A 144,179-nucleotide genomic window follows, 5' to 3' on the forward strand; every position below is an offset into this window, starting at 1 on the left:
AGAATATTATATACACTATTTTTTCTTGTACTTTTTTTGTGGGGGCACAGGGAATTAAACCCAGGAGTACTTTACTGCTGAATTACATTCCCAGACCTTTTTTTTTTTTTTTAATTTTGAAACAGGGTCTCATTAAGTTGCCAAGACTAGTTTCCAACTTGTGATCCTTCTGCCTCTGTCTCCCAAGTTGCTGGATTACAGGCAAGAGCCAACACACCCAGCTATATATACTATTTCTATCTTAGATTTGTAACTATTTGAATAATTCTATCCCAATGAGTTTGATCATTAATGAAAAACAATTTGAGTCAGTTGTTTTAATAGCTCGTTGGCCATAGGACTTTGTCTTAGTCTTATTGTTTCTAATATTGCTTACAAAATTGTTGACTTGGAAAAAGAATTAAAAGGCATGTTCATTATATTTCAGGTACTAAACATTGGAGAGAACAATGTCTAAATTGGATTACAGGATTAAAATTTAAAAAAAATATTTTGACCAACTAATACTCAAGGACAAATCCTAAAATCTGTAATAAAACAAAACTAAAAGTCTCAAAAATATGAGCAAGGTGGCTCATGGACTGTCAAGAAAAGACATGAAAAATGCCCAGTTTTACTGCGAATGGTGAAGCACGCCGTAATCCCAGTGACTCAAGAAACTGAGGCTGGAAGATAATGAGTTTAAAGCCAGCCTTAGCAACTTAGTGAGGCCCTGAGCAATTTAGTGAGACTCTGCCTCAAAATAAAATATGAAAAAAAGGCTGGAAATGTGGCTCAGTCTCAATGATTATGTGCCCTTGGGTTTAATCCCTGGTACACACACACACACAAAAAAAAAAAGCTCATTTTTTTTTTTACTAGTAATGGTCCTTATGATATCTTAAACATAATAACCATATAAATTTAATGAATGACAAATTATTCAGATGAATAAACCCTTTTACTAAGTGAAATTCCAAGTTGAAGTAGTAAACCTGGTTCAGATATGTAGAAATTGTAATCCTACATTTTTCTGTGCTGGTCAAACTGTACTTCAGGTGTTCTATCCAGTCAGGATGTGTTGATTTAAGACTGTCATTGATAAAAAAACAAGTCTTTAAAAGATAGTAGCCAGATTCAACAAAGTCATTAAAGGCATTCCAGGGGAGAAAGAGTTGAAAAAATTGAAATGGGAACTTGGGCATGTGAATGCTGCTTGCTAGTACTGGAGGGGGTCTTGGGGAAGGAGTAGTAGACTGAGGAAAAAGTTACCTGTCTTGTTCACAACTCAATTGCCAGTGCACAGTGAAGTAGCTGGTCTTTTAGTGCTCAAAGTATTTTAGGTGAAATAATTCTATTTTGCTCTAAAGATACAAACTAAGATAAAGAGAGATGTTACCAGAAGGCAGATTTAACTCAGTATGAGAATAAAAATTTGAAGTATTGGAAAAGCAGACTTGATTGTGGTGAACTGCCAGTCCCTGGAGGATGGACAACCTCTGTAAAGGTTAAAGTAATGCTGGGCAGGAAGTCTATCTGTCTAGCTGTGGGCTGGTGGTCCTACCCACACTAAGACATTGGGATTCTAATTACTAGAGGTGCTCAGCTTGATACTGCATTGTGAATGCCTCAGATTAATTGCTGCTACAAATTGAGCAATATATGTGGAAGATTCCATTATTTCTGCATCTGTATAAGTCTTATTGGATTGGGGAATTGTACACATTTACTGAGCCCATGTTTCCAAGTAGTGCATGTTATCTGATTCCTATTTGTAGAAATAACATCACAGTAATTATACTCACTAGCTTTGTTGGTCTATCAATTTCCGATTGTTTTGCTTTTGTCATTGTCACTTTTTTCCATATTTAATAAGATTCCTGTGGATGGCTGCCTAGAATGAAGAAAAGAACATTTATTTATTTAGGACATGGATGAAGGACCTTTAAGGTTTTCATTTTCAAGGGAGATTCTTGAGGAACATTTGTTTGATCTCTGAAAGACATAAATCCTTTGCAGAAGATTTATCCAATGATCACACTCAAAACCAGTCTTCTTTGAGGGAGTTTCAAAAATCTTTGAGTGATTTGAATTTAAGCACATGACTAACAGAGTAGGAATCCTTTCCAAGTCTTTCCTTAATTGTGGAGGAATGTCAAGATTCTTCATAAAACTTTCACTAGTATTTATAAAGAAAGTATAAAAATGTTCTTTTCCTGATGTTTTACAAAACATTTTATTAACCCCATCATCACAACCTAAACAAGGAGTAAAAACCATTTTTAGATCCCACTAAGCATAGGCCCAGTCTGTTTTTCATCCTCTCCTACTGGTGGCTTTGAGAATTCGAGTCAATATGTGAAATATGAAGCTTTCAGCATGAAAACTTTCTGAAAGCTTTCAATGAGTTGAAATTGGGATTTCAATTAGGTCATATTTCAGATATAATTTCAGTCAGGTCATATTTCTAGCTTGATGCCTACTTGGGGCTTATTCTTTCTTCTCCCCTCACCCCTCATGTTTCAGTGGTGCTTTGGATGGAGCCCAGAGTCTAGGCCATGCTAGGCTAAGTGCTCTACCACTAAACTACACCCCTAGTTCTTTTTATTGTTGTGATGGGATCTCACTAAGTTGCTTAGATTGACTTCCAACTCATGATCTACCAGAGTAGCTGAGATTATAAGCATGGGACACCACCCGTGGCTTAGCCCTGTTCTTTTAACATATTTCTCAAGTGCCTATTTTTTTTTAATGCACTACACATATAGAAAGATAAATTAGGAAGAAAAAAGTATTCATAAGAAATATGCTGTCTTAATCAAATAAATGAAACATTATAGGATGAGATGTGTTTTAGACATTGACCATGAAACTACATTAAGTGGTATTATAGTTTCTAACTTAAAGCCTTAAGTAATTCACCACGTTCTATCTAGTGCTTAGGTGCTCCAGTTCCCACAAATTTTACTTTTTTGCTTAGAAGTCTTTTTTTTTTCCTTTTAATAAAAATCAGGATTTTTGACTAGTAAGTTATATGTATGTGTATGTGTGGGAGAGGGAGAGCCTCTTGTTCCATAATAAATTCAGAGATTCCAGGTTCTTCATTTTTTAGGAGGACTTTTTGCATACTATGCCAGTATTGTCTTTCTCCCATAAATTCTCACCCTGAGAATTTCTAAATCTTGATACCATTGCTGGTTGGTCCCTATCTCCAGGGCCATATATCTTATCACCTTTGTGGCTTTTGGTCCAAGAAGCGTGAAATATGTTTGGTTGTGAGCTGATGGGAAGGCTCACCTTGACCTGGACTCAAATATACTATCTTAGCCTTTGCTGGTGTTTTTACCTCTTTGGTTCTCAGATTCCACTGGCCAGATTCTGTGATTGAATTTTTCTTCACATTGAATGACAGCTTTCCTTAGCCCTTTTTCTGTGGAAATAGAGCTCACCGAAAGAGCTGGATCAGGCAGCAAACTATTAGCTACTTGGAGATGTCTCAGGATTTACAACTTAACTCTAGAAATTTTTCTCATTCTCACAAACCTGTAATGAAAGGTTGACAATGGCTAATTAGTAACCTAGTATCTTTGAGCAATGGGTCTTCCTCATGTTGGTGTTATTTTTGCAAGTATTTTTCATTTTAATTCTAGAGATGGGGACAGTACTAGTAAATAAGAAACATGATTTTAGACAGGCTGATGGTGTTGGCTCCAAAGTCACCTTGTTCCCAAGCAACTTGAAATAAAAAAAAAAGACCCTGAATAGAAAGAGAGGCCAGAGGTCTTCTGCCAACTCTGGTCTTTTAAAATCAGAGTGTCTTAAAATTTTTATACAATTATTATCATCTGGTGAGTTATTCTATTGTCTCCAATAGAAGAAGGAAGTCATTTCTTTTGGAGTGATTCTTAATATACTCTAGTACCACCAACTCATACTTGAAAAAATACATTAGTTTCTATGTAAAACAGTTATCAGACACTTCTGTTAAACTATCAATTTGTGGATTAATTGTGCCAACAGAAACAAAGAGTTAATAGCATTATCTCTTTTTACTCCATATTTATTTTCTTTAGCCTGATTAGATTCTTCCTGCTTTAATAGCAATTAATAATGATGCTTTAATTTCTACTATGGTTCATGCTACCCTTAAAATCTCTTTACTGTGATTAAAGTATAGCTTCCTTCCCCCTAGTAACCTAACAGCATTAAATAATAGCGGCAACTTATTGAGACTGTACCTTGTTTTGTGCTCTAAGCCAAGCATAGTTAAGTACTTTATCTTGTTTAATTTAATTTTCACTGTGTGTGTGTGTGTGTGTGTGTGTGTGTGTGTGTGTGATATGCTGGGAATTGAACTCAAGGCCTCATACATACTAAGTCTGTGCTCACTCAAGAAACTACATCCCTAGCTTTAACCACAAATTCCACAAAAAGGGCATGAATACTTCAGTTTCTCAAATGAGGAAGCAAAGGCTGGAAGAAATTAATCAATGTCCCAAAGTTGGCATAGAGTCAGTAATGGATGTATATGGGATATTTCAGCCAAAACTTTATTTCAAATCTGCTTTCTTAGCCTTATAACCATGGGCATTTATCAAGACACAGAGTCGGATTTTCTCTGATTTTCATGAGTTAGTGGTTTGGAAAAGGGCAAAAATAATTCACATTAACAAAGACAGTAAAATATAGAATAATAGAAGGAGGAGAAAAATAAAAAAAATGGAGGGAAAAAAAGACAAACAAGCAAACAAAATATAAAAATTGGAAGAAAAGAAAGAAAACAGAACTGTGTTAATCTGTTGACTTTTCATCTAGACAGTAGTCTTCAGTGTGGGTGTGGGGATCTTGATCACCTGAAGGCATTTGGAAATGTCTGGAGATATTTCCCAGTTGTCGCAAATGGGCAAGAGGTGGTAGTGGTGCTGGCTTCTAGAGAGTAGAGGCAAGGGATGCTGCCAAACATCAAAGGATGGGTAAGATAACTTCCACAACAAAGAATTAACAACCTGACAGCTCTGCTAAGTTTGAGAAACCCTGGTTTAGGGTATGTTTGTCCAACCTTCCCTAGCCAACACCAATCATTAAGAAAGCACATTTGGTGTAGCGATGCATGCATACACATGTTCATAGCAGCACAATTCACAACAACCAACTATAGAACCAACATAAGCGTCCATCAATGAATGAATAAAGAAAATGAGGTATATGAACACAATGGAATTCTACTCGGCCATAACAATGAGTGAAATTATGTCATTTGCAGGAAAGTGAATGGAACTTGGGAACATCACATTAAGTGAAATAAGCCAAGCTCAGAAAGTGAAGGGTCATTTTTTTCTCTCATATATGGAAGCTAACAAGGAAAAAGGAAAAGAAATGTGGTAGGTGATCTCATGAAAATCCAAGGGAGATCTGTAGAGTAGAGGAAAAGGACAATGAAGGGGAAAAGGAAGAGTACAGGACAATAAAGGGAATGATACTGACCAAGTAATATTGGTATATTGTATGCATGTACAAATATGTAACAACGAATTTCACCATTATCTATAATTATAGTGAACCAATATAACATGGGAAGAAAGAATACTGGGGAGTAACTTCATAATTTTCTTTTCTTCTTTTCTTTGTTTTTGGTACCAGGGATTTAACCAAGGAGTGATAAACAACTGAGTCACAACCCTAGGCCTTTTTAAACTTTTTTTTTTTTTCATTTTGAGACAGGATCTTGCTAAGTTGCAAAGACAACTTCATAATTTTTAAAGAGATCTTAAGTCATAATCCTCAAATAAATCTAGGATGCACAATGAAAGAAGACTCAGTACTGTTAATTTATTTTTTTTCCTAAAATATCTAAAAGAAAAAATTATGTAATGTAACTTTAGAGCAATGTGATTTATTTTTAACATAAATTGAATATATATAATATTATACAATGTAAGTGGGATTCAACTAAATTTACTCAACTGTTAGAAAGCAGAATTGGGCTGAACAATCAATTGTAAATGTTTTGTGCAATAAGTTTAGAAGCTCAACATAAGAACTGCAACGAACATAATGAATTATTATGACAGGCTCATCATTTTATAGAGGAGGGAGTAAGTATACAAAAAGTGAAGTAACTTGCCTGAATCACAGTGGCTGGGTTGGGACAAAATTTCTGTTGTCCCACTTTCTAATTTTAAGCTTCTCCCTTCCATCAAATTAGCTTCTGAAATTTAGTTACCCTTCTTATTTTTCTCTTTAATTTCTCAAGACTATTGATTAAAAGCATTCAAGGACACCAGCATATATCTTAATATACAGACATTGAAATTTTAGACTTTTGAACTGAGTGCAGTGGTGCACACTTGTAATACTAAGACCTGGGAGGCTGAAGTGAGAAGATCACTGCAGCTCAGGAGCTTCAGGTCAGCCTGGGTAACATAATAAATAAGAGCTTATCTCAAAAACAAAAACAAAACCCCCAAAACCCCACAGACTTTCTTAAATGTGATGATTGCTGAAATATCTCCTTTTTCTTCAAAAAATAAAAATATATCAATAATGAAGTATAGCATTTGATTGTACTCCTGTGTAAATTTACCATGATGGTAGTTTGTGAATTTATTAAACTGCATGTAGTAGAAAACTGAATTCTATGTTTCTTTTCATTTAGTGCAGCATTAAATGTGTCTCTCATCAGTATAACTTAAACATGGGAGAAAATATCTCAACCATTAAAACAAAATACATGAATGAACTATGAATTAGTACAGAAACATTTATTTATATGCCTTATTGTTTTGAACACCTTATTTCTTTTTGTTTTGTTTTGGTGCCAGGGATTGAACCCAGGGCTAGTTAACACTGAGCCAGATCCCCAGTCCTTTTTAGTTTTTGAGACAGGGTCTCAATAAGTTGCTGAGGCTGGCTTTGAACTTGTGATCCTCCTGCCTCAACCTCCCGAACCATTGGGATTATAGGCATGTGCTACCATGTGTGGTGAGTATGTTATGTTGTGAAAATAATTACTACCATTTATTGTTTCTCTGTGCTAGGCAATGGTCTGAGTGCATATGCCCTGTATCAGCATCGTAGAATCTGGAGATGAGAATACATGTCTTTTGGGAGCATGTATTTAATTAGCGAAGCAATGCATGGGAGTTTGAAATCCAATTGTACATGAAGATGTCTGATCTAGTCTAAAAGAAATGGATGGAGAAAAAGCCAGTACTACTCAGAGCACGATCTTAATCACAATCTCAATCACAGAATGAGTGATTGTTCAAGAAGGTGGATGTATTGCTAGAACTGAAAGGAAGCAGAGGAAAGAGGAGAGAGAGAGAGAGAGAGAGAGAGAGAGAGAGAGAGAGAGAGAGAGAGAGAGAGAGAGAGACCCAGAAGGAATCTGGGTGCCAGATACTGTGACAGTATCAAGAAATCCCTTCCAAACTGCAGTTGAAAAACAATATTAATGCTATTGAAATGTATTTGGCTGATAGATGTTTTCCCTTAGTTATATTCAAAGGCAAAGTTCTAAAACTAATGAAATGATTGAAGGTGAATTGAATTCAACTTGACTCACCTGAACACAGGACCTGAAGCCTTCATGAGCTCCCAGCAGGGAGCCATCAGAGTCAGCAGGGGCTTCAACCAGAGCCCTTCAAGCAGGTCTTTCTGGATATGGGAAGGAATAGTGTTGTTGTTGTTGTTTTCTTTAGCCTACCAATAATCTCATTCAGTGGGAGATTTAAAAAGAAAAACAAGAAAACAAACCATTATTTATTTCTTTGCATGACCAGGAATGTGCATAGAATTATGGATTAATTAGCTTCTTGATATAGCCAAATATGCTGTGCTCAGAGGAGAAATTCTCTCATATAGCAAGTACAGCCAGGTGATTGAAAAAGCAGCAACAACACCACCTTTGCTTTAGTATTAATACTTAATTACTTTAATATAATAGTTTATAGTAATTGTAATAAAACTGTAAAGTCTTGGTATAAAATTTGATATGTAGTTCATTACAACTATATTAAGAAATATTTTCTACTTATTTAGTAGGATAATTTCTGGAGGCTTCATTTAGTTGAACTAACAGGAGAAGTTGGTCATGATCTTAAAGCAGAGAAATGGGCAGAATGGCATGGTGAAGGGACATCTTCATCTATGTAGTCAGTGAGAAGAATCATTTGTCATTAGGGAGTAATCTACACTATTTTTAAAACAAGTCTGGCTCTGTTTCCACTTGCTGATTTATGTTTGTTTTCACCTCTTTGACTTTTTTCCCCAGTGGATTTACCTGTCCCTGTCACTGGATCATTACTAATGAAATCTTTAAAAGGACATTATTAGAAGCTGTTGACATTTTCTGCCTATAGAATTTGAAGTTACAAATAAGTTGTGTTAAAATCATATTTTAAAAACTGCATAAATGGGATCTCTTGAAACCAGAATTCTAGATTATAGATATTAATTCTAGATTATAGATATCCCTGATATATAGTGAAACAAAACGAATGAAATATGTTGAAGGAAGATAAATAATAAATTCTGATAAAAATGTTTCTTTTCATTACCATGTATCTTGGGTTTTATAAGAAATGAGACTTCAAAGGACTCTGAAATTTTGAATTTTGGCACATTTTAGTATTAGACAATGGGAAAATTTTAGCTTTTACTTTCTATGCAAATAATAGCAATAGTATGCTTTGGGCATTTTTGGGGAAAGAGACAGAAATTTCATTTTAAGAAACAGTTAAAAATCCAACTTTAGGAACTTCTTTAAAAAAATAATACAGTGAGCAACATTATCTTTTAAAAAAATTTGCAACATTGGCTGGGGAATAAATTTCCTCTTCAGCTACTCAAAGTTTGGGTTTATATTTATATATATATAAAATAATGAGAACCTAACTGGCTAGATATAATGAAGGAAATTATGGAAGCTCGAAACCTCAGATGTGATAATGAGTGGAAAACATACTTGGCATGAATCATTCTCTTTGTAGCACTGATCTTTCTCTTGAAAACATTTTTTATCTGTTTCTTTATTAATCTTTTTTTATTTATATATGACAATGGAAGGGATTACAATTCATATTACACATATAGAGCACAAATTTTTTGTATCTCTGTTTGTATACTTAAGTATATTCACACCAATTTGTGTCTTCATACATGTACTTTGGATAATGATGTCCATCACATTCCACCATCATTTCTAATCCCATGCCCCCTCCCTTTCTCTCCTACCCCTCTACCCTATCTAGACTTCGTCCATTCCTCCCATTTTCCCCCTTCTTACCCCACTTTGAATCAATCTCCTTTTATCAGAGAAAACATTCACCATTTGGTTTTTTGGGATTGGCTAACTTCTTTTAGCATTATCTTTTCTAACTCCATCCGTTTACCTGCAAATGCCATGATTTTATTCTCTTTTATTGCTGAGTAATATTCCCTTGTGTATATATCCCATATATTTTTTTAATCCATTCATTTATTGAAGGGCATCTAGGTTGGTTCCACAGTTTAGCTATTGTGAATTGTGCTGCTAAAAACATTGATGTGGCTGTGTCTCTGTAGTATGATGTTTTTAAGTCCTTTGGGTATAGACCAAGGAGAGGGATAGCTGGGTCATATGGTGGTTCCATTCCCAATTTTCCAAGGAATCTCCATACTGCTTTCCATATTGGCTGCACCAATTTGCAGTCCCACTAGCAGTGTATGAGTGTACCTTTATCCCCATATCCTCTCCAACACTTATTGTTGTTTGTATTCATAATAGCTGCCATTTTGACTGGAGTGAGATGAAATCTTAGAGTAGATTTTTAAAAAAATGTTTTATTTTTAGTTGTAGTTGGGAACAATACCTTTATTTTATTTTTTATGTGGTGCTTGAGGATCGAACCCAGGGCCTCACACGTGCTAGATGAGTACTCTACTGCTGAGCCACAGCTCATTTCCCTAATTGCTAGTTATGATGAACATTTTTTGCTTATATTTGTTGATTAATTGTATATCATCTTCTGAAAAGCATCTGTTCAGGTCCCTGACCCATTTATTGATTGGGTTACTGGTTTTTTTTTTTTTTTTTTGGTTTTCTTTTTTTTTTTTTTTTTTTTTTTTGGTTTTTAGCTTTTTGTGTTCTTTATATACCCTAGAGATTAGTGCTCTATCTGATGTGCTTGTGGTAAAGATTCTCCCATTCTGTAGGCTTTCAATTCACCTCACAGATTGTTTATTTTTCTCAGAAGAAACTTTTTAGTTTAAATCTATCCCATTTATTGATTCTTGAATTTAATTCTTGTACTATAGGAGTCTTATTAAGGAAGTTGGGGCCTAATCCCACATGATGGAGATTAGGGCCTACTTTTTCTTCTTAAATAAGGTGGTTCAACCACTACTTCTGTTAGAATTGCACATGGTTCATCACTCAATTTTAAAAGATAGACAAAGAAAACAGTTGAAAAGAAGGCTTTTTACTTGAATGGTTTTAGCAAAGTATGAAAAATAAAAAATGAAATTAGATTTAGTTATGATTTGAAATTTTTAAATTTGTTCTAACTAGTTATACATGCCAATAGAATGCATTTTAGCACATCATACATAAATGGAGTATAACTTCTCATTCTTCTGGTTGTACAGGATGTAGAGTTACACCTGTCATGTAATCATATATGCACGAAGGGCAATAATATCCAATTCATTCTACTATCATTCCTACCCCATACCCCCTCCCCTTAGTTAAGCATTTCTGAAAGGAATATTGAATCATATAAAAAGGCAAAGGGGTTTGGGTTGTGGCTCAGTGGTAGAGTGCTCACCTAGCATGTACAAGGCCCTGGGTTCAATCCTCAGCACCACATAATAATACATTTAAAAAAATAAAGGTATTGTGTCCAACTACAAATAAAAAATAAATATTAAAAAAAGAAAAAAAAAGAAAATGACAGAGATAATAAAAATGTGAAGAGGGCTTTAAAAAAATAAAAATAAAAAGGCAAATATGTCAGTTTGAGCTTTTGTTTGATGATATTAACATTAATTGCTTAGTTTTAATGGTGTCTGCTATGTATTTGCACTATAAAATAACTCTTTTCTCCCCTTGTGGGTAGGGAATACAGGGCTAATGTTAATTTGAGAGATATACTACAAAATAGCTGTCAATAACATAAAGGCTGAAAACTTTCATATTGTAGAAGGTTAAAGAGATATAATAACTGAGTTTGGCATGGTGGTGTATATCTGTAATCCCAGTGGCTCAGGAAGCTGAGGCAGGAGGATTTCAAGTTCTGAGCTAGCCTCAGCAACTTACTGAGATCCTGTCTCAAAATAAAAGGAATGGTTATGTAGCTACTGGTAAAGCACTCCTGGCTTCAATATCTAGTAACCCCCCTCCAAAAAAATTATGCAAGACATAATCTGATTTTTTTCTATAAAAGGTGCTATTGGTATAAGTGGAGTATATATAAATAAGGTTTTAGAGTATAAGTAGTATTTTATTAATAGTAAATTATTTTGCAAACTGTATTTTTGCATTTAGGAAATATATAGTGAAATCTTTGGGGGCAAAGGAGCATGATGTCTATAATTGATCCTTAAATGGATATAAAAAGAGGTAGAATGTTAATATTTAGATAATCTGTAGCAAAGTATATGATAATACACTTCAGCAACTTAAAAGGCAGGAGAAAATTTGCAGTCCTGATAGCTGATTCTTGCTTTGATTTCTTGACTAATCTTGGGAGAAATATCTAGATCCTGTTCTATCAACTCTCTCACCATTGTTCACTTTGTTCTGTTCCTGTTTGTAAAGACTTTATGCTGAGAATTTAAAATGTGGTTTATTATTATCCTTAGTGAGCTCAGTTTTACTGGGAATAAGTTTTTCCAAAAGGATATCTTTCCCAGTCTCTGGTGGTCATAAGTTATTTGACCAGTGAACTGTAAATGTCAAGCTTCTGGAAGGCTGTTCAATGAGAATGGACTCAATTGAGAAGGATACATTTAGTATTTTCTCTTTTTCTTATCTATGTTGCAGTGCAGGCATGATGCAGTAGTCTTGGACTATTAAACTTTAAAGATGGAAGCCAAAGATTGGATGGTAGAGCTGAAGGATAGAAGAATCATAGGCCACTGATGAATGGAACCACTATATCAACAACTCTGAACTAATTTTTGAACTTAAAAAATATTTATTCATTACTGAAGTGGTGATGATTGAACCCTGAACCTTGACTAATGCTAGGCAAGCATTCTACCATTGAGCTGTATCTTCAGTCTTCAAAATCTTTTATATAAGAGAGAGAAAGAAAAAAAAAACACCTTTTTTTGGTCATGTAAGTCACTGATATTTTGTATTTTCTTTTAAACCTATTCTGATTGAGCATATTATTCTGAGAGTTGCAAAAAGATAGTTTCTCCAGGTACTTACTATATTAAGGTATCAAATATATATTAATGCTGGGCATGCCTGTTATCCCAGCTACTTTAGAGACTAAGGCAGGAGGATCTCAAGTTTGAGATCAGACTCAGCAACTTAGTGAGACCCTGTCTCAAAATTACAAGATAAAATAAAAAGGATTAGGGATGTAGCTCAGTGTTTGCCTAGCATATGAAAGTTCCTGTGTTTAATCCCTCAAATATGTGTGTGTGTGGGTATATATATGTATATACCCCCCCACACACACACATATTTGGGGGATTACACACACACACATATACACATATATGCATATTTTATATAAATATATTTTCTTGTTCTTTCAAGTTTGATATGAATTATGAGAATACTTTGTGACTCATTTCCAAGCTAGACCAAGCTGGGTAGCCTGAGAGAGGAAGGTCTAAACAAAAGTTTTTCTTTCCTTTTTGGATGTTTTCAAATTGATACAGGTAGAGGAGGATCCAGAGTGGTGGTCATGGCAAGTTTCAGCAGGTACATATGGTTCTCCCCTTTTCCAAGACTTTAGGAGTTAACTAGGTATAGAGAAGGGAGGCTTCTGATCATCAGGAGAAGCTGACAATGCCAGGACATGCTTAGTCTGAAGAGACATTTACAGTAGAAAATCAGCATCCTGCAGTTAGCAACTCTGCTTCATGGGGGAGACCTCACTGCTCTGTCACACTGCACCCTTGCCTGAATTTCAGTGTTCTTCCATGTCCTTTACTTAGTTGATAGAAAATTTCCCCCATTTGTTTATATATTTCTCATAATTTTGTAACTGTCTCATGATTTTGATTCCCATCTCTAGACTTTTCTTACTCTGCATACTTTTAGTATTACTCGGGAATCAGCTTAAGTTCTACCTGTTCCTTAAGTTCTTTCCCAGTTAAGCAAGTGATTATTGATTTCTCTAGTTGCAATTAGAGCCAACAGCACACAACTCAGCAATTTCTCCTCATTATGTTTCATAGAACAGCCAACTCCTTCAAGATCCTTGAGGCTTATATATGAGGCGTCTTATATATATATTTTTTTCTGTACATAATTTTCTGAATCCATGGTATTTTTTTAAGTTTCAAAAAACTGGAATTTGGTGGATAAAAGATATTTTTAAAATGGTTATCTGGGTGCAGTAGTACATACCTGTAATCCCAACAACTTCAGAGTCTGAGGCAGGAGAATTGCAAGTTTGAGACCAGCCTCACAAACATAGTGAGACCTTTTCTCAAGGTAAAAAAATAAAAAGGATTGAGGATGTAGCTCAATGGTGAAACAATCTCCAGTACCAAACCAAATCAAACATGATTAACATAGGAAAGACAGCTGTGAAACTGAGACATAAGAAAATCAAAATAAATATTATGGAATAAGTTGGAAAATTAAAATTGGAACCCAAATATTCTTGTTTCCTTTATCTTTCTCTTCTAGTTAGGTAACCTAAGTTAGAATGTAAGCTCAATGAGGTAAGGGGCATTCAGTTTTTAAATTTGTTAATGTATCTATAATGCCTATAGTGTGCATGACACGCAGTAAGTCTTAAATTAATGTTTATCAAAAAACTAAATGAGGAATCTGGAGCTGAGACATTAAATTTTGCTCTTCATTAAATCAGACGATGAACATAAAATCTGACTTTTCTCATCTCTTTAAGGAAGATTCAAGAGAATTTTATTCTATTTGGCCATGGAAAATAAATACAGATATAAGGGATATTTACATCAGAGAAATATGTATAAATATGCATGAAGTACCAATTTTTTCATGCTTTTAATTATCAGATAAAAAGAACCTTAAATAAACATGTTAGTAAAATTGCTATTTTTTTTTTGTGTTTGTGGAAGGAAACATTTTTTTATACACCCAAAACATTCATTTTTAAAAAGGAAAGCTGATAGTTCAGAAATGAAGAATTTTCTGTGGTATAACTTTATTGCTATGTAAATTTTTATATTCACCTGATAGGTTTGTTTAAATTGTAGCAAACTGATAATCAGGGTATGAGGATCAGAATCTTTAACCTATCAATCTTCCGTAAGCATTTTGCATATATTAATAATCCACTGTTTCTGATAGGTGGTGGAATTTCTACATTAAAATATTTAAAGGGATAGAAGTTCAGTGTATTTTTTTTTAAATTAACGTATCACATGCAGTCAGAACACACTGATTAGTACCATAGAATCTGATATGAAGTTAACGGGACACCCCCTACAATTTTCCAATTTCAAGTCATAAAGCCTATTTTACCAGAGTGTCTATGAATGAGTCGCATAATTTTGTGGCTCACAAGTAATGTATAGTAATGATGCCTTCCCATTTGTTACTTAAAGAGGTTGAAGCAGAAGACATAAAAAGGAGCTGAAAATAACATTTTGGTCTTTTGGAGGAAACACATCAAATAATTGAGGCAACCAAGTGTTAAAGTCTGTAAACAAGTCTGGATGGCACCTGGCATTTTGCCAGAGGGAGTGGTTAATGTCAGAGTCTGTAAACAAGTCAGGATGGCGCCTGGCATTTTGCCAGAGGGAGTGGTTTGTGAAGTAAAGCCAACGAGCCATTAAGTGTGGAGATTCCTTATTGGTTGACTGCTGTATCTAGTTTATGTTAATTAAGATAAGCTGTGTGGAATGTATAAATACCTCTGTTGTCCTACAATAAACGGCTCCCACTCCTGCTGTATCAATCTATGCAAGTTGCTCATCACCCCCTGGTTATTTTGCTGCAGCGGGACTGCGGCAACCAAGGGATGTAAATATTCTTTACATGAGGAAACATTATGGAGTGGTTAATGAGATAGGAGGGGTTGAAGATATGCTGTAAGGAAAAACAACATACCTCTTTTAACACCTTTGAAACTGACACAAGGGCACTCATATTGCCCAAGAATGCCCTGTAAGTCAGGAATGAAATCTATGCTACATCTCTCCCTTGGTCTCTGGTTCTTAAATTACTTCCAAATAGTTTACCATGAAAAGAGTTGATTTTTACTCATTCTATGCCTTTGGGACATGAAAATTATTATAATAAATAAGTGTAATCAGGGTGGTCTGTGTCCAAACTAGGTAGATGAAGGAACTGCCCCAGGGGTTAACATGTGGGTGTGTGAGGGAGAAAAACCTTCACCCTAATGACTCTCTGGTTGATGGTTTCAGTTAGGTAGAAGAAGAGGTAGCCATCTTTGTGCTTCATCTGATGAGCCTGGTCATGAATAGGTGAGAGGAAAGAAAAGCTGGGAACCCATGAGACATGTGAAGAGAGGGGTATTTTTCTGTCTTTTCCAGAGCTCCACGGGGACTTCATTTTCTCCCGGCTAGACAGTCAGACTCTCATGAGCCTTCCTGGTCCTCTCAGCCTCCCAATCTCCCATGCATCTGTCCTTCCTTTGGCTGAGATTTTCTGGCAGTACGTGAGCTATTTGAGGAAAATAAGTATGCTTTTCCTTGATATCTTCCATCCTTTGATTGATTTTCTTAAGATACTGGCCAAAGAGGAGTCCTTGAAACCCATGGACCCTACAGGGTCTTGAGATGGCCTTATTCTTTATGATTGACTTACTCCACATGAGTTGTCCTTTCAAGGAGAGACTGCTTAGTGACATCTGTAGAGATTTTGAAGGTTTCAGAAAGATATTTTGACATGGAATATAAATATGCATTAATAAATGAAAAAATGCACTTAAATGAATAAACTTTAGCACAAATTTGTACATACCCATAAATTCTGATATAAAATTCATAAACATTTTCTAGCTAAACAGACTCTTTAGCAAGAAGGGAAAATGAAAAAGAGAAACAGAGGCCAAGACCAACACGGAGAAAAAGGGCTGCATGAGGGAGTGAGAGCAGAAATGAAAACCTAATAACCAGTACAAATGCAGTCCAGGGGATGGAGGCTCCAGAGGTGTACTTTGCCATCCTTTGTCTTTGACCTTAGTTTTCTGATTTCAGGCAATAGCTTTAAGATCCTTTAATTTTAAGATGCTTTAATGGGTAGTATGAATTTAGTACAACTTCTCAAGCTTTGCCTCTAGAAATACTATTTCAGTTAATCCAGTAAATCAGGAGAAGGGCCAAGGGAGTTTCCTTTTTACAAAGATTACAAAAAATTCAGATTCTGGTGGTCCAGTAAAGACACTTAGTAGGGCATGGTGTGTGTGTGTGTGTGTGTGTGTGTGTGTGTGTGTGTGTGTATGAGTGTTTGAAACTTCCTTTTAAATACATGTGACTATCCTGGAAATTCAAGGTTAATTATTTTGAAAAAGGAGAAAGAAAGGAAAACTGAGTGAAAGGAGGAATGGGAAAACTTTGTCAGTTGCTATGATGCCTAGTAACTGAATGGGGGAGATGCAGTAGTAATATTTTTCTTGTCCTTTTTCAAAAAACATATGTGATTCGATCAGATTTAGGCCATCTGAGCTTACAATAAAGCAGGCAGTCTGGAATTCCTCACAAAATTTTTAGCAGGTATGTCTAGCCAGACAGAAGTCACTATCAGGAGAAAATAGTAGGATGGAACAGTTCTGGGATTCAGTTTTTCTGCTTTTTTGTGGCATCCTCTTAAATTCTTTGGGCATCATCAGTATGCTAAGATAAAGGATTTGGGAAAGATTGTGTTTTGTTTCTCCTCTAAAGAGGAATTCTATAGAAAGCCTTTGTGGTAGCCTTATTGAGTGGTTTATTGGTGTTAGAAAGTGGATAAATGTCAGGTATTCCATAAGCACCAAACTGCTAAGTGACAAAATACTAGTAACATTTTTTTCAGTACCTACTGAGTCCCAGAATCTGAATTTCATGTTCCTACAATCCACTAGCTAGATTTCCTTGGTATTATTTCATAGGTTAGGAAAACAGGATTCCTGGAAGGTGGTGACGTACTACAGGGCAAATAAATAAGAATTCTAGGACTTTTAGCCTTAGCTTGAATCCTGACTCCACTATTTAATAACTCTGCGACTATGTATATGGAAGTTATTCTTTGTGCCAGTTTCTTCATTTATAAAATTATTATAAATTCATTATAATAAATTTTGAAATCCTTCTTGGAGCTGTTATGCAAGTGTTACTCTAATGGTTATAAGACTTTTCCTTAAAGCTGAGATGTGAACCCACGTTTTTTTTTTTTTTGTTGTTGTTGTCGTTGTTTATTAGAATATTATAGTAATACATAGTATCTGGGTTCATTTTTACAAAATCATACATGCTTGGAATTTGACTTATTTCATTTCCTGTTCCTCCCTCCCCCACCCTCCCCCTATTCTTCTTCCTCTAATCTACTGATCTTCCTTTACTTGTTTATTTATTTTTGATTGGCACTTTCTATGTATACAGAAAGATATGTTTATTTATGCACATAATGTAATTCTGTTAAACTCATTCCACATTTCCTCCTCTTTCCCATTCCTCCTCCCTTCCTCTAGATCTCCTTCTATTCCAGTGATCTTCCCTATATCTTTATGATATCCAATCGTCTCTCCCCTTTTCTCATTACTATGCTCTACTATCCTCATATGCCATCCATTTGTTCTTTTTTATTTGATACAAATTTGCTGTTTTCTAACCTAGATCTCTTTTCCTTGATCAAATACTTTCACTTAGGATCATTCCCTTATACATTTCCTATTTGTTCCCTGCTTATAATGTTTAAAGTGTTATCATATGAGGAAAAAAACCACATTTGACCCTTTTTTTTCCGTCTGGCTAGTTTAACTTAGCATTATGTTCTCTCCATTTTCATCTCAAGTTGGCTTGAATCTCAAACTATGTTAGTTCCCGATTTAGTGACCGAAATAATATTTCTGAGCCAGAGTTCGAGCCCAAGCATAGCCTAAGTGAGTCAAAAAGCATCATTCAGACTTAAAAGTGAATGTCAACAATGCAGAAGGAGCAAAGGAAGACACAATGTGTTTTAAATGAGGACAGAATGTATCTGTAAGCCATTATATTTCACATAACATCCTGGAGAGCTTAAATTACATCTATGATTCAAATAAAGTTATGAGATTAAACATGGCACCCATATCACAAGTAACGCACTATTTATTTGTCATCCTCATTATATTTGTCTAGTTGGAGCAAAATCTTCTACTTTGAAGATGAGTGAACTAAAAATCAGAGCAATGATATTATTTACTGAATGTTGTATTAAATACTGTTATGGACTTCACATCCTGACCGACTCATAAGTGAATAGAGAAATAAATACAAATAAAGAATTATAATGTTGTAATAAGCTCTTCAGTTGCCATCCATTTGTTCTTTTTTATTTGATACAAATTTGCTGTGTTCTAACCTAGATCTCTTTTCCTTGATCAAATACTTTCACTTAGGATCATTCCCTTATACATTTCCTATTTGTTCCCTGCTTATAATGTTTAAAGTGTTATCCTACTTCTATTATTCAGGTTTGTGGAAGTTCAGGTCAGTCTTGTAAATAGTTCTAATATAGGTACAGAGTATAGATACCCAAGCTTACTCTGAATAATCTTTCTTCTCTCTCTCTCTCTCTCTCTCTCTCTCTCTCTCTCTCTCTCTCTCTCTCTCTCTCTCCCCCCCTCCCTCTCTCTCCTTCTTTCTACCTATACTATATCTATCTTAGCTATATATATCTATATCTTATATCTATCTATACTATCTTATATAACTTTACCTACCTTCATATCATCCATATTTGGTAGTACATTGGCTGGAGGCTGGTAAATGTCTAGTCTTTCAATTACAGAAAACATGGGCATTTCTTCCATTTGGGCACTCTGGTTCATGAATGATCACTCATGCTGTCTTCCAGCAGAGGGCAGTAGAATACGCTCTGTAGTTCAGCAAGGTTTTTTTTCTAGCTAGTGTTGATATTTTGAAAGGAAATACTGTGTTTAGATATGTTTGAAGACAGAATAATGTGAGAGTTTCTGGTGAAAAAAAATGGTAATGGGAAAAGGAGAGTTACATTAATTCTAGTTGTAAATCAAGATAAGGAGATAATTTCTCACTGAAAGTTTTTTCTTCTTCAGGGAATTGGTAATTCATGCGTGACTCAAAAGAACTCATCACCACATAATTCTATATGTTGTAATTATCTTTTACATTTAAATAATATCCATATTGTATTTCCTATCGGGATGGATTACAGGGAATATAAATCTCTCCCTAAGGTTATTAGTTTATTTAGTAAGGCAAATTTGTGCCATAGAATTGCTAAAATTTGTAGTATCAAGACAAATCTGTGTATTGTAACTATGAATTTATTTATTTATGATTCAATAGACATTTAAAAACTAATTTATAAACAGGTAGAAGAAACATTTTTAGCACAGAGATCTTTTTCCAAAGCTCTGCCTCATAGACAACTCTTTCCAAAACTTGTTTGTTCATGCTGTATCTGTAAACATGTTAGGATGTGCATAAATTTTTCTTAGTCCTCGCCCTTGATGTCACCATGTTTGATCATATTTCATTCCCAGTCAATCACATGTACACATCTCTGTCATCCACAAATAATCATACCACTCTTGTTCTCCCTGTGGTTACACTATCTGGGCCATATTTAATTTGTAAGAGAAAAAGTAGAGGAAGTAAGATAATCCAAATGTTTCTCCAGATCATTAATTCCTTGAGGCATTCCAGGTTAGAAACTGATAGACATATGTGTCTATCTTTATGCTACTCTTAGCCCTAAGGAAGGTAAAACTGGAATTTGAGGTAGAAAAGAGCAATGGGCAGCAAGAGGAGAGGCAGGGAGTGTTTAAACCTCATACACACCCATTTTAAATAGCTGTCCTTGATATGAATTTTTTTGCAATAATTTCTTTACATTTTATTTTAAAATAGTAATACATATGCAGAAAGTTAGGGATAATAGTATAGAGGTCATTTAACACCATCAATTTTGCATGCATTTCCTTGTTTCTGTGTGTAGTTCTATGTAAATTTGATCACATATGTAACTTGCTCTAACTGAACACAATCAAGACAGATAGAAGTATTCCATCATCTCAAGGTTTCCTGTGCTGTCATTTTTTAAATATTTACTTTTTTGTTTTTTTTTAGGTGGGCACAATATCTTTATTTTATTTTTATGTGGTGCTGAGGATCGAACCCAGTGACTCACACATGCCAGGCAAGCATGCTATCACTTGAGCCACATCCCCAACCCCTGTGCTGTCTTTTGATATCAACACTCACCCAGTGGTATTTAATTTCATTTTTATTTGTTATTATTAGTTATACATGACAGTAGAATGTGTTTTGACATATTATACATTTATGGAGTATAACTTCTCATTCTTCAAGTTATACATGATGTAGAATTGCCTTAGTAATGTAATCCTATATGTACATAGGAAAGTATGTCTGATTCATTCTACTATTCTTTCTATTCTCATTCCCCATCTCTTTCCTTCATTCCCCTTTGTATAATCCAAAGTACTTCTATTCTTCCCTACCCCACCCCTTCTTATGAGGTAGCATTCACATATCAGAGAAAACGTTTGGCCTTTGGTTTTTTGAAATTGGCTTATTTCACTTAGCGTGACATTCTCCAGTTTCATTTACTTACTGGCAAATGCCATTATTTCAGTCTTCTTTATGGCTGGGTAGTATTCCATTATGTATATCTACCACATTCTTTATTCATTCATCTATTGAAGAGCACTTAGCTTGATTCCATAGTTTAGTTATTATGAATTGAGCTGCTGTAAACATTGAGGTGGCTGTGTCACTGTAGTATACTGATTTTAAGTCCTTTGTGTATAAACCAAGGAGAGGGATAACTGGGTCAAATGGTGGTTCCATTTTCAAGTTTTCTGAGGAATCTCCACACTGCTTTTCATAGTGGTTGCACCAATTTGCAGCCCCACCAGCAATGTATGAATGTACTTTTCCTCCCAAATCCTTGCCAACATTTATTGTTGCTTATATTCTTGATATTTGCCATTCTGACTGGATTAAGATTAAAACAGTATAGTGTGAATTTGCATTTCTGTAATTGCTAGAAATATTAAACATTTTTTTCATATATTTGTTGACTGTTTATATTTCTCTGCAGCTTGGTAAGATTTAAAGTCTATATTATTTCTAATATTGCAATTTTTATAGGACTAAGAGGCTAGATGTGTTATATCTGTGGTTCATTCTAACTCAAAATCTCTGAATAGCTCCTGTAACCTGAGTATTTGACTAAGTGGTTTGATGCAAGAAATTTTATCCTTGTATAATCCACTTTTGTGTTGTCTAAAGAATTTTAAAAATAGGAAAGATACAAAGAAAAAAAAAAGGAAAGATGAGATTTTTGTTCTTATGGACTTTATAGTTCAGAAGGGCTTATAAATAGAGAAATGTAATAAAAAATTATAATTTCCCTTTTTTATTCTTTATTTATGTGATGAATTGATTTGCTTTTACCCCAACTCCCATAGAAAAAAGGAATAAATCATTAAATAAATAAATAAACAAGATATATTCAGAGACTGATAAGTGATATATATTAAAAATCAACAGTAATATACAGAATGATTGGAGGAATAATAGTATGCTCTGGTTGAGCTTAACTTTGATTTAGGTGGTTGGTACTTAATGATAAGGGATATCAGAGTATTCTTATAAAAGGTTGTGAGATATAAACTAACTTCTGAAGGATCCACAGAGAGAGTTAAAGGAAAGGTGGTGAGTGAACATTCTAGTAAAAAACAATAGTATGTGCAAGATCTAGATCATATGACTTGTCCTCTCATATGACTTGTTAAAAATGTTTGGGCTCTACCCAGGAGCTTTGGGTACAATAGATGGCCGGGCTAGAGAGGCTGGCAGAAGTAAAATAAAGAATACCTTAGCCTTGTTGAAATATTCAAACTTTATCTCAGAGACATAGGAAAACAATATTCATTTAATGAAATTGCTTAAAGTTCCAATAAATGGCTTATATATGCTTCCATATAAGGTGCCATTCACTAGTTAGTGAATTCTTTCTTTGGGGATGGCAGGAACTTTTGTTTTTCTTTGTAAAAGCTCCGTATTAAGCATGTGTTTTCCATAGAATTCTAATTTCAATAGTTATCATGAATAGGTGAACATGTCATCTCAGACACATCCATTGAGTAATAGGAATATGTCAGTTAAAAAAACAACATTTTAAATTCCCGCACATTTGAAAGCATAAGTTAGCAGACAATTCTTTATAGAAGAGTTTAATCAAGAATTATGAAGGGGGACTCTGTAGAAGTAGCTCAATGGTGAGAGGGCTTGCCTAGTATACTCCAGTCCCTGGGTTTGATCCCCCGCCGACTACCTCTCCCTGTCCCCAAAATAAATCAAAGAACTGTGAAGGATATGAGATTCTACCTGTCTTGCCAATTAACAAGGTTGTCTGCCACGTTTCACATATGCTGGGAAAAGACACAAGACTCCTAGGTCAGAGACAAACAACTTTATTATTCATGATAGTAAAAGTTGCCAAAGTGTAAATATTTGTGCCAGTACAAGATTCCCACAGAACAGTGTGAGGAGGGCAAGTTGCTACCTATCTATACATGCAGTGGGCTGTGTGACAAGAGAGGAGATCCAAGATTATGGGACATAAATCATTTATAATCATCAGTAAACAAAAGCACAACTGTCCTCTACTCTGAAGGAAGATGTCCTCTCTACCTACTAACACAGTGAGCAACCCTGTCCTGTGTGCCAGAGGGAGATGCTCTCTCTCCATGAGTGTTCCTAATACAAACATCCTTGAAAAGATAGTTCAGAACAAAAGTTGTCAGAACAGAGTAAGCATAGAAGTGCAAAAGATTGGTAGAGAATTTTCTTTCAATATGTTTTCCTTTGTTTTAGTCAACTTAAAGCATGAGCTACAAAATCATTATATGACCCAACTAACTGCTTCTTTTATTAGAGGATTTCTGGATATAACTTTTAATGGGTCTGCATAGGTGAGATTTTGTGAATACCTAGCCTTGGTGCATTAGATCTGTGCAGTTTTGCCTTGTCTGAGAGTGACTGAGACATGTTCAGAAAGTAGCTGAGAGGTTTGAGGGCTATATATGCCCACTTTTATGACTGCTTGAAGTTTTTTAGAATTTTTAACATTTTCAAGACTGCCTTTTCTCTTTATGTTAAATTTATGTGTTTATGTATAAAGCTAAAAACTTGATAAGATAAAATGTGTTCAGAAATAAAGTGTTTCTTAAACATTATTTTGTGAAATTATCAAGGCAGTGATGCTGAAGAAATTGTCATGAAAAAATTTCTGTTAAACTTTTAACAGATCTTGAAGAATGGATCCTTGAAAAGCGATATTTTTTCTATAAGGCACCCATTAGTTCAGTCTCTTTCAGCAGTATAAATCATATTTTTTTTTTTTTTTTTTTTTTTTTTTTTTTTTAAAGAGAGAGTGAGAGAGAGAGGGGGACAGAGAGAGAGAGAGAGAATTTTAACATTTATTTATTTTTTCTTAGTTCTCGGCGGACACAACATCTTTGTTGGTATGTGGTGCTGCTGAGGATCGAACCCGGGCCGCACGCATGCTAGGCGAGCGCGCTACCGCTTGAGCCACATCCCCAGCCCCCATAAATCATATTTTAATTGTTATTTTTAATTACAGAAATCTAATTTTAAATTTAGTGCTACAATATTTTCATAAAACTTGTTTATTTAATATGCAATAATAATTAAAATGAGAAATATGGTATTTGTAAAACTTTTGGGGGTTGTATGCATAAAAGTATTTTCAAAATACTATAGCAGCCAAGGCCATTGTCTTAGAATATCTCAGGAAAAAAAATCATATTTAAAGTTTAATTAAAAAAATAGTATATAGTATATAAAAATAGCATACAAAATAGTATATAAAAATAGCACTATTTAACTTCACATAATGATTTTACTCAATATCCATAAACTGTATTAGCTGAAATCTAAAAGCAGAAATTAAATATCGCTCTCTCTCTCTCCCCTCACCCGTGCCTCTCCCTTTCCATCTCCTTTTCCCTCTCCCTCCTACAAACACTTACATGGTAAATACAGATAACATTTATCTTAGGATCTTAAGATTTCAATGTGAGTAGCTTTTCTATTTTTTTTTTTTTGTCTAAGGAAAAAAACAGCAGGATGGAGCCTCATATCGCTGTCACCGATGTTTTATTTTTGTGTTTCATGAAATAATTGTATGTTAAAAACTGACACAGCATAGTCTGGAGTCTCAGATTTTCTAGCTAATTTTGTGCAATCAATTTTGATTAACACTCTTATTTATGTGACAATAGTATACTTTACTGAGCCTTGCTTTCTAGAAATGAGCAACAGTTACGGAATCCTGTCACTCCTGTGTCCTTAGAAATGACTTACTGCAAAGAACAATCCTTCCTCATAGGACTTGGATAAGACTCCCAGGTAACTCTAGGTGATAATATCATATGTTCATCTTCCAAATTCCCATCCCTTGTTTCATAAATGATTAGTTAACCCATTTTTATCCACTGACCAATGTGAATAAAAATCCTGAGTTGATAAAACTTTAGTTGAGATTATCTATTTCCCCTAGGACCCTGAAGTTTAACTCACTCTCAGGCTGAGCTAGCATACAATCCCTCCTGAATGACCCCTCTGAGAACCAGCTGACCAAAAGTAAGATGGTCTCTGATTAACTATCTTATAACTCCACCCAAAACTTTCTAGATTTGTTCAATATTCCCTGTAAAAGAAAGTCCTTTTCTGCCTGAGTTTTGGGATGCTGAGATCTTAAAGCGGAGGGTTCTTCTCATTGCAATAGGCCCTCTTTCTTTCTTTCAGTGATGCTTTTGAATAATGTTTATGTTCAAGTAAGCCCAGATTATTTTTTATTTATACATGTTTAGTCTTCAACACCATTCTTCTTATTACCACTCTGTAAAAATATTGAGAATTTTCTCTATAAGGAAAATTACGTTTGGTTCAGAGAAATGTTCAAAATGCTTTACTGATGTTTCTACAAATACATGAAATACATCTAAAATGTCAAGTTTACTTTCTAAGGAATTCACTGAAGATGAAACATGATATAGCAAATGTTGTCAAATCCACTATCAACAAACATACTTCCCGGGAATGTGAAACCTAGGAAACTGAAAACAGAGGCTCTGTGACTGTAATAATTTGTGGTTGGATACCTTTACTGAAGTTCCAGCGACTTTGGATTTTAAATATGAGGATCATTTTCCCATGTACAGGCATCTGAGGGTCAAGGTATATTCTGGGAGCTGGGCAGTTGCTCTTGTCCAGTTGGTCTCACCTGTATATCGTAATTTCAAAGGCTTTTTTTTGGTGGTGCTGGGGCTTAGAACCCAGAGCTCTATGCATGCCAGGCAAGCAATCTACCAGCTGAGCTATATTCCCAGCTCAAGGCATTTATTTTCAAGCTCCCAGATCACTCACCTGTTTTCCAGCTAGAGAGGTGCTGGAAGACAAAAGAAGGGGTCAGAAAAATGTTCCAAATGCAACATATTGAGAGACCTTAAGGAATAACAAGTAAATTGTATTTCATCACCTCACTGGCTCCCTGTTGTAGTTATTACATACAGGTTCTTCACTGGGGCCACATGACTGTGACACTGCTACACCCTCATCTCCACTTCATTTCCTGGCAACCTCTCTGGCCACACATAGCCCCTATAAAACAAGTTCTCTTTAACCTATGGGCCTATCACCTGCTGTTAGGAATGTTCTTCCCTCCCTGTCTGGTTAACACTTGCTCATCCTATGTGATGGAGCAACATGGCTTATCACAATTTTCACTGTATTATCTATATGGCTTTAAACAAGATTTAGAGAGGTTATGGAAGTTTCCTGGGATGTAAGGCCAGGAAAGTGGATGAACCCAAATTCCAACTGAAGTGCTCTGACTCCAACATCATTCCTGTACCTAACTCTTTGCAAAACTGCCCTCCAAATGGCTTTCTGTGTGCTAGGCCTTCTGATATATAATTTACACACATCCATTCAGTTAAGTTTGGTAACAATCCCAGAAGGCAGTGTTATGAATATCATCATTCTCATTTTACATATAAGAAAATCAAGGCATTGAGAGTAATTATCCCGATTTGAAAGCACAATGTTTGTGCAACCAAGGGAACTTATAGCAAAGTGGCCAAACCAAAATAAAAATGTAGGAACCTTAATTTCAGTCTTTGCTTTTAATCAGTTTTGCACATGGCTCCCAGTACAGACATTTCCCTGTGGCTTCATGGATGTAGGGACCCTGTTTGCATTATTCAGCACCACATAGCCAGCACAATGCTAGGATCAGACATGCAAATTAATAATTTATATGTGTGTGTGTGTGTGTGTGTATATATATATATATATAATGAGTGGAAGACAATATGTTGGTCTTTGCAATCATGAATGAAAAATTTGCTTGCTCAAGCCAACTTGTATTTCATCACCAGAAATTAGTCTCTAAAATTTTTTGCTAGCTACTCTTCTGACAGAAGATTATTATTAGAATATATAAAGAGCTCAAAAAACTTGACACCAAAAAAGTCAAAAAACCCAATGAATAAATGGGCAAATAAATAAACAGACACTTCTCAAAAGAAGAAATACAAAGGCCAACAAAAAAACATGAAAAAATATTCAATATCATTGGTTAATAGGGAAATGAAAATTAAAGCTACAGTGAGATTTCATCTCAAAGCAGTCAGAATGGCAATCATCAAGAATACAAATAATAATAAATGCTAAAAAGTATGTGGAAAAAGGAACATTTTTGCATTGTTGGTGGGACTGTGAGTTAGTACAACCACTATGGAAATCAGTAATGAATTTTTCTCAAAAGCCTAGGCGTGGAACCACCATATGACCCACTTCTTGGTATTTATCCTAAAGAACTGAAGTTATCTTACTACATTGATACATGCATACCCATGTTTATAGCCGCACAATTCATAATAGCCAAACTATGGAACCAGCCTAGGTGTCCATCAATGGATGAATGAATAAAGAAAGTGTGGTATTTATACACAATGGAATTTTATTCAGCCATAAAGAAAAATGGAATCTATCTTAAATATTATTTTTAAAAATTCTAAAGTTATAAATGAATAGATGCATAAAATAAAGTATTTTAAATCTGTGATGAAGGGCTTACTCAAAAATATGTACATAAGGAAAATTGCTATTCATAGCCATAGTCATAACCACTGGAAGTGAGCATGATACATGCATCAAATGCATGTATCATGCTTTGATCATATCCACCCTCCCTACTCACTTCCAGCCATAGCTACTGGAAGTGAGCAAGAGCTCTCAGATTTAGGACTTGAAATAAATTTGAATGTTAAAGAAACAAGACCAGAGAACATGAAATTTTGAATACAATTTCAAGTTCTGGTTCTAAACTTATTCAGCGCTTTCTGTTATCTGTCTAGTGTAGTGACTGGTATATACCAAGTAATCAAAAAATATTTGTCAAGTGAGTAAATGAAAGGATCTGTTTCCATTTTTATGACAAGAGGTTTTTCCCCAAAGTGTCTATGTTCAAGAAAGTTTTTGTTGATTAAATATGATTTGATCTGATGATGGTTAGGATTTTAAACATGACTAATTTGTGAAAAAATTGAAATTTCCAAAGTCACAACTTTGTGTTCTAGGAGATAAATGTCCCTGTAACTATTAGGTACGTGCTTTCATACTGGGTACTAAACCAGACAACTGGGCAAAGTGCAAATATCACTTGCATTCAGCATAGTACTGTGCTTTCTTCATATTCTAAGGGAGTCACAGGCAATCTTCTCCAAAACCCTTTCAATAGAGCCATCACAACAGTCTTCTGTCTCAGAGTCATTGTAATAGTTTTATAACCTCTAGGATAAAAGACTGTGATTTCTGGTAGAATTTGGTCATTCATTAAGAAAACAGAAATATTTTCACTAAAAAAAATGGAAGTTAGTTAAGCTAAGTGGGGAAAATATTTACAAAGCCTGAAAGGAAACAGCTTTCCATACCTCCTGCTCCACCCAGTCCTCCCAAATACATCTTGACTATGCTAGTAAATAGGGCTCAATCGTGTAATAGAAACAATAAGCAGATTTACCTCCTTTTTGGTCTTGTTTAAGGATATAATAATTAGTACAAAGGATGTTTTGCTGTAGATGATATGATAAGCTATTGGTTGTTTTTTTATTACTACTTTATTGAAGTCTTGGTTTTAACAGTTTCTCTCAGGGATTACACATTGGAGACTGGTATGGATAATGAGTTTTTGTGTTAATGCATGAGATACTTTGCACCTATCACTTCTCATTCTGGCATTGTAAACCTGAAAATATTTCTAGGGTTTCCAAAACATTGTGGTTGTCTTTATCTCCTCCAGAAATTTTGCTTATTTTACATCTTGGAATAGTACTTATTTGTGGATTTTGGGGGAGGGGTTAAAATTTATATTTTATTATAATTATTACTGCATATTAATTATGCAAATTAATGAGTTTCAAGTGTGTCATTACTACATAGGCATGTATCATGCTTTGATTATAACCACCCTCCCTAATACACTCTCTGGTCCTCCCCTCCCTTGCTCTCCCCTGGTCCCTTTCTTTTCTCTAATAGTCTCTTTCCTAATGTCAAAGGATCTTTTTAATTCTTTTTTTTTTTTTTTGGTGGCAGTGCTGGGGTTTTTTAAATTCTTTTTAGTTTCTACATATGAGAGAAATATGCAATACTTGCCTTTTTGTGTTTTTTTCCTTAACATAATGCACTATAGTTCCATTTTTCTGCAAATGACATGACATCTTTATGGCTGAATAATACTCCATTGTATATTGTATGCGTGTGTGTAAATGTGTGTGTGCATCTGTGTGTGTATGTGTGTGTGTGTGTACGGGCAGCTGCGCTGATGTCATAGTCTGCCTATTCCAAGTAGAATCCCAATAAACATGGGTAAACTGATATCTCTTTTTTATGCTGATTTTATTTCCTTTGGATAAATACCCTGGAGTGGCATAACTTGATTATATTATAGTTCTATTTTTAGATTTTGAGGAGCCTCCATACTGTTTTTCACAGTGGTTATACAAACATACGTTCCCATCAATGGTGAATAAGTGTTCCTTTTTCCCTGGATCCTTGCCAGCATTTGTTAATTTTGGGGTTTTGATAATAACGATTTCAACTGGGATAAGATGGAATATCGATGCAGTTTTGCTTTTCAGTTCTTTGATGGCAACAATGTTGAACATTTTAAAAATATATTTATTGGCAATTTGTACCTCTTCCTTTGAGAAATGTCTGTTCAGATCATTTATTTATTGATTGATTTGATTGCTTGTTCTTTTGATTTGATTTTTTTTATGTTTTGTACATTCTGTAGATCCTCTGTCAGATGAATAGCTAGCAAAGACTTTCTCCCATTCTGTAGGTTGTCTCTTTGCTGTCTTGATGTTTTCTTTGCTGTATAGAAACTTTTTAATTTGATATGACCCCATTTGGCAATACTTGCTTTTATTTCCTGAGCCACTGGAGTCTTATTTGGAAATTGTCACCTCTGCCCATATCATGAAGTGTTTCCCATTTCCCATACGTTTTCTTGTAGTAGTTCCAGGTCCTCCATTAAGTTCTTTGATCTATTTAGAGTTGATTTTTGTAAATTGTGTAAAGGAACTAGTTACAATATTCTACATGTGGATATCTATTTTTCCTAGAACCATTAGTTGAAACGACTGTCTTTTCTCCAACATGTCTGGGTCTTCTACTCTATTCCCTTGGTTTACATGTCTGTTTTATTATCGGTGTTTTTGTTATTATTGGTTGTAGTATATTTTGAAATCAGGTATTGTAATGATTCCATCATTGCTCTTTTGCTCATGGGTGCTCTAGGTATTTGGAGTCTTTTGTGTTTTCATATGAATCTTAGGATTGATTTTTCTAGTATTCTGAAAAATGTCATTGGAATTTTGATGGGGATTGCCTTGAATCTGCAAATCACTGTGCATAGCATGTTCATTTAGCAATAATAATTCTTCCAGGCCATGAATATGGGTGGTCTTTCCACATTTTACTGTCTTCAAATATTTTCTTCAGAGTTTTATAATTTTCATTGTAGAAATCTTTTACCTCCTTGGTTAGGCTTATTCCTAGGGGTTTTTGGTTTTTTAGTCAACTATGAATAGGATTGTTTTCTTTATTTCTTTCCCAGCAAGTTCATTATTGATGCATAGAAAAGTTACCAATTTTTGTATGTTGATTTAGTATTTTGCTCCTTTGTTGAGTTTATCTGTTCTAAGAATTTTATGGTAGAGCCTCTGGTGTCTAACTACAGAATCACATCATTAGCCAATAGTGATAATTTGTCTTCTTCCTCTCCTATTTTTATTCTTTTAATTTCTTTCTCTTGCTCTGGATTAAACTTCAAGTACTATAGTGAATAAGAGTGGTAGATACTCCTGTGTTGTTTCTGATTTTAGAGGAAATTCTTTCAGTTTTTCCCCATTCAGTATGTAACAGTCTTTGAATTATTCATTCATTTGCCCATCATTGACAGAAAATAAACACGCTCACTGTGTGCAAGATAGGTATTCAGTTTCTGAGAATGCAGTGACAGTCAAGATCTATGGATTCATTTTTCAAATCCTAATGTTATTTAATATTAACAGTTTCCAATATTTGAAATAATATTAACAGCTAACATCAACCGATGTCTTAGGTGCTATTGTTTTACATGGAATATTTTATTTAATACTTACAATAACTCAAAAACTCAATGATGTCAATGCTATAATTACCTTCAATTTGTAGTTGTGGAAACTGAGAATCGTCTGTCTCATCAGAGAGATAATTAAGCTTATAATTATAAAAATATCTCTGATAAATGGCATGACAAGAATAAATGATGGCATGGGAGAACAAAAAGGGAAAAGCACCTGGTTTAAGGAATCACAGAAGGTATCTGTGGTAGGCATAATTCTAAAGATTAATTTCCAAGATTTCCCACCCTAACCCCTGGGGCTGTGACCATAATGTGAAATCACACTCCTAGTTATCTTATTTTAGATGGTAAAATGAATTTTACAGATGCAATCAGTGCTTCTAATTAGTTGATTTGAGACAATCAAAGGGAGACCACGAGGGTGGGCACCATCTAATTATGTGAGCCCTGTATTTTTTTATTGACTCTCTTTAGTTATACATGACAGTAGAATCCATTTTGACATAATTATAAAAGCATGGAATATATCTTGTTCTAAGTGAGCTTTTTAAAAGAAAAGATCCTTCTCCCTCCCCTGCTATCTTGGAGCAGAATGGAAAGTCAGAGAGATATGTTTTGGCTCCATGCACTGCTTCTGGTTTGAAGATAGAGAGGACCATGTGACAAAGACCTAAAAGCAGAACATGAAAGCTGCCTGATTATAGTCAGCAAGGAAATGGGGACTTTAGTTGTACAACCTCAAGGAAATACACTTTGTTACTCATCTGAGTGAGTTTGGAAGATTTTCCCTGAGAGGTTCCAGAAGAGAATCTAGACTGGCAGGTACCTTGATTTGACCTTATGAGTGTATAAGTAGAGAACACAGTTGAATCTAGTGGACTTGTGACCTACAGCAATGTGCACTAATAATTAATTTGTTATCTATTTATTGTGCTAATTTGTATCTATTTATTTTGAGAGTGGACCTCACTAAGTTTGTGGTGATACATTAGACAGTTGGTAACTAATGCAGCTGTATTGAATTCATCACTTTTAATCTGATTGGGTGGTAAGTAGGAGCTAAAAGGCAACAAATGTTACCATATTTAACCACATAATCATCACAGATTTTTATGCCAATTTTTTTTTTGCAAAAAAGTGGTGTATGATCATTAAGTGAAGCATATTAATGTACCAGTATTCCTTAAAATTATTTATTGCTAACTTCTCATTGATGCAAGATTAGAATGCATGGAACACTTGTGAATATGCATTAAAATTTAATATTCCAAATCCATGCACGTTATTTCTTTGAGACAGTTTAGTGAACAATTTTCTGGTTTGGGGGATAGTAGGGGATAGGAAAGGTAGCAAAATACAACAGTCATTAATATGATATTATGTAAAAATGTGGATGTGTAACCGATGTGATTCTGCAACTTGTATTTGGGATAAAAAATGGGAGTTCATAACCCACTCGAATCAAATGTATGGAAGATGATATGTCATGAGCTTTGTAATGTTTTGAACAACCAATAAAAAAAATGAAAAAACAAAGGTTACACATTAGTTGTCATTGATTTTTGTCTTATTTGCTATATTACACTTGAGAAAATTTACTGCAGTGTTATGAAGTATGGACTTACAAAATTTAATTTTCTGTGTCCTAAGACTTTTGTGCTGCTATCATTGGTTTCATTATCTAACTCAATGTCTTCAGTACCACTCATATAATTCGCCTGCCTTCCTGCTTCCTTTGTGTTTATGGCTCTTCATTAGGTTGAGTGACAATACCCTTAGCATTGCAGCACCCTAAACAAACCACACAAGGTGGCTTTTGGAAATACACTGACACCACATGTGAACTAAGAAGTCTAAACCCGAGGCTCTTAGTGTGTGGGAACACAAATGTGTGTCTATAAGCCACTGTGAATACCTTGCTGCTCTGTTTATCTTTTAATTAGCATTATGAACAAAATTATGCCATTATAACTTTGCAATTATGCAATGAAAGGTTTTAAAATTTTTGGACAAAAACAACCAGAGGGGGGAAATTATGTACTGGCGATAATTATGCTGTGAAATACAGTATACCTACAGTGTTCCAAGCTTAGAGAACTATACTGACAGAATCTTAGATCATGTAGAGTTCCGTGTGTCATGGGGAGCAGGCACAGCGGATGATATAGGAGAAGCAGGAATACAAGATATAGCTAGAGGTGGCTGGAGAAAACAGCAAAGGTTGAGTCCAAAGGACTGTACAAATCATGTAAAAGAGTTGGACTTTATTATGATAAAGTGCAATAATTTGTGAAATGGAACAAAAAGGAGAAAGAAGGGAGGCAGGAAAACCAGATGGGAAGGGACACTGCAATTAGGAGTTGATGATGTCCTGAACCAGGAGTTTGGGTACCTTAAACAGTTAATCCCTGGGTCCTAAAAATTAACTTATAGTACTATGATATTAATTTTTTAGAACCTAGTGACTGACTGTAGAAGAGGGTAGAGATAGGGAAACATTTGAGATGATTAACAGGTTTCTGTTTGGGACAACTGTGTAGAAGCATCTTTAGGAGGGTTGAAAATTTAGAAGGAAAAATTGTTTGAAGGAGGGAATTGATTAAGAATTCATATTTAATATATATTGGTTTGAAGATATTGTTTTTCACAAGGCACTAACCATTGGAACTTGACTATGGGGAGGTAGAGTGCAGGAGAATAGTATGATTGAGAATTCATTACCCATTGTATTGCACTAGGCTAAGCTACAGTGGCAAATAGATCCTCTGTCCTTCTCACAATTTCAGTGTTTTAGCATAACAGAAGTTTAGCTCAGAATAAGTATGCTTCCTTTTAGAGATCCAGTTTTGAGTCTGTATCTCTGCCGTTTCTATGACCCTGGTTCTTACCCTTGAGTTATTTAACATTATCTGAAGACAATTTTTGTTGTTACAATTGGGAGGCATACTAATGGTATCTACTGCATGGAAACCAAGGATCTGCTAAACATCTTACAGCAGACAAGATTGTTCCACACAATAAAGAATTATCTGGCTCAAAATGTGAATAATGCCAGCGTTGAGAAACCTTGCCCTAGGGCCTTATCATATACCTTCCATTGAAAAGTACAAGGAGAAAAGGACTTAGAGAAAGTGCATGGCTGGTTTTGACTGGGAAAATATGAATGTGGCAAATATCATATTCACTTACCTGATGAAGAGAACCTAATTGCATGACCACAAAACTAAATTTAACCTTGCTCAGGAGTTGGCAAGCCAGGCACTCAGAACCAGTCTAGCCCACTCTCTATTTCTTATGAACATTTACTGGAACACAGTGATGACCATTTATTTACAGATTGCCTATTATTGCTACTTTGATGGTACAGTGGGAGAATCAAAGACCACATGATGTACAAAGACTAAAATATTCATTACCATTATCTGGTTCTTTATAGAAAACATCAAACCCACAATAAAGGGATACACCCAGGACAAAGACACAGTGGATTGTGTTAGATGACTATTCTTTACCACAAGAGAAGACATGACAATTGAAATTATGGTAGAAGATATTGTTGCACAGGGAGAATGGGTATAGTGAGAACACAAAGGATTCTAATATTGAATCCCACAGTTAGATTTTATTGGTAGAAGGAAAAAATGAACTTGGAAGGAGGACTAAACATAGACTTGTGCATTTGTCATAACTTAGCATCTTTTTTCCAAATAGATTTTTTTTGAAGTGCTGGAGATCAAATGAAGAGCCTTAATGCATGGTATGTAAGTACTAGACCTAAGCCTTCAGAAATTTTATATGATATGAAATATGCAACAAAAAATGCATTGTTAAATAGACTTGAAAACTCAAGATGGTGACAATAACCCATGTGTCCACATTTATTTTAAAAATTGTTTTCTGCCTTTTATGAGGGAGTAATTGAGTTATTTCAAATTTCCATGTCTTGGTCTTTTTGAAAGACATTATATAAGATGGGAAGAAGCTGACTGTAATTGAACCCAGGGGCACTTAACCACTGGGAAAATCCCATTTTTTTCTATTTTTTTATTTTGAGGGAGGATCTCACAAAGTTGCTTAGGGTCTCACTAAATTGCTGAGGCTGATTTTGAATTGCAATCCTCCTGCCTCACCCTCTGGAGTGGCTGGGATTACAGGTGTGGACACCCAGCTTCATTTTTATTTTTGAACATTTTGATACATGACATAAATTAGACCTCAATCCACTCTGGGTCTCTCTGGTTGTCCCAGTGTTGTGTGAGGAGGACTTGTGTAGCACCAAGTGAGGGGGACATCTGGTCAGGGTGTACTTTTGTTGATGCTGGAAACTACAGAGAGGCCCATCCTTCTTTGGGTCTGAAAGCCTTCAAACTATATTCCTCGTAATCTTTGCCAGCTGGCTTCTAATTAGGTTTTGTTAATGGGAGACAATGATTGGAATTAGAAGGAACAAGAGAGGGAAATGATGCTCTTATATTTCCTGTTCCTGCTAGTAGCCCTTCAGCAGAAGAGAAAGGTTAAGGCTCCAGCCTGGAGCTTCTTTTGTGTTCCCAGCATTAGGACACTGTGCTCCTTCAAAAGTGCTACAGCACCCATCTCAAGGTGGCTTTCTCACAGGTCCATGCAACAACCATGGGCAGGAGAGATGTCAAGTTTCCAGACTGAGGTAACTTTGACTCTTACCTTGTGTTTGCCCAGCCCTAGTGATGGTGGCTGCTTTTCCACTGACTAATATTAGGGTGATAGTGTTCCATTTGTGCTCTTTCAGGATTCTAACACTCATTCACTTTTTCTTCTCTTTGAAATCCCACAGGGGTCTCTGAATTCCTATCTGGTCTTTGATTGCATGTGTCCTCAGGTTTCTCCTAAGTGTTCTTGCATCAAACCTGGCAGAACTCTGAATGCTTGCCAGCTATCGGGGATGCTCCCTGGTGAGCTTGATACAGCAATTGCAGCTTTTTCATTCCTGCTTTCATTCACAACATCCTGGTCTGTCTGTGCCATGTAGAGAGATTTTGGTAGAAATTCTGTGAGGCTAAAAAAAAAACTATCAAGACACAAGCTACACAGGCATTTCTTTTGCTTCTGCTTAATTGCTGGCTTTTCTTCATCACTAACGGTTTTCTCCAGGATAAGGATATTGTTTTCTGTCAGGAGATCATACCCCAACCTCACCCCCAGTTATAATCCAATCTCAGAGATGCAGAAATAGCCAAACTGTTTGAAATGCTTCTTTCCCCCTCTTTCTTTCCCTAACTGTGGACTATTTTGTGTGTGTGTGTGTGTGTCTGTGTGTGTGTGTGTATGTGAAGAAAGAAATTCCTGATAAACTATTTTTAATTAAAAAAAATTTAATATGTTCTAATTAGTTATACATGATTGTACATGATGTAGAATCACTCCAGATTGTGCAGTAAATATGCACATAGGGTAATAATGTCCAATTCATTCTACTATCCTTCCTACTCCACATACCCCTCCCTTTCCTTCACTCTCCTCTGCCTAATCTAAAGTAACTCTATTCTTCCCTAGCCACCCTGCCTCCGAATATCACCCCTACTTATTGTGAATTAACATCTGCATATCAGAGAAAACATTCAGCATTTGGTTTTATGGGATTGGCTTATCTCACTTACATGATATTCTCCAGCTCCACCCATTTACCAGCAAATGAGATAATTTCATTCTTCTTTAAGGCTGAGTAATATTCCATTGTGTATATAGACCACATTTTTTTAATCTATTCATTTGTTGAAGGGCACCTAGATTGGTCCTATTGTTTAGCTATTGTGAATTGAGTTACTATAAACATTGATGTAGTTGCATCAAAATAGTATGCTGATTTTAAATCCTTTGGGTATAAACCTAGGTGTGAGAGAGCAGGATCAAATGGTGGTTTCATTCCAAATTTTCTGAGGAATCCCCATATTGCTTTCCATAATGGCTGCACCAATTTGCAGTCCTGCCAGCAATATATGAGTGTACCTTTTCCGCTACATCCTCGCCTACATTTATTCTTGCTTATATTCTTGGTAATTGCCATTCTGATTAGAGTGAGATGAAATCTTAGATTAATTTTTATTTGTATTTCTCTAATTGTTAGAGATATTGAACATTTTTCATATATTTGTTGGTTGATTATATTTCTTCTTCTATGAAGTGTCTGTTCAGTTCCTTAGCTCATTTATTGATTTGTGGGGTTTTTTTTTGGGGGGGTGATGTAAGTTTTTTGTGTTCTTTATATATCCTGGAGATTAATGCTCTATCTGAGGTACATGAATGTATGTGGTAAATATTTTCTCCCAGTCTGTAGGCTGTGTTCACCTCATTAATTGTTTATTTTGCTGAGAAGAAATTTTTTAGTTTTAGTCCATCTCATTTATCAATTATTGATTTTTCTTCTTGTACTTTAGATGTAACAAAATAAGTGAAATCCCTCTACAATAAAAACTACAGAACACTAAAGAAAGAAATTGAAGAAGAACTTGGAAGATGGAAAGAACTCCCATGCTCCTGGATAGGCAGAATTAATATTGTCAATATGGCCATATCACCAAAGCATTATACAGATTTAATATAATTCCTATTAAAATCCCAATGACTTTCTTCATAGAACTAGAAAAAGCAATCACGAAATTCATTTGGCAAAAGAGGAGACCCAGAATAGGCAAAGCAATCCTTAGCCAAAAGAGTAAAGCAGGAGGCATCACAATACCAGAACTTAAACTATACTATAGAGCTATAGTAACAAAACAGCATGATATTGACACCAAAACAGATACATGGACCAATGGTACAGAATAGAAGACACAGAGACAAATCCACATAAATAGAATTATCTCATATTATTAATAGTCCTGTATTCTTTGTTATCATTATTATTATGTTGTTTGAATTTCTTAATTAGTCATCACAAATTGGAAAAAACTGCTGAAAGTCTGTGATGTTGATAATGAACATACTTTGTTTTCGTCAAAAAAAAAAAAAAAGAATTATCTCATATTAGATAAAGTCACCAAAAACATTCACTGGAGAAAAGATACTCTGTTTAACAAATGGTGCTGGAAAAATTGAAAATCCATATGTAACAAAATGAAATTAAACCCCTATCTCTCACCCTGCACAAAACTCAATTCAAAGTGGATCAAAGACTTAGGCACCAGAACAGAGACCCTGTGCCTAGTAGAAGAAGAAGTAGGCACAAATCTTCACCATGTCCACATAGGATCTGACTTCCTGATTGATAAACTTTTAAACCTCAAGTCTCCCTTAGGCCTTAAGATTTTGAAACTGATAATTTGTACAAAAGTTTGACTCTTTTGTTGCCTGCATACTTGGGGGTCATATTCCTTTCCTGAGGCCACATGGACAAAGTATTAGGTGCTCCAAAGTGGGGGAGGAAGGTAGGAATACAAGGCCTACCAGCTAGTTTTCAAACTAGCATCCTGCCCCAAATGTTTTTAATTCTCCCAGAATTGAAGTCCCTTTTTTTTTTTCCCCAGATCTGCACTCTTCCCTTTCTCTGATCACCTGCTTCTTTGATTTTCAGCTCCCCCCCACAACTCCTGTTTCCCAGAACCAAGTCATGTTTGTGCTGGAACACTCACGTGAGTTTTCATAAGAGTTGGCACTTACCATGTTCTGAAGGCTGCTGTCTGACTCCATGAAAATGTTCCATTGCCCTTTGTATCTTCAGTCTCTAGGACACAGCCTGGCATAGAAAGGGTTTGATATACTGAGGAGAAATTGGTCTTCAGGTAAAAAAATATTTGTCGAAATTCTAATATTAAAGAAAATAAGTAGGCAGGTATGGTGATGCGTGCCTGTGATCCCAACTAATAGGGAGGCTGAGTCAGGAGGATCACATGTTTGAGAGCAACCTGGGAAACTTAGTGAAACCTTATCTCAAAATAAAATTTTAAAAGGGCTTGGCAAATACTTCCGTGGTAGAGTGCTTGCCTAGCATGTGTGAGTCTCTGGGTTCAGTTCTAGTAGTGTCCACACAAAAAGACAATGGCTAAAACATAACACCAATCGTCTCCTTTTCTGCCCTAAGCAGTTCAGAAACACTGATTCCAATTATGACGGTAATTCTCTAAGTAGATAAGTACCATTATTCTCATTTTACAGATGGAAAAATTGTGGAAACACAGAGAGGTTTAGCAACTTGTTTAAGGTCACATTGTAGAAAGTGAAATAACCATAATTTGAATACTGGAAGTTTGGCTTTAGAGTCCATAGCTCAGCCACTAGGCCTTACCACTTTCTCATATATGTTGACTTGATTTTTGAAAGAAGATGACACACTGTGTAAAGGATCCTGATACATATTTTAAAAATCCCATTGTTCTAAAATGCTTCCAAAGAGGCATAAAAGAAAATGGATTTTATTGTTTTACTTATCACTCGTAAAAATAATTTATTGACATATTTATTTTAAAAGCATGAGGTGACAAGAGGTAAAGTTTCTATCACTCTCAGCTCAGCTCAGCTGTTCATAGAGCTACATGGTCATATTCTGTCCTATCATTAGAGAGAATATACCCGCAAGGCAGAGAAAAGCAAAAGGAACACAGAGCCAGGAAGCATCACCCTTACTGTTAAGGTGGGTGAAAAGAAGGCAGGAGGAGAAGAGCTTAGGAATCATTCCAGTGCTCTGATTTTTCCAGAGAAAATAATATACAGTAATTCAGAGATTTCATTCATTTTTCTAGAACCACCAAACTTAAGTCAAATAGTAACTCTAATGAAATAAACAGCATGATAATGAGACTTAAATTGATTATTGAAACTGTCTGAAGACAAACATTTCTTTGTATATAAATTTGATTTACTCCTTCATTAAGCTTAAATTTTATGCTGTCATTATTTATTTTGAGTATAAGAGGTTTGTACAATTTTTTTCTGTGCAAGTATTGGTTAATCTGAAAAAGCTTCTTCATTCTTTTAACTACTTATTATAACACTGGAAATCAGACAGACTTTTGTTAGCTACTTTTTGAACTATACACTATGATAACGATTTTACCTTTATTCTTATTGAAATTCTTATTCCTAACTAGCTTTCTTTATTGTTTTATGTTAATTATATCACCTTGCAACTAATATGCTATCGTGGAAATATTTCCTTATTCAAATAAATATAAGTAGCCATAAGTTACCATGAAGGAAGCAAGTTAGATTGAGTACTGAAAGACAACATCAAAACTAGAAGGTCCTTTGGCCCACTTTGGACAAAGAACAAACACACGTTTATTTATTCATTTATTTAAAAAGTGTTGAATACCTATTATATACAAGGCAAAAGTTGATGTTAACAATGTCTATTAGAATATGATAATAAATGATGATTCTAAACAGGACCAGTCCATCAATTCACTTAGGTTCTAATGGCTGGTTAAGTTAAATGATGGGTGCTGTCCATTTAAGGCTCTTAGAACACCCAAAATCCTGGTAAGTAATATGCACTGTAGTTATAGCTATGCTTTTGTTTCCAAGGCTAATAAATAATAACACCCCATTAAGGTGTTTAGAACCCAAACTAGTCACAACTAAGGGTGAAGAAATAAGCTGGTAATATAAGCCAGATCTAATTTTTGATTATTGGTAAACATTGGACATGGTATATAAACTACATTAAACACCGAGCAGATATGCATATCAAAATGCCATATTAAATACATATGTATTGTTAATCATAAGTGGAATAAATAAAGTTAACGTGGAAATTTCATTAAGAAAACAGTTACCCACATTATTTGTATATGACTTCCCTATTAAACTGAAATACTTACCATTTTTGTTTTATGTGTATATTTTACAACATGGGAAATTTTATGTAAGATGGAGTGTTCAGTTATTTTGTGATGAAATTTGGAACTGCAGCAGAATCTCAGCTTTATTATATTTCAAAAAAATTTTGAGGCCACGAATAATGGTAAAATTAAAAAAATGGAGCAACATATGAAATCACAATTAATTATTTTTACATTTCTTTATTTAAGGTCTCCCACTGTGTAACTATAAAGTCCTTTATTATGGAATTCCTTAGTAGTGTTTTCTCTATACTTGAATTTAATAATCTGGAACATTTAGGGTTTCATTGGTCATGATTACTTTTTTCTTTACCCCATTCCTTTATTTATTTATATATTTATTTTATTGTTTTTTGAGATAGGGTCTCACTGAGTTGCTGAGGATGGCCTTACACTTGCCATCCTGCTGCCTCAGCCTCTCTATTAGCTGGGATTACAGAAATACACTATCAAGCCTAGCTTATAGTTCTTTTCTGTACAGATTCAAAGCTCAAAAGATTTTAAGAATTATTAGTCAGTAAAAATAATTTATGTGATTTCTACGTGAAAAAAAATGAGCTTTTCCTCTCAATTAAATATAATACTAATATTCCCATGGAGTTAAAAATATGGTAGATTTTTAAAAGTAATTGAAATATGTTAATGAGAGGATAATATTATCATGCTAAACTAAGTTTGGGAATCCACACATTATTAAAATGATTTTTTTAATATAGAGGATGATCTATATATTCACTTGCCTACATAGAATTTTGAAAATTGTTAACAATAGAAGGTATAGTACCATGTGGTACCAAATCAGGTTTCTCAACATATCCAGGATTATGTGGACCAAACTTTCATTCAATTAGTCCCTGGCCTCTGTCAAAATTGGGAACCCTCTTGTTTTTCACTGTCTTCAGAAAAGTATAACAGAGCTGTAAGAACAAGCTATGAAAAAATAAATAAATAAAAGGAATCCTCCTAACAGCAAAATCTTCTCTGATCAATCTGTTTCCTTTTCTTTATTGAACACAGATCCTAATGTTTTGTGCCTCTCAAGGTTTAGAACACAACTATTGGGCAGGTCGAGGAAGCACAAAAGAAGTGGTTCTCATCTTAACCCTAAAATCATTGGCCACTGGTGTTTTAAAGGGGCCTCCACTAGTTCCCTGGTCTCTTCTATGATTTCTGAGGGGCAGGACATCCCAGAAAGATCACTGTTCCTATTCCCATACATCTTTAGACAAAACACCCCTGCTTTCCATGAAGAAGAGCCCAAGAGTGGTGAAGCTGCCCTCTCCTGTGTCCATCTACCTTCCCCTAAAGGCAGTCTGTTTTGCTTGAACTGTGAAGTGGGTATCATGAGGAGAATGGAGAGAAGATCCATTTCTTATCCTGACAGTGGTATAACTTCTGAATGTCTTCTTAGCTATCAGGGGGATAAATGGATCTGGGAGGCCATCATAGAAGGAACAGAGTTTTCTGGAATTTTTAAATACCACCAAGGCATTGGTAGTTGGGTAGGCTAGGTGTGAGACCAAATTTTTAGAATTGCTGTCAGTTCATAGGACAAAAATTCATGACTGCCCTTTTTAGTTCCCCAAACATTTATTAATGAATTAATTTCCAGATTGGTCTATTGAGTGGAAAGAGGCATTGTTCTGTTAACAGGGAGTTGAGGAAAGACTGGAGCTGTAAGCACTGGTGGTGGGTTCCAGTTTGGTCATGCTTTCTGATCCCTAACTACAAAGCTGGATAAGAAAGTGCATTGGTTAAATGTGAAAAAGCATGTGCTGCCTCTCCAAAGTCCAGAAGTGCTTCAAAACTGTGATGTATATAATTCAGAACAATAAACTACGTGCACCAAAGGAGTTTATCATAACATAAAATTAAAAAGTGACAATTTCATCACACGGTTACACTGCTGTTTTCCTTTTTTTTCATTTTTTGGATTTGTCCTTTTTTTGTTTCATTTTTCATTTCCACTTTTGTTTTATATGGTGGGTTGGGGGAGGGTAGAGATTTGGTCCACTGAAGATTAGTCACCCTCAATGATATATATATTAGAAAAAATATCAGCAGCAAGACTCTCTGGAAATAGATTCTGTTTGATGTAGCTAGTCTGTCTTTTCTGTTTTGCCCTCTTTCACAGCAGCCTCTGAAGTTTTCCGCAGGGGGGCTTTCTCGGAGTTGGCATGTCCTTGGCCAGAATCCGCTGCTCCACCGTTTTTGTGAGAAGTGTGTTTTTCCAAGTAGTTCAGCATTTCACTGAGGACTGTCTGGAAAGTGCTTAGAGCTGCACATATTGCTGGAGTCCCAAAGCCATGAGTGATCAAACTGGAAATGAGAAGTGGTAAGAAAAGGTAGGTGGATAACTTGTGGTATGATTTGGACCAGAACACCCACCCCCACTTCATCCAGAACATTCAACTGAACATTCATTTATTATTCTCCCAAATGTTTTTGAATATTGTGGAGGATATAAGACAATTCAGGTACTGCCGTTGACCAAGTTTAGGACCTATTTGGAAAGACTTATCATTGACAAACTTGTTATACACTAATTATTATGAAGTCTGAGTATTAAACACATGGTTTGATTTTCTATCTCATTAGGAAGTAGATAAAAAAATGTAACTTCCTACATGTGGAAATTACCTTGCTTTAACGAACATATAGTTGTATGGCATAAATCACCCATCAATAAAATCATAATTGGTTGAGTGTCCTTGATAGCAATTTATTCTTATCACTCCATTCTTTTTTTCCCTCTATATTAATGAAGATTTTTTCTGGGCATGTGGCCACCTAGCTACAGATGACATTGCTGAGCTTCTCTTTTAGCATTTGGACATGGAACTAATCTATCCATAATAGAATATAAAGGAAGTGATATGCAGTTCTTACTTGATTAAAAAGACAATCAAGTGCCTTCTATTTCTTCACAAAGATTCTATGCATTATACAGATGAAGAAATCATGTTGATAACAGAGGCAGAACAAAGTGGAAGGAACCTATCCATCTCCAGACTCCTAAATAAGAGAATAATTAAAATTCCATCTCATGTAAGCCCCTCTCTTTTTGGGTCTTGTAAGCAAACTAATTAACTAATAATCATAACTAGTATGTAGTGTGGAGAATGTTGTGGTAACCTCAGCATAGATAGCCATTTCAGCTGTAACGATGATTCTTGTTGAATAAATACTTAAGGTAGATTCTCTTTTCTGTGACTAGAAACTATACACTTTTTTTTTCATTTGTATCAGTTGTTCTGAAGTAACACTCTTGGTTTGCTTCCCATAACTTTTAATAATACACAAAACCATACTTATCTTATATTGTACTATATGTAACATTGTGTGTATATATACAGATAAAATATACTTAATAAATGAAACTATTAACTGTTTACATATCTGAGGTTGTTATAGTTACTATGACACTAGCAGTTTTAAAATTAAATGCTATTGATTCTTCATAATATGCTAAAATCTTTGTTACTTCTCTTAAGATACATAATTTTTAACAGCATATAATGAGATTTTATGTATTTATTTATTTCTGTGGTGCTGGGGATCAAACCCAGATCCTTATACATGCTTATCAAGCACAATAATGAGATTTATAAATGAGATTTTAAAACAATGCAAAAGAGGGATTTGGAATCTAAGGCAGCCTACTAATATACCTCACAGGAAGCAATAGTAGGATCTACCATATGAGATTGTTGTGTATATTAATTCACACAGAGAGCTCAGGTGATGCCATAGCTACCCTAAATGCTTAATTAAATATAGATATTCTTTATTGTGACATTTACATGGTTAAGGGTAACGTTTTCTGCATGTCCTTCATGGCCCCATCATCTTTTCTTTGGATATTTTACAAAGTTTGTCTTATGCCTCAATCATAATTAATATACATTAAAAAGCACAAAACATTTCAGTAGAAAACAAGAATATTCATGGTTTGGGCAATTATTTGCACCAATGTTGTAGTATGAGACACCATGGTTTGAATATATGCATATCTTTGCTGCATTGTCTTACATTGTTGAAAGGGAAAACTGATTCCAGCCCCATTTCTATAATGAGACAACTAGAGGGGAATTTATATGATTTGGGATCTCTCAGGGTCCCTGGAAAACAAATGAATTCTTTGGAGTAGCAGAAGAAGTGGTTATGGTAGCCCCCATCGAATGTGCTAACACCTTCCCTTAATATGTAGCTTCTTGGCCGTACACAAACTGTTCTTTTCTTAAGTTTTATTCATACTTAGGGTTCCTTGGAGCATTACATAAATTTTATTTTCCACCATATTGGCATATTCTCTTGGTTGTGACTGACCTTTTTCAGCATTTGAGTCTATAGTATTTAGTTTCACTCAGATAATTATTATTAAAGTTTGTAGCCACTATTTGAATTATCAACAAACATATTCCAGGCCTAAATTATTTATCTGTATTACCTTATATAAAACTAACTACGACACCAAGTAATAGGTAGTATTGGGCTGGAGATGTGGCTCAGTGGTAGAGTACTTGTCTAGTATGCACAAGACCCTGATTTCAACTTTCAGTATTAAAAAATAAAACAAAACAACAAAATTAAGTAGGTATTATTATTATATTTTACAGATGAAGAAATGAGGCCCAGAGGATGAAACTAAATAATGTGTCTTAGGAATTGACTTTGCATTTAGTTTCCTCTTAGGCTGAATTTACATTTATTCTTTTTCTTTGATAAATGACATTTCTATTAGCAATTTAAGCTTAAGTTCTCTGACAGTTTTGTTCTGTGGGCTGACTTATGATGATTCTTCTTACTTTCTTGTATAAAAGCAGGACTTTAAAACCTCAAGTACAAACTGCTTTAATTGTCATTATGTGAAAAGAGTTGTTGTCATAATGAAGGATATCAATTCTCAGCTGACATACTTTCTTGATTCAAAAATCTGTAATTGATCATTATCAGATTGCACTGTGGTCTTTTGTCCGGTTTGAGACCCGGTTTTACAAAATGCTCATACACCTACGCTGACCTGAGGCACTTCATTATTTTAGGGATATTATTTAACCTTGTAAGATGACAGTGGCATGACTAGAGCATATACAAGGTCCTTTCTAACTCTAAGCTTCAATTTAACTGTGTTACTACTTACAGTTCTTACTTCAAAACCAAGACACGGACAGAAGGTGAAGGAAATTGAAAAAACACTTAATTTCACAGAGAAATTTAAAATTGTGCAATACTCAACACAAGAAAGTATTTATAAACATGCAAAGTGTTATGTAAGTATCCTTTACTACCTTAATTTAACATTACTTGTAATCAAAAAGCATGTATGGCATGATACTAACTATAAGACACAGTCTCTTTTCTAGCAGTTTTCAATGAAATTTATGGATCCAATTAATTAAGTGATCTACTATTGTTTCAGAATATCTAACAAAAAAGTCGGCTATCACAAGATAATTAAAAAGGATTACTGATAACTTCATGCTATTGTTAGTCCCAATCATTTCAGAAAAATATGTACATCTCATTCACAGTGACATACTAAATAAGAGAATATACCAAAAAAAAAAAAAAAGCAAAGTAGATATGGAAGGGTTGATTTTTAGTACTAGACAGAGAACAAACGAAGGTTATCTGTGATTATTTTTTGCATATGACACCAAAAGCACAGGGAACAAAAGCAAAAATAAGCAAGTGGAACTACATCAAACTAAAAAGCTAGACATAGCAAAGGAAAGAACAGGATGAGAAGGCAACTCACAAAAAGAGAAAACGTACGAGCAAACCACGTATTTTTAATGTGGGATTAGTATCAAAAATATATAAGGAAATCATACACACTTCAATAGCAAAAAGCAAATAATCTGATTAGAAAATGGGCAAAGGATGTGAATAGATGTTTTCTCAAAGATGACATTAAAATGACAAATAGGTATGTGAAAAGATTTTTCAATACCACTAATCATCAGGGATATGCAAACTCAAGTCATAATGAGATATCACCTCACACACATTAGGGTGGCTATTATAAAAAAGACAAGAGATAAAAAGTGCTAGTGAGGCTGTAGAGAAATGGTACCACAGTACACTGTTGGTGAGAACATACTCTGGTACAGCCATTAAGAAAACAACATGGAAGTTCATCACTTACATATTTAATCTAAAAAGTTGAACCACAGAAGATTAGTGGTTGACAGGGCTAGGTGGGGGAAATGAAGAGATGTTGGTCACATATAAGTGAGATCATATGATATGTGTCACTGTGTGCTTGGCTTATTTCAGATTTTCCACCCTCAGTTCCTAGCACTCAGTGCTCTAGTTTTTGTCCTTATAGTTTTACTCTCCTGTTGAATGTCATAAACTGAATCATAAAGTTTGTAGACCTTTGGGACAGTTTTCTCTCATTTAGCAAAATATTTTGAGATTCATCCATGCTGTATTTATCAAAAGATTATTTCTTGTATTGCTGGTAAATATTCCACTGGTTGGATCTGTCACAATTTGTTTATGCAATGAGTAATTAAAAACATGAAGCATTAGCATTTAAAAAATAGAAGTGATCACTGAAATGTTTCATGGATTCAGTAGGAAGTGCAATAAAAGTAACTGTACTTCCATTCATAAAATGGTTATTAGAGCAGTAAAATTTAGATTTAGACACAAAATCCATTTTAGTGTCAGATTTTAGCAATGCATCTGATAAATCTCCCAAAATACCATATGACAAATTGGTTAGAAAAGTAAGCTAGATGACAGCATAATAAGGCAAATTCACAGCTGATTGTACAATGATACCCAAAGTATGGATGTGAGGGCAGTTGCCAGTCTTGAAGGATATCTCTAGTGGAGTGCTGTGAGGCTCTCATTAATCCCACTCTGCTTGACAAGTTAATTAACAATGAGATTGAAGGCATCATGGATTTTTAACTTAATGGTTGGCATTAAAATAGAGAAGAAAATTCCTGCATTGGATAATAGAACCAAAGTTCTAAAATACCTTAATGTGGTAGACGGCTTAATTGGTGGGCAAAATCAATTATATGAAATTTAGGAGAGATTAAGGAAAACATGTCCACTTGGGTAAAAAGCAAATTAGTGTTGCAGTATACCAAGGGAGAAATCTGATTCAAAAGCAGTTTATGGGGGGAAAGGCTTTAAAACCAGTAAGTTTAAACTAAAATATAAAGGGTCAAAATTAGTGGGTTGGATCACAGCTAGGAAAGCTTCAAAAATTTGTCTACCAAGGACTATAGTCCCAATCATGTTTTTTTTTTTCTATTTCTCTCTTTAACTAGATTCCAGCTCATTGGTTTCATTTTCCAATTACTAATAATTTCACACTGAGGAGCAGAAAGCCTCTGAGAACTGGCTGTGAGCAATACAATCACCTGCTGAGAAAATCCTAACCACTCAGGTTTATGGCACCTGACGAGGGAAAATGTAACTTGCATTTAACACTCATCTACTAATTTTATTCACGATTTACAAAACTCCTATTTTGCTAGACCTCCCAATTAACATTCTCTAGACTATCTTTCTGCAACATTAACCATCTCTTCAAATTGGCTCAGTTCAAGAAGGTGGTGACTGTGCTCGATTCAGAAGTGAAGTTTTTACATCCCCTTAAGTGTTAAGTTTCCCCTCAAAGTGTTCATATTTCAGCTTCTAGAAGGACACTACCAGGTGGAGCTGTATTTTCTAGAGCGTTTGTATGTTTATGTATTTGTGGACCTGCACTATTTTTGCAAAGTGGCACTCAGGACTAGGGATGGAGGTCAGTAGCAGACCACTCACATAGCACACACAAGCCCCTGGGTTCAATCCCCAGCACTACAAAAACAAACAAACAAATAGATACATAAATAAAATGGTATCCTCTTCTTGACTAATGGGTTTGACTCTTCAAAGGGAAATACAATGCAACAGTTAAAACTGTAATTGCTAGCCAGTGAATATTAACAGAAAAGAAATGGAGACTCAGAAACAGAAGGAAAGGTAGAATAGAGGGTAAAAGAGATTGCTATTTGAGAGAATACATTATTGTTTTGCTACTAAAATGTAAAGTGGTGATTACAATCTAACTTGGTGTCTCTAAAGTACTTGACATTTATGATGAGGCCCTTTATGGAAACTTCCATAGGTTAAAAACTTTACATATTTAAAAAATATCTTCTGATCCTTATAGTCAAGGCCTTACATTGTTTATATTTTAACTCTCCCAAACTTTAGTGCTCAAGCTGAATGTAAAAAAAAAAAAAAAAAAAAAAAAAAAAAAAAAAATCAAGGATTCAGAATGGACATCTATCACAGGGACAAGAACTAATTTACATTTCATCATCTTTGTTGTATGCTAGAGAATGTTTTAAACCCCCAAGCCCAAATTTCAATTTTCTACCTAGAAAATGTTTGACAAATCCACTTCTTTTTCCTTCGTTTCTTCTATGTAAAGTCTGAAATACAGTGTGGGCTATTATTCCTGTCATCATTTTGTTATAATGTATTACATCATCTAAATGGGTAGTCATACATATTCTAATTTATAGAATTACACACAGATACTACTTGCAGTGTCCTTAGTCCTGCTTTTTTTTTTCTTTTAGGAAGTATGCAAGCAGCAAGATTTAGAGAGAGGACAAGCCTCCCTTTTCCCAGTCTCCTGGATTACTCAACTACTAAAGGCTTAGCTCCAGATGTAGATTGAGGCTTATGATTCCATTTTACTTCATCCCAGGTCAGCAAAATAGACCAAGGATGGAATAATTGTATACATGAGAGGTCAAAGCCAATCACATCTAAGTCAAATTTTGAAGGTGATGATATTTCTTGACATAAGTATATACATTTTACACATGGGAATGGAGTTTTTGGGCTAAATCAACCATCTCCTTGTACTTTTCCTTAACATGTCATATTTTCTTTTTAGAATAGGGGAGTGGAAATGGTAAACACAAGACTCTTTTTTTTTAATTAATGCTATTGAACTGTTGGCATTTAATAATGAACATATTAATAAAATATAAAGAGAAGAAATGAGGTTTCACAGAAACAGTAACAGGAGTGGTTTAAAATGGAACAACAGGTAGAGAATGGTTTCAAATGTCATCAGTTTAGAAGAGACTTAGAGATCATCAGTTGAACTGCATCAAATCATGGAAGAACATGCAGAGGCCACACAGGGGAAGTGCCTGTTCTAAATCCACAGAGCTAGCTGGTAATGAAGAGGAGACTAATTAGACCACCGATAGTCCATCCTGAATGCTTTCCTCTATTTTGTGCCATCTCCCTGTGGGCTCATTCCCAAGCCACATCTCAGTAAAGATAAAAAATATTTAAACATATCAAATTCTTCCCTATTTACATACCTCAGTCAATTATTTACATAAGTTGTAAATATGATAATGTTTGCAGGGGTTTTTTTTGTTAGAAACAGTTGCCTCTAGATTCTGTTGTTTGAATTACTAGTCTTCTATGTACTGACCTGAAAAATCCATAAAAAACCTTATCAAATGACCTATAATGGATGCTTTAATGTATGTACCTCCTGACAAAGATTCTATTCTTCACCCTGTATTAGGCAGACTCCTGAATCTTCTCCTGGTTCCAGCTATGTTACTTTTTTGTAAGATAAAGTTTTAGCAATAATTCTGCTAAATCAATTTAGCAAGAGCCCTCCACCCTTGATATCTGGTCACCCTTGATATCTGGTCACCCTTGATATCTGGTCACCCTTGATATCTGGTCACCCTTGATATCTGATCTGGTTTCTCATTTTCCACCATCTCCCAATGATGTCTAATCACCCTGGCCTGTCTTCATCAATAATCCTGTTAAATAGTCTTAGCCAGTTTGCCCTCCCACTGAAGTTTCCTCCTGGTAATTTTCTATCCACTGACCCCCACACTGCTCCTTAGCTATAAACTCCTAGTTGCCCATGTCATCTCTTAAGCTGAGCCAAATATCTCCTTCAGACTTCAAGACCCATCACAGTGTCTTCTACCTACTGTAAAGTCCCTTAACAAAGTTGGCCTTTCTGTGCTTTAACAATTAAGTATTCTTAAGTAATTTTCCATAGACATTCCCACAGCACTTGTTTTGGTGCCATGCAACTTGTGAAGAACAATAATCTTGGCAACTAATTTAATCATTTAATTTACTGCTAAATATTAAAGGAATGTGAGTAATTTAATGTAGATTACTTAAAGATAATCATGGTCTGAAAAGGAAAAAAAACCCTGTTGTTCAATTTTTAATCTAAATTTTTGCTATGAAAGTTTTACTACAAGGGATGCTGTTTTTTTTTTCAAATTATTAACACAAATACAGACTATTCTTTATGTTATTTAAATTGTGAATAAAACCTGGCTACTTATAGTCATGCTTTTCTTCTGGAACTTAAGTTAAAGGTTTAAAGTTTGATTCCAATTCCACAAAGGAGCTTGTTTGGGAAACACAGGAACTTCTTATTGTTGCAATTCAGGCCCACTATTTCTCACATTTTCATGTTAAATGATATGAGTCCCCCGGAACAAGCAAAAGACCCTGAAGAAGGCTTACTAATTTTGTTTCTTGTATGATAAACCAAGTTGCATACTTTATTTTATGTTTCTATCTTTTCAGATTAGAGATTTAATTAAAATTTCTTAATTCTTCTTCTGACACTAAAGAATGCTTCCACAATATTAATAAAATCTGCTGCTGGATTATCTTCCCAGACCCTGGCCTGTCCCAAGAAAGTAAAATAATTAATAAAAATATCAGCAACAGTAAACTGTACACACTTTAAGTCCCTGGGAGAAGACTTAGTGATGCTCACGTTAGTGGAGACAAACACCCTCTTCAGTGTATTACCAAAGGACATGACTTCCAAAAATACTAGTTGAGTCAACTATAATGCCTGTCATATGTGGAATACTGAAGGAAACAAAGCTAAAGAACCTAGGAGGGAAAACAGCTACCTTTAGAAATTGGGAAGGAAACAGGATTAAGCCGACCCCTGAGGAGTGGTCTATCAGTCAGTATTGCTTCAATGGGAAGAGTACCTTCCACTGGAGTTGTTGAGGGCAGAATGCCCGTCTACCATTGAAAGTTTTCAAGTCTGGAATGGGTGACAACTTGACAGGAATGTGGAGGAAGATCTAAATGTGGAAGGGGAGTAGGAAACATAAGGGGCCTTTCAACACTAAGAATCAAGGAAGCAAATGTAATCACCAGCAAACACTTAGCTGTATGGGCCTGCCTATATACTTCTTATTTCTGAAAAGTTACAGGAGTAATGAGAGATCCTAAGAAGATAAGATGTCAGTATAATTCTTGTCTCAAACATGAGAAGCATGTTAATAATTTCACTTCCCAATCTATGGCCCAATGAAAATACCATGACCCTGAGAATGAACCAGTTGAGAATATAACCAAGACCCAATTGTGATAATACAATAAACATTTATGAACATATATTGGTGGGACACATACTAGGTGCTATGAACTATGCGTAGAATGATGAAAATGTTTTCTACTTGTCCCAGGAAATTACCAGCACTCTGCTTAATCCTCTTTTCTCTTGTATCATGTCTTTATATGTTATTATTTTCCACTTTGGAAATTCCTAAAGAATGGAATAATTCTTCTGTCATCTTTTCACTATCTTCCATTAGCACAATAAAATACAAACATGAATAAATAAATTACAGTTTTAGTCTCCAAAGGTGAGTGCTAAGAAATCTTCCTTAGTTTTCTGATACTCTCTTCTTTCTGAATGATGAATTAAAGGTAGTCTGACTTCTCCTTATTTACATTTTCAAGTATGCTTTTGAAGGAGATTGTGAGAACATAAGAGATAAAGAAGGGAAAAGTTCTTAGGATTTTATTTTAATCTTAAAGAGAATTTCTAACTTTGCAGAAGTGAGGGCTGTGGATTTCTATCCAGGAAGATTCTGTTCTGTCAGCGAAACCTGGAGCCACCTTGGTCTATTTGCCTGTGTAAGTCCTGGGAACTGTGAGTCTATAAAGTATTCTTCAGGTTTCTTTCAAGCCTTGTCCCCCCTTCTGGTAGGTGTTGTGATATCTGCTGTGTTCTCTATAACAAATCATACTGTTGATCACGCTCAGTAAATTCCAAATAATGAACAAACCTGCCTCCTGTCAGTTTGATGGAAATAAGCAGATTGCCAGGCTATGAATCATAAGAACAGTCACTGCCATGCTCAGGGGTTTCCAGAGTACACTGCTATGTCATCTGCCACAAAAACTGGAAGTAGTTATCTGTGCTTCGCAAGGCCAGATCATTCCCTATTTTTATCTGGATATATTCAACCTTCCAAATGTAAGCCACATTTCTCAAGGTACCAAATTGACAATTCTATGAGGTATAATTTCAAGTGCTCTACAGTGAGAAGGAGAGTTTGATGAAACAAAACAGCAACACAAGTTGGTATTACTAATTAGAGAATCCCCCATGCCTATCTATTTGTATTTCCTCTTCACTTCTTTTCCAGCCAACATTCAGCAAAAACAGTAGAAAATCAGACTCTGCCAATAGCCTGCTTTCAAAGTCACATGAGCTATGCTTCCTTTCTAATTGATCTTTTTTTGTGTATGAGCTTATGGTTCTATCAAATTACATTTACCACTGTCAACAGAAAACTCTAAAAGAGTCACACTCGATGTAAAAACACTTTTAACCAGATTATTAGCAGAATCATAGATACAGAATCTTTTAAATACTTTAATGTATAAGACAGAGCTTTACAAAATCTTCAGTGTCTCCTTAAAAATGAATTATAATTACATTTCTTAAAAAGAAAAAAATGCAAATAGTTTAGGAATACCTTAAGACCTTAGTTCGTAAGTCTGCTTAACTATAAGAAAATAACATTAGATGTTCAAGTTCCATCTTAGTCCTATTGTACCAGATATGTACTCTGGTCCTTCAGAATTTTAAAGAGCTCCAAGAAGTATTTTGCTGTGAGGACCAAGTTTAAAAATTACTCTTTTGAAGTACAGAGTCTGTTTCAAGACCAGGCAATAAACTGACTTACTAACCTCTTGTTATTTATTGTTGTCCCTTTTAATGAATGCACAGAAAAAAAAATTGTAGTACTTAAATTCAATTAAAGCTGGATCAGTTTCCATTTCAGATTTCAATTGGAAATGTCAACTATAAATCTTTTTTTTAAAGGATATTATTTAAGACATGTAAAAGAATAAAGTTGGATTCTTACTTTATCACATATAAAAATTTATTCAAAATAGATCAAAAACCTAACTGTAAGACTTAAAAACTATAAAACTCTTAGAAGAAAACATAGGGGAAATCTTTAAGACATTCCATTGGTTAAGAATTTCCTGGCTAAGGGCTGGGGTTGTGGCTCAGTGGCAGAGTGCTTGCCTAGCATGTGTGAGGCACTGGGTTCAATGATTGCATTACTAAATACAAATAAATACAATAAAGGTCCATCAACAATACATATATATATATATATATATATAATTTCATATATATATAATTTCCTGGCTGTGACACCAAAAACACAGGCAATAAAAGAAAAATATACAAATTAGATTGTATCAAAATTGGAAACTACATCCAAAGACACAATTAGTATATTAAAAAGACAATCTATGCAAGGAAAAAATGTTTTCAGATTATTTGTCTGATAAAGGGAAAATATCCAGAATATGTAGAGAATGCCTATAATTCAACAACATAAAACCAAATAACCCTATTCAAAAATAGGCAAAGAATTTGAATAGGTATTTCCCCAAGGATGATGTAAAAATTACTAGTAGGTTTATGAAAGGTATTCATAATTACTAATATTAGGGAAGTGCAAATTGAAACCACAATGAAATACCATCTATTAAGATGGCTACTATTTTTAAAAAGTACATAGCAAGAGTTGGTGAAGATGTGGAGAAATGGGAACCCTTGCACACCGTTGGGAACGTAAAATGATGCAGCTGTTTCAAAAAAACAGCATGGCAGTTCCTCAAAAAAGGGGGAAAAAAAGAATTACATGTGGTTTCCATCAATGAATGAAAGAATAAAGTAGATGTTATGTGTGTGTGTGTGTGTGTGTGTGTGTGTGTGTGTGTGTGTGTAACAGAATATTAGGTAGCCTTACAAGGAAGGAAATTTGGACACATGCTACAACATGAAGAAACCTTAAAGACATGATGCTTCATTAAAGAAACTAGTCACAAAAAGACAAATATCATATGATTCTACTTGTATGAGATATTTTGAGTAATCAAATCCATAGAAATGGAAAGAATGGTAGTTCCCAGGGGTTGAGAAGAGAGGGAAATGGAAAGAATGGTAGTTCCCAGGGGTTGAGAAGAGAGGGAAATGGAAAGTGATTGATTGTTCAGTGAGTATAAAGTTTCAGTTTTGCAAATGAAGATCTACTGGAGATTGTACAACAATGCAAATATGCTGAATTGTACACTTAGAAATGATTAAGATGGCAAATTTTACGTTAAGTGTATTTTTAAATTATAATTTAGGAGAAGATGTAGTTTAAGAAATTTGCTATGAGATAAATATTGGCTAAGTGATTTCTAGAATGCTCCTACCTTCCATCATGATTTCAGATTTCATCTAAATAAATAATCTAGAGTGTAAAGAAAAAGAATCTAGAAATTCTTGTAAACATTTAAAAAGCATAATAAATGGGAAATTGTAACTTTCTGATATTCAATGTGTTCATCATGTAAATATCAAAATTTTATAACTACTACTGGAAAATTACAATTAATTATTCTTTGTATTAATTACTATTATAATTTGTTGTAAGTTAATATACAATGTAGTATTAGAACATTTAAAGAAAAAGTTTTATATTTCAAAGTGTGATTGGGAATCTCTAGCCATATATAATACTGAGAATTTTATATATCAAATATATATATTTTATATATATTTTATATATCGAATATAGTTTCCCTCCCATTTTGACTATATATTTACCAACTTGTTACCATATTTTGTTTGAGAAAGTAAAGAGCTTATAATGCCCTGGTAGGAAATGTGCGCTTCATATTTAGAAGTGAAAATTTTCTCTAAAGAGTTCTGTGACATTAAGTTGGCAATTAACTAATGTATGGACAAGTTAGCAGGTTATACCTGTGCTAAGCAAGTGAATTGTTTGCCTGTTTCACACAGTAGCTAATGTCCAATTTACATGTTGAAGTTCTATTTTGTTTTGAGCCAGAAAAGGACAGCTCACTTCCCAATGAAATCTTCAGCATCTATGAGTCCTAATCCTCTGCATTTCAACAGTAAATTTCTCTTCAAAGTAAACTGGGTAACTTAAAAGACTTTAAATTTTAAAGCCACTTCAGTCAAAATTACAAGTACTTTTAGTGTGGATACAAAAATATGGTAAATATTTTTGTGGCTATGCCAGTGGAGTTGATACCTTTTGAACTTGAATCAGTGGGGAAGGAAAATGATACATCATTTATTAAATGCTTACCTTACATTCTTTATCTCAGTTTAGATCACTACCAGTATGTGATGAAGGGGTTATTACGCCATTTTCAAGCTAGGGAAATAAAGGCTTCAGAGACTGCTAAGACACTCCAAACATTATAGTGCATAGGCCAAAAGGCCTGGATTTGAAAATGGTTCTCTTGACTTCAAAACCTTTTGTTCCCAATATTATTACAATTTTACATTTGCCTTTACTATCTCAAATGAGCCACAGAAAAAGTTCTATGAAATATATCCTACCTTTGGTACATTTTTTGAAGATATATCTCAAGTTGAGGCTGCAGGGATGTGTTTATTACATCTCTTGAGGAGATGTGTGATACATTGGAAAATAAATATTCTATTTAAACATCTCTGATTTTGCAAACCAAATTCCAACTTATTTAAATATCCATTACTTCATATAATGGAATGCCTTGCTCAATAGCTATAAAATTTTGTCAGACAGTAAAACATTTTTAAATTTTAATGTATGCCAGTCTTTTCTTAGCATTGTTTTTTCCTATCAAATGATAACTAAATAATAACAAAATATTTGATACTAAAGACATGTAAGCATTAGAATGCTAGTTTAAAAATTGTAAGGTGCCAGGCAAGGTGGTACACACTGGAATCCCAGCAACTTGGGAGGCTGAGGCAGAAGGATTATAAGTTCAAAGCCATCCTAGGCAACTTACTAAGACATTGTCTCTAAATAACAACAACAAACATTTTAAAAGGGCTCAAAGTTCTCAGTGTTATAGCAATAGCTGAGTTCAATCCCCAGTACAAAAAAAAAAAAATTCTGGAGATAAGCGAATAACTGCTATCTTCTTTCTGACACTGCAGTTAGGGTGTAAATTTACCAGAAAAAAAATATTCTATGGATTTCTAAAATGTTTTGGAAAATGAGACTTAAAATGTGCTTGTAATAATGCATTTCAGGGGCTGGGGCTCAGTGGTAGAGGGCTTGTCTCGAATGTAGGAGGCACTGGGTTTGAGCCTCAGCACCACATGGAAAGAGAAAGAGAAAGAGAGAGAGAAAGAAAGAAAGAAAGAAAGAAAGAAGGAAGGAAGGAAGGAAGGAAGGAAGGAAGGAAGGAAGGAAGGAAGGAAGGAAGGAATTGTGTGTATCTACAACTAGAAAATATATAAAAATAATACATTTCAGGTTTCTGTGTGGTCTAATGAAGGTAGAATTTATTAACTACTCCTGGGAAATCAGGCAAGGATATCCCATTTACTTGGGTCAGATCTTCTGTTCATTCAAGAATTGGCTTCACCAGGATAAGAAACTATTTAAAAGGTTTCAGAATCCTGATCCCAAACTACTCAGTATTACTTAAAAGAATAGTGTTCACTCATAAAATCACAATTTCCTGATAAGAACACAAATACACTAAATTTTCTGATCTAAAATGCTTCATGCACTAGTTGTTTTTCAATTTTATCTTAAATACTTGGAATTTTTAAAAATTCAGTTCCTGCTATGGTCTGAATGTTTGTGCCCTTCCCCAAAATTTGTATGTTGGAACTTGATCCCCAGTGCAATAGTCATGAGTGGTGGGGTATTTAGGATGTGCTTAGGTCATGAGGCGTGGGATTAGTACCTTTATAAAAAAAAAAAAGCCCCAAGGGACCTTATCTGTCCTTTTCATTGAAAGTGTCACCTCTGAACAGAGGGTGAGCTCTCACCAGATACTGAATCTGGGGGCACCCGACCTTGGACTTCCTAGCCTCCCAGAACTGTGAGCAGTAAATGACTCACTTGTAAATTATCCAGGCCAAGATATTTTGTCACAGCAGCCAGAACAGACTAGAGGAGAATCACCATTTTTTTTTTAATGTGTAAGTCATATCTCTAAATGGAAGTGTGAAAGGAATGCAAAGTTCTGGGTTAGTGAAGATGGTTTAACAACTTCAAAGGCAATTGAGCAAATGGGAAAACCCATCTTACCTGAAATGTGTTAAGTGTCTCTGGATGTCAAGGTCTAAAATTGGAGTGGGTCGAGAGGATCCCAGTGGTGATCGATCTTGGCTCAGGAGATCTTGAAATTCTTTACAAATTTGTCTAAAACAAAAGATAGAAGATTGAACTGAACTCTTAAAATGGGGCTTTAATTTCATTCATATTTTACCAAATGTTATTCCATTTTTTAAAAAGGACAAGAAAAATTTCATATAGCAATCTCTGATGTTCCATCCACAGCATACAGCTGAGGTTATTAATAGTGACTTTGTAATGATCACAAATATTTCTTTTTGCCTTCTTTTCTTTTCTTTTTAAACTGAGGATTGAATCCAGGGATGGTTCACCACTGAACTACATCCCTAACCCTTTTCATTTTCTTTTATTCTGAGACAGTCTTGCTAAGTTGTTTAGGGCCTCCCTAAGTTGTTGAGGTTGGCTTCAATCTTGTCATCTTCCTGCCGCAGCCTCTCAAAACACGGTCATAAAAGATTTCAACCAAATAACAGTCCCTAGGTACTGACAAACCAATGTTAATTTTTAAAGTGAATATTGATAGATTAATATCAGGATGAAAGACAATTCATTAGAAAGGATCACATCTAATAATTGCCCTTTAAAATATTAAAATGTGGTATTTTTTAGGACATCATATGTGTAAGCAAATTTAATTAAGGTTATAGCCTTCATTCACAGCCATAATTCAAGTAGACTTTGGAAAATCCTTTTTCCCAGTATTGCATTATAATTCAGACTCTTGTGGATTAATTTTGTATTTTAATACTTGAAGTAGATAATCCATTAGCTAGAGTTTAGTCCACTACCTTCAAAAATATAGTAATACTATACTTTGTGTTAGCTGATTTTTTTTTTTTTTCAAAATGTACCCTGTAGGATATTATTCAGCTGCTTTTCTTGCTTTTAATAATTATGATTTCTGGTCACTAGTTTTACTTTAGCTAATAGTATTGCTGAGTATGTTGGATAATAGTAAAGTCCTTGTGACATATAATCCAAATGACATAATTATAAAGAAGCAGAATATATAGAAGAAATAAGATTTTTAAAAACAATAAAACACCAAATTAATGCAGCAGCTAGAGAGTGAATTTAAGGACTGTCAAGGAATTACTCAAAAACATCTATTATCTATAGTAAGTCCACTCCACATTTGAGATGTGTCATAGTGATTTTTTTTCCTTTTTTTGGTCAGTTTTTGCAGTGGTTCATTATAAAATATAATAATGTGGCCTTGACTTTAATTATCAAAAAGTACAGAAGGGTCAAATTGTCCCAGGTGAATCTTGGGATTCCCAGTCACAATCTTGCTAATAAGCCTTTGTGCCATTAACAAAATGACTACTAAAAATGACCAACTACCTTGAAGTACAAATAATTTATGATGGAGTTTAATCAATGGAGACTTATTTATTATAGATATCTAAAAGTTATTGAATCCTGCCAGAGATCATTTGTGATCTTTTTCTGTGAACAGTATGCCTCTGGTTTACTGACACTGCTCAGATATTGTGTCATTTCACAGAACTTACCCTATTCATTTTTACAAAACACAGATGGAAGTAAAAGATAGTTAGAAGTAAAAGACAATACAAAAAATATAGTCCCTATCATCTTGAATAAAATACAACCCTCCATATCCTCCAGTAATGTTTTGGAAGAGTCTCTGAAATTCGGCTCCTAAATGCATGCTTTTAATTTGTGTCTACTTTCATTGAGAACATTAGCTCTGAATTCCTCTGTTCCAGGTGAAACTCAGCTGGGGTAATTTTCAGGTGTGTTTTAATATGTTTTAATAACTGAATGAAGAAGGGTACTTCTGCTGAAGTACCTAAGTATTTGACGCTATTTTGTGGGGGCATTGTCATCTGCATTTTGTGTTATTTAAGAATTAGATACACTGAAATTGTTCTTTCAAGGAAATTTCTAAGTATAATTTTAATATAGCCTCATGCTATCATTTTTATGACTAGCAATATGAATTCTTGTATAATAGACCATCATTATGATTTGTTCTCAGAAAGAAAGATTGGAGCTAAGACCAGTCTTTTAATTTTCTCTCAGATTGAAATAAATTTTTAAAACATTAAAGATCAAAACATTGCTTTAGCTTTTGTGGTATGGTACTTGAATAAACTAATTTATAGACTGTCAAATCAACTTTGACAAGCTACACAGCAAACCATAATAACACTGATGAAGCACTAAGGAAAAGGAAAAGTGTGGAATTATTTAACTCATGCTGAATAATTCAATTGCACCACACATGAAGCTCTAACAGGCACAGTACTAGAATTCACAGCTTTTTGTGTGGGGGGGGTGGGAGCAGATTGAACCCAGGGCCTTGTGCATGTGAGGCAAGCACTCTATCAACTGAGCTATATCTGCAGCCCTAAAATTCACAACCTTTGATATTAATTTTATTGCTTAAAGGATGGACTTAGGATGACTTCTAGACTTAAGTACAGAAACAATCGTACAAATTCCCCATAGTAAAAAACCAAAAAATTCCCCTAGTCAATTGTCACCGTCATCTCTTTATGACAGCTATAGAATTATTAATTTTATGACTAGCTTCATTTTCATTTACATTTTTTATTTATGCAGCTACAATAGGAAATATTCTTATGCCTCAGAACAAAATGTCATATTATGAATCACGTAACACAAGATGATCTTTGGTGAATCATACATTCTAAATTTGTCACTTACGTCATTGTCCTGAAGGAAGTAATGTTTTTAGCTGATTTCTGGATTTAAAATTCCATACTTCTCCTATTAAAAATTACTGTTATGGTAACAATTTATAATTATTAACTTCTGCTTTGCTTAATATAGATCAAATTTTAAACATATTTATTCCTAAATTCAATGAAAAGGTTTACATGTGTTTTCTATTGACCAAATAAACAAATATTTTCCCTACTGCATTTCTATTTTTCTACCTATGTAATTGTTTAAATTATACAAAAATATTTGGTTAATCAATAAAACTCTAGAATAAAAAAGATATCAAAAACTAATGGCACTTAATGGCCCTTTATATGATTATATACTTCATATGATTGTATACTGGATTAAATAAAATAATTCATTTATATTTTTCTTATTAAAACTGAATGTTTTATTTTTATTCACTGAGGTAAGAAATAAATGAAGATCAGCAATTATATTTCTCATCCAGTGCATTTTGGATTTCATATATATTTTTGATGAAGTCTTTTTTGGTGCTGGGGATTACACCCAGGGCTTCACACAAGTTAAACAGTGCTGTACACTAACCACTAGGTTTGTGGAAGTCTTATGAACAAAGGTGGGCTGACTAGAATTAAATGAATATCTATGTAGGACACTTAATGCCAATTTTTACACTTAATTCATAAAAATACCCAATGCTTTGCCATTGATAGAAAATTAGAACTGCTGGAAACACATGTTGGGTCTGTTCATATGTTGCAAAAAAGGTCATTTTAGTCCCATAATACTTTATCTACTTATGTTGGTAACTGGTTTTATGGTATTAGCAATGACTACATAGTTTTTTACTTTAATTTTTATTTGATTTTGACCAATAAGATGGGATACACATTAACACCAAAATGACAAAAAATTATGAAGATTGTATCTTAATTTTTAGAAGATTAGGACCTATTTGTTCATCTGTAAATTAACTTAATCGGAACCATGATCTCAATTCTTGCTTGACATTTAAGGATCTGCAAATGTCTAACTATGTAAAGAGGAACCAAAAGAATATAAATGCAAATGTCTAACTATGTACAGAGGAATCAAAGACAACTATATTTTCTCCAAATGGTTTTTGAAATCAAAGTTAAAAAATAGTAACCTAAATAATATAGATTGCTTACATTCCAGGCTAAAGGAAAAATTCTTCTGCCTAGTGGAATCCATTACACTAAAACAGATGTCTCAGTATTATTTTGACAAATCTGAAAGTAATTATGTTTTCTATGAAAACAAAATCTCATCAATTTGGATGTACCCAGAGATTCCAAAACACTTCAGCAGACTAAAGGGAACACCTGTGAAAATAGGAACTTGTGTTTTACAATGTTGAGGTGATAGACATGAGTATTCACAGAACTGGGGGAAGTTTTCCTGGGGAAGGAGGACATGAAGAAGAGTATCTTTGGATTGGTGAGTCTTAGAATATGGTTGGTGAATCCACGACCAGAAAATTTCAAGTTAGAAAACATCCAACATGTTTTTTCCTTGGATAATTTGTTTTTTGGGATAACAGTATCAGTCAATGTTATAGGGGTTTGTATAAAGGAACTCTGCCTGGTGTTGCCAGCTAGAATGACATTATGCTTCGGTAACACCTGGAGTTACTACCTAGCATTTAATACTATATAATTCTCTGGATCTGTAACAAATATTTACCTTTTTTCCCGGATATTCATTAATTATTCAAACTAAGCAACTACAAGTATTTTCAATTCCTTCTGGAAAAAACGAAACATGACAGATGGAGATCTACTGAAGCAAGAAACTATTTGAAAGAAGAAAAGAGTTCAAGAAAAGTAGAAGCAAAGAGCTCCAAGAAAATTAAACTATGCAAAAATTCCAGATTTAGGTCTTCCCCCTAGCAGGATTTCATATGTTTGCATAGCACAATATTTATCCACAAATTTTAAGTTCAAATTTTATACCTTCCTTTTACATTTTTTTTCTCTATTTCTTGGTCTTCATGCTCTCTTTCTGCTATTCCTTTCTGCTTCATCTCACTTTGACTTTTCTCCTTTTGCTACTGCCTTTTATTTCCTTCTCTCTGAGACAAGATGCAACAATTATCTAGAACTCTTAGAAGAGCAATGCATAATATAAGCCTAAACACAAACAGTAGAAGTCACAAGCAGTGCACAATGTAAGGGACTCAATTGTCTCTGGCAAGTCTATATAATAGATGTCCCATGTAATCTCTTAAATTCACAAAAAGACCTGTGTTAGAATACAACAGACACTAGTATGGCCCTATGTATAAACGTGGCTGTATAACCAATGTGATCCTACGATCTGCACACATGGAAAAATTAAGATTACGTACCCCATTTGAATCAAATGTATGATATGTCAAGATCATTGTAATGTTTTGAGCAACTAATAAAATAATTTTAAAAAATTGAAGAAAAAACAAACAAAAAAAAAAACAACAAAAAAGACCTGTGTTATATTAGAAGCTGGTGAAAGAGGGAATATTTTGTATTGGCTTCATATATTTTAGCTAGTGTAAAATTTAGTTAGCATGTTTTAAAGTTGTTGGATAATTATTTTTGACATCATATTCTAAGAAATAATGCTTTTAATCCTATCTATCTTACATTTTTCTCTTAAAGAACTTGTCACACATAATGTATAAATGATGACAGAATCATGTGGAACTATCACTTCTACAATCTAAAGACAGATTAGGAAATACTCTAAGATTATTAATGCTTTAAATTTAGCAATAATTTATTTTAGTACAGAGAAGATAGCAAGAATGAGTTCTCACCTGAAGCATTTTTCTCTAGAATCTTTGATTATGACTTCCAATGGTACTTACAGTTTTGTTGGGTTTTCACAAGTTAATAGCAGTTTTCCCACAAATTATCAAAGAACTTTCAAGTTTGAGGGAATTTAGAAGTCATAGGAGCTTCCTTTTCCTATTGTATTGATACATTTGCCAATATTATTTCCTTCCTTGTTGTAATTTGCATTTTAGTTGGACTTTTCATAATTTTCAGAATTTTTCACATACATTATGACCACTGTTTAAATAATATCATGGGAAGCAAGAGAGTTCAGGGGTAATATCCTTCATTGTTTATTAGAGAAAATGGGGTACTGATGTTGATCTTTGGTCCAAGAGATCTACCCTTAACCCCTTATTGCATCTGTGTCATCTTTCATCATATTCCCCAAACATTTATCATGTTTTAAGATTTCTATCTTCATTTATAAAGGCACAAGTACCTTAGACCCAATTATATAACAACCAAAGGCATATTTGCCTGGAATCTACATTTTCTACTCATATTTTCCTCAGAATTTCTGTGCATTCTAAAGAGGTTTTCTACAAACTTCCATCAGTTTCATTGATAACCCTATCTCTAACCAAGGGCAGTATGGTGACCTTGCCTGGATCACAGATGAGTATGTGTTCTTGTTTAATATATTTAGCTGCTGGAGTGTGAGATCCTCTTGTTTTAGAGAGATGGCGCTTTCTAGACTGTTTCCCTCATTTCAAAGAAAATGGAAAAACTGAGGATAAAGGTCCATCGAGGCTTCCTCAGGGTGCTTACTTGGTCGCTAGGATCATCTTTTTTCTTGCTGTCTGTTCCTTCTGTTCCATATGTTGTCTGGCAAGGTGTTCTCCCACTGCCTTGGCTGGAAACTCTGTTTCACATGTGTAGCCAAAATCCCGAGCCAAGTGCAAAGCCTCCCCTGTTGGCAGACAACATAAGTCAGTTTCTTACCAATATCCAACTTCCTAACAGTAATACTTTACATGTACCTCAAGTTCCACTCCTGGTGGTGGTCAGATGGATCATTTTTCCTATTCATTCTAAACAATCCAAGAGAAAAGACTTACTGGGGTAAGTGAGGAAGAATGAGGAGAAACTGAGGAACAGAGACAGAACTTACTAACTAGGGCTATGTGGAGAACTGAGAGGAAAAAACAAAACACAACTCAAGAGTTTGTATTCCTCTCATATTGTGGATTATTAGACAGATTGGTATCCAAAATTCTCCACATTAATTCCCAGAAGAAAAAAAAATTCCTTGTGCATATAATGCTATTTTCTACACATATTGAGCAACGATTCCAAATAACTTTTCAAAGTAATTGAAACACGTTGGAGAACAAAGGATATGAACTATATCAATCTTATAATATTACATTGTAATATTATAAATAAAGATAGTATATTATGTGAATATAGAACTAGCATTACCAGACCTCAATATACTATAGCACTATGTACAATCCTTAGGTATAATAAAATCATAAATAACTTTTTTTTGAACAAAATATGAAGCCCAAGTAAATTTTAAGAGATAGGATAAAAATATTTTACCAGAAAAGTAAGATTGAGTCAATCTGGAGAACAATTATTGTTTTTAAAGTTCACTCAACTCAAATCTTATCTAACAAATAAAACTTATTTTAAGAAATCAAGCTTGAGCTGGGTTTGTAGCTCAATTTTAGAACAGATAAGGCTCTGGGTTCACTCCTCACTCCACAAAAAATAGTAATAATAATTATCAAGCTTTCATTATATATACCCTAAGCATCAACTTTGGTCAAGGCACAACCCTAAGCAGGAATAATGGGAGGACAAAGTCACAGTAATAATAGTAGCGATAACAACAAAAACCCAGTCTGAATGGCATGTGATAATTTTTATTATATCTATAAAAACATTATCTGTACTTTAGGCATATTTATTAATATTATAGTGTTATCATATATAAGATATGACATATAAATACCAAATATATTTTAAAGTGATTTATGAGACATCAAATGAGAAACAGGTGGTATTCATGGGGAGGTAGTCCAACAACCACAGTTAATCAAATTTTTCCACAAAGAAATAAAAACTAATCAGACTTGACAAAAATCATGATGCTTGTTTTGATGACTGGCTAAAGTAACACTCTAAAAAGTCATGAATTCAAATAGATATTATTCTTTACAACAAAAAATTAACAATTGTAGAAAATTGGGATATATGATAGGATGGTACAGTGCAGAGAAAATATAATGCTGAGAGTAAATTTTCCTTAAAATTATTCAAGTTTTCTTGAATTATTCTTAGCTTTTTTACAACTAAAAATATTTTACAACTAAAAATCTATTTTTTTTTTGGTACCAAAGATTGAACCCAGACATACTTAACCACTGATCTGCATCCCCAGTCTTTTTTATTTTTTATTTAGATGTCTCCAATAAGTTGCTATCTCAATAAGTTGCTAAGACTGGCTGAATTCACGATCTGCCTCAGCTTCCAGAGCTGCTGAGATTAAAGGTATATGCCGCCATACCTGGTCACAATTAAAACTCACAAGAACAAAATGTAATAACTTTTACCAAACATTTTATTATGAAAAATCAAATATATAGCAAAGTTAAAAATTGTACAATGAATACTGATATGCTTATCCTGAACATTACACAAAATTTGCTTTATCACATATCTAGTCATGTTTCTAAATCTCCATATATCATTAATCTATATCAAAATTTGTACATTTCAGAGAAAATTATTAATCTCAATATGCAACTTCCTAAAAACTTTGCATGAGTATCATTAAGTGGGGTTAAATATTTGCTTTTAGTCCTTTCTATAAAAATGTTTATCTCAAAAGAGTTTCCTGACATCTACTAAGAAAATGGAAGAAAGAGACAAAGAACTCTTTAGTAGTAGTTTGTTGGTATGATTTGTATGTGTGCATGGCAGGGGGCATACATGTGTATGTGTGGTGCTGGGGATCAAACCCAGGGCCTTGAACATGTTAGGCAAGTACTCTAACACTCAGGGACACCCCCAGCTCTGTTTTATGTTTTATGCCTAATGACCAACTAAGAACTGGCAGGGTCATGGTCTTTGTATATTTGTCAGAAAAGAACATTGAGACAATGAGATAGCCTGCTGTGACTAACATAAAGATATTAGTTAGCATCCTGATTTGAATTTTCAATGTGCACAAATATTAACCACACATCAAAATTAACTGCTGCATTTGTGCAAGTAAGTCTAATTTTTATTTGTTATCATCAGACACTAATGTTGCTATTGATTTTTCTCACTAACTCATTCATGCTGTAACCATTTCTTTCATTCCCACAATGTGAAAGGCCCTATTCTAGGCCTTTGAACAAGAGTGTAATTTGATATAAAAATGTCACAACAAAGTAAACATATTAGTACAGATAATGTTTTATGAACTAGTTGTAAAAGTCCCCCCACACAACATTTCAAATGAGCAATGGCAGGTCTTCAGTTGAGATATTTATATTCATGTGGTAGAAAACATTGGTTTTCCCCCTCCATTTTAAATAGAAAGATGACATAACTTAATAGAAAGGATTTCTATGCTAATTAGCATAAGTGTTGCTAATTTAATGGAGGATGACAGTTTTGGGTAAAGCTGTATAAGCAATATATTTAAAGTGTTTATTACCAGCACAGTTTATCACTCTAACTAATTAGGAAAGAAAATGAATGTGTATTTGGCGAAAGCAACGGCACAAGGATTTTTTTTTTTTTTAGGACATTGCAATGCCACATAGGCTGTTCACTTTTGCTAGATAAATGACAAAGGGAAGTTATTTGATAGTTTTCAAATTAGTAAGTCAAAAATGTCAAAGTTTAACTCATCAGCCAATGCTAGTACAGCACTTGACCAGAGGATAAGTGCACATGGACTTTAGGACTCAAAAGTATCTTGCAACACAATAACATCATTGGTCATGTTATCTTTATACTAAAATCATATATGCTAGTATAGCTGCACAGTGCATTATTCACACATAAATATATATTTAAATAATATTTTAACATAGACTATTACATATATAAACAGTGAAAACAGGAGGATGGCAGCATGCCTCTTGAATTTTGTGCTAAAACCTGATTCCTGAGAATCTGTCCCATTTTATGCAAAGCTCTCACCGTGTGGTAGTTTTAAAAAAACAGTTTGAGTGGAACAGCTGCTATTTACATTTACACTGACAGCCAGATCCCTCCTTTCCTTAGTTCTGTTTAGTGCTTTCTATTGCTTTCGATGTAACATTGTTACAGGATGTATAGCAATGCTACATCAAAAGAAGTGGCAAGTGAAGACACTCTGATATGTAGTTAAAATGGGTATATCATGCCAAGAAAGCTTTTGTGCATGAGGACCCAGGAATGAATGAATAAATGCATCTATGAATTAAAACACAGATATCCAGAAACAATGAACAATCTGAACTTAAATATTTTACAGCAGATACCTTAGAGGCGAAGTTTTAAGAAAAATTAAAATCTTGGCATCAAAGAAGTATAGGAATAAGAATCTAGAGGGTTTGACTGATTTGTGAAAAATAAAGACCTGTTAACTTTTCTGTCATTGTGGTGGGAATAAATAACTCTGTGAACAATGAGCCAGACTCAGTAACGTATGGTAGAAAGGGCATTCCAGGAAGGACCAAGAACATTGTCCTTTCTATTCCCACAAATAGCTGCTATCACCTCATTTCTGAAAGAGATGAAGGAGGATGCAATAGTTATTTTATTTTTAATATAGGTTAAAGCTCCTCCTTTATTCCAATGTATTGCACCACTTGGCTATCTCCTCCCCGACCTCCTTCTCTCTCTTTGTAGTTCTGGGGATCAAACAGAGTTATCATTAAGCTTTACCTTCAGCCCATCCTCTTATTTATTTATTTTTTTTTCCCCTTTGGCAGCAGGGATTTAACTCAGGGGTGCTTTACCACTGAGCTATTTTCCTAGCCTAAGTCCTCCTGCCTCAGACACCTGAGTTGCTGCGATTATAGGTGTGCACCACCACACCCTACCCATCCTCTTATTTTTAAACACAACTGAAATAACACAATAACTTTGATAAATGCATCAATTTTATTTCATGCCAATTCAGGAATTATATAATTTAGAAACAATATCCATGGGTATTTAGGAAGATGAGGTTAGTGCTTAGAAAGGAATATCTTAAGTGAAAGGCTTCAGGCTCATGTGCCATGTAACAATTCCCTCTCCCTTCCAAATATGTGGCAATAAGTAAAGGATATTCAGTATTTCAATAGTAACAACAGTAGATGATGACTTATTTTGCTCTCCTTAAAAGCAGTCATAAGTAAATTCCAGAATATGGGAAGAACATAAAAAGATAATTTGCTCTTGGTTTTAGGGAATCTAGGGGAAACTATAAGGAAAAATAAGTGACAATTATTGATGCTGCCTTGAAATGGGAAGTTAATGAAAAAATAGCTTCTGAGGAAAAGTTGATTACACATTGCACTGAGATTGTAGTTCTTTGGGGGCAAGTCAAAATTGTGCTTTTAGGTAGAAATAATAAATCAGATTTTTTTTTTTTGGTACCGAGATTGAACTCAGAGATACTCAACCACTGAGCCACATCTTCAGCCCTATTTTGTATTTTATAGAGAGATAGGGTCTCACTGAGTTGCTTAGCACCTCACTGTTGCTGAGGCTCGCTTTGAACTTGTGATCCTCCTGTCTCAGCCTCCCAAGCCTCTGGGATTACAGGCATGTGCCATGGCACCCGGCACATCTGATTTTTAATCTCTTATGCAGTTATTAAGAATTTATCTTCTTTAAAAGTATTGCTTTTAAGAGAAATGTACTTTATACAACTAAAGTTCATTATTCAAAACTAATCTGCATTAAACACCAATTCCACAGTGTAATTCATTAGATAATTCCTACCAATTGCACCTGTAACAATATTATTACCTCACAACAACTCAGGTTTAACTTAATATTGCAATAGGCAATCTCATTAATGAAAACAATAGTTCATATGTTTTAAATTGCAGTCATGTATGTATAATTTCAATCTTATTTTCATGTATAGTGAAAGAGCACATTTGAACCTATGGGATTATTTCAAGAAGTACCTATTAGAAAGCAAATTTGAGAATAGGTTAAAACCTGCATAAGACATTATGTTAAGTAAGTTTTATTTATTTATTTGTACTGGGGACTGAACATACCTGTGAGTTGCATCTCCAGCCCATTTTATTTTGAGAGAGGGTCTTTCAAAATTGCTAAGGTTGACCTAGAACTAACCATCCTCTTAACTAACTGGGATTACAGACATGTAGTTTCATACCCAGCTAAAAATGTTGTCTTATAATATCAAACTCTAGTAAACCTAGAAAGCTGAGGATGAAGTTCCTACATTTATTACAAGTTTTTTAAACTATTCTGAAAGGAATGCAGTCTATAACACTACATCTCATAGACAGGTGTCTTAAAATCTTGTAGTTTCCCTATTTTAATGATAATTTTCTTCAAACACCAACACTTTGTTTTTCAAAGCAATAGTTTGTTCCCCATTCAATTCCTACAATAAGCACAACACCCAATTTGTAATAGGTACTTAATAATATTTTTCATTTCTTACATAAAAAAGCTTTAAAATATTTTATTGGTTAATTATGACAATAGTCTCAGAAGATATCCCCTCCAAATAACATAGTGCAAAACTAAAGCAAAAGAGACTTGCTAGAAAATTTAAATATGTATTAAAAGCTTATTAAAAATAGTATGTAGGGGATGGGGATATGTTGGAATAACCTTCAGTTTACAGCTAACAGCTAGCAGCTATGAGCAGCTCAGAGTGCTTGAAGAATCTACACTTGTTCAGGCCTGATAGGAACGCCTGCAGGATGCTCTGCTCTGGAGAGCCGATAGTGAAACCACATCCTTAGCACTTGTGGTTAGCATTGCCAAGCTGCCAGCCAAGGAAACTGATAGTCAGGAGCTTCAGGCATGGAACTCCTAACTTAGAAACCCCCTCCCCTAAGGACAAAGACCCTTCCTGATGATAGCAATATTTAGAACATCCTCATAGTGTGGTTATATTAGGCATAAGATGATTGGCTTATGGATACTATATTGCTTATGTATGATTGATGGGCATGCCCCACTCAGACCCTATAACAATGTATGCATTCCAAAAATAAACTGAATACTGGACGAAGACCTGAGGTGGGTCTCCAGCCAGTTCTCTCACCAGCTCCCAGAGTCTGTGTGTTGATTCCGCATCCCTATCCCCCACAACAAGGTAGCTGAGCCTCTAATTGACCACATCAGTGGTCAGATCTACAGCAGGGATATAGCTCAGTTGGTAGAGTGTTTGCCTCACATGCACAAAGCCCTGAGTTGAATCCCTAGTACCAAAAAAAAAAAAATAGTATGTGACTATCAAAGGAGTCATTTAATTAAAGACTATGTTGAAGACAAAGCTTTTCACCATATTTCCACAACCTGGGGATTTACTTTAAAAATGGGAGTTGGGCTGGGGACTAGATCATGAGTGGAGTACTTTGTCTGCCATGCACAAGTTCCTGGGTTTGATCTCCAGCACTACTCACATGACCGTGCCTGAGTTTCAGCCATATCAGTTAATGTCTGGTGCAAGGTTCTGAACTTTTTTTTTTTTTTGAAAGCTCCTAAAGTAATTCTCTCAAACAATAGTTGAAAATCACTATCCTAAGGAGAAGAGAAAGCATTATGTAGGGTAGACTACACATTCTCCCCAAATATGAGAATTCTGAGACTTACACAAAGGGAAGGTAGTCACTGAGGAGTTAATATTGAAGTGTAAGAGCCTTTCTAGCTAGGTTCTTGAATGATGAGTTCTGCCTTATTTGGATGATGCAGTGTAAACTCCAAAAACAAAAGAGGATATGCGGTAGTTGGAGCAGAAAGAGCATTATTAAGGAAATAGTGACAAAAAGTACTGAAAAAGCCAATTTGTACAGGAGGATTTGGTAAATTATAGTTTATTTTTCAAGTTAGTAGGGACATGATGGATTATCATTAAAAGTGTTGAGACAACTGGGTGGCCATCTGGAAAAAAAAAGTTACATCTATACCATATATCCAACAACAAAACAAATTCCAGATGGATCAAAGATTTAAACATAAAAATAAAACTGCAAATTAATTAAAGGATAACATGGAATAATTCTTTTATAATCTTAAATTTAAAAGGCCTTTTAAAGTAGTTTGTTATAATTGAAAACTAAAAGTAGGGAAACAAAATATATGACAAATATGATTTCATCAACATATTTTTGCATCTACAGTTTAGCATGACAAAGACTCAAACAAACAAATGAATACTTTTTAAGAACTAAAGAACAAAGGAAAGCCAAGGGATAGGAGGTTTGCAACTCATATTACAGGCAAATATACACACACACACACACACATGTCGACATATATCAATATATAGAGAAAAAATGAGCACTTACAAATCAATGAGAAAATTATCAAAAGTTAACCTAGAAACACAAAGTAAATGCATAGACAGAAAGGTCATAGAAGTCTAAAAATATGTTCAACTTCCTTCTTAAAAGAACTTTTTTTTTCAACCCATCAAATTAGCAAAGATAAAACAAAATTAGTAGCCCCTTCTTGAGGATAGAAAATAAGGAAGTATTATATTAATTCTTATTACCCCTATTGCCAATGAGATTATAAGTTTACAGCCAGTTTTGAGAAGAATCTGTCAACAATCTATCAAAATTACAGATGTAAATATCTTTTGATGATTCAACACCATTCCTAAGAATTTCTTGAATAGATGTACTTATACGTCTGCATAAATATATAAGCGTGAGGTTACTCACTACAGCATTATTTATAATAGCCAAAGACACCTCAATGGTATTTAGTAGAGGACTCATTCAATAAATTATGATACACTTACTCAATGTAACACAAGAGTGTTAAAAAGAATGAACAACATGTAAGCACTAGAAAAGGAATGAACATGAAGATGGGTTGTAAAAAATAAAGTGCAAGGTCATGTTATAGAATGTTATAATTTATCTTTAAAATGAAAAAAATTCTCTCTCTCTCTCTCTCTCTCTCTCTCTCTCTCTCACACACACACACACACACACACACACACACACACATCCTTGTCAGGAAACAGATACAATATCATTTGTTTTCTTCTGGGAAAGGAACTGAATGATTTGGGGAATGGAGAGAAAAGGAACCATTTCACTCTATACTCTTCTGTAACTTTTGAATTTTGTATCATTTTTATACATTATCTAAAGTTATATTAATTATATTAATTAAAGACTAACGTTATTCTTTACCCTGTCCTTAGATTTAATGCTGAATATGTACTTTTTTTTTGTAACTTTCACATGCACAGTTCCAAAAAGCTTTGTTGCTCCATAGGGGTTAGGCCACTGTAAAAATAATTACAGTCTACAATTTGATTAGAATATCTATGAATTTTAACCAGAATAGCAGGAGCTTACTAGCATAGTGGTAAAGGTTGCAAAGGTGGCTGTTTTCCAAATATTCTAGTCCTTAAGTATCTGGTTCCAAAAGGGGAAAAAGGAAAACCAAAGGGGAAAATAAAAGTAAACAATGGGGGAAAATATAGACTTGAGTATTTGAAAAACACATTGATGGAATCATAAACTTTGAAAGGGAGACCCATAGAAGAAAGCAAGCAAGTCACCATGTAGTCACATGCCGACACATGTGCTTTTTAGTTATGTCACTATTTGCAGAGTAAATAATTAGGTGGACGGAATGGATGAGAAAAAGGCAAGCATGGTAGGCTTGCATATATTTGCTTTCTGTTCCACGGACACTGTGAACATGAACAGGATCCTTCATACACACACAGTCAGAACTAAAGGCAATTGTGTATTTGCCCTATTTCTCCTGCCTCTATATCCAGGGGAGTAATATTAGAAAGTAAGCAAGTAACTTAAGATATTCACTCTCTGATATGGTATTTATCTGTCCATAATATTGTGTAATACAATTTTAGATTCATTAAGGCCAATTATTGAATCTTCATAAGTTCTTAGGTATTAGTTAACAATATCTAATTGTTAGCTAATTAGTATTGCCAAAACAGATTCCTCTTTATATAAACTATTCTAAGCATTGAAGAAGAAATTTATTGATTAGGCAATACTTACTAATCTGACAAAAATAAAACTCATTTTCCAAAATAGGTCTTAAAATGAGTAACTAAACTGCTAGAAGTAAATATATTGAGCCCAATTCTATGGGCAGCTCTATGCCTCAAAAGATATCGCAAATGCATAGCATCTGCATGCAAAAGGCAACATCAGCATCCCCTAGAACTTGATCTCCCAGGTGGTTGTCTGAAAAACATGCACAAAAATTGGAACCATTACAACAAGGGTGGAATACACTGCACTTTTCATACCATATACATTTTTAGTAGAGAGCTGAAAACCTTTTTCCCTAAGGTGAGACTAATGTAGGTATATAATGACTGGAGAAGGACCGAGAAGGAGCTATTTGGGGGAGGATGATTCTTTTAGATATATAAGGATGCCATGAGTTCCTCAAGAGTAACCATTTAGCTCTGCTAGTCTAAACAAGGGCATTGCTGGTACCTATGTGAGGGCAGCGAGAATATCAGCTTTATCCTAAAATCCATAAGAAAAGTGACTAAAGCTGAGCATGCCCTGGACAGATATTATCACCAACACATGGCAAAATGGTTCTCGTGCTTTATTCCTAAATCTCAAGCAGTGGACTGTGTACTTCTTCCTAAAGTCAAAAGTGTGGATTAGTAGTATCAAGAGTACTTGGTTGAAATACCACATCTATTCATTCATGACCAAGCTGGTTATTTTGTCCTTGTTCACTAGAAATGTGGTTCTGTAAACTCAGGATTAGAGACAGTGAGGACATAAGACTAACTGGTAGGATTTTTTTTCTACTGTGTTCTGGTGGCTTGGTGAGTAAAAAGAAGAATTTTTCAGGGTCATGTTTAGCTAAACTGGCATCCTTTTAAAGTACAAGGAAAGAAGAATTTAACATTTATTGTTACTCTAACTTTGGGCAATTAAATGGCAGAAGGTAATCAGAATTCCAAAAAACTGTATCAAAAAAATGCAAAAAGGGTGCAGAAATTTTCCTAGGAGCAGAGAAGACCAAATTCAAGGTGAAAAAAATAGGCACAGGGATTGATACTTTTTTTCTATTCTTTAGTTTATTTCTATTTCAATTCAGAAATAAATAGAGCATCATCCCACAATGCAATAGTTTACGATCCATGACACAAAAGCAAATCCAAATGGAAAATAACTGTGGGGCTACAAAATCAAAGACATGAATTTGCATCCCATGGCACCCAATTGTGTAATCTTATACAGAAGAGTTCATATATCTGAGCTTTAGTTTTCTAATTTAAAATAATGATAAATATCTTAAGCACTGACTTTATTCTGGGGATTATGCTAAATGCTTTGCAAACATTTTGACTTCATCCTTAGAACAACAATATGAAGATGGCACTATTAAAAACACTTCTTTATATATAAGGACTCTGATGGTTAGAGAGGCCCTGTGCCTTTCTCTATGGAAAGTTGTAGAAGTAAAGTCAAACAAGCTTATCTTACTAAAGAAGCCACATTTTTAACTATTGTGTTCAAGTGCCAATATAGTGCCAAATGTTTAATTAATGGCATGTAGTTAATCCTACAAAAGACACAGTTTTGGGAAATAATGATGATAGACTATCACAATTTTATCTTTTCTTTATAAACTATAGAGTTGTTGCCGAAAGACTCTGTCCAGCTAGGGATTACATTTTCTAGCATAGCCTAAACCCATCTATGTAATTAGTGATGAGTTCTCATAGAATGTGAATAGTAGCAATAGGTTCAGTCCTGGCCAGAGTGGGTAAGATGGTGTGTGCACTTTGCATGATGCCTTTTTTTCTCTGTGAGATGATTAAGTAGGACTCTTAGGACCTAGAGAAGGGCATCGTTGTAAAAAGAAAACTCTGGATCCTTAGTCTCTGAGTGAGACTGTAGCAGAAAGGAAGACCTTCAGTGAGGAATACCTATCTCAGATTGTGATGAGGGAGAAATAAGCTTTTGTTGTGTTAAGGAACTGAAAGTTCGAGGACTAACTGTTATAACAATTAGCATTAACCTAATTATTATAGATTGTATGGTCTTTGTAAAATAGGGAAAATGAAGTTCAGTCATGTTAAATACAGATCAAAGTCTGACACTATTTTAGAAGTGATATTATTCCAGGTTGGGAAGGGAGCACTAGGCCAAGTGTTCATAGATTTTGCAAGTAGCATAACTAGTTCACCTGAGGTAAGGACTGTAGGGCCTGGAAATTCATGATTTTTTTTTTTTGAAGCTGAAGAAGAGCAACAGTAAGAAAGTGTTAAAACTTTTTAGTTTAACCACAGAATTTGGAACTGGTGCCATTTCTTTTGCTGATGTGTATTTATACTCTCCATTGACTCACAGAACTTCAAAAGTACATAACACACACATACACACACCACAGATTTTTACCTCCTGTCACAACAAATGGACACTCAAGGTATTTATTACTAAAGAGAATAAATAAACTATGCTTTCTGGGCGATGAATAGTGCCTGAGAATGCTACATGGACTTTTCTTAAAAGCAGCAAAATGGTTCTAAGAAAGCATTTCACGCATATGAACAGAACTTCCTCCAAGCAACACTCTACAATGTTAGACACCATGGAAAACCACAGGGGAGGAGTGATGGGCAGCATTGACTGGATCACTGACCACCAGCTCTGCAAAGGTTGTTCCAGAGTGAAATGCAGGGGAAAGCTACAGAACATGCCAGTCCAGAACTAGTAAAAATATAGCAAGACTGTTAGGACCGGAACAATAATATCGGTCAAATTCTTTGAATGTTTTCTAGAGATAGAATGTTTCCATTGCAGAAAAGTCTGGAAATTTCCTGATGTCTCCTCAGGAAGATCAATGCATTAGGTTAAGCAATGCTAAGCCACCATAGATTCCAGAGAATGATGTCTCTCTGATGTTATAGACACTAGAACAGAACTAGGAGAAATTAGAGTAGTGTGACTAACAAGGAGAAATGTAGAGAATAGGCTTATAAGAAAATAGGGTATGAGAACTTGGGCATAAATGATAGTTATAAACTGAAACTTTAGATGAAGACATATGGTTGAAAAGGGAGTAAGATCAGGTATTGCATTCATGAGACTATAGATTGAAATATTTTTATGTTGTTTCCATTAAATGTTCCATGTAATGTGACCCCCTCCACCCCCCCCCAAAAAAAAACACTCAAAATGCCTGCCTTATGAAAATAATCACTTTTCAAGCACTTTGACAAATTAAAAAGAGTCTGACATATTGTTCTAATCAATTATCCCGTTGCTTACAAGGTATGATGATATTTGCAGCAGAGATGTGGAGAATTATTAAAATATATTACAGAATTACATTAAACAGCCTTGTCTTATAAATTCCCCAACTAATCTCTTAAAATAATGACCCCAATATGTGGAATCAGGAACAATGCTATGGGATTGGAGGTATCAGTAGAATAAATCTACTTAATAGAAACATAGAAAAATTGTTTTTAAAATAATTTAAAACAAAATGATTAAAAATCCAAGGTGAGTATGGAAACCCAAGAATATCCTGCAAAGTCAGTGATGGCTATTTTTGAAAAACAAGTATTAATTTGCTAATTTGAATACCCATCATGAAACACCTTACTCTTTACTGTTGGGATCTTTATAAAGATTATATCATTTCTGCATTGAGAGCTTGTTATAGCTCTCAATGGAAATTTGAACTTCATTGGATTTATTTTTACATCTGATCTATCAGAAATAATGTCAATTGAATATTTTTATCTCTTGTTTCATGTACTGTACCAAAATGTGGGGAGATGATTGAACCCTAGTAATGTATTTGATCACCAAGCTGTTTGAGAAACTAATATTCTTAGCTTGGCTAGGCTACTCTATAAGAATTTTAAGCAATACTTTTAAAAGAATCAAAATTACTGGCTATTGGTGATTAAAATGCATATATGTGTTAATGTAGGAAATTCAGGAGGTAAAGCAGGGACATCAATAAAAAACTGAAAAAAAAAGAGTAGTGCTCTTTTCCACAAACTTTGTTTTTAAGAAATCTGATGTGGGCTGGGGATGTGGCTCAAACGGTAGCATGCTCACCTGGCATGCGCGGGGCGCTGGGTTCGATCCTCAGCACCACAGAAAAATAAAATAAAGATGTGTCCACCGAAAACTGAAAAATAGATATTAAAAAATTCTCTCTTTCTCTCTCAAAAAAAAAAGAAGAAAGAAAGCTGACGGAACATTTAAAATTTTTTTGTTGTTTTAGATGGAAAGAATACTCTTATTTTATTTATTTATTTTTATGTAGTGCTGCTGAGAATCAAACCCAGTGTTTCACATGTGCTAGGCAAGTGCTCTACCACCGAGTTACAGCCCCAGCCCTTGATGGACCATTTTTGATGACTAAGAATCTAGTTTCAGAATTTCCAAAAAAATATCTAAAATGTTGCTGGCTCCTACAAAAATATTTGACTAAGGAGAAAAAAAATATATCAACCATAGGTATGTTCAATTCAAGGGATCATTTATCAAATGGTAAATACGGTAAATTGTGCAAACAGAACAAACTTCAGATTCTTTCTGGATCTAAAAGGATCAAAGTCCCAAAATTGTTAATGAAAAGCATCAACTATTTAAGTGTCTCAGGAGACTGAAAAATCAGTGTTGGGTTTCCATTTCTCTGTGTACATCCAACCTGGCCTGCAGAAGTTCAAGGGCCAGGAGCCTAGTGCAGAACATGGCATTGCTGTCTGGAAGAGTTTCCAGCCATTGCCACCAAACCAAGTGAAATATAGGGAAGAATAGGTACAGGAGAATCCTCAACATTGAGGCTGTTCTTCCTGTCAGCCCAGGGTTATAATGAATCCTGTTCATTTTACATGAAATATCCATATCCTTCTAATATTAGGTTCTCCTCCTGTCTTACTATAACTGGTAGTTTTTGATACTATTGGTCATGAATCCTGACTTAATAGTGATTTATGAAATTTAGGGAATTTACAATTAGCATTTGAAAAGAACACAAACTAAAAAGAAATCAAGAATATTGTCCAAATTGTGGAACTTTAAAAATTGTACATGAAAATAAGTTTGAGGGTCATAATACAAGGACCCCTGAAGGATGCAAAATGTCCCTTTGTCCCTAAACCTCTGTTCCAAAGTTCCATCAAAGTGACTGGAATTCATCAATAAGAGATTTGATTGTCTACATTATGAAGTTTTGAGGGATTTCAATAAGCACTCAATTAAAGTAATATGTACCTATGAAGAATAAAATCTTAAGTTTCTTTATCCCAGGTTTGTTGTTAAGAGTGAGCCAGAGCCATATGACTAGAACACAAGAGAGGCACTTTTGTGATAGGGAAGGTATGATCAAAGACCCCAGGGATTATTCTAGGATTTCATATTTGATCTGTACCCATTTGGTTAGTATAGACAGATGATTCCTATACAGGATACCCCAGTGCTCTTGACTAACTTGAAATCAATAAGGATAATTGTGAACATACTCTCTATGGATCTTCTATGTGTACTGGCCAGTACTTTCACAGACACTCAGGAGAGAGGTCTTTTTTTTTTGAGACCTCTCAAAAGAGAGGTCTTTACTTTTCACACAAGTTGCAAATTTTATGAGTATTCATAGTCAATCTATCCTGGGAAGTGAAAAGAATCCCAAGAAGCACCAGTTTTACTTAAATAATATCATTCATCAGAATCACCTGGAGAGTCTGGTCATATCCCACACTGAATTTCAATTAATTCAGTGATGGGGCCAAGGCACTTTTAAACGCACTTTCTCATTTGATTTTTCCACATTGTTTGGTTTGAGAATCATGACCATCTACATGTGTTATTTGTTTTTTTGTTTTGTTTTGTTTTTGCAGTATCAGACTTCAGAGATGCTAGGCAAGTGCTCTTTTTCTGAGCCACATCACAGACATTTTTAATTTTATTTTGAGACAGGGTCTCACTAAGTTGCCTAGGATAGTAGAGAATTTGTGATACTTCTGCCTTATCATCCTGTGTTGCTGAGATAACGGGCATGCACAATCACACCTGGCTCCACATAAATTCTTAAATCTCCTTTATTCTATCCTCAACAAGTGTTTTGTTCTTTTTAAAAATAGCTATAATTTTAATATTTTTATTTAAATTGAGCAGGAATCCATCTCTCTTTAGAATCAAATGATGATGATGATGATGATGATGATGATGATGATGATGATGATTACTATTATTTTACTTTGCTCTTCCTCAGTCCTCCCAGCCAACATGTGTGGATAAGTCAAGTCCCCCTACCATTGGTCAGCCCTCAGTATTGACAAGCACAGGTAACACAGCACAAGATCTAAAACATTATAAGTTGTGTATCATTTACCCGTAATGCTTAGGACCAGAGTGTTTCATAGTTAGGAGTTTTTCCAAATTTTGGAATATTTGCAAATCTCTTATCAGTTAACATCTCTAATATGAAAATCCAAATTCCAAAATTCTTCAAAATCCTTGGAGCATCATGTTGGAATTTTAAAAAGTTTTAGAATTTTGGAAAATTTCAGATTTTGAATTTTTGAGTAAGGGGTGCTCAACCTATAAGAGTAACTCTTACGAAATATTTGTCATAAATAATATTGTGATTATTGTCATTATTGCTATTAGCACATAAGACAATTGTTAGTAGCACAATCCCTAAAGCAATTTTCTCAAGATAAATGTAAATATCCCACTAAATTTTAATGTTGAACAGTAAATATTATGTATTAATAATATAGAAAAAAGTCAAGATGTTTGTTTTTGTGTTTTGGTCACTTACCACTCTCTATAGTACCATATTGGCGAATAAGCAATGGTAGAAAAGTGTCAAAGGTGCATTCAGGTGAGGCTTAGCACAAAAGGCCCCTGTCATTCACATTTTAAACCATAGCCTTCTGGGTTATGAAAGAACTTTTCTTTGACATTAAAAAACTACCCCCACAAAGTTTTTTGCTAAGTACCTAATAATTCTCCTTAAAAGAAGATTGTATGAGAAAGTGTAAAGTTTAGTGCTTATAGAATAAAAAATACAAAGGAGAAAATGTAAATTGGGAAAAAATAACTTCTGGGAATTTTTTTCCACCTCTCTCCCTCTTTCCCACTAGCTAACCTTCACCTTTCTGACTCAGCTTATCCCACCATAAAGCTATGGAACTTCACTGTGCTTTAAAAGATATCTACTAGGATTAACACAATGTACTTTCACCCTCAGTATCATGCCTAGACTTCTGTGAACTCTTCATAAAGAATTATTTATACTGTGGATCATGTTGTGCTGAATTATAATAAATTAAACCAGATTTGTCTATACTCTAAAATAATAAAAATGAAATAGCCAGTTTTTTGTTGCTATTCTTTAGCAAATATTTGGAGAATTGTCTTCTTCCATTGTCTTCTATTGTCTTCTTCCCTAATACTGCTAAAATTAGTAAGTTAATTAACATCCTATGAATAATTTAAGTCTTATATTAAGCCAAATTCAATCATCATTGCCAAGATTAATTAGGAAACTCACCCGTAACTATGCTTAATAGCATAAAAAAGTAAAATAACATAATCTAAAAATCCTGACTATCAAAGAATTTTCAACCTTCCATCATTGCTTGACAGTACTGAAAAAATCATACCTTCAACTAAGGAAGTAAGGAGAGTAACATTGGCTGCTTTCCGTCTTCCTGCTGGCAAATTTAAGCCAAGTCTATCCAGTTTCTCTCTCAGGCAGCGACCTCCATTCTTGGATTTTGCTCTGTCCAACAACAAATAAAAAGTAGGTTTTGAAAGTTCACATTCTGGAGAAAATTGTGAGAAGACTTGATGACATGGAGAATATATTGGGTGTTAGACATAAGGACTGAGGGTTGAAGGTGCGGCATCAGTAGTTAGCAGACAGACAGTGCTGGAACTAGTGCTAACTTACCTTCTCAAAATGCCTCCCAGGAGTGAAGCATTGAGGCACTCAGGTGGTGAGAGGCGCCTCTTTACCTCAGCAATGGTCACCTTGTATTTGGAAGTAGAACTGAGAAGGGACAAACGACCAGGAACAGAGCAAAACAAGTCTGTGGGGTTGACCACACAGGTGCCACCTTGGGAGGAAAAAGTATATAACATGTTAGTGAAGGCAGGAGAAGAAGTATATGAGAGGCAGTTAATATCAAGGGACCACTTGATATTTAGTAGTAGGTGACAGCAATTGTATTTATAAATCACCCACATTATCTCAGAGAGCTCCTTTGAAGATGTCCTTCCAAATAATAACCAGAATTTGGTCTTTTCAATGTCACACAGAAAATGGTTGTGAGTATACAACAGTAATTTTAGAGAAAATTGGCATCTTTTGGAATACAGCCTGGCTCACCAGTCACACCAAGAAACACTTCAATAAATTAAGCACCTCTATTAATTGAAAATCCCAATTCTAGTAGTCAACCCCATTAAAGGTGTTATTTATCCATGGTTGTATCTGTATGTGTACACACACATACATGGATAGAAACTTTTTATGCATGATTTATTTTCTTTTCCAAAATGTTTGAGAATTCCATCTCCTTTCCCTCATCCATCTAATAATTAAAGGCACCAGAGTCATTCAATCCTGACATATTACTAAAAATAATCTGCTTATAGCCAGAAACTTATAACCCATACAGGCAATGACAGGTCAAATCCTTTTATTATGTGTAAATTGGCACACATAGGAAAATATATCACAAGATCTGAACATGGTAACAATGTTAGTTATAAATAATATTATTGCTGTGGTTGTTTTTATTATTACCATTAGAGTGAAAAGCAAAGGGAAATATTAATAGAAAAATCATCAAGGAATTTTGACATGCTGGAGTTTTGGGAACAGAAGATGTCTATCTCCAGGGTCCAGAAAATCCCTTCAACTTTACCTTCCTTCAGGAACAGCACAGGATATTCTGTAATCTCACCCACTGAAGTAGACTTGAGGACCTAAGGGGATTTATCAGTGAGGACAGTTCTTGCTGGCAAATTTCTCACTCACTGTAAAAATTCTGGGCCAATGTCCCCCTTGCTAGGATGGTGGCTTTATGTTCTAGGACTGCAAGCCTACCTCATCTTGCTTTGAGCCCTATGAGGAAAGTTTTTAAGGGTTAGTGGTGAATTCAAATTCAAATTGGCTTTTCTGAGCATGCTATGGCTTTTTTAAAGTTATGGGCAATTTTGAGACTTGTCTCCAATAAAGGATTGAGTTCTATGAGTGGAAAAAAGAAAGAAAAATGGCAGAAAAGTGTGGTCCAAGATCTTTTTTACTAAAAATGTGGTCCTCCAAAGATAGCATCAGAACCAGGCATAATGGCACATGCCTGTGATTGAAGCAGGTTGGGAGGCTCAAGTTTGAGGCCAGGATAATTTGTAAGACCCTGTCCCCCCCCCAAATATATGTATGATATAAATGAGCTGGAGATGTAACTCATTGATGGAGCACTCTCAGAATGAACGAATGAATGAATACATACATACATACATACATACATAAATACATAGAGGCAGAATTGACAGCCTAGGAAGGGATCTGTTAGAAATGTAGAATCTCAGAATTTCTGTCAAAATTTGCACTTTGAGGGGCTGGGGATGTGGCTCAAGCGGTAGCTCGCTCGCCTGGCATGTGTGCGGCCTGGGTTCGATTCTCAGCACCACATACAAACAAAGATGTTGTGTCCGCCGATAACTAAAAAATAAATATTAAAATTCTCTCTCTCTCCCTCTCTCACTCTCTCTTTAAAAAAAAATGCACTTTGATAAGACACCCTGTTGGTACATATATTCATTGAAGTTTGAGAAGTACCAGACTAGGACTCTCCACTTGCTTCCCAGGTAACTCCTACCATGTATTACTAAGCAGCACAGTGACTTATATGGGTGGAGTCTCTGGCAGTCAGATTTAGGCATGTTCCTTTGCATGGAAGCCTAAAGAAGCTGGACAACATTTAGAAAGACAGAAGGACCACTGACAGGGGAGGAGAGGACTAGCTAACCTTGCCCCACTTTTAAACTATTTACACCTCTGCAATTTTGGGAATTATTCCTGGCTGTTTAACTGTCATCCAAATTTTCTTGGAAAGTGCTAAAGACCAAGGTCTTTCTCCTTAAGTATTCTAAGGCTGTCAGTATCCCTGAATGACCCCTAAAACAAAAGGTAAGATATTCAGAGTGTCAGGAAAGGCTCTCCAGGCTGCAATATATTTATATTTATATTTAGCCAAATTTTCCATGCCAGTTCCTGGACACCTGTTTTCAGTTTCATATCTAAGAAGTCATAACCTCAACTGCCAAACTCAGATCCATTGCGTGGGAGTCAAACTTGTAGCCCACATCACGGAAAACTATAACTCCCCTTCTTCAGGAGATGAAAACATAAATCCACCTGTGCTTTTGCACTTCACATTCCCAGAGAGGATTTTAAGCAAGTAAATAACAACAATCATAGTAAAAACAAATTCCCAGATTCCTGGGCCTGAGGCTACCAGTCACTTTCATTAATGCTTTACCTTGGTACCTATAGATACAAAATGCACTTAAAAAAATAAACTAAGGTCACTTTTCAAAAGTTGAACAGGAAAGCAAAATGAGTATAAATACATTTGCTGTCATACTGTGAGAATTATGGCTCTGATTACTTTAGGATTTAGGTTAGTGTGAAGAAAAATATTAAACCCCAAGAATAAAAATCAATGTCTATATCCAAAATTCACATAGCCCTCTCTAGAAAAGGTACCTCTACCCACAGTCATAGGAATAATAAGTAAATTTATATTCTTCCATTAACATTCCTCTCTCAAACACTAGCCAGTATATATTTGAGGGGAAAAGGAATCTCACCCAATCAGTCCCAAGTTTATTATGAGTGGGGGAAGAAAGCATTTGAGCAAATATACATATGATTTTGCTAGCTGCTAAGGAAGGAGAAGGACACAATTTAGACTGTTCCTCTCTTTTTAGAACTTTTTTCTCTTTAATGTTCAGTGTGTTAGACACCAGATTTAAAGAAATGCCAATGACCATCATTTTTGTAAAAGAAGTTAAATAAAATTCTTTTTCATTAGAAAACTACCACCTTTTTGACAAAGTGAATGCCATGTGCTGAAAGCCAGCTGCTCTCAGGGATACCACTGAGTCTGCTACCTGGTAATGTGCTAACTCCCTGGGCCCTGAGACTTTTCTACATCCAGTTTGGGTTTCTGGCTTATGCTCAAATAGGCATGTATTAGGTAAATTACACAGGCTGCATATTAACAGTATGCTTTATGCACACACAAATTGCCTGAAGGATTTATTTTGTATTCAGGATTAGCCATCAACTCTAGAGTCTTTTATTTTTTATGTCACAGCATCTTTAAAGGGAATTTCTGTTGCTTTGATACTTGGCATTGCTGCAGCCTTGGGGAACTCTCTTGTTCTGGCTAAAGATTTGGCAACTTGTAGAGTTTACAGCAACTTGGGGAACCTAATATCTTTCTTTTCAATGTTTCACTTTTTATGGAGGTAGAAAAAAGTCAACATAACCAAAGTTTTGCATTTGCAATGAGGATAGTGAGGGGTTAGTTCTTCTCTATGGGGACCCAGACTACAGATGGCATGATGAGACCTCAGAGAAGGAAAGTCATAAAAGAGTGGACCTCACCAAGCTATAAACAAGGGTTACTGGCTGAAGTTCCTCATGGTACCTTTGTTTCATGTCAGCTCTCATTGAAGTTATGTGGTCTCATTTTTTATTCAGCACCCTAGTTAGGGATGTCTTTGCAGCCAGAACCAGAGTGTTCATGCAAGATTCCAGAGTTCATCTCTTTTCTATTAATAGTGCACAGAAGCAATAAAGACATGAAGGTCACTATTTTCAAAGTTGGAAACAAGACTCCCTAGTTCCAGTGATATTGCAAACTCTAATGAGCAGCTATAGCAACAATGTAGAAATCAAGAATTATCTCCTCAAGGTCACTTGTCTAGTTCATGACTTTAGAAAAAAGGAATAACTTTGCCAAAGCAAAAGGAATAAGCTAGCTAAAGATTGTGGGGGTGACAAAACCAGACACAGAATATATCAATGCAGATCCTTCAGCTGTCATACCTTGTTAGATCCTGCACAGTCTGAAGAAGGTTGGGATTATACTCTTCTTGGCAAATCTGGGGACATCTGTCCTTGTGTCTGCAGGCACAGTATGGAATGGTGTGAAAAGTACTGGGCTACAAGTACAAACTTGGTCAACCAACGACCCAAGCATCTTGGAGAGTAGTTATCTGGGTCTCAATCGATCTGAAATATGAGGTTGTTCACAACTGCTCTACTTATCTCTCTAGCTGATGAGGAGGGAAAATGGGAATTGAACGTGCGCACGCGCGTGCTCAGTTACCTGAGCAAAGGCTGCCCAACACCGCTATTGTGTTGAGCAATTTACAACGTCGCAGGGTAAGATCTGAGGCGCTACATTAAAACCACCCACCCTCTGCATTGCAATTGAACAGGAAAGCCAAGCTCTAGCGACTGGGACCGCTTTTCCTCTTCTCATCCCCAGCAATTAGGGCAGAGGAAAGAGCGGCGGCTGCCTCCAAGGAGCTGCGGTTCCCTGGGCGCGCCTAAAGCGGCTTCTGAGCCACAAACTGGTCTCACCGCCCTCAAGCCTCTCTCTAAGAACACTCCCAGCTGCATTAAGAGGCCCCCAGCGCTCTCCAGGTGCGATCAATACTTCCTGTCGAGCTTCCGGGCGCTAGGCCCAAGCGCGCAGCCTCTCCAAAGTCGCTGCACCGCCCCACTCATCGCCGCGTTGGTGTTGACATAATTAGACCAAATCTTGGGAGCAAAATAAATGTTCTGTTCGCCTTACAGCCAAACAGATGTTTACAATTCAAATGAAAGAAATACAAACGGCAGGGATTTTTTTCTTCCCCTTCTTCATCTCCAGTGATAGCTCTTTTTTTTTTCCCTGACACATTAAAAATGTGTAAGCGATTACAAGAGTTTCCTGTCCTTATTAGTTCTGCAGCTGCATTTCTGCGAGGTGCGCTGCGTGTGTGAGCTGGGTGGGGTAGTATCGTTCTCTGGGCTGCTTCTCCTCTAGCCTTTCTCCCTTCTCAATCCTCCTCCCCCATGTGACCTCCTCTCCCCAAGGCAGCAGATATTAATTGTAATCAAACCGCAATGGGGTGGGTACTTAATTGCCATCTAGTTGGCCTTTGATGATGCGTCATCGGATTGTACTGTTCTGAGGAGGGATACTCCGATTGCAGGTATAACGGGATTACCATGGCTGAATAAATTCCACCCTGTGCAGATTCCCCGCAGAACAAAAGAAAGGGAGGTTTGCACCCAGACAATGGCTGGTTTAATGGTGGTGGTGTGCGTTATGGTGGGTGTGGAGGATTAATCTCCATTCCCCAATGCACAGAGTGCTTTGGATTTTGGTGAGTTTCAAGCAGTAAAGAAACCGAGAGAGAAGATAGCAGACTAGGGGAAAGTACCCCACCTCCACCACCAAAGTCCAACAAATCAGGCCTCCGGGTACTTTTATACACAAGTTTTAGAATTCATATAATAGAGATTGAACTTCAAATCTGTTTTAGAGAAATAAGGAAGAAGATGAGGTTCAAAGTGTATTTCTGGATCATTCTCACCTACAAAGGTTGAATCACAGAAATGAATTCTGGCGAGTTCCAGGAAAGAGAGACTGAGGGTAGCTGCTTTTTACTGGGGTCAGGGGTGGAGTGGGGGTGCTAACAAAGAAGAGGAACAAGGCTTCCCACCCTTGATTTTTACCCCTTCCAGGAGCTGCTGAAATGGTCACTGATTCTTTCCAACCGGGGACTCCAAGGTTCAGGCCCTCTAGAAACTCAAAGCAGCCAGAGAAGGAGCATCCTCCTGCTCAAGGAGTATGTGAGCCGCCACAAGGGCGGCAAGAAAGGGGAAAGCGCTTAGCTCCATCCATCCTATTATTGGCAGTCAGGGCGATTGAAGCTAAAGCAGCGTTTCAAGGCAACATTATTTAAAAAATTAAATCAGATCTGACAATGTTTGTCCTCAGCGTAAATGCCTCCGCCTCGGCGTGCCAGTCACCTCTAAGCGATCTGACAAACTCCAGCTCGCTTAAAACGTGCAGAGTTCAAATCATATTAATTCCCCAAAAATGTTTTGATTCAAAGTAGTTTGTATTTTGTGTAGCCACGGGCAATAGGGAAAGCGTTCCTGCCTGCCAGTGGCCGGGTCCGCTCCCTCTCCGCGTGGCCCAGAGGCTACAGCGGTATTTAAGCTTCTGAAATTAGCCTGGGGCTGCAAGGCAGAATGATCACAAAGCGAAACAAGGGCGCTTCCCCTCTTCACTTTTTTCATCCCCCCCCCCCCAGCTTTTTTTTTTTTTTTTTTTTTTTTTAGTTTGCCATCCCGATTTCACAAAAGAGACCAGGGCCAAAATGTCACTTTCCACCCACATATGGAAAGGCTGAGTTTTCTCATCTCACCTCTATCCTCATCTGAAGGCCACAGTCCCCTATCCAATTGAAACCCTACCCTGTTTGATTCCAATCTGGATCCATTATTAGCTTCCTCCTCATTGTCGTCGTCATCATCAACTTGGTTCACTTATTATTAACGTCTGAGCGAGAAATGAAAGGGACCAGCGGCTGACAAAGGGAGGGGTTTGGGGTGGGGCGGTAAGGAAGATTCACCGGGAAAAGAAGAGTGAGTTTTCCTTGCTTCCTTCTTTCCTTCCTTCTTCTTCTTTTTTAATGATTAAAAACATAGACGACTCCTGTAAATAGAAGCCTCATTTCTTCAAGAGATGCCTTTTGAAACCCAGTATCTGAATATTCAACGAAGGCAAAGCTCCACTCTGTACGTACAACATTAATATGATCTCTGCAGAATTTGCTACTCAGAAATATTAACATATCAAAGCCAACGCCCGAGGCGAAAGAAGCTATCGATACTCGAGCACAGGGTAAAGTAAAGATTATTGGTTCTGATGGTTGGAGTGGAGGAGCTGCGGGCAAAATCGCGCACACCATTAACCGAGAGTGAGCGCGCAGGGAGCTGCGCCTCCAAGGCGGTGGCAAATATTTTATCTAGGTGGTAATTACCTTGCTGATAACTCCTCTTCACGCATTTTTTTTTTTTTTTGGATATCAGGCTCTCATTATAGGCCCAAAACAATGTTTTCTACTTAACAAAGTGAATCAGAAAATGGCATGTTGCTCTTTACAAGTAGCCAAATTTAAGATAACTCCCCTAACTCCTTCTCCCCCTTGCAAATCAGGATAGCTTTATCATGATGAACTCATGTAAACTACACAGGCTTGTATCTTTCTTCAAGAAAAACACTTGAAGGGGTCTTTGAAAGTGAGATTTATTTTTCTTGCAATGTAAATTCCGGATATCACTAGAAATGCAAATTTATCCAAGAATTTGGCCAAAACCAGAAAACAGTAGAAAAGTTGTGTTTTTCAAGAAATCCTGTTTTATACAAGGAAGTATCTGTAAAGTATGGATTGAAAAATAAACACATTCTCATCTAAGCTGTAAGACAACACTGGGTTACAAGAGGGAGTGCAGAAAAGCAGAGTGCTGGAATTAATGTCCTCCTGATTTTTGATGAACAAAACTGATCTAAGCTATTGATATTTGGAGTCCTATTCATAACTGTGACCATAGAGAGAAGGAGCTTCCTAAGAATTTCTTTAAAAATAAAGAGTCCTTATATAAGGGGCAGGGCAGGGTCTGACAAAACATATACCCCCTTCCTTGATATCCACTTTTAAACTGTCACGAATATTGATAGTTTCAGGATAAACCAATGCATATAGACATACATCTTTCAGGGTTCAAACAAGTTAATTGGCCTTTCTCTAAAACATATGAAAATGAAATAAATTTGGCAGCTAAAATTTGAATTCTTCAAAGTGGAGGATTAAGGTTTAGTCTAACAATACAGACATAAACACCAAGTGACATTTCCCTTATCTTTGGAGTTATACTGTTTTAGTACAAAATCAATCTTTTGTTTCAAAAAGCAGGTTAAGAAATGATTTTTTAACTTAAAAAATAGAGTTCTACAAGAAAAATAAAACATCATCTATGGAACACAATTTCTGTGACTCTGAAAAGACCTCAGCTTGCACCTTGTAGATTAAATGTTTTGCATTTCTTTTTTCTTAAATCTCTTAAATCTTTTGCATTACTTGGAAGAATGATAAAGTGTGAGGGGATGTCACCTAAACCTTTCTATGCCAATTCAACTGATTCCACACCCGAGGCCTCCCATCCTCATCCTTGAATAATCTCCACCCTCTGTCACCTATTGTGCAATAGGATGTAATTTTCAAGCATCAAGGAAGGCAATCTTAGTACGGAACTGCATGGAAAAACTGTAGTAGCGCGAGCTACTCCTCTCTGAGGAACCGGCTCCGGTCCCTAATTAGTGGCGCTGTCCTTCAGCACCACCAACATCTCTGTGCGCCCAGAGCGCTGGGCCTCACCTTTAGTTTTGCCTGCCCCAAATGATCCCAATCAGCACGTGAGTCTCACGGGTCCCCCTTTTTACTGTGTAATTTTTACCTGCCCAATAGTATATATGTTTAATTTTCATATTCACTAGTCTTGGGCCTATTTCATATCATTACAATATGGCTGAGTACAGGCAAGCTTAATATTGCTCATAACAAACAAAGCAAAACAAAACACCCAAAATTATGCAGAGCAATATCAGACATTTTTAAAAAATAGTTTTTAAATATCTGAAAGGTGAAACAAGTGGTGAATATCTCTTTTAAATTTAACATAAACTCCAAACATACACTGCAGCAGTAGCCAATTTCGAAAAATAAAACACCCTTTGTTTTCTTTCCTCTTGAATTTAAGCGTTCATATTGTATATTGCTTCAGGAGATCTACAGTTTAAACACAAAAGAATCTTCTGTTTCTAACAGCACATGTCTCTCTTCAGAAAAATCAAATCATTCAAGAAGTTTTCAAAGAAATAGGGAGTGACTGGAGCACATTAATTTGGTACCATCAGAAGTAACTCAGTTTTAGTGGTTTGGTTACTAAAGACAATTGTGGCCCTGGAGCAGGAATTAGTCCTGGTGAATAGGCCACATCTTATTAATTCGTATGAAGTTGGGATAACAGCTGGTCCCTCTTGCCTTGTGTGCTCCTTGGGTTACTCAGCATGCTAGAAAAATAAACTTCAGAGGCTCTGGGTACAGTTAAGCATGGAAGCCAGCAAAATCTGCACTGCCTTGAGGCCCTGTGAATGTCATAGTTCAAAACCTTTTGTCAAAACGGAACATCTGAAATGCAGCCCCCTTCAGTGCTTGAGCTGAAAGCAACAGCTCTCTCCTCTTCTCTCGCCTTCCCCCCGCCCCACCTTCCAATTCCATGGGTAACTCTGGATTCAGATGTTTTCCTCAACAGATGGGAACAAGAAAGCTTTATCCGGTACAGTTAACACTACCGCCTCCTCCCACCCTCCCTTAAAGAAAGAAATGTTCTGGACATTTAGAAAATACGGCAGCTACAATATTGGTGTTTCATTAGCCTCCTCTAAAGCCTCAATGATCTAGCCTTTCACAGAATCCCTCAAAGCCTCAAGCTAACACCATCACCTCAAAAACTCAGGCTGTGGCTGGCACATTAGAGCTAAAAGAGACCAGAAATTCTGCTCGAGGATGTGGTATTGATGATTGGGGAAGGGGGTGTGAAAAGTTGTTTTGTTTTGTTTTTTCAGTTCTTTTCCCCCTCTTCTAACTTTGATTCTGTCACTTCTATGAGGAGCAGCAGATATTGCCTAGCACAAGTCTCTTGGGCTTAGCCTGTGTTCAAGCCTCAATGGAAGAAAGAAAAATGTTAAATGTGAATATGCCTGTATGGAACTTGAATAACTAAGAGTAATTGTTTTCTTAATGAGCAGACAAGAAATTCAATGCTTAAAACCACACCAGATCTTCAAAACAAAGTAACAGATAAGAGGAGAATGTTTAGAATAAAATGTTCTTACTTACCTCTTCTTATCACTCCACCTTGGCCATTAAGAACAAGCCCACACTGGGCTTCCACAGAGCCCTTAATAAAAGAAAAATAAAATAACATCACTGAGATATGATAGGTATGGTCATGTGGGTAGTCTTTCAGACTAGTCCATCCCTCAACCCCTTCTCAATAGACCTGTGAAAGCAATCATTGAGCTAGGACAAGGTAGCCAGAAAACATTTGTAAGAAAAAAAATGCAAGAAAAACCACAATCTAAAAGTTGTATAAATTTTAAGGTATGCATTTTATATCACCATACAATATTGTACTTCAAAGTGCCTGAGAGCCTTTCATGTTGGCATCAGAGAATGAGAAGCCCTTTGAGTCTTCATCAAGGCACATAGAATATATACAGAGAGTGTACTCAGCACTTTACGAGGGGAGAAAATTTACCTGGAGATCAAGTCTGGGGTTGTGGGTTTCTTGGGAGCACATAGGAGCTATTTCACATGCAAGAATCAAGATATGTATGTTAGGGTTCTGTTTATCCAAAGGTAAAAACGTCCTATATGCTACCCAAAATGGGCCTTATGGAGGAAATACCTTCAGGTCCACTCATTGTAGATCTTCAGGCTCCTAATGCATTGAGGAATCACTTGAGCTGGAAAGGTGGAAAGGATTTGCTGATTTTTGATTACAAAAAATGATTTTTTTTCTGCATCTGTCCTTTTTCCCCCCTAACTCAAAATGTGTTAAAGGCTCATTTTCCTTTACAAACAAACGAGGTATTGGACATGAAAGAGGCCTTGAAGGGTGTTAACCTACCCAACAGCCCGTGAAGAGTTAAGTAAATGCGGAGAGATTCGGTGCATAATAAAAACCCACTTTACAAAACAACCTTTACAGCCCTGGCTCCCTTTTGCCTCCCCATTTTCACCATATTGAGGCAGGCCTGTAAGACCCCCCTTTTCAACCTACTCACCAGCTCTTTCTTATTTTAAATGTTCTGCCTTAAAGTGATTATCAAATCAATATGAAAAAAAAAACTTGGAGACTGAGCATAAATTAAAGCGGTGATGGGAAAAGGTGTGACAGTTTTCTTTGTTGGCCATAGCAAATCTTTTTAGGGGACTCAAAGATGGAACTGAAGCCACAAGACTGTTTGCATCTGTTAGGCAGACTTAGACCGCCCTCCAAACCATTGGACTTTCACTTAAAATTCTGTGCAGGGAAAAGTATATTTACATTTGTTGCATTTGAAATGAGGCATATGCTGATGAATGTTTTAAAAAGGAAGAAATAAAAGGAGAGAGACGGGCTTCTCCCACACACTCCCTCCTCATTTCTCATTTTAAATGTAGTTATGACTCTTTCTTTTTCATTCTGCCAACTTGGTTTGGGAAGAGTAGAAGAAAATAGCTTGCCAGATTTACAAATGTCCTTCATAGAATTCACATACATGTGTGTGTATACACACAGACATATATTATAGATATATGTAGCTATGTAAATATATATACTTTTTATCATACACTATACCCTGTTTCATCTTTTGCCCTGGAGTCATTCCTTCCTTAGTATGTGCAATGTCACTTTAGAATGAGTTATAAAAAAGGAAAGAGAGAATAAGTATATTAAAAGGAGGCTGAAGAAAATGTTTCAAAATATCTGAAATGTAGAAGTAAAGGGCCTTGAAGTTCTCCAAGGGAAAGAACCACTTTCCCTCCCACTCTGTTAAGATGTTTATTTTCTTGGAAGAAACGAATCTTGGTCCCTTCACTTAACAAACTTTTCCCCCTCATAAGTAAAACATGTTGTTTGGTCGGATGACATTGCATAAATGACCAGTTGAATGGCACTAAGTCGAAAATTGGATAAACTACGGTGTCCTTTTGCACAGGATTCTCTCTTTGTCTGGTGCTTGCAAATGTTCTAATCCCCTCTTTTGAAAAATGCCCTGCTTTGTGCCTAGCACAGAAAAAAAATTTGTACAGATACAAAAAAATCAGCAGCAGACGTGGCTATTAAAAGAAGTAAATAGGTTTTAGTTGAGCAAAGCATTGAATGGCAGATTTTTTTCCCTCTTGAGACATAAGGGGATCCTTGTGTAAAATGTAAAAATGCCCTGAGCGTATAAAATTATTTTGTGAATATAAGTGTAGAAAGTCAAAATTTACGGAGCCAGATCTTTTTTCTTCCATATAGATCTTGCAGCTATGACCCTTTGTTGGAACTGTAAGGGCTTTCAGTTTAATTTAAAAATAATCTCTTGCTCATAGGTATACAAGTGGGGGAGATTTTCTGTGCGCAACAAGGGATCTCTTACATCTCCAACGTATGCTCCTGGAATATCTCCCCACTGGTGCTGTGGAGTGGGGAGAAGTTGGCCAGCTTTGGGCAAACTGAAAAAATGGGGACCCACAGACAGAGCTGCATTTTCCACTAAAAGAAGATACAAATTTGGGTTTTTCAGATTCTTACTGTGGGTTTAGTTGTTTTAAATGTGCCTAAGATAATATGATTGCATAATTATAAATTCTATTGTTGGCAAAGAATGTACAAAAAAACGTTTTAAAAAAGAAAGTAGAAGACAGATCATCTGATTGAGTTAGGTTTTCACAGCGTCTGAATTCGTTTTAGCAATTTTCTTTTTTCCTGTCTACCTTCCTAATTGCCATCTCCCTTTCCTTCCCTCTTTCCCTCCCTTCCTCTTTCTTTTGCTTCCTTGGCTCTTTCTTTATTTCCTCACGTGTGTTTTTTTAAAGGAGTTCATCTTAAGCAAAACATAATGGAATGAAAAGGAAAAAATAATGATGTGAGTTATCCAACAGGGCTGTGAAGTGTGGGTAAATACCAGGCGCAGAGAATTAGACTCAATATACACTCTGGCAAAGTGCATTGTGCAGATTCTTTCATTGGGGTTGATTTTCAAGGTTTTCATTTACAGATTCCTTACTTTACATAGCAATCTAGTGTCTGGTGAAACTTTTACTCAAGCTCATGTTCCAACAATTTCCCAAGAACAAACGAGTTGCCTTCCCCCAAGATCACCACAGGCTCAGTGGAAGACGAGCTCCTGGAACAGGAGTGTAAACCCGACCCTGCAAAGTATGTAAACTGAGGGTGCGATTGGTCATCAACTCATCGGGTCTTATTCTGAGTCGAGTTCACTCAAACCCAGCCTCCCTGATCTCCCCCACCCATCCGCTCAGGGTCAGAAATGTGGATTCACAAAAGACTTCTGTGAGTACTGGCCGAAGGTAGGGGCCGCAGCTAGCCGGACTAATTCGCGTCTAGGTGAAAAGCCTGGATCCAATAAGAGGGACAGAATGGGCACACTCCTCCTCTAATTGTTTTGATAACTTTTCGTGTGTGTGTGTGTGTGTGTGTGTGTGTGTGTGTGTGTGTGTGTGAGAGAGAGAGAGAGAGAGAGAGAGAGAGAGAGAGAGAGAGAGAGAGAGAGAGAGAGACGACTTACTGTCAGAGTATTAATGGAGTGGGAGGGGGAGGGCGAAGAGGGGAGGGCGCAGACAAATTCCCTGCATGCTTATTTACCTGCAAGTCGTCTGCTCCCGCGGCGGCCAGCCCCAGGCTGGGCCCTGGCAGGAGTCTTTGATCTGGGTGCATTCCATACTGAGAGCCATGGCTCATGAGGGACAGGTCGTGGCGGCGGTAGGCATCGAGGCAGCCCAGCTCCCGCCTCTGCTCGTCCAGGCAGGAGGACTTGAGCGCCCGCGCATTGTGCAGGTTAATAAAGTCGGTGGGCTCCCCGTGGTGGATCTGCTGGTAGTACTGTTGCGAGTGGTGGAGCGAGTTCAGAGAGTAGGCGTCGGGGGTGACCGCCGGGTGGCTGTGCTGAAACTCGTAATGGAAAGACTGGTGGTGGAGCGGGGTGTACTGGTGGTTAGTGGAGAAGTAGGGGGACGCAAACTCGGTGCCGGTGGTAGAGTAAGTTAGAGGAGAGGAGGAGGAATAGGCGACAGTGGAATTGGCTACGGACTCCAGACAGCCAAGCTGCATCAAACGGTAGCTGTTTGATCCGTCGTGACGTATCTGGAAGGAAGAGGGGGAAAAGGGAGAGCAGAAAAACTTGAGGTTTGTCATTTTGCAACCAAGGCGCCACTCTCCCAGAGCCTGGAGCTCTCTTTAGCTTTCCAAGGAGAGCGAGTAAGCAGGGCTCAGGCAGAGCGGCAGCCGGGGCTCAGCGCCTTTGCTAGAGAGCCTTGGCGAACAGGCGAACTGGGGGTGGGCGGCCTCGTCCTCACAGTGGAGAGAGCGGGAAAAAAAATCCCCCACCCTATATAGGTGCGGGCGACATCACACACGCACACACGCGCACACACATAACACACACCCAGCCCCTGCTCGACTTGTGCAGGGAGCTGGGCGTTGGGAACCAGGTTTGCGACTGACTCCGGGGACACCCTGAGCAGGAGAGAGCCCATATGCAGAAAGTCCTATTCCCGCGCGTCGCCACTGCAACCAGATCCCAACACCGAAATTCTGATCCTGTCCATGACAAGATGTTTGGCCAGGGCTACTCAAAATCATTGTCCATATATTTAAAAAAAAAATCCATTCTGCAAATCGTTCAACTTGCTCACTTTCTTTAGTCAACCATTTGGGGGAGGGAATCCGACCCACCTTCTCTGCTTCCCTTTCCTTGAATAAACCGGCTCCAAAAGGGGTGCGTTGTTCCCCACCCCCCATGTCCACCTACCGCCCCCCATCAGTCCCTTTTCTTTGCCTTTCTGAGAATCCTTTTTCTGTCTCTATCTCTTTCTCCTCAGCACCCTCCCCTTATTATTAGGATTATGTTTTCTCCCTCATTATGGCAAATGTTTCTTAACAGAGTTGCCCTTCCTGGCGACAGATGTCATAACGAACTTTCTCCCCTTCCCTTCCTTAACTTCCCCTGAAAGCCAGATTATAATTAAACGTAACGGTCCAATATAGATTAGAGGCAGGGGAAGCTGCCGCCACCGCCGCCACCGCCGCCGCCGCCACACACACGCGCGCTCAAAAAAAAAAAAAAAAAAAAAGTAATAATACCTCAGCATCGTGGACTAGTCCCGGAAAGGTAGTTGACATGTTGGGTTTCTCCAAAAGCTTACGATGCAATTTCCCCCTCCAAAAAAAGAATCGGGAAAAAAATCCAAACTTCTTGTATTTTCCAATTTTTTTTTAAGAAAAAAAAATGTTCTATAGATAGAGATCTAAATTGTAATGGTTTTGCCCGGATCAGATAGCTCCTTGCCTCGTACCCACTTAAAAACCTGTAGGAACAAAATTTTCCCTCTGCACAAAAGCAGCTCCCTGGAACAGATTTTGTACTTGCTGAGTATTTCTTTGGCTGATGTCGTAGGTCCCTTGGTAATATAGAAGTTTTGAAAATTAAGCATCAGCACTGAGAACTGGGAGGACAATAGGCAGAAGAGATTTATCCCAGGAGACAAGGAATAAATATTGTATCTTCGCCTAATAAGGAACTGGAGGTTCTTTCAACATTTTTATCCATTTTTTCCAACCTTTATCATGCTTTTCTATACCGACTGAGGTGGGGACTCATCTCTGCGGAGAGCATTTGCACACATTTTATTGTAAAGATAGAGATCTAGCCCCAATATGGGTATATTAGAGATAGAAATATATATTAATTAAAGCTTCCTTTTACATGGGTAAGTGCTCATTCCTATTGGCTCCACTTCCTGCATGCTGAGAACTGGCTTTTTCCAACAAGCATCCGAATCAGTTTTTCCTAGATTGGGGTATCTGCTTTCGCCCAAGTGGAAACAATACTGCTCTTTCCATATTTACATTGAATTTGGGTTCTTTTCCCCTTTTGAAAGGCAACACCAGGAGGTGGCTTACACTTTTCAGCAGCTTTTAAAATAAATAACCATGAGGGACAGTCCCAAGTTTCCATCATAAAGAAGTGGTGGAACTGGCAATGAATTTAGGAAAAATGCAAGAGAATAAAGACGTGGTGACAAGATTCTACACTTAGGTAAATATTGTTTTTCACTCCCAAACCCAACATATTTTCCTTTTCTTTTGTGTTTTCCTTCTTCCCTTGTAAATAGTGTTGGTTGGAAGCGACGGGGCATTTAGCAGTGGAACCAGGTATTTGAACAACATTACCCCCAAAATAACCCTTAAGTGCTTGTAGTTATATTTTACAAAGAGAGAACAGGAAGGAGGCAGTGCACACACCTTACTCCATTTCTTTGGTGGATTTCTTGACTTTCAAACAGTTTTGAGCTTTAGTTTGTTCAAAATTTAGCTTCCCCTACTAGGTTGTCTAGTGCCTGCAGGGGGTGGCAGTGGCTATAAACTGGCAAGACTGAGGCTTTGCAAGGTCTGTTCTCCACCCCTGTTTCTTAAGAGAGAATTGGCTGGCCCCATAGACTCATCTCAGAGATAGAAGGGGTAATTCAGTCTTAATTGTCATTTCATTTGGTTAGCTTTTAAGTGTTTAAGCTGAGAAGGTGTCTTAATAATAAGCCGCAGGCAAACAGGCATGTGGCTTTTTTGGGGGGGGGTCGGGGTTTGGGAGGGTTTATTAGGATCTGCTCATGCAGGCTAACTGGGGCTGTCACTCAGAGCTCTTTGCTTATACAAATGGACAAAGGCACACGACAAGAATTGAAATGCATTGTCTGAAATGGAGATCTGAGATGCTTCAGTCCTGCACAGGGGTCAGCAGCCAACACTTGCTCCCTATTTCAATGTACACCAGCCTCCCCCCACCTTCTTGGGATTCCATATTTTGGTCTAATGAAGTCAGGAGACAGAGAGGTCAATGCGATGATAAGGAAGAATGTCCAACTTGATCTTTAAGTAGAAGGGATAAGATAGGTGCTATTGACACTGAGGGGCTGAATCCCAAAATGCTTGCATCAGAGTCTTTGTTTCCCAGATCTAAGTCAGCCCTTCATAGTTTACCCAGAGAGAAAATAAATAATCTTTATCCATAGTAGCTGGGGCCTGCCCCCATTACTTTACCCTAAAAATCTCTGCGCTTGATAAAGTTCAAGCTCCCCCCCCACAAGAATATGCAAGTTATCTTGTGAATAGTCATATTCACTTTCTTTAGTGTATGGTGTTAGCTCCCCAGTCAGTCCAAACTCTAATGGAAAAGAATGACACCTTCTCAGCCTATACTCCTTCCCGCCCTCCCACCCCCCAACTGCCAGATATATCTTTATTGAAGGCAAAGGGACTTTCTTCTCAGGCTTCAGTCCAAGCAGCAGAGACTGTCCCCTGGGAACAACCAGGAGGCTCAGGACAAATTGGCTGCCTGTTCCGCCTGCTGTCCCAGTGTAAAAATCCACGTGATTTTTCCCTGTCCCAGGGAAGAGCCACATGCTCCCCTGGACTCAGATGATTTGTCCTTATAATACTCTCAGTAATAAGTTCTAGCCTGAGCAGAGTATATACCACAAAGTGACCTCCAGTTGCCCCCACCCATCTGAATGCATCAGGACATTGCTGAGTTACTGGCAAATATACCTCTCTACTCCATCCCCCTATTCTCATTCCATTGCATTCTCATTCTCATTCCTATTCTCATTTCCTGAGTGGCTTTTAGGTACTCAGGCAAAGAGAATCCAGAGTTTCTTTTATTGTGCCCCTGAACACCCTTGGATTTGGAGAAAACTAAAGATCACAGAGAATGAGAACAATCCTTTTATTTGCAATTAAGGTATATAAAACAGGAAGGAAATGTGTATCACTTTTACTTTGGGGATCTACTTCATCAGGGCCCCCATCTTTGGAAATAGTTTCCCTGTTCCCATGTCCCAGACTCCCTATACAAGCATCTAAACCTTAAAGAAACTTCACTTGGCCAACTGCTCCCTCCCACATCATCTTAACTTAAAAAAAAAAAAGCTGTTTCTCCCTGAAAGAAAAATTGAGGAAATCATCCATGCCATATGCACACACTGGTCAGTGTTCCCTTCCATCTGCTCTGGGGTTGCTCAGCTCGCCCCTTTTGTAAAGAAATTCATTGAGGCAGGTGTGTGGTTTGGTGCCTTGTGTGTGATGTGCATGTGCTGGATTTGTTTTTGTCAGACAGCTCTCCCACCTCTCCCTCTCCCATCCAATTAATAGTCTTGAGCAATTAATAAGTGCCATCTTGCTTGACCCAAAGTCTGGGCTTTTCAGCAAAGTTAATTCCTCTTTCTCTGTTTTGCCCCTTTCCTGAAGAATGATTGGCCACACATTCTCCAGCGGGTGGCGTAATTGAATTAACTAGCCACAACATATTGGAGACAGGGCGGTGCCTGGGGCCCCCTCCATGGGAGAACTAGTGGTGTGCATTCTAGCCTCAGCTTGAGGCCAGGCCAATACTTGCCCACTCAAAATAGCCCACAAGAGCATGGAGAAGCCCTGCCACCCTGGCAGGGTAGAAGCCAGAAAGGGTATCCCTTTAGCACCTGGTGCTCTAGTTTTGTGCTTCATCACTCTAGGAGGGATTATCCTTACGAAGTTACTTTAGGAATCTGCTAAGAAATCTTTATATGCATTATTTTTGTTTAGATTAGGGTCTAGGGCTGGAAGACAATTTTTGAAAATTGTAGGCCCCTTTTCTGAACTTCTAGGTTGGTACTGCAAGTTTGGACCTAATCTCAAACATCATCACTAAAAGGATCTGCTGCACAGGGCTTGTTTGAGGTTGGCGAATAAGACCAGTCATATTGTGCCTAGCCCTAACTTTAATAAACATGTATTCCTTCAGGTTTGTTTTCTTTTTTGGCTACTTGTTTTTCCTTTGCTCCTGCAAATTAGATTTAATTTGTTCTCATTTCTTTAGTAAATTCTCTCACAAAACTGCCCATGTAACACTAAAGCAAAGTAGAGTTATAATTGCAATTATTTGGACATTTTCTACCAAAAAATAATTTCCTTGAATATATTTACACACATGAATCAACCAGAATATCTTCCTCAATTCTACCCTCCCTTTTCCTTCTTTCCTTTCTCCCTCTTTTATGTCTTTCCTTTGTCTTACCTTCACTTTTAGAGAGAAGTACAGATGAGATTGAATTCATCAAATTTGTACCATTAAGCAAGTATGTGAGAACATTTTCTAAGAATGAAATTAGTATGCTCTGTTCCAGTGGGGCATGCAGCTCCATAACTGAGACATGAGTTCGCATAATAGGGATCCTATTTCTACCCTCTGGCTTTGAAAGAATATTTGCTTAGGAGAACAGTGGTGCACTGAGGATCCAAAGTAGTAGGTGATGCTCTTTACACAAAGCAAAACAAGAGGTGTAGATATGAATATGTGTACTTCTCCTACTGCTTTCAGCATCTCTCTTTTACACTCCATATCTTGTATGAAAAAGGATGTCTTTAAAGAATCAAGAGCAGCCAAAGGACATCTGTGTCCTATCTAAGGCTGTCCTTGTTTTGACCACTCTCAGGTACTCAGCTACCCCTTTGAGAATTCCCTCCTCTGAGTACCTTCTCCTGGATAGACTTCCAAGAGGTGCTCAGCTGTGAATCTCCAAAAACCAATCACAGAGTAACTGTAACTTCTCAGGGTTCTCTCCCCAGGGAGCCTGAGTTTTAATTACTCAGAATTTTAATGACTCAAAACTTCACAGTAAGTGATCCACCACTTACAGTGGTGTGTGTCTTCTAACCTAACCTCTCCCAGCCACAGTTGAGGTGGGTAGAGGAGTGGGTCTAATCCTTCAGGTGACAAAAAGACAAAAAATTGGTTGGGTTTTCACCAACCCCCCAACAAACAAAGTGGGGGCAGAAAAATGTTCCAAACAATCAAGGAAATACTGGGCAAGAGCAAGCCATCTAAACTTGACCCAGTTACATGGACAGCTGGGGCCAAAGGGCACTACAATGTGAGTTCTCACACTCACTCAGCACTGCGCTGAGGTCAGGGAACAACAATGTGAGTGCTCACACTCAAGCGCTTCTCCTTTCTTCCACTTCTTCCCAATGTAGTGCTTACTTTTCTCTCAGTCTCTGAATATCCCTCCCTTTCCCTTTCCTCTAGGTATACCACTCCCAATTCACCTTTGACAACAAAAGGACCACTCTGCATCCATTACCTAATTGCAAATGAGAAAAGGCAGACATTAAAAAAAAAAAAAGCTTTAGAATGTTTAGGGGAAATTAACATTCTGACAAACTTTCCAGTTATTTCAGTTTAAGGATTGTCATTGATTTTTTAAACTCTTCTTTCTTTCTTCCTTTCTCTTTCTCTCTTTCTTTCTTTCTTTTTTCTCTATCCCTCCCCTTTCTCTTCTCTCTCCCTCCCACTTCTCTCTTCTCTCTCTCCCACTTCTCTCTTCTCTCTCTCTTTTCTTTTCCTTTCTTTTCCTTTTTTACCTCCTCCTTTCCGACCCTGCCCTGCCCTCTGAGCTGTTTATCAAAAGCCTTCCACAGATTTCTATTCCGCCTTAGCCTTGCAGCCGATAGGCAAACACGGATTCCATAACCGTACAGGGAAAATGCATTTGCAAGCAATTAAAAAGGCTTGCGAACGTATTAGTAGAAAATTAAACGGGAGACCTCTATTGTCTGAAGTCTTCTCTTTGATGACAGTGAAACTTAGGGCTAGGGTCCTCATTTGAGTGGGCAGACTCCCAGCCCTTCAACAGCCGCCAAACTGGCAGATCGCGGACTAGCCCAATCCAGTGCATGCAGCTCGTGCGCGCCAGAGCCTGCTTGACCAGCCCTACCCTGTTAGGGGGCCTTCACCCTCAGGCAGCAGGCGGGAGACCCGCGAGGGCAAGATGCCCTGGAGGCCTCCTGGCTGGACCCGATCATTTAAGCGGGAAACCAACTCTTCTCTCGATAAGGTCTCAAAGCTCTTTCATGGGAAATTTGCCGCTTTGGACTAAGAAATGCTTGAGTTCCGAAAGAGATATGCACTCTGTCCTCCAGCGTTCTAGGAGGTTTTGAAAGTTCGTTTGCCAGCCTTCGGATTGCACAGAGAGCCTCATTTTACCAAGCGCTTTTTATTGGTATTGACTCATTTGAACCTGAGAACACGCCTCTTCACCACTCAAGTAGGAAGGAAAAGTATGATTATTATCCTCTTTTTGGAGAGGAAAGAATAACAACAAAGCAACAGTAACAGCAAATATTTATTGAGCACTTATCATAGGAGCCAGGCCCTGTTGCCAGCCGTTTAAAAAACATTTATATTATTTTATTTTCACAGCAATAGGATGAGGTAGGTATTAGTGCAAACATATTCTCTTCGCAAAGATGAGGAAACCGAAGTACCTGGCGGTTGATTACTTAAGACCCCAGACGTCCATCGCCCTATTCTACTCCACGGGATCAGGTAGGCAAGCCCCGGAAAGTGAAGCTGAAAGAACTGTGAATGATCGCCAACGTGACATGGGACCTTGAACTCAGTGATTTTGGCTTCAATTCCAAAGTTTTTCCTACATCTTCTGACTTTCGCTGCTGTGTCTAAACTTTTCCAAAATTTTCAATTTCCTCCTTTTATACTCCCCTATTGCTCTCTAAACTCTTTAAAACACCCAATGACGGCCTGGTCCCAGTTTCTTTTACAGTGTCATTTTGACACCTTCCAGCCAAAGTCCTCTGGACTATCTCCGCAGTAAATTAAGCCTCCGGGCTCTTACCTTTAGTTTTAGAAAGTCACCGAGAAGGACGCGCGGCTTCCAGGGTGGTCTCTTCCCAAGCTGGTCCGCCTCTCCCTCTGTTTCCGGAGGCTCCAGTCGGCCCCTTCTGAATCTTCGGCCCCAGGGGTGGCCAGCTATACCTGCCAATCTCCTTTTGCACCGGGTTTCCATTCACAGGGCAGCTTCGGCTTTGCGAATCCAGCGCTGGCCTCCGGGACCTCCTAGCAACTGAGGTTGCAAATTGAAACCCAACCGCAGGAGCCTTGGCTCTGGAACCACAGGGCCTGGCTGTCAGTCCTGATTTTATCTGAAGACTTTGCTTAATTTTCTCATCTGTAAAATGGGAAATATACTGACACTTAGCTTGAACAGCTGTTGCAAGACTTAAGTGAATATTGTAGCTGAGATTATCATGCTAAAGGCCTGAGTTCCATCCTTAGCACCAGTTAAATCTATGTAGTGGCTATATACCCTCGTAGTCGGTGTAGACAGTAGAAAGAACTTAAATGTTGGTGTTATTATTCACAAAAAGGGAGGTTGTTAGGTTGGCTACTAGAGAGATGTTCTGTTAATAAGGACCTTTTCTCCCCCACTGTCCATTTTGTAGTACCTTGGACAAATGACATCAAAGAAAATCTGACTGGAGGAGATGTTAAAGGCCACCAGATCCTAAGCTTTACTGAAGTATGAAGTCACACTGTCAGTCAAGGCACAGGGCCAGAGCTGGAGTTAGAACTCAGATGCTTGCATCCATTTAGTCCAAAGAAGCTCATTTGGGATCCACAGACTTGGACAGTTCATTTCCCCCCACACTCTATTTTTATTCTTTTTTTGACTAATTAGTATTTACTCCTGGCTTAATCACTAGTTTGAACTTTGGATTTTAAGGTTTCATTTATTCTGTCTCTGTCTCTATCTGACCTCCCTTTGTTTCTCCATACTTGCCCCCTCCCTCTCCATCAATCTCTCCTGCCTTTCCCCTCCCACACTTGCCCTTAGCTTCTCCTTCACACCCATCCTTTGTTAATGTATTCCAGGGTACCCTTCTGCTCTCCTGGGATTCTTCTTTGACTTACATGTTCCCATATCTCCAAAGGTTTCTGTTTCACTTTTGTTGCAATGTCTTGGACACGGTTTCAGTAAGGTGAGGGGTGGAGGTGCTCCTCCATCTGCAGCCCTTCATATTATGGTCACCCTAATACATAACTTCTCTTCTCCTTCTGACAACCCCCTGTGGATCTGTCTAGTTGCTGACCCCAGCTCCAGTCTCTTCTCCCTCCTACTAGCCTTGGGGAGCTTTGAGGCAACCAAGGCCTCTAGTTACTATTTTTTTTTTCTCTCTCTAAAAGAGCTTTGTCTGCTTCTTCTGTCAATTACCCCAGTAGCCTCTCAGAGGCCCCGTTTATTTTTCCATTGACCTTTTCTTCCGTATGTACTGGAACAATGCCTTATTATTTTATTTATCTTAATCTCTGGTGCAATCGCCCTTTTATTCTTCAACTTGACTGCGCTAGTGTTTGTCGTTACACTTTCTTGACTTCATTATGTAATCTTGCCGAATCTCCACGCTCTGTGCATGCTGTTTAGACCTCACGTTTGTCTTTTACTTACCCTTGAGTAATTTTGTTTTGAAACTCCTGGCCCATCCATATTTACCTTATTCCTTTGTTTCCTACTATCTGTTTGCTGTCTGTAATGTCCATGGATAATGTACAGAATTTTGTACCATTTCTGCTATATTATGCCTCTTGTCCAATAGGATATTTTCTTAAAAAATATTTGCCTACTTTGGCCCTGCTACTTTGTGGCCTTTATTTGATAATGTCCCTTTCTCCAGTTCTGATTGTAGACCATATAGTAATTCATCTTAATACAGCTAAGATAAATTTATCTTCTTTTATTGCCCTGTGAGCATAGTGGAGGATGGTAAGGTATTCACTGATTCTGCCACTGATGAACTCTGTAACTTCAGACATATCACTTAATAGCTCCACTCTAAAAGCCAGACTGTATCAAATGGGGCCAATATGTATGAAATGACTTTAGAATTTATGCTTTAACATTATTTGGGGGCTGGAGTTAGAGCTCAAATGTAGAGTACTTGCCTAGCTGTGTGAGGCCCTGGGTTCAATATCCAACATCCCAAAGAATAATAATAAAAAAGGTATGAATTATTTCTTCAACTCTCCTTCCTTACAGTGGGTAAAGTCTCCTTATTGGATTGATATCAATGTTAATAGTGTAGAGTATTGCTTCTCTTTCATGACTTATCCTTTCCAACATTCAATTATAGTCTTTATCATAGACATTTCTATTGATTGCCATGTTGGAGGATTGTGTTCCAAATTCTAGATTCAGAAGGTGAAACTTTTTTTCTCAAAACTTCCCTACATTCTGGTATCATGGGAAGCCTTGAAGGAACCAATAGTCCCACTTCTGAATTCCCTGACTGTCAATGTTTTCTGTAACTGGTGAAAACTGTAACCCCAGAAGCAACCTATTGCCACTCTTATCCTTTGGTAATATGCTCTTTCTTGATCAACTTCTCGCACTTAAATACTCACCCATTTTCCTTTGTCTTTAGACATAGAGCCTTTACTTAAGAAATCATTGCCAAAAAGAAGACATGCCTCTGTAGTGCTACATTAAGGGCACCCTGGCAATCTGGCTTAGAGTGGACCCTATCATGGAATGTCCATTTTAAGAGATTCAGTGAAGTGGTCAGTACAGGTTTGCTCATTCCTCTCTTCAGGTGTGAAAAATATACCTCCTGAGCTCTTCTTTCTTGAGAAATTAGAAACTAAATCTAGCATTAGAACTTCTCTCTATTATAAGACACTAGAAACACATAGACTGTGATAAATTAAATATGTACCATATATTAGAAATATCTGTAATGAATGGTGACATTCTGATAAATAATACAGCATAAGGTTCTTTGTATGAGTGAACACTACTTCTCATATATTTATATGCTAGCCATTAAAGAGAACACGTTTCTTTCACTAGTTAAATACATTGAAACAGCATTAGTTTTTTAGGATATGTTCTAATCTTAATGCCAAGATTTATGTGGTAACAAAACTAAGTGTGTGTTGGTGTTCTTTCCTCACATACTCAAATATGATTTAGAGGAGGAAGGTCTCCCATGACTTAGATAGACTCTGATGGTGAAGAAGGGGAGGTAGTATAGACTGTTAGAAAGTCATCATTTTAATGTGCTTTTAATGACAAGGTCAAGTGCAACTCAAATAGTGTTGGAAGCAAAATTCAAAATCTTCAAGATACAGATATTGAAATTTACTTGTTTTCATCTTTATATAGATTATAGTAGCCAAATTACCCAAATTTTAAAGGAAAGTAGTGTTTTCAAATAGCTAATTTTGACAGATTTTTTTTCCTTTTCAAAATCAGAAAACCAAAGATTATTTTGAAGAATGTGTGTTTTTTTTTTAAATTTCAGACATCATGGAAACTACTCCTAGTTCCATGCAATACTCATAGTATTGCTTCTCTTTCATGACCTATCCTTTCCTTTGAATAAAGCTACTGGCATAATAGGAAATAGGTATAGAAAGTTCATCTTCTTTCAGACACTGTGGTATACCTAACATGGAGACAGGGCCTGTGTTTTGACTCTACTGGTTTGGCATGAATGCCATTTGAGTGATTTTTAAATTTATTTTTATTTATTTTTTACTTACATGACAATAGTAGATTGTATTACCTTCATAATTAACCATTCACAGCATAATCTTTCATAACTCTGTATATAAAGTATGTTCATGCCAAATTATGCCATTATACATGAGCTCTCTCTTTTTTTGAATTACAATTCTTAATACACCTTTATACCACAATTTATCATATCTCTGTTTGTATATAAGGTATGTTGACACCAAATTCACATCTTCATACATGTATTTTGTATAATGATGGATTTGAGTGATTTTGAATGACACAGTTAAGTATATTTTTTAAAATTTCTTTTCTTTTGCAATACTGAATGTTGAACCCATAAGCACTACACCTGTGAGCTACACCTCAACTTTTTTTGTTTTATTTTGAGATAGGGTCTTGCTAAGTTTCCCAGGCTGTCTTTGGATTTTCAATCCTCTTGTCTCTGCCTCTTGAGTCACTGGGATTATAAGTATGTGCCACCATGCCTGGCTCAGAATTAAGTATCTTATACACATCATAAATTTATTATAAAGAAGTGGTATATTGAACATTAAGAAATGCTAAAAGATAGGGAGGTGTTTTATCTACCTTATTCGACTGTTCTTATAAAAGTAGTCTAATGTACAATATAGGGACACTTAACACTAATTTCACAACTCATTTCTATGAGTCAGTATAACATAGGGACCAAAGGAAATTTAGAGCTTGTTTATTAGAAGTAAAAATTCTAAAATCTTTCTGATTCTATTGAGAAATTTCTCCTTCTAGTACAAGTCTCTAGGGAATAGAATCAGTATCACATTATCTGTAACTGTGCTGTTTTATATAGAATGACTGGCCACAGGTTACTATTGAACACTATTATAGGCTGAATTATATCCACACCCCCAATTTGTTTGTTAAAGCCCTAATCTCCTAATCTCTCTATTTGGAGATAAGGGGTAATTAAGTTTCATTAAGGTCATAAGGGTGGATTCAAATTCAGTAGGACAGGTATTCTTGTGAAAAGAGAAGGATACAATAGAGGAGAGCTCATATGAGGAGATAGTGGGAAGAGAAGCCTCTGGAGAAACCAAGTATGCTTGATCTTGGATTTCCAGCCTCCACAACTGTGTATGAGAAGCAAATGCCTATTAACTTACCTAGTTTGTGGTATTTTGTTATGGCAGCCCTACCAGGCTAATGCTAGTGTTTTGAGAAAAACAACAGCAATAGTGCTTAACACCCCAAAGTTTGCCAAATGCTATCAACTAGGCCTCAGTGTTACTACAAATTGGTCTAACACTCATTTCTCTCCTACTGAATATAAAAATCCGGCAGAATATCAACATCAGGTAAGATTACTCTGTGACCATGAGAATCAAGATGAAAAAAGACCACTGTAATTACATTTGAATACAGATTAATCTTAAATATTGTCTGAGCCACAAAATATCAAGTGTATTCCCCTCTGGGCTAATGTGAATTGCATCTTCTTTTCTAATTACAGCTGTAGCCTTACTCTTATCTTTACTCCGTATAAAAAGTTTATTGAGATATTTGATCATACAGTCCTCTTGCTTTTGTTTGTTTTTTGGTATTGGGGATTGAACCTAGGAATGCTGTACTACTGAGAAAACTCCCAGTCCTTTTTGTTTTTTAAAGAGAGAGAGAGAGAGAGAGAGAGAGAGAGAGAGAGAGAGAGAGAGAGAGAGAGAGAGAGAAGAGAAGAGAGGAGAGAAAAATTTTTTTAATATTTACTTATTTATTTTAGTTTTCAGCGGACACAACATCTTTGTTTGTATGTGGTACTGAGGATCGAACTTGGGCTGTGCTACCACTTGAGCCACACCCCCAGCCCCCCAGTCCTTTTTATTTTACTTAGAAACAGGGTCTCATTAAGTTGCCCAGGCTGGCCTTGAACTTTCAATATTCCTGTCTTCTTCGCCTCAGTTACTGGGAGTTGCCACCATGCCTGGAAAGTTCTCCAAATCCTAGAAGAAGTCCTTTTACATACTCTGTTACTGAGATGGTTTCAAGGTTTCTCATGATGCGTTTCCTCTCTTGCTGCAACAAGTTACAAACCAGGACTGGAGATGTGGCTCAAGCGGTAGCATGCTCGCCTGGCATGCGTGTGGCCCGGGTTTCATCCTCAGTACCACATACAAAACAAAGATGTTTTGTCCGCCCATAACTATAAAATAAATATTAAAATTCTCTCTCTTTCTCTCTCTCCCTCTCTCACTCTTTCTTTAAAAAAACTAAAACCAACAAGTTACAAACCCAGTTTCCTCAATTACAGGCGTAGGCCTTGTGGTTTTGGGCTAGAAGGCATTGGCAATTTGAAAGGAAGATAGTTCAAATTGATATGAACTCTAATTGTAAAATACATAATTGAATTTTAAATACTTAGTATGAAAAAGAGAATGTAAAATATTTCATAATTTTTATATTGATTGTTGATAAACTTTGAATGTATTGATAAATAAAATTGACTATAAAAGTCAATTTTCTCATTTCTTTTTCCTTTTAAAAGTGTGGCTACTAGAAAATTTTAAATTGGATTTCATTTCTATTGAGCAGCATTGGTTTATAATACCCGCCCCCAAACCAATCATTGATAATTCTGACTATGCAAAATTTACATTTTTTCTTTTAAAGGAGTTCATTAGTCGTATGAAGAAACCACGCCCACCACTGTGGGTAACAACCAACTCCCAAATCCCTGTGGCTTAACAATATAAAAGTTTATCTGTGATGTGCAAGCCAGTGTGGAGTTAGACCTCACCAGGAGGCTGTCCTTCACATAGCAGCACAGTGATTAAGTGGCATTTTATTTCTCCATCATCTTGAGGTGGTGGTGGTGGTGGGGGGGGGCAAGGGATTTCCAGAATGCAGTGGCCAGATCTAATCATGTGGCTCTGCTTAATGATAGGGAAACAGGAAAGTGTAATTTTCCCCTACTCTCAGGAGAGAACTGAAAATGAGTACCAAGAGTAATACCTACCATAAGATAGAAATGCATGCTTGGGATTCTTTTTTAATAGAAATGTGGAACATGTTTGACAGATGCATAAGGCATTTTGTTTAGTAGACCTCAACCTAGAGCACATCAGCACTGATGCTGAACATATATTAAAAAGATCCTTATATCTTCAAGTTACTATTTTTATGATAGCCTTTTAATGTTTCTAGCTACACAGTGGCAGTGTGTAGTTACCAGTAACTCACAAGTCCATAGTCTTTTTCTCATACTGATATGAACTTTAAAACAAAGTTCAAACTTTGTTTGAAAACAGCATGTTAATTGGATTAAACACTGAAACAAAAAAGAGAGAGAGAAAGCATTTAAGGATCATTGATATTTTTAAGTTGGTTGATCAGGCTGTGCACACACACACACACACACACACACATACACACATACACTTTATTCCACAAGGTTTCTAACATTAAAAACAAAATGTGATCCTAGAGATTTCATTAGTTAAAATCCTCCCATCTGCAGGAAGATTCCTAAAACGCAGGCGAACTTGCCTTTCTTATCTTCAAAGGTCTCCTCCTAGCATCAGAAAAGTTGTTTGTAGTAAGCCCAGGGGATGGAGGAGGGTCTGACAAGCTTTCTCCTCCCCTTTTGTGGCTGAACTGTGAAGGCTGCTAGTATGACTAATTCTACCAATATAGATCAGTAGGTTAATTTCTGGAGGAGGTAAGCCTATGGCTGTGTGGGGTATAAAAAAGGGGGGGGGCACGATTCAGCACTTGATTTCACTCTCCTGCCCCCTCCTTCTCTTCTTCCCTCTCTCCCGGGTCTGCCACTGCCCTCTAGACTGCTAGCCCCCAGCGCACAGCCTAAGAGAAAGGAGCTGTCCGTTCAGTACCAGGCCACGTGCAATCTGCCCGCCAAAACACAAAGAACTGAAATATTAATTAAAAAAAGCCAATCTGCTCAATCCTCCGCCCGCAGGCAGGCTCTAACGGAAAACCGCATATGCTTTCCCTTTCTCCTCAATAAATCTTCATGTGGGTATTAAAATACCTAAAAGGATTAGTCATTAAATGCTTGTACATTTGGCTTAATGCGCAAGAAACTGTATGTCACAGGGTTACATCAGAACTGCAGTTTAATCTAATTTGCAGTATTTGCGTAAATGCTTTATTTCGTCTGCTGATTGTTACAGAGGATAATATTAATATCCCAAGTGTCCAGAGGGAGAAGGTTAACACATCAGCACGGAAATAAGCTGGATGCTGACTGATGTATAAAACTATCAAAGCTTCTTTTAAGGTGAAACACAAAAAGAGAATAAATGGGAGTGTGGCTTTTTCCTCCACAAGCTGCATCTATTATTATTATTTATTATTTGATCCTAAGGTAATAAGGAAATTGCTTTTTTTTTTTTTGAAAAGATTTTTGCACTTCAGTTGAATACACCGCCCTACATATTGCATTCAAAAGCTGTCTATATGGGAACAGTGAAACAATCTTCAAAGGATTTAATTGCCGAATCATTCTTATTTTCTTCTGAGCAAGTTCCTTTGTAGCAGAAGCATTTAGTCAGTATGAGCCACACCCCATATAACCCCACCCCTGGCTTTAAGCATTTCTCCTTTCACTGAACCACTGGAGCATATATTATCTCCATTATGCATCTGCATCTGGTACTGATCATTTACTTTTTGGTCCACCTACTTATTTTTGTGTATGTTTTACATAGTTTACTGGTGGTAAGTCCCAAGGCAAAGAGAGATCGAAATCACAACACTATTGAGAAAAATGGTTTTATTCATTAAATATACGTGTATTGATTACCTATTGCTGTGCAGTCTGCTGAATTTTCTCATAGTATATTTTTTTCTGAAATCATTTGTTGATTATGTATTTTGGATGCATACTAAATCAATAAAATATGCTGTTGCTAATTATTGCCTTCTTTGACCATGGAGTACAAGCCATATATTTATTAAAAAGTCACTTAAAAATAAAAGTTTGTATTAATTTTAGTAGATAAGTTTTAAAGAAAACACAGAGCTATTTGATCATAAAATCAATAGTTCATTGCTAAAAATTTTGGTTTTTGTTGAAAACCAGTCTTAAATTGGTAAAGAGTTCATGCCAATCAAGATATTATTTCTTGGTCCATAAGATGTAGTATGACAAGTATTATTTGGTCTCCTATACCAATCAGAAAGATTAACAATACTTCACTGACATACGGTGTAAGTGGTAAAAAAATGATAATATATAATAAATGGATAATTTGAAACATTCCTTGGAAAATAAAGTGGTTTTAAGTATTCAGTAACATCATTGAAAAACTAGTCAATGCCTATTATTATTTGAGAGGTGAATGGATTTCACACACACTCACACACAATTACATAAAAAGGGCATGGAAAGAGAGTTAGACATTTTTATCCATTTTTATCAATTCCTGATTTAGTCACTAATTTTCACACATATTGCAAATCTCAGAAATTCTCTTAATCTAAGATACCTTATATCTTATATTAGGTAGGCATCTTTACATTGCTTCATGCTCTGACATTCTGTGATTCTAATGGAACATTTCAACTCTTAAAGTTTTCATTCTGTGTCCTATCATGAATTTTTATCTCAGAAATTTTCTTCTTTGAGTTATTGTGTTTTTTTTAAATATTTTTTAGTTGTAGTTGACACAATGCTTTTATTTATTGATTGATATGTGGTGCTGAGGATCAAATCCAGGTCCTCACACGTGCCAGGGGAGTGCTCTACCGCTTAGCTACAGCCCCAGCCCCTTTGAGTTATTATTTTTATTTATTTCAATGCACATACAAGTAATGTGAAAATGCTAGTCAATAAAGTAAAGCTGAAATCAAAATTACTTCAGTTTTTATTTATTTTCTCTTATAATTTATAAATTTTCTGTTATTTTTACTCTTGCCCAAGATCTTTCATTTTGTTTTTATGTACAATAATTAATATTTGTCCAAGTGTAAATTATTTTTATTACTTTCTTAATATTCATTTAGCTTATAAGTTGATTTATTATCACTAAAAATATTGTTTTAAATTGAAGAAATTAGTTATAAAAATTTGGTACTAAAGCTAATTTTTCTTTTTTGATTGGTTCATTTTAGTAATACATAATAGAATCCATTTTGACATAATTATAAAAGCATGGGACACTATTTGTTCTAATTTAGTCCCTAGTACTTCTCCGCCCCCACTAACCCCCTCCATGCCACTGATCCCTCTACCACCTACCCATATATTTTTTTAAATTAATGTCTTGTGGAAGATGTGCACAATGGTGAGATTCACTGTGGTATATTCACATATGCACATAAGAATGTTAGGTCAGATTCATTCCAACATCCCTCCTCCCTTTCCCCATTGCCCCCCATCTACTCCACTGATCTTTCCCCTATTCTTTTTATTAAACCCCCACATTATTTTGAATCAGATTCCACTAAATGTTTTCCAGGGAAAACATTTGACCTTTGACCTTTTGGCCTGGTTTATTTCACTTAGCATGATAGTCTCCATTTCCATCCATTTACCAACAAATACCATAAAATCATTCTTCTTTATGGCTGAGTAATTCTCCATTGTGTATATATAAATTTTCTTTATCCATTCATCTATTGAGGGGCACCTAGCTTGTCTCCATAGCTTAGGTATCATGAATTGTGTTTTTATAAACATTGATGTGGCTGCATCTCTGTAGTATTCTGATATAAAATTCTTTGGATATATACCAAAGAGTGGGACAGCTGGGTCAAAAGGTGGTTCCATTCCATTCCTAGGTTTTTGAGAAATCTCCATATTGCTTTCCAGAGCAGTTGCACAAACTTGCAGTCTCACCAGCAATATATGAGTATACCCTTGACAACAGTGATTGTTACTTGTATTCTTGATAATTGCCATTCTTACTGGAGTTAGATAAAATCTTAGTGTATTTAATTTGCATATCTAATTTCTAGAATTATTGAACTTTTTTTATATATTTGTTGACTATTTGTATTTATTCTTTTGAGAAATGTCTGTTTAGACCCAATAACACTCACTCCAACATTTCTGCTCAAGAAATGACTTCTTTAACAAGACTCCTAAAGTACAAGAAGTAAAATCAAAATTCAATAAATGAAATGGCATCAAATTTTCCTTCACAGCAAAGGAAACAGTCAAAAGCATAAAGAGAGAGCCTACAGAATGGGAAAAAAATCTTTGCCACCTGCTCCTCAGATACAGCATTAATATCCAGGATATAAAAAGAACTCAAAAAATTTCACATTAAAAAACCCAATTAATAAATGAGCAAAGAAAATAACAACTAGTTTGTTTACTCTTTAGATATAAGTATAATAGATTACTTCTCAATAATTTAATTAAAATTACATCAAAACAACCATGTAATCATTAAGCATCTATTATATTTATATCCAATGCTATATTAGAAGGTATTATAAGGCATATAAAATGTTATTTTTGGTATTGGGGGGATTTACACTGTGGTTGGGGGAATAATGTTCACATATAAGATAGAAGTTAAAAAATGTAAAGCAGATTATAATGAATGACAAGATGTGTGGCAAATATGGTATCACCAGTAGAACAGACAGTGGTGTGAATTAGAATTTCCTGGGATATGGTGGAGAGGGACATCCTAGAAGAGTATGGTCCTAATCTAAGCATGAGATGTGACCTTAGAAATAAAAGTTGCAGAATCATAGCAATTTATTCTCATTTTCAATGCATAACTACTTTCACAGATAATTTTCCCCACTTTTATATTAGAACATGACTAACATTTTGTCTATAAAAAAGATTTCTTCCTGGCAACTTCTCATGTTTTCTTTGCGAGAAAGAAGAAAATGATACTCACATTCAAAGAATCAACCTGAACTTCCCACGGGACTGCTTGGATAGTAACTGGATAAGAGAGTTACATTAAGGCAGAAGTGTGGGTCATAGCATATCAAACCAAAAGCATAAGGCAACCATCAAGTTTGGTGGATTTTATTTGTAGCTGAAGCCAGCTCTACAATTTAAAGCCTTCTCTAAATAAGAATAGTATTCTTCTCAGAGAACAATAAAGTGAATTTCTTTTAATGCAACAATCTAGTAGAGTGTAGCAGACTTAGAAATTAGCTTTATCAAGAATAAAGTGGGATGAATGATTCCTAATTGAAATAATGACAATTAAAATATGTGAACCATAAAACCAACTATATGAGCTCTTAGGCTAAGGATACTGCTTTTTAACAAGTGCATCATTTCTAATGCACTGGTAATTGTAGGGAGGGGAGTTTGGGGGAAACATATCTACAAAACAATTTAATATCATCTGTTGTCTACAAAAATACATAGATTTACATCTGATTTGTATTTTTAACAATTATTTCAAGCAAGTCGGTGCTATGACAAACACTTTTTTGCTAATACATTCTGTCTGTTATGTTTGAAACATATTTTCAAACTTTTGAAAAAGAACATAAAGAATGCCATTGTAACTTTAAAAATATAGGCTATATGCTATGCAGTAGCTTTGCTTAAATAATTCTTGAGTTGTAACCTTATATCTTCAAATATGTGGTGTTCAATATCCAACTCATAATACATATATACAAAGTTGGAATCTTTTTTAAAAAATATTTCTTACATGATAATAGTAGAAACACACCTTATATACAAACAAAGTTGGGATCTTAGTAAAAAAATATAATGGCACATCATGTGAAGGTTTAAAAACTTGTATGCAAATCTTTTCACTTATTCCATCAAGGAGTATATGTGTGGGTTGAGGCTGTAGCTCAGTGGGAAAGCGCTTGCCCTAGCATGTGTGAGGCATTGGGTTTGATCCTTAGCACCACGTAAAAATAAATAATTCTTTTTTTAAAAAAGGCATTCTGTCCATCTGCAAGTACAAAAAATAAAAACAAAAGAAGTGTATGTGTGTGTTTGTGTATGTGTGTGTGTGTGTGTGTGTGTGTGTGTGTGCTCCAAGCCTTGAATCTAGGCTGACCTTAATGATTTTTTTTTTAAACAAACAGAGTGCAATGGAAATGGTACTGAATAACTTCTAAAACTTGAAAAGCTTTCACCTTGTGAGTTAGGGACACTCACTTTTACAGCTTCTGTTTTCTAGCCTAATAAATTATAATATCCCTTAATTTTTAAAGGTGGAGGAAGCACCTCCACCTTTAAAAATTAAGTGATTACTAGAGTCTTATAATATTCTCCCGGCAGTTTTGAAGTTTTCCAAGTGGCCATTTCTTCTTTTTCTTCCTATTTGTATATTTTTACATCTCTGTTTTTCCTTTGATGCTTTTCACAAGATATCAGAAAGTCTTTATTTCATTACTAGTCAAGGTGAAATTAAGGTGTGGGACTATGGGTCTTTGTGTTCCAGCACACCTTTCACAGAAGAGATGATATTTGAATTAAATATTTAAGAATTGCAGGGAGCATACGAACTAGAAAAGAGATAAACTAGACTATAGGTTAAGAAACACATGGGAGAAGTTTCAGAAGTGATTGAGCGAAGAGAACTTTTGGTGAAACCAAATATTTTAATTGGGCTACCATGAAGTGTGGTTTTGCACAAGTAAATATGACTACATGACTAAAAAGGCTGGAACCAGACTGAGAATATGTCAAGTAAATAAACTTAAATGTTAATGTTGTAGACACTGACATCATTCAATGGTTTTAAACAGAGGATTCAGGTATTAGTCTTGCTATTCAAAATAATTCAATAATAGTTATATAGGTTTTTCCAAAATTTCAATTTTTTAGAGTACCACCTTGCCCAATCTTGCTATACCCATTGAAAAGTCCAGCTTCAGACAATATTACTGTGTGTGATCTTTTACAACCTATCAGAGGCTTTGTTAAGAAGACCATATGAGGAAAAGCCGCCCTTGTCACACCAGATTTTAGGCACAGCCAGTGCATTACAGTTTCTGCAAGAGGGCAGTTGCAGTCAGGGATTCAAGTTCCCTCTTCTATATGGGGCTCCTTGGCAGTGAGATAATCCCTTCTGTATATGCTGCCTACAACCATCTTGTCTTTGCCAAGTATTATTTCATGAAGAAAGACTAGCAACAAACTAGTGTTTATGTTTCTTTCACTTACATTACCATAATAAGTAATTGATTGCTAGTTTTAAGTTTGGTTTACACTAAAATTGAGCTTTTAACATTTGGCACTTTGAAATCTATATGCTATCTTTCTAATCTTACTTATTGAATTTTTAAAAATTGCCTTAAATTTCTTTCAAGTTAGCCCCTTCATGAGTAGTGAATCATGGTTTTGAAAACCAGTTATGTCATATTTTCTAACATGCATTTTAATAAATATATAATAATTCATGTAGTAAAATGAGTAAGTAGTTTTAGAGAGGTTAAGTGATTTGTCCAAGAACTGATTCAAAAACTAAAGAAATGTCATTAATATTCAAACCTTGACTGCCCTGCCTGAATTACAGAATCAAATCTTAATCATTGTACTATCTGTTTGCATACCACTTATAATCATCACAGGACCACCCTTTGAGAAATACAGTGATAGATCTCAAACAGGAATTTGTTCTTCCACTCATCTGATAAAGTGTTACTAACCAAAATGTGTAAGAAATTCACAGGACTAAGTAGCAAGAAAATAAATAACTCAATTAAAAAGTGGGCAAAGGATATGGATAACTTTTTTCAAAAAGAAATATATGAATAAAAATGTTCATTGTCAAAATAATGCAATCCAGAAACACAATAAGATATCACTTTACACTTGTTAGAAGAGCAATTATGAAAATAACAAGCGATATATGAATTGTTGGTGAAGATGTGGAGAAAAGGAGACGTGCACACTATTGATATGAATATATAGTATAGTCATTGTGGAAAGCAGTATGGATTTCCCTCAAAATAATAAAAAATATAACTGTCATATGATCCAAGGGTCCCACTATTCTGTACATACACATTGAAATGAAATGAGTATGTTACAAAGCTACATGTATCCCAGGTTCATGGCAGTATCACTTAAAATAGCTAAGACACAGGATCAACCTAAGTGTCTGAAAGTGTGGGATATGTACACAATAAAATACTATTTAGTTTTTAATTCTACCATTTGTGACAACATAGATGAATTTGGAGAACATTATGCTAAATTAAATGAGCCTGGTACAGTATCATATGAATTCATTTATAGATTCAAATATTAATAATGCATTATAGTAAATAAAAGGAGCCAATACTAAAGGCAATATACTATCTGATTTAAACTTCATAACACTCTGGGGAAAAAAAACAAAACTATAGAGATTTATGGGTTTGTTGTAGTCAGGACAAGTTTTGAGGGATGTAAAAACATGGTGGTTTCTAAGGATTCAGAGAAAAGGAAGCAGGATGAATGAGTGGATCATGAGTCATTTTTTTGACAGTGAAACTATTCTTTATGATACTGTAAGGTGGATCCTTAATGTTACACATTTGTCAAAACCCATGGAATTGTCCAACACCAAGAGTGAACCCTAATCTAAATTACAGAATTCAGTTAATAATAACATAGGGATATTGACTCACCAATTGCAACAACTGCAACAGACTATTATAAAATGTAAATAATAGGAAGACTTGGGTGTGGAATATCTGGGAAGGGGTATACAACAACTCTAAGTTTTATGGCCACATTTTCCATAGGCCTGAAACTGACCTAGAAGAGTAAATATATAATAAGTCTGTTTTCACTATAAATCTCAAGTTAGGGCCAGATTATTGAAATTTGTCTTTCACTTTAAATGTGCTCATTCCACTTTCAATTTTTCTATTAAGTTCCTAAAAATAAGCTATAAACATAGTGAAGATAAGAAATGAACTAACCATACTCTTTTGGTCCTTACACATGGACAGTAGGCAAATGTAAAAGGGAGTAAATCAGTGGCACACATTAATCAGGAAATAGTAATAGGAGCTTTGTGCCTGGTAGAGAGAACTATATGTAATACATCTTTTTAATGACAGATGTTAAACTTTGCTATAAAGTATCCCTCAAAAGCTTCTATGTTAATGAAGTAATGTTCAGAAGAGAAATGACTGGATTGTGAGAGCTGTAACCTAATCAGTCCATCCTAGTTTGAATGGATTAAGTGGTAACTCTTGGCAGATGGGGCATGGCTAGAGGTCAATGGGGGAATGCCCCAGAAGTGCTAATATTCTCTGCTACCCTATTCCCCCACCCACTCTGATTCCTGACCCTGTCATGAGCTGACAGGGCTTCCTCCACTGGGCCTTTCCCCTACAATGTGCTGTCTAACCTGAGTCCCAGAGCAATGGAGTTGGCCATTTATTAACTGAGATCTCAGAAACTGTGAACTCCAAATATATTTTTTGCTTCTCTAAGTTATTGATGGGTGTTTTGTCACCAAGAAAAACTGACAACATCAGGTAATCTTCTAAGTTTATTCTCTAAACTTACACAGATAGATAAAGGCAGGAAACCAACATTTATGTGATGTTTTGGAACAAGACACTCTGTGTGTTATCTTTAAAAAAATCCTCAGGACAGCTTTCATGATGTTTCCTCATATGCATTCTTGCTTACCCCATAGTTACCCTGATGTTTCATATGACTGTCCAGCTGGAGACTTCATTCCCCAGCCTTTTCAAAAGCTGCGTGTAGCCTCATGATTACTTTCTTTATAATTGAATATGAGCAGAATTGATACACGCAAATTTTATGTTCTTCACTTGAAAGGAAATTGTGCACTTTTAACATTAATTCTTTCTTCATTCGTATGGTGGTCAACACCAAGCCTCCATCATACAGATGAAGACAATACCCAGACAGCATTCAGCACTTCAGGTTCTTCCCATTTTGTTGCTCTTTCATATGCTGCAGGAATTGCACATACTTAGCCAGAGCTGTGGTCAAACCAAGATACGACTACTGCCAAAGACAATGCACCACATCATTGCCATCCATTGCTAAGTCCAAATGGAGAAATAATTGGCCCTGGGACCCAAATGAAGCAAAGTGCAGGTAAGCCTTTTGGGGCAGAGAAGAGCACAGGACAGTGGAAAATGACTTATTTTTCCAAAGGAAGCTGATAACAATAATTAGATGATGTTTATAATTTACATCTTGTTTCTAATAAGATGTTTGCAATCTTCTTGGGAGGTGAAATGGTAAACAGACCATATGTGTGGGTAGACTAAATGAAATTTTAGAAATATAAATCTATGAATATAACATCTATGCTTATTCCTGAATAGAAGAGGTGGTAGGCTCCAGGTTGCCTGTTGTTAAGTCAATCATGATAGAAAATTTATGGAAGCATTTAATTTAAAGGTGACCATTATTGTCAAGGGAGAAGAGATGTTTCCAGAGAAGGGTCTGAGTTGTTCCCAGAGGACAGGGGGAACTTAGGACCACAATAGTTCTGGGCATATAGGACAGAAAAGAATTTTAGCATGAGCCAAAGGCTTAGATACAGGTTTATTTAGGAAGGTAGATAAATATTGAAGGGAGAATATCTCTATAGTAAGAAAACCTGACTTGCGCTAGGGTTCAATATTTATAGAAAGGCTGTATCAGGGGCCAGACTGGAGGTAGATCCAGGATGGAGTTACACACTTTCATGCTTGTTTTCTCTGTGCTTGTGTATTTCCCTCTTTTTAAAAGGGCTTGGGCCAAGATTTACAACTGTGTTTTCTGCAGCTCTGTGGCTTCTGGATGTTTCCCTTAAGATTCAATATTTTTCTCTCTTTATCTTAAAACCCAATCTCAATACTAATTTATCAAAGCAATTCTGACTAGAAGATGGTATGCCATGGTTGCCTCAAAGACTGTCATATGTCACAGTGAATGCATTTCATACTTTAATATCTTTCCTGCAATGTCCTAAGTTTGCATCATCCACAGAACGATGTACTGAGTTAGAATTTCTTATGAAAAGCAAACCAAATATTTTATCTTATTCTACACAAAGGGAAGTTATTAAAATGATTTTGAATAGTTTATTGAGTTACCAAAAGATTAGATAAATTGCTTTGGAGAACAAGGAGGCTAAAAAGGCCAATAAATGTGAAACTTATATAAAAATCATGCCTTCTCATCCTGATGAGGAGTCTTTCCTTGCTTATTGCTCAATGGATTTTATCCTGAATAACTGATGCTGCTTCTACCATGCATCCTCCAATATCCCTGCTATTTTGTTCTACCAAAGCCTAGAATCAAACCTGTGACAGTTATGTCTGATTTTCCATGCCTAGTTCATGCTCTGTGCTAAGCTCTAAAGGAGCCCCCCAGCCCTGCCCCTCCAGAAAACCTAGTTGCTAGTATATGATTTATACTTTTTTTTTGGGTGGGGGGTTCACAGAGGAAGACAGGTTCTTCTTGCTACCAAGAGGTAGTGTGTTCCTAAAATATAGGAGTAGGATTAAAATACTGAGAGTCTCACATTAATCTTAAATGAGTAGCCCACTTTGCATCAATATCCTAGATATTTATATTTTAAGGTGTCCAAATGATTAAAAATATGTTCTTAGGTAAAAGTCAGTGACAGCTACTGATTGATATTCTTCCAGATTTAAATGTAGTATTGATCTATCAATGGTAAGTTACATTCTTCAAAAAATCAAAAAGGTAATGCTAGTGTAAGGTAAATGAAATTATCAAACATTTATATGAGCATCTATGCACAACAAAGAAATTGAAATCTCATATCCCAACACTTTTTTAGAAGGATCATACATGGTTTATAATGCTTTTAAATTTCATTTTAAATCTCTACATCATGGATTCAATAAAAAATGTATTCAATTTCAGATTATCATACATGCTGGGCACAATGACACACACCTTTAATTTCCACCACATGGGTGGCTAATGCAGAAAGATTGCATATTCAAGACTAGACTCAGCAACTTAGTGATCCTCTGTCTCAAAATAAATAAATAAATAAATAAATAGGCGGGCTGGGATGAAGCTCAGTGGTAAAGAGTCCTTGGATTAAATTCCTAGTTCCCAGTAACTATATATATATATAGTTATATATATAGTTATAATATATAAATAATGTATATATATACACATTATTTATATATTTCATACTATTTTGAAGACATGTTTTATAGCTATGCCTCTTAAGAGGGCTTAGTTACCAACATATAAGCAAAATTTCATTTGTATTATCACTATGAATAATTTATGAAGATAGAGCTTTGCTCACCTTAACATACAAATTTGGGACTAAATTGGGCCTTGGACACTGACATTTTTAATGTCTTTTTGATCTGCTTGAGGAGCAGATACTAATATTATTTTTCTCTATCTGAAGGTGAAATGAATTACATTTTTCAGCTCCTTGCAAACTTGCCTTTGATTACACAACAAGAAAATCATATGAGTGTGGTAGATGGTGTTTAATTTTTATAAATTGACATCAAAATATATAGAGAATAGCTTAGATGTGGACATAAGATGTCAGAAAATTTTCTTGCTTAATTTTTATATGGAGTAACAAGAATCTCTGCCTTTGAATAGCAATTTAGAAGTGATTTTCTGGTTGGAGGAACAATATGCTTCAAACATATGTTATTCAAGATTGGAATAATTTTCAGAGTCCGTCTTAAATTATTTCTGAGACTGTCCTGTGGAAGGAAAGTGAATTAGAAAGGATTTGATAAGAAAAATTAATTTGCATCCCATGTACAGCAAAGAACCTGTTGAATGACATTTAAAAGAGGATTAAAGCTGATTTCTTACAAGCTGTAGGATAATCAGATTTCTAAGCTAAAGCATTAGGACTTCCAATTCATTTACAAAGTAACCGGTGTCATTGGCCAGAGCCCTCACAATGCATTTGCTTCTGGACATATGATCCCTGTAATTTTTTAATCTCCTTCAGGATTTTGCTTTTTTCCCAATATTTTTACAGTGAGTGGGGACTGAGAATATTATTGCTGCTGTGAGGTGTTGCTAATACACAAACTCAAGATTTTTTTTAAATTGTAATTTCTTGTAGTTGTAAATGGACAAATGCCTTTATTTGTTTATTTTTATGTGGTGCTGAGGATCGAACCCAGTGCCTCACACATGCTAGGCGAATACTCTGCCACTAAGCTACAGCCCCAGCCCTAGAATAATATTTTACAGCCTCAGCAACTTAGTGATCCCCTGTCTCAAAACAATATATGAGAATATTTTTTAAAAGAATAATATTTTAATTGGAATGTAAACATCTTACTTTATGTTATTTTAGATGCTTCTTAAAATCAATTGAGCAATGACTATATTTTGCCCATATATAATAGGTTCTGGCATCATTCTGTACACTCTTTACATTTACTTGAATAGTATTAACCATTGCCTTAATAAATATTCATTTAAGGACAGAAGCACACTGTCAAATGTAAATAAGAATGTGGCCATTTTTATATTATCAGTGGAATGGTGTACTATGTGATCATGTCATTATCTTTTAGAAGAGCTAAATTCTGGGGTCTATTGAATTTGTTTGAGAATAATACCCTGATGTAGTCATTGTATTTTCCCTCCCTATTTGTCAAATTTGACGCTATTCATTTTAAAGAGAAAAATGGATCTTGAGTATGGTTTTCTCTTTACAATGGGAGTCATTCCTACACCTTTTTCTCCTACCTTTGGTATCATTGGTGTGAGAGTTGAACTATAGATTAGCATATATTCACTTCCGTCCCCCTGCACTGAGGGTGGAGCATACTTAAGTGCCCCCACTTAATGTTGCTCCTGGCCACGTGACTTTCATTGGCCAATGGGATGTTATAAGGTCTAAAAGAAGCTTTTTTGGTTTTGATTTGCTCTTGTATTTCTACCACCATCTTGAGAATACGTTCGTCGTGGCTCTCCTTTTGACCTAACCTCAGGATGAGACACAGTGGGTAGGCCTAACTCCATCTTTGTCCTGGAGCATGCCCAGTGGAAGCTGGCTGAGTTCAGCAAAATCTCAACTCCTGTGAGAGTGAAAAACAAATTATCTGTTGATGTAAATCACCAAGATTATGAATTTTATAATCTTGGTGGTTTACTGATGTAATATTTACAATCTTGGTGACTTGCATGTACAAATATGCAGCATTATTATGGGAATAAGTGATCATATGCATAGATAAAGTCATAATGACAAAGGAAAAAGAATGTCCAGGACCTAGTTGAATCATTAAGAAGATATGGGGTCTACCATTTTATTTAATTTGAATATAAATATATTACTTTATGTTATTTTAGATGATTCTTAAAATCAATTGAGCAATGACTATATATTTTGCATTATGTTTAATGCTTTTCATGGAGTATGTCATTTTAAAAAATTTGTTTTAATTAGTTATACATGACAGTAGAATGCACTTATATACTTTGATGTATCATACACAGATGGAATATAATTTTTCATTTTTCTGATTATACATATTGTAGAATCACATTGGTCATACAGTCACATACATACATACATACAGTAATAATGTCTGTTTCATTCTACTATCTTTCTTATCCCCACATCCCCTGCCTCCCCCTCCTTTCACTTCCCTCTATATAATCTAACGTACTGCTTCTTATTTTTATTTTTTTGCATTACACTTATTAAGGAGTATGTCATTTAAATCTTCATAATTACCCTGAGAGGTAGGCCAGGTTATCAACATCAAGGTTAAAGAAACAACACTTAGAAAGGCTAAGTAATTTGACCAGTTACTTAGCTGGTATATCATGGATCCAGGATTCAATCATAGGCAAGTGGACTAAAGATTCTGTGCTCTTGACAATGAGAATGAAGAAGCACCTCTCTGGGTGAGACAAATGATCCATCATGCATAATACCAAGGCTGACAAGAATGTATGCAGTACTTTGAGAAAAATAACTCATTGTCTTTATTTATCTGTACATTAAAAAAAGCTTACATATCAATTTCCATTATCTGGTTATAGGCTAATTATTTTGATTCCTTTTTAATCTATCTGTCTATACTTTTCATTTCTTGTCTATACTTATCATTTCTTGGTATAATCTGTACCATAAATTTAATACTCACAAAGGTGATTTTTGTTTTCATTCTAAAAATATCTTTCAACTTTCATGTTTTAGAACCTGGTTGTGAAATTTTAGGATTTGATGAAAAATTATATTTGACCTTATTCATGAATTTCTTATAAATTATAAACCTTGATCCTTTCTCAAAATTCATTCTTCTTAGATTTTTTCACTTTCTAGTTACTTTAATTATCATGCATCAAATTTCCTCCAAACTCTTTAGGGAATTTTCCTAACTTCACACCAGAGTTAAATCTATTCTTACTTTTATTTTAAACAATCTATCTGGAAGACCTCTAGAAATATCTGGAATTTATAGACCTTGACTCTTATTATCCTCAATGATCTGCACTCTCCATAGGGACAGCTTAAACTTCTAAACTAGCTGCACTTATGTCACCATTTCATTAATGATGCTTTGCTTTCCCTAAAATGTTTCCTATGAAAGCATACTCAGATTCATATTTACAGGTTGTCTCTTTGATAAGGATGCCAAGATTGCAATAAGGTTTTGCTGGTTTGACAATGCAAATATTGAGAGTGCATCTGCATATATGATAGCTGATTTTGAAGCAACTGCTGACAATATTATGCAATAAGAAGATGGTCAGTATATCCCCTGCTGGGGTATGTTTGGTGATGATGCTGGTGGTGGTGGTGGTGAATGAATATGTTGTTGTCTTTCTATTTGACTATCACTTTTTATCCATGACATAAACAAGAGAGATACATAAATTTGTGATAGGAATCATATGGGATTAACATTTAATTAGATCAATCAAAAACAGTTTTATACAATCTAAAGCAGTGTAAGAACTAACATATCAATTGGTTGGGACGAGGATTTGGTTCAGGCAGTATCAATTAATTATGATTTATCCAATTTCCTGCTGCTTCAGTGGGAATGTCATAAGTAATCTCCATTGTGAAGAAATAGACCTTCCAAGGTCTAAAACTAGAAATTAGCAAATATACAAACATGGGCACCTGCTCCCACAGGCATACCTGCAATTACATACTGAGCCTGTGTTCCTTCCCAATTTGATCACAACTCTAGATGTTTATTCCCTTGGATCACAATTTTATAAGCTTGAAATTTAGGGTCCCAAGGCTTAAGACTAGTGTTGTGATAATATCATCACTGTATATAGATTTTTTCCACCTCTTTCTCAACCAGTATAAACAGAGCACATTATTAAGAAAAAAATAAAAATCAATTTTTATCCCTCTTAATGTCAAATACAACTTTTACATTTAATATTATGTATGTGGATGAACACACACACACACACACACACTTTCTTTTCTGTTCTTTCCTTTTTTTTCCTGACTTAATGTCTTGCTATTTTTCCCAGTCCGGTCTCTAACTCCTGAGCTCAGGTGATCCTCCAACCTCAGCCTTTCAAGTGCTAGAACTGGACTGAAGGCATTCACTATCATGCCTAGTTCAATATTTTATATTTTTAAGAAAGACTTGCAGCCTTATATAAAAATACAAGTGAGGGGACAGCCATTATCTGGCAGTTTGTAATGGGATAGAGGCTAAGGCACTAGTCCAAGGCCTTTAACATACCCACCAATGCAAATGTACAGGAATAGATCCTCCCCCGGCCAAAAAAAAAATCCTATTCCTTCTATTTGAAAGAGAAGTATAGCAGAGACTGGATTTCTCAACATGATCTTTAATATTGCTGTCACTTTGAGGATTTATTTTGGGTGAGAATAAGGGTTACACACATATACTGATGGTATTTGTACAGAGTTATGTGAAAGCATTCTCATACTGATTTATTTTTCTGGGACCAGAGTGGCCTTGAATCATTGCTTCTCTGTCACTCAGGTTTATGATGAACTAATGTGGAAAATTATAGGAACTAGAGGGACATGCTTCTCCCTTTCCTTCCTTTCCAGGGAGACTTTCAAAGAGTAGAAAGTCAAAACCATTGGATAGCTGCTCGGTGGTTTTCTATTGGTAGCTAATTTCTGCCTTTGACCATCGACCTTATATCCTTTTTTTTATCTACTCGTAGGCACCCCTGGATAATACTCTGAAAAGAAGGAGGTAGGATGCTTTGATGAGTAAATGAAAAACTGTCTACTAAACAATAGTTCAGCAGCATATTTGAAAGAAAGTGATATAATGTCCAGAGAAAGGGAAATCACTGAAACAGACGCAGCAAGTTACTTTCTGCTTCCCAAAAATTTCAATCAGCAACCCCCATTTTGAGCATCTTAACTACAGTTCAAGAGCTCATTTGAAACCAGGAGAGTTTGGCCCTCTGGATTAGGAACTAATTTCATAGTTTTTCTTGTTCTTCTTCTTTTTTAAACCCTCTTTCTTTGTTTTCCTAAATCTCTCCAGACTTTGCTGAATTTCAGTTCTCCACTGTCATTCCAGCAGCTTATATTCAGAAGCTTCCCTCCAGGCTAAGAAATCATCAGAAGGTGGCCAAACATCTTCTTCCCTCAAAAAAAATAATGATTGTAGTTCCGTATTTTCCTTTCATTTAATGTTTACTTACATTATATGATAAGAAGCTACTAACCAAGTTACGAATATTTCTTGCTCCTTAATATCCAGGTGTGGTTTGAAAATTAAACTATTATTTAGTTTATGACTTTAATTTTCAGATTTCTTATGTTTAAAATACTACACATGTGCACTAGTAATTATGTAAGATAATGCATGCAGGAAATGTCTAAGTAGCCTATCTTCTTTCCTAAGAAATGGAAAAATAAGGAGGCTTAAAGTTTTATTTTACTTAATGAAACTAAAAATATAGTTTAGATGGTAAATCAGAAAAGTTCTTTATAAAATAATAATAAGCACCAGGGGTGTAACTCAGTGTTGGAGTGCTTGTCTAGCCTGTGTGAGGCCTGGGTTCAGATAGAGGGAGAATAATAAGATAATAAAACATAAGAACATAAAACATAAGAAGGGAATTTCCATTTACTGAAACCCTACTGTGCATGTAGAAGGTGGGCTCTCATGTTTTGGTGCATTATCCAATTTTCTTTTCTTTAGTTGGTAAAGATGAAACTGAAATTAAATTAAAACTGCTTCCTGCTTTCCTAAGCATTCTTAGATAAAAGAGTGAATTCTAGTTTCAGTTTATAATCAAAATAAACAACCATTCATCTTGTGGATTTTTTTTTTCTGTTTGTAGTTTTTATTATTAAGGAGAATTTTTTTCCACACTATTTTAAGTGTGCTCATAACATCCTGTGGTTTCTAGAAGGATCATAGGGAAATTACAAATAATTTGTCTATTAATTAAATAAAATCTCTGGAGAACACTCTTAGATTCATGAACCTGGGAAATTTGAAAATAAATTTCATTTCTAAAAAAAATTTCACTAAGTCAAATGTTGGTAGTGCACACTTGTAGCTAAAACACTTAGGAGACTGAGGCAGGAGGATCTCTTATGTGCAGAAGTCCAAAACCAACCTGGGAAACATCTTTAAAGATGTTTAAAAAAATAATCTCTATTATAGAGTTTGTGTTATTGTTATGACTTTTAAATAATTAATTAAACAAATATTAATTAAAATCTTACTGTATTATAGAACATAGCAGAAAAGTTATTAGAGGCTGTAGAAAATTAGTGGTGAGGGGTTGAAATTTTTAATAGGGAATACAGGGAGGATCTCATTGAATTTACCTTTGAGGAAACACCTAAAGGGAGTAAGGGAGCATTCCACCTGGGAGAAAATGTACACAGAGAAAACAGTTCAAAGATCCGAACAAGAATGTACCAGGTGTCTTCAAGGAACAACCAGGGGGCATTGTGCTGGAAGGAAAATATATATGGGAAATGTAGTAGGTCAGAGATGTAATAAGAGGCCTGATAAGTTGATGAAGCTTCTTGCATGTGCTTTTTATTTGAATGAAGTGGGAAAATATTGCAAGATTTTTGACCCAATTTGACATAATAAGATCATACTGGCTGCTGTGCTGAGAATTTTATTGAAGCAAGCATGGACAAAAAGAAGTGAGGAGGTTATGGTGATAATTAAGTGAGAGATGATGGTTACTTGGGGCCAGGATAGTGAGAGTGAGAGGCAAAAATCGGTTAGAATCTGCATGTATTTTAAAGATTTATTTGAAAGCATTTGATTACAGATGAAGAGATGAAAGACAGATCAAGAATTATTCCAAAGTTTTAGCTTAAGTAACTGGAATTGAGGAATTACAATCATTCATAAGAGTGAAGCTTGGAAGAGCAGATTGAGGAAGAAATTGTGACTTTGATTTTGGGGTGCACTGAATTTGACAAGCCTATCAGACTTTTGGGTGGAGATGTTCAGAAGACAAACACACAAGTTTGGTTATTAGATGATAGGTTGGTCCTCAAGTTTGATTGCCAGACAGCCCTGTGGGCCACTTAAAGTTCATGGTGAAGCCCTGGAAGTGAGACCAGTTGCATGCTTTTCTTCCTTGTGTTTTCCTGTAGCTTGGATAAACTAGTAAACTTACTTAATGTTTTCATGCTAAATTCTATGTACTATGTGGATATAAAAATGACTAAGACACAGTACTTAAGAAACTCATACTCTCCTGAATTTCAAGGACTTATACACTGATAATTTCTGTAATAGTGGTAAAAAGTTTATGATTTACTTTTTATTAAATAAAATTCAGACTTACATACCAATTGATCAACACAGAAATAAAACATGATCATCAGAGAATAGTGTGTTCACTTTGGTATCTGACATGTCAGTGTGAAATGTTTCTATAGTATTTGTAAATGATGGCGAAGTATGAAGTATTTGCTTTAGGTAAAATGTTAGAATTGTGGAAAATTATAGGTGGAATGGAGCACATACCTTAATAAAATTTGAATAAAATTAAATGTTTGAACATTTAATTTTACTATGGAAGAAACTGGGTCTGAGAAGGGGGGCGAATTCTTTGAAGGTCATACCTGCTTACTCTGCAGCTAGGACTCTCTTCGTGATCACTCCACTGTCTCTGACCAGGACTTCACTCAACCCAAGGCTCTAGAGTAATTCTTACTTGTTATTCTAGTTGGACATGACACTGGACTTTTCTATTTGCAAGGTTACCCATTCTGCCTTAGCCTGAGAACAGAAAACTTGCTGGTTTATTTTAGAGATTAAACCTGAAAAGAACTAAAGTAACCCAGAACAGAGAAAAAGACAAAACACTTTTGAAAAAAAGTGTGTATGTGTGTGTAGGGAAGTTGTCAAAATAGAATCACTATAGGGAATTTAAACTTTCTCTAGATTCCTACCTTTTTAAAACACAAGATAATAATTAGTGAATATTTGACATTTATGAAGCAGTATGTAGAATATATAAAAATAAAGAGAAAGGAAGTGCCTCACCTTTGGAAAGATTAAAACTATGGGCTAAGGAAGAGAAATTGCTCACCTACTCATTCTGACATTGCTTTTTTAAGTCTCCTCCTCCATTCCTATTTCAGACTTACAGAACTGATTCAGTGAAAAAAAGCACTATAGGTAATCATCCTAGTCATTAGCTTAAATGTCTGAAATATCAAATATTAATTATGCTTAGATACCAACATATATGGAAATGAGGAAAATATTTTTTTATTCCAAAGGACATACTAAAAATACATAGTCTAACAAGGCTATTAGCTAATTAATTAATTAATTAATTACTGAGTTGATCTCTAAGTGTCTATTATATGCCTTGAGTTGTTTTAGAAGCTAAACTATATGCATAATATATACTATAGACAATAAGAAAATGAATCGTTGGTAATGAGTTTAAGGTGCTAATGAATAGTTCTTAAAAATTGTTTATATTTTTTATGAACATGAATATGAACAAACTGGGGCAACATAGTTGATGACTTAGTTTCATGTTTGAGGCTGGAGGGTTATGGGATTTAGAGGCTAATGCCAGAATGGAATGCACAAAACCCCTTTTTAATGATTGTAAACAAATAACTGGATGAGATGTTTAATATTATTATTTATTTTTGGCTTATGCTTTGCTATTCACAGACAAAACAAGAAAATTGGAAAACCACATCCATCTTGTGCCATTCTTCTTTCTTTTTCTTAGTGGTGAACAATCTTCCCTACTTCTCCATTCCTTTAATTGGTCCTTGGAGAGTCCTCCCAAACCTTTACAATGACATTCAGTGAACATTTCTGAGTGGTGCCAAGCCAGAATCTCTGTGATAGCTCACAAATTACAGATTGAACTAAAGCTGTATTACTTCTTTTGGCAATGTTTAATGCATGAGTTTTCTTATTTGGTAGGGCTAAGCTGATGACATACAATCTTTTTTTGTTCTTCTTCTTAAAGCTTCACGATTTTCTGTGAATATGGTTTAAAATATGTTTTTTAAAAATTATTACATATAAAAAAATGATTACATAGCAATGCTGTCCTCATATTGTTTCCTGTGCACATGGTTTAAAGTCAAATGATTACGTATGAATGACATATTTCTGAAAAAATAGAAACAGTCTGCAGAGATAAATTTAAGGAAGTTAAAAGTCACTGACTGTTTTGACAGGTTCATGCAAAGAAAAGTGGGGTTTGGAATATTTTCAGATCTCTTCAATATTTCAGAAACGAAATAAAAAGCATATTTTCGTGCTTATATAAAGTCAGATTCAAATATTTTCAGTATTGTCTAGATAGAGTTTAGATGTAGTAAAAATTTAACAACTTTTTTGATAAAGAGGAAGAAAATATATTTTCCACAGTTACTCAGAGGTGATTGTAGTTTTCTGTATTTCTCTGAATTTCAAAAATTTTGTACCTAATGTGCCTGAAAATTTAGTAATTGCTCTTTTGAAAGCATTTATTCACTCATGAAACATTGTACTTCAATCTCCCTTGGACTTTTTTTCTTTTCTTTGATTAGCAATTATCATTTATATATTATATATATATTACTTTTCATGTTTACATCCCTTTTCTAATGACTAGAAATACAGCTCCAAAAGGCCAATGATTTTGGTCCATTTTATTCACTATTGTATTCCTAGTACCCAGAACCAAAGTTAGGGAAAAGGTGAACTTAGACTCATCTGAACAACAGATTATGGATTCTCCCCTCGAAAAGAGGAATTTTGCAGGAGGTACTAACTGCTCCATAGATAAAATAACAGCCTATTAGGATTGATATGTTAGTTTCCTAAACACTTTCATGTGAGAACACACCTACAGGTGCATATCTGTTCTTTTTCTGATTGATTCCCCACACCCCCCACTACTGGGGATTGAACCCATGCTACATAAGTGAATGCTCTACCACTGAGGTATATACCCTCAGCCCTTTAAAAATTTTGTTTTGAGACAAAGTCTCACTAAGCTGCCAGATGTTGGCTACAAACCTGCTATCCTCTTGCCTTAGTTTCCAGAGTAGTGTTAATTATTGATGTGAACTACCATGCATGTCTGGCTTCAGATTAATGATTCTAAGAACCATCACAGTTGCAGCAAAAAAAATACATTGCTTCGTGGCCACTGCATCTATCCCTAATTCCAGATCTTATGTTTTCCTTGAGGTTGGGTCCAGACATGGCTTCACATATTTGGAGCATGGATAAATTACAAATGTAACTGTCTGTAACTTTTCTTGGTCACCAAAAACAAAGAATTCCTGCTTTGGCAGGGGAGATGTTTTCTTGGTGAGCATAATGGAAGGCTCTGCCTTGCTCATGGTTTTCCATGACCATAATTGAAGTAAATGGGGAGCATTTCTCTCCTAGAAGCTTCATTGCATTAGCCTCCTATTATTTTGAGGGTCCCCACAAGTACACCATGCATTTCCTAGGCTTAGGAAATAAGCAGTATTTGTTTGCCAGACTTGGACCTTCCCCTTTTTTTTTTTTCTTGGCAATACAGAACTCGTAAGTAGTTCAACTGCCATCACTTATTTTGTACTCTATCAACTATCCATCCTGTAGGTGCTCTTACCAGTCATGGTCCTTGAATATCAACCACCATCAAATCCTTCAAACCCTTACCTCCTTTTGCAGTTTCTTTTCCTAAGCCACTGGCTTCAGAACTCTCCCCATCCTCCAAATACTTTATACATAGGCTTTATAGTCTTTGCCTTTTCCTTAGAACCACAGGAGAAAACAGGAGTGTAGCTATTGCTCCAGGCTCCTTCTTAGTGGATGGTGTTTATAAAATAGATATTGTTTTGTCAGGGTTGAGCACATTGTAGGAAGGTTTGGAAGAGGCTTGTCAGATCATGTATCTCCATTTCTTTGGCTCTTTCTATTTTACAACTTATTGTTCCCCAAGTTCTCCCCACTCATATCTAAATTTGTTTGTGCTTTATTTGGCTTGAAACTTCCTAGTAGCTTGTGCACATTCTGAAAAATGAATGATAAATGTGATCTATCAGTCCTGGATTTCTTGTTCTAATTAAAAAAAAAACTTTTGTAGTGAAGATACTTGCTTTTCAAGAGAGATATCTGTCTAAGGAGTTTCCCTTTTTGTGACAACTTATTAAAGTAGCTAACACCACTTAACATTATGGTATTTTTATTCTTTATACCTCTTACATTTCAGATTTCCTAAGTATGAGTTACAAGACATAAATCTCTATAAAGTAAGTAAAGATGCAGATGAATGCATTTTTTTGCAGATAAGTATCATTTATGGAAGAGCAAAGAGAATAAATGGAAACCCTACTCTAAACAATAAGAAAAATTAATAAAATAGGGTTTAAAAACATTATTTAGCCTCCAGATATTCAAACAATAGCCAGTTGGAAGAATAATGGGAAAAACAGATGCCATTTTTAATAGCAAAAAGAAAATATATATGCATAAGCTCAACAGGAAATAGATAAACAGTATTATGGATAACTATCAAATACTCCTAAAAAACCTAAAAATAGACTTGAAGTTGTGGTGAGCACCTTCCTGGAAAGAAGACTCAGCATCTTAAAGTGTTGAGGACACTTATTATCCTTAATTTATAAATATGAAGTTTCTTTCTTTCCCAAATGACATCTGTTTTATTGTTGCTCTTTTACTTTAGTACACAAATCAATTATAAGCTTTATTTGGGAGAATAGATGAGCTAGAGTAACTCATAAAATCACAAAAGAGAAAAGGTAATATGGGGAGGAATATGAAACTTACCAGACAGACAATGACATTTTAAAAAAATTCTAAGTAATGAAACCTAGCAATATTGGTGCTTGATGAAACTAATGAAATTGGATTAAAGAATTGATGTAGGTGTGTATGGAAAGTTAATGACAATTTGTGGCATTTGAAGTCATGCTGGATAACTTTATGGAAAAAGATAAAATCAATTCACTTATTTATACTCTAAACCCAGATTTATTCCCAATATATCATAAAGGTAAAGGGTAAATGATACAAAGTGTGGGAGAAAAGTTCACTGAGTTCCTTTATCAAGTGGATTGGAGAAAAGGAAGTATGAATATTTGCATCTTATATCATAAACAAAGACCAATTATCCTGATATAAAAATAGCTGATAAAAATTCAGAAGACCAACAACACAGAGAAAAAAAGGACTAGTATAAAAAAAGAAAAAATGTAAATGACCCTAAAATTTATGAAAAGAAACTTCATGTTGTTTGTAAAGGAAATATAAACTATGATAAGATAAGATATCCTAAAGTTTGAGAACATACTCTGATGGAAAGGATGTGAGGAAATAGCCCTCCCATATATTACTAGAAGGAATGTAAAATTACATATGGATAGGCTCTGTGAGGAAGCGGTTATTTCTAAAAATATAACCACGGATACACTGGCAAAACAAACAAACAAGCAAACAAAATGGGAACAAATCATGTATGTTTGAGGACATTCATTGTAGCATTACTTTTAATAACAATCACAGGAATTAATAAAGGGCTGTATAACTAACTAAATCTCTCTAGCTATCCATCTGTTTATCCATCTATGTCTCATATCTTCTGTCAGTACAGGGCTTGCCTTTTTACTGTTAATTTTTTCTTTTGATAAACAGCTATTTTTTTAATCATAATGAAGTCCAACTTATCCATCTTTTATGATTAGTGCTTTCAAGTTTTTTTAAAAAGAAATATTTGACTGTCTCAAAAATATAAATATATTCCCTTAGTTTTACTCCTGGAGGTTTATATTTTCAGTTTTCACATTTAGATTTATGAGCCCTCAAAATATATTTTGTGTTAAGATTTAAGGAGTTAAGATTCCCTTTTATCTCATATTGGTGCCCATGACCCAAAGCTATGTATTGAAAACCTCATCCTTTTTCCTCTGAATTAACTCTCCTAAATGGTCTCCTTGCCTCCAGCTTTGCTGCTTCTGGAGACTTCATACAGCAACCAGGGTGATTTTTAAAAATTATACATTGTGTTATGTTATTTCCATGCTTGAAATTCTCCAGTAGCTTCCCATCATGCTCAATAAAATTAAAGAGTTCCACAACTCAATCCATAAGTGACTCCATGTCTGACCTCATATTTTGCCAGTCTTTCCACCCCTCATTCTGCAAAAGTTGCCATACTCAACACTCCTATACATACAGTGGCTCTTGTTCCTTAAATTCTCCAAGTATGTTTGGCCTCAGAGCCTTTAAACCAATGTTTGTCTTAGTTCAAAGTGTCCATCTTTTAGTATTTGCACATCCTCTTGTGCTACAGCACCACCAATGTCATGTCCCTAGAGAAACTACCCTTGGATCTTTGTTTTAAATGGTCTAAAATAGCACAGTTTTTTTTTAATCTTTACTTTGCTTTTTTTTTATCATGCCATATTTCACTACCTGACATTATATTTTTTGTTTATTGCTTGACTCCCAATATAGGATATAAAGTCCATAAGGTTAAGGACTTTGTTAATCACTGCTTCTCAATCCTAGAATAGCATCAGTAAATGGTATGCTGATATATAATAGGTAATATAAATAACAAGTACCATTTATAATATTCTATGTATAGTACAATAGGCATAAAGTATGTAGTATATAATATTATGATAGTTTATGGTTTAGATTTGGAATGCTTCCCAAAGTCTCATATGTTGAAGACTTGGTCCCCAATGCAGCAATGTTCTGGGGTGGGGCTTTTAGGAAATGATTTGATCATGGGAACCCTAAACTCACCATGGGTTAATCCATTGGAGGCTTCATAAACTGATAGCTTTATTGGGAAGTGATGGAAATTTAAGAGGTGGGACCTAGTTGAAGGAAGTAGTCATGGGGCCTGTCCTTGGGAACTATACTTTATCCCCGACTCCTCCCTCTCTGGCTCTTTCTCTGCTTCCTGACTGCCATAAGGTAAACAGCTTTGCTCTGTCACACTCTTCTGCCACAAAATACTCGCTCACCACAGTCCCAGAAACAATGGAGACAGTTGGCCATAGACTAAAACCTCTGTAACTGTGAGCTAAACATAAATCTGTCTTCCTATAAGCTGTTTTTCTCAGGTTATTTTGTCAAGCAACAAAAAGCTCACACAAATATGACAGTATAGTAGGTATTCAGTATTTACTATATTGCTGAATCAGTGGCCAACTAAAAACTGATGTCTATAATGTTGAAAGAAATGCAGGAAAACAGAGTAGGAGGGCAGAAAATGGACTTTGTTTTTAATGATTTTTTATTATATGTTGCTTACCACATGTACTTTTGCAGTTACTCTTATAATAAAGTGCAAAAAATTAGTGTTTAAATCTTAATTCCATTAGGTAACAGCTCTGTAGTACTTGAGACTCTACAAGTTTCAATTTTCTATATAATGGGAATCATCAAGTGTATTTGTCCCGCTGTGTCATTGTTGTCGAAATTTCATAAATTCTATGAAACAACTATCTAAATGCTTCATGTATGTTGTGACTGTGAAAAAATGTAACCATTTTATTTATCACACTGTTTCCCATTTATAATCTAAATAAGGATAAACCTGATTTAAAAAAAAAAATTTCGTATCCTCCCATAGTTGCCAGCAGGATTTTTTTTTCACATATCAAAAACACAATAAATGTTTGTTGAATAAACAAATAGATGAAGAGAGGCTCTTAAAAAATGGATTACAACAGGAGCCTGCTTCCTTCTTTCTCTCTTTTGTCCCACATTGATTTACTGATTAATAACAGAATTAATCTGTCCCTGTACTAATTAGAAAATTCTTTAGAGAATAATTCCAATTTTGCCTAGTCTCTTAGTCCTAAAAAATATTCTGACTTATTAATTCTTCTGTAACTTTAGAGCAATAACTTTTTGATTCCTTGGTATGCACAATTGTATATTTTCTGTGTGTTTTTTTCAATAGGCAAAATACTTCTCCCCCTTCCCTTTTCACTTCTAAAACCTCACAAGCTGTTAAAATGTCCATCCCTTCTGCTCCATTTCCTCACCAAAATCCTATCACTTACCATATGAATTTTTAACCCTAACACCTGTCTACCCACATGGTTCCACAGGGGTGGATTAAAAAATATATTGAAAAACAATAAAGCCCACATATATCCCTATGCAACTAGCCCACAAAGTCTATAAAATAGAATTTGTCAACATTGGTTCCTACTATATGCATACATCCAATGTCAAAAAGAACACAGATCAAAATATAAAGATTGTATAAAGACCCCTTTTCTAATTTTCTTATTTTTATGCCATTGATTTTGTTGTCTTCAATTGGTATAGTTTCAAAATCTTGAATTTATTGTTTGTGCCTCATCATCCAGGTGTCAAGCAATTCTCTAGACTGCAGAGGAAGCCAATCTGTGAGATCTGCTTTTGCCTTGGGGTGTGGTTTGTGACAAAAAAGAACAAGAAGGAAGCGTGTTATTGCCAATTTTAATTTGATTCATTAATTACACAAATGCTTGATGTTACAAATTTCTTATTGTTTGGGTGTAGATAGGGAAACTGTTAAAGTTTCCTTATGAAGCCTTCGCTCTGTGAATATTTAAGTTCTATGTCCCAGGAATCAGTCAATGTCCATGCAGGGCTCTTGGAATAATTGACAAGCTTTTCCTTTAAACAATCTATATTATCACATATTTTCTTACACTACCCTTGTTTTTTTCACATCTGATGATACAGTTGGGAACTGAGGGAAAGTGGTGTATAGAAATAATACATATGGTAGGAGGAGTATTGTATTAGATGCTGTTTAGAATCATTAGCATGTGGTGATAAAGAAGAGCAGTCTGAGTTTTAAATGGTTTCATTATTTTTTTAAAGATTTTCTTTAGGTGACCTAATTTCTTATTTCTGGTACCCAGGGCTAGGGCACATCTCTTTCACTCCCAATATATCCTCTAGATCAAATGCTGGAGTGGATGTTTCAAGAGATATCGAGGTACATCATTGGGAAGATAATTAAGTAACAAAAAAAAATGACTGTTTTGATGAGAAAAGATAAAAACCTATCTTAATCTCACCCAACATTAAGTATTTTGCTCAGAGAATTGCATTTAGATTTGCTTATTATTATTATTTGGTGTTTTTGTTTTTCTTCCCTTTTTTTTTTTGTGTGTGTGGGGTGGGTATGCTTAAGAGACTTGCTGGTTAAGGCAAAGGAGTCAATTTATCAATTATTTAAGTACCCTGGTTTACAGTTTTCTCTCTGCTATAAAGGTCAACAGGAAAGAATCAAATAAAAACAATAAATTTGATAGAGCAGCTTTTTATGTGGGAAATAATTATTTTTAAATTACAGATTAACATAATCATAATGAGGCCAAGTTTGGGGATCCTATTTAAGCTATTTCCCTTGTTATGCTTCATAGCTGCCTGCATATTATCCAATGCTCATCTTGATTCTTTATTATGAGAAAACATTTCCTCTTTCACAAAGTATTCAGAGGCTTTAGTGTTTGCAGATACCACTGATTCTGCTAATATTTTACAAAAACATTTACATAACCAGAGTTTATTGAATCATATATGTGTGTGTGTGTGTGTGTGTGTGTGTGTGTGTGTGTGTGTGTGTGTATGGGGATGAAACCCAAGGCCTCATAAATTCTAGGCAAGTGCTCTACGCTTGAACTGCATACTCAGCCTTAACATGCCTGGTAGTAAGATTCTCATTCTTTCAGTTATCACCAGAGGGGGAAAAAAATGATGGCAAGTATTATAAGGAAGAAAACATAATGCTTTCTCATTATTTAAACTTTTATTTCATATGTATTTCAAACAGTTTTTGAGATCTAGTTAGGCACAAATTTTATAATTGAACATAGTTGGGCATGCATATAAAGAAAATTATAAAAATGAATAAATACATTCTTTTTTTAAGAGATAGAGAGAATTTTTAATATTTATTTTTTTAGTTTTTGGCACACACAATATCTTTGTATGTGGTGCTGAGGATCGAACCCGGGCCGAACGCATGCCAGGTGAGCGCGCTACCACTTGAGCCACATCCACAGCCCCTCAATATATTCTTAATGTTCTTCTTTTTTTTTTTTTAAACGAAATCCATCTGGATCTTATTTATTGATTGATTGATTAATTGATTGATGGATAATATTGGGGATTGAACTCAGAAGTGCTTTATCACCAAATACATCCTTAGTCCTTTTATTTTTATTTTGAGATAGGGTCTAAGTTTCTTAGGGCCTCCTAAATTGAGCCTGGCCTCAAACTTGTGATCCTCCTGCCTCAGCCTCACAAGTCCCAGGTATTATAGGCATGTGCCCTCATGACTGTTTTTGATAATTTTTAAATGGAGAATTTTAAGTTTCTGTATTTTTTTAAAATTTTAGTTGTAGTTGGATGCAATAGCTTTATTTATTTATTTTCATGTAGTGCTGTGGATGGAACTCAGTGCCTCACATGTGCTAGGCAAACGCTCTACTGCTGAGCCACAACTCCAGCCCCAAGTGTCTTTTTTCAAACAATTCTGCCTTTTGTGTTATCAAGAGTTTTGGTGATGTAGCATTTCTTAAGGGAACATTCCACTTCAGTTGTCAGGAATTTGGAAGAAATTTTTATGATAATGCTCTTCCGATCTTACTAGAAGGTATCATGCAAGTAGAGGTAATAACTGATATCTTACATTGATGATCTTAGCTTCTACCTCAAGAAACTAGAAAAAGATGGAGTAAATTAAAATCCAAAGAATGAAGAAAAAAATTAAGTCCAGTGTGAAAATCATATTAGATTTACAGTAAATCACAATATAGAATCACAATAGAGACAATATTAAAATTAAGAGTTATTTTTGGGAAATAAACAAAATTGAAAAAAAAACCTAGTCAGACTGAGCAGCAAAAAATAGAAAGACACAAGTTAACCATGTTAGAAATCCAAAAAGTAATATCACTGAGGCTGTAAAGTGATATTCAAAGAAGATAAAGGAAATACTAACAACTTGAGGCCAAGTTGGACCTTTATTTTTTTATTATCTATTTATATCTGGTGCTGAGAATTAAACTCAGTGCCTCACACATGCTAGGCAAGCACTTTGCCACTGAGTCACAACCCCAGCCCTGAAAAATACATTTTAATGAAATAGACTAATACTTTGGTATATACACACTAGCAAAGCTTACTCAAGCAGAAATAGATAAAAACAAATATCTCTATGTATATGCCTATTAAAGGGAGAAGTTTGCAGCTAAAAACCATCTGTATTAGTCAGGGTTCCATAGAGGAAGAGAATCAACAAGAAGTATAATTATAAAAAAGAGATTTATTAGGTTGGCTTACATGACCAGAAGCTGGATAGTCCACAATGGCCGTCTACAAGCTGGAGAGCTGGAAGAACCAGTAGCTGTGCAGTTCAAGAGGCTAAAGCCCCAGAACTAGAGGGCTCAACTGTGCTACCCTAGTTTGAGACAGAAGGTGTCTGGAGAATGGCTGTCAGAGTCCGTTTTGGAAGAGTGAAGAAGCTAGTATGATATCCTCAGACAATCAGGGCAGCAATCAAGAACCCTTTCAAGAAGAATTGCTCTTGCATCTGCTGCTGCTTCCTAGTTCTTCTTTTATGGCATACAAGCCATCATCCTATTGGATGGTTCTGCCCATGATTAGGGAAGTTTATCATTTCAGTTGGCTATCCCACATACCCATCATTCCTAGACACAACCTCATTGATGCACCCATAAGCCTCTTAATCATAGTCATCTCTTAACCCAATCAGGTTGACAATTCAAATTAACCATTATACCATCCCATAAAGAAAAAAATTGCTTTAAAATAAACAGTAGCCATATGTAGTAACAATTACACACAAACTCTTGTATAAAATTGAAAAGAACACATATCCCAATTCATTCCATGGAATACAGATTTCCCTGATACCACAACTAGGCAAAGACCTTATAAGCAAAGCAGAACACAAACTAATATTCTTCACAGAGCTAGATGCAAACAATCTAAACATTTAGCAAATTGAAATGAAGAATACATAAAAAAAGATAATATGTCTTAAGCAAGGGAGTACACTCCCAGTAATGCAAAGTTGGCACAAAACAAAATCAATCAATGTACTGCAATTTATTAATCAAGAAAAAGAAAATTTATTTTTATCATAATAGACATAAAATAATATTTAATAAAATCTAACATCTTAAAACTATTGGTATAGTAGGCATAGAGAACGGTATTCCCAATTTAATAAGGTTAACTGTGTAAACTGTACAGCTAACCTCATGCTTAATTGTGAAAAACAAAATGTTTTTCTTAAGATCAGAAACTATACATTTATGTCACCTCTCATCTCTTCTGTTCAACATTGCACTGAATAACATTAAAAAGACTTTTAAGGCTTTTTTTTCCCTTAAAGAAAATACTCTTTTTAGTATGGGTTTTTAAATAATATTACTTTGGTGAAATATCTTTGATCTTTCACACAACCTTTTAAATTCAGTTTTTCAAACTTTTACTGTTTGCTTAGCCTTCAAACTGATCATCTAACATGAGCATGGGACTTGCTTGTCTTTATATTTTACATGGCAACTTGATGTATTGGCATTCTGTTTTTTCCCCCAATCTAGAGTATTTTCTAAATAATTTAAATAAAAACATATTTTTCAGTAGAGGTTCTTGTTACAGCTGAATTCTTGAATGATTATGGATAATGCCCTGGATATTGCAATTCATATCCTGCCTCCTACCTATGGAATAATAATAAATCCCCTTCATCTCCAAGGGAGGAAACTTAATGTCACATACAGTCACTCTTCCAGCAAATGTAGACGATGCATAATCCTCAGGCCAGCAGTGTTCAGGTGTGTGTGAAACAGTGACCCGTGAACTATAAAGTAAGCAATGATGCAGAAAGGGTGGGAAACCTGGGATAGAAATTCCTACATGGAAAAGGAAATAATTGAAGACACTTAGCATCAGTGATCCATGGCAATGATGAAATCCTCCTGCCAGGCAGACATTGTGAAAATTCCATGTCTTGATGGTAAAAATGTTCCTCTGTTCTTGGGGAGAAATTCTCTTCTCTGTTTTCTATGGTTTCTGGCTTTTACTCTTTGAAAGTTTCTTCCTTACCCATTATCTTCCATAATTGTTTCTAAGGCTGATATTGGGAAACCTACCCTCCTGTGGGATGCACAGCATTCATACCCAGCTCTTGCCTGGCACACATTTCAAAGGTCATGAATTGTTTAATTTTCAAGGTGTTTTTTCTTTTCATTCAGTAATTCTAGTGGATTTACTTGGTTATTTAATTCTTCAGAATCTTAGTCAACTTCTGACTTCTTTATTTTTATTTTTAGTAATACATGACAGTTGAATGAATTTTGGTAGAATATACATACATAGAGGCTGAGGCTGTGGCTCAGTGGCAGAGTGCTTGCCTAGCATGGGTGAGGCACAGGGTTCAATTCTCAGCACTGCATATAAATAAATTATAAAATAAAGGTCCATGGACAACCAAAAATATTTTTAAAAAAGAATATAAATACATAAAGTATAACTTATTTTATTAGGTTCCCATTCTTGTTGTTGCACATGATGTGAAGTGATGCTGATCATGTATACAAATACAAGGCTAGAAAAGTTATGATCAATTAATTCTACTGTCTTTCCCATTCCTCTCCGTCTCCCTTCCCTTGGTTACCCTTTGTCTAGTCCAGTCTATTTCTATTATTCCCCTCCCCAATCATCCTTGTTTGAAGTTAGCATTCACAAATCAGAGAGAACATTTGGCTTTTAGTTTTTTGGAATTGGCTTATTTCACTTAGCATGATATTCTCCAGTTCTGTCCATTTACCAGTAAATGCCATAATTTCATTCTTTATAGATGAGTAATATTCCATTGTGTATATATGCCACATTTTCTTTATCCATTCATCCCTTAAAGGACACCTAGGTTATTTCCATAGGTTGGCTATTGTAAGTTGAGCTGCTATAAGCATGGATGTGGCTGCATCACTGTAGTATGCTGTTTTTAAGTCCTTTGGATATAGACCAAGGAGGGATAACTGGGTCAAATGGCTGTTTTATGAGGAATCTTCATACTGATTTCCATAGTGGTTGCACAAATTTGCAGTCCCACCAACAATGTATGAGAGTACCTTTCTTACCACATCCTCGCCAACATTTATTGTTGTCTGTATTCTTGAAAATTGCCATTCTAACTGGAGTAAGATGAACTCTCAGTGTAATTTTAATTTGCATTTCTCTAATTGCTATAGATGTTGAACATTTTTTCATATATTTTTGATCATTTTATATTTCTTCTTCTGTGAAGTGTTTATTCAATTCCTTTGCCCATTTATTGATTGGGTTATATATTTTTCTGGTGTTAAGTTTTTTGAGTTCTTTGTATATCCTGAGGTACTGGTGGAGAAGGTTTTCTCCCAATCCTGGAAACTCTGTGTACACCTTCTTCATTTTACTTC

General features: G+C 35.8%; 1 protein-coding gene across 2 annotated transcripts; it reads right to left on the reverse strand.

The window, feature by feature from the left end:
* Positions 1-40,274: 40,274 nt before the first annotated feature.
* Positions 40,275-104,286, reverse strand: Tfap2d (transcription factor AP-2 delta). Of its 2 annotated transcripts, none has more exons than XM_021721836.3 (8): positions 103,657-104,286; positions 95,579-96,076; positions 92,056-92,116; positions 81,962-82,127; positions 81,672-81,790; positions 64,643-64,784; positions 58,308-58,421; positions 40,275-43,200 (listed from the first exon to the last, which is right to left on the reverse strand). In XM_021721836.3, exons 1-8 carry the CDS (start codon positions 103,825-103,827, stop codon positions 42,981-42,983), a joined length of 1,491 nt encoding a protein of 496 aa, XP_021577511.3. In that variant the 5' UTR covers positions 103,828-104,286; the 3' UTR covers positions 40,275-42,980. The 2 variants fall into 2 exon arrangements, with proteins under 2 accessions (XP_021577511.3, XP_005318637.1); XM_005318580.4 differs by lacking the exon at positions 103,657-104,286 and adding an exon at positions 97,076-97,395.
* Positions 104,287-144,179: the final 39,893 nt, after the last annotated feature.

This window comes from Ictidomys tridecemlineatus, chromosome 8, assembly GCF_052094955.1.
Source record: "Ictidomys tridecemlineatus isolate mIctTri1 chromosome 8, mIctTri1.hap1, whole genome shotgun sequence".
In the NCBI taxonomy this organism is placed as follows: Eukaryota; Metazoa; Chordata; class Mammalia; order Rodentia; family Sciuridae; genus Ictidomys; species Ictidomys tridecemlineatus.

What these genes read in the sequence shown, in the direction of transcription:
- Tfap2d (XM_021721836.3), bottom strand. Translation starts at nt 103,827, where the DNA reads ATGGAAACCCGGTGCAAAAGGAGATTGGCAGGTATAGCTGGCCACCCC. An exon ending in CGGGAGCAGACGACTTGCAG is followed by an intron (nt 92,117 to 95,578) that starts GTAAATAAGCAT and finishes TCTTTTATTAAG; the next exon opens with GGCTCTGTGGAAGCCCAGTG. An exon ending in AGGTGGAGTGATAAGAAGAG is followed by an intron (nt 82,128 to 92,055) that starts GTAAGTAAGAAC and finishes TTTCCTCCCAAG; the next exon opens with GTGGCACCTGTGTGGTCAAC.